This window comes from Onychostoma macrolepis, chromosome 23 (genome assembly GCF_012432095.1).
Source record: "Onychostoma macrolepis isolate SWU-2019 chromosome 23, ASM1243209v1, whole genome shotgun sequence".
Lineage (NCBI taxonomy): Eukaryota > Metazoa > Chordata > Actinopteri > Cypriniformes > Cyprinidae > Onychostoma > Onychostoma macrolepis.
The window spans coordinates 18590270-18734448 of record NC_081177.1 but is presented as its reverse complement, the minus strand read 5'-3'; the positions used below and the strand labels follow the sequence as shown (position 1 = coordinate 18734448).

Here is a 144179-nt window from a genome sequence, read left to right as displayed (position 1 = left end):
GGTGCACTGTTTTGACCTCAGCAAGTCAATCTAGCATAATTTTTAATAAGTGCACCATTATACAATAGTTTGTTCTGGTCCTCAAATTTAACTGGCTGAGCTGCATTCCGAGAGCGCTGATATAACTGTCTAACAACAGCACTGGGATTGTTCACTGTTTGCGTAACTATGCTTGTCTGTGTTTGTGTGTTCCAGGCAGACTGTCTGTCTGTGGTGGGGATTTCTTAGTAACTCTTTCTGCAGGTTACATCATTGCACCAATAGTTGGCAGCACTTGACTGTCTTAATCAGTTATTAGAGTCATTCACTCAACTGATTTGCTCAAAAACATTGAGTCATTCACAAGTTAAACAAGTGACTGCCTTTCTGAGTGATTTATTCAATCACTTGTGTAGATTTGTTCAAAAACAGATTCATTCAGGAATGAAGTAACTGATTGCCTTTCTGTGTGATTCATTTACTCAGCTGATTTGTTCAAAAACATTGGTTCATTCAGGAACCAAATAAGTGACTGCCTTACAGAGCAATTCATGCAACTCAACTGATTCATTCAAAACACTGTTTCAATCAGAGGTGAAATAATTACTTACATTTATATAGCGCTTTTCTAGGCACTCAAAGCGCTTTACATAGAAGGGGGGAATCTCCTCAACCACCACCAGTGTGCAGCATCCACCTGGCCATAGTGCACCAGAACGCCTACCACACACCAGCTTACTGGTGGAGAGGAGACAGAGTGATGAAGCCAATCAGAATATGGGGATGATTAGGAGGCCATGATGATGGACAGAGGGCAATGGGCGAATTTGGCCAGGATGCCGGGGATACACACCTACTCTTTTTCAAAGGACATCCTGGGATTTTTAACCTCGGTTCAACATCTCATCCGAAAGACGGTGCTTTTTGACAGTATTGTGTCCCCATCACTATACTGGGGCGTAAGGACCCACATAGACCACAGGGTGAGCACCCCCTGCTGATCTCACTAACACCTCTTCCAACAGCAAAGAGCTAAACAAGTGACTGCCTTTCTGAGCCATTCATTCAATCATTTCCTCAACCGATTTTCTCAAAAACACTGATTTGTTCAGCAATGCCATTAGTGAATATTGCTTAGAGACACGCAACAGTTAATTCTGCTGTGATTTCATTAGGAACTATTTTGTTGAGGGAACTAGACAAAGTAATTGGCAATGTCTCTAAAATGTAAGTTATTAAATATTAACTTCTTGTCTATTGTTATATAAAAGAACACACACACTTGCACCGAAGTCGTACATTGTTTGCTTCCTTGTTCATTTTCCTACCGATAAACAGGAAAGTACTAATTTGCACCCTCTGAGTATTACAATATCCGCTCCGTTCATCTCCCCCCTCACCATATGACATTTCCTCACATTGATTCCTCCTCTATCCATATTTGTCTACCCTCATCTGTAGTCAGTTCTCTCTTTTATTCTTCCATTCTGCGCATTCCCTGAGTGTCACGCAAAGGCATCTTCTTCCTATTGCAGACCATCTCTTGACCTCAAAGGACCTGCTTTACCCCGTGCAGCCTCTCCATTCATGTGCTTGCAGACAGGATATCGACTGCTCCAGTCGCCTGTCTGAATCTGTATTTGGCACCACAGCTTAAACAAAACCAGACGGAGAGTAATAAACAAGGCTTTCATTATTTGCTGAAAACTAATAGCTGATTTAATGTCTCCATGGTAAAAGAAGCAGCAATGATCAATATAGTTCACTCTGTTTTTTGAAGCTTCAGGGAATGGTTTGGTTCAAAGGAATTAAATGTTATTGAATTACACATGGAACAAACAAATCCATCCGTCCACACCTCTCCTCTCCACCTCCTGCTCTTTGTCGTCTTTTATCCCTTTCTGTTTTAACACATCACGCTATGTGGTTTTGACTTTCTGGTAAAATAATAATAATAAAGCGATCCATGGAGATTGCATATGATTGGATGTGCTTTTTTTGGCTTGTATTGTGCTTAAGCATTCTTTGCTGGAAAATATTGAAATGACTGTGAGACATTACAGTCCTGGCAAATATAATATCTATATCTAAATTAGATTTATACAGCAGGGATGTTCCATTCTTGAATCTGATTGGTCGACGAACATTCTAAGCTGTGCATCTGGAAACACAGGGCTAAAGTAGTTCCTGACAGGTCTTGACTGAATTACAGTTCAATATCACTTCACCAAACAATTTCAGTTATTTTTAGTCAAAGGTCTTTACAGCAAAAGAACTAACAGTAAGTAATGGTAAGATTCACCGATTTGCATCGGTGCATCGGCATAAATGATGCGATGCATCGATTGAAATATTTGTATCAGATACAAATTGGCATTTGTATTGCGAAGCATCATTTCTAACATTTTTGCATCTGTAAAAAATTATTTATTTACATATAATAATAATAATAATAATAATAATAATTATTATTATTATTATTATTAGTAGTAGTAGTAGTAGTAGTAGTAGTATACTTTTATTCTTTTATTATTTAGAAAGTGGCCAATAATTTGTGACCAGTATTTTATATGTAGATTGATTTCTCCTCTCTAAACTGTCTCTCAAGTGTGTTCTTTCATCACCACTGCTGCTACGTGAATATGACGTATCAAAACAGTACAGAGACCGAGGCATGTCCTGAGAGTCACATAGAATATAGATTAACATGGTAGTCTGTTTGAACCAAAGAAATAAAAGCGATCTATCTGTACCATATTGAATTGCATAGCCAGTGCATCATATTGCATCGAATCGCATTGCAACGTAATATGGGTAAATCGTATGACATCGCACCGGCAGCTGCCTTATATGTATCTTTAATGTATCATATCGTTGGCTATGCATCATGATGCATATCGCATCAGCCTCAGTTATGAAGATGCACAAACAATTACTAAGCCAATAAATCTTACAAATAATAAGAAATTATGCCGAAATTACGTTTTATTATCAACTGAAAATAGGCTTTCCTTCTCACGCTCTCTCATACGAACAAACACACATACAGTACAGACAGAAACATCCGAAAACATACACGACAGAATTTTATTATCATTGTTGCCCAGCGACTTTATCAATAATGTGATATTTCTCAATAAGCGAGTAACATTGCTGTTCTTGAAGCGGTTAAACTTACAGTTTTGCTATAAGTAGAGGTGCTGCTGCTAAAGACTGTTGAGAGACGCACAGACTCAGGTACTTCAAACACAATCTCTCTTTCTCTCTCTCTCTCTGTCTGTCTCTAATTGCTGCTTTAGACTGCATTATGAATGGCTCAATATCTATTGAGATGAGAGATGTAAGAAATTAGTCAACTATTATTACTTCATTTTATATTAAGTATAAAATGAATCCAGTTAATGCCATATCTATCTATCTATATCTATCTATCTATCATCTTCCACACTGCCACGTTTGCACTGCTTTTATAATCCTACGGCTGGTAACAGATTTGGACCTCAGTAAAACAGATAGCCATAATATGGCTCTTAATAAAAATATTGATAACACTTTAGAATAGGGAACACCTTATTCACTATTAACTACGACTTTTCCCTCAATAAATTCCTAATTTGCTGCTTATTAATAGTCAGTAAGGTAGTTGTTAAGTTTAGGTGTTGGGTAGGATTAGGGATGTAGAATAAAGCATTAATATGTGCTTAATTAGTACTAATAAATGGATAATATTCTAGTAATATGCATGCTAACAAGCAACTAGTTAAGAGACCCTAAAATAAAGTGTTACCAAAATATATTTTATTTATATATATATATATATATATATATATATATATATATATGAGTCTCTTTTGCATAGACACTTCACCCCAGGTGCCCTCGACTGACCTTCCTCCACATGTATCCTTCGATGTCCCACTTCACAACAGCAGTTGCCCTGACAACATAATTACAGATTATCAAGATGAATGCAGAGTGGAGTCCTTCATAAAGCTTTTACTATCTGCTAGAGAAATACATCATAGCCTTGCTCCTCTACTCACATAATGATGTCAGCCGCGGATAGAGGCTGTCAAGTGCAAATACAAAAATCTGTAGTTCAAACGGACAGCAAATAGGATGCGACAGACGGAGACAAAGCAAAGGAAATTGGAGACAGAAACACCGAACTGCCTTAATGAAGCACTTTTAATGCTCGTGACGACCCAGTAGCAAATAACTCGATAAAAACAAAACTCCTCATGGAGAGAGTCATTTGGTTAAGTCCAGCGAGATATGCAAGCAACTGAATGATTAGCATGGGCCCTCACCCACACGTATGCTAATGATGCTAACTGAATGGCAATTAATTAGCCCTATCAGCTGAAATTAACTCCACACTGCCCATCCAGAAAGCGAAAGGGTCTTTATCATACCCTCTCCAAAAACGTCTTATCTAAAGCCTGAAGGTGTGCACTATGCTTATAAATGTTGGTTCCGCTCCTCCTCAGCATTTTTTAATTCAGTGGCGTTCGTGAGAAAAGCTGTGTGGAGACCTGAGATGCATCAGAATGGATTCTCCTGGGTTCAGGAGTGTCTTCCTTTACTGCCCTCTCCATTCATCATGATCACCTCTCTCTCTCCTCTCGTTCTCTTTTTGCCATGCTACCCTTTATGTTTTCCACGGTTCATGCACCTGCAGTGTGAGCCATCTGCTTCTTTTACCATTACGCTCATTTCCGTTAAGTCCTTGTGGACAACTGTATTCCCCTCATCATTACATCTTCACTACGTGAGACTGTACTGAACTACTTAAACCAGTTACAGTATTTTATAAGCTTTTAACCACACATTTAGCTGAAATGTGTAAATTGAAAATTCTGTCATTAGTTACTCACCCTCATGTCATTTCAAACCCGTAAGACCTTCGTTCATCATCAGAACACAAATTAAGATATTTTTTAGTGAGGACATTGTTAAAATAGTCCATCTGACATCAGTGGTTCAACCTTAATTTTACGAAGCTACAAGAATACGTTTTGTGTGTGCAAAGAAACATGCAGAGAAAACTGACACTGAAGAGAAGAAACTTTTGAATAAAGTAGTTATTTTTGTTTTCTTTGCAAACAAAATGTATTGTCGTAGCTTCATAAAATTACAGTTGAACCACTGATGTCACATGGACTATTTTAACAATGTCCTTACTACCTTTCTGGGCCTTGAACGTGTCAGTTCAGCAGGGTCAGAAAGCTCTTGGATTTCATCAAAAATATCTTAATTTGTGTTCCGAAGATGAATGAAGGTCTTTGGTTTGGAACGACATGAGGGTAATTAATTAATGACAGAATTTTCATTTTTGGGTGAACAATCCTTTTAATAGCTAATGGCTTCTGCTAATGCAACATGACAACATATGCCAGAACCCATACTGTACTCTTCTGCTCTAATGAAACACCTGTCATGAACATCCACTGTGATGCACACTCTCTGTTTAATTAATTTCCTTGTTGGTTCAGGCTGGTTAGTGCTGGTCTAGCTGTTGGCAACTTCAGAACTTAAAACCTGTATGCATTTTTTTCTGCATGAAGATGACAAAAGATGACATTTTTCTTTTCCATATAATGAATGGTGTAAAGTGTTGTTTAGAGCCCAGTGTTCTTCAAAATATCTCTTTTTGTGTTCCACAGAAGACAAAAGTCATACAGGTTTGGAACGACATAAGGGTGCAAATGATGACAGAAAACGTTCTCCTTAAAAAGCCTGATGGGAGCAGCATCACAGCAGTATCCAAAAGACAACATATGCTAATGACCATCAGCGGGTAGATCCAAGAGGTCAAGGTTTGGCTATTTAGCATAGCCCTGTTAGCCCCTGCTGGAAGACAGCCGTCTAATGATGGCTATTTAAAAATAGCCATGTACTCTGACAAAATAGTATTTTTATATTGTTATTTTTATATATACACTACTGTTCAAAGGTTTGAGGTGGGTAAGATTTTTTTATGTTTTTGAAAGAAGTCTCTTATGCTCACCAAGGCAGCATTTTGTTTTAAATAAAATACAGTAAAAACAGTAATATTGTGAAATATTATTACAATTTAAAATAACTGTTTTGTATATTAATATATTTTAAAATTTAATTTATTCCTGTGATCCTAAGCTGAATTATCAGCATCATTACTACAGTCCAGATCCTTCAGAAATCATTCTAATATGCTGATTTGATACTCAGGAAAAAAATGTATTCTCATTATCAATGTTGATCATTCTTACAGTATTGTTCAAAATAATAGCAGTACAATGTGACTAACCAGAATAATCAAGGTTTTTAGTATATTTTTTATTGCTACGTGGCAAACAAGTTACCAGTAGGTGCAGTAGATTCTCAGAAAACAAACAAGACCCAGCATTCATGATATGGACCCTCTTAAGGCTGTGCAATTGGGCAATTAGTTGAATTAGTTGAAAGGGGTGTGTTAAAAAAAATAGCAGTGTGGCATTCAATCACTGAGGTCATCAATTTTGTGAAGAAACAGGTGTGAATCAGGTGGCCCCTATTTAAGGATGAAGCCAGCACTTGCTAAACATGCATTTGAAAGCCTGAGGAAAATGGGTCGTTCAAGACATTGTTCAGAAGAACAGCGTACTTTGATTAAAAAGTTGATTGGAGAGGGGAAAACCTATAAAGAGGTGCAAAAACTTATAGGCTGTTCAGCTAAAATGATCTCCAATGCCTTAAAATGGAGAGCAAAACCAGAGAAACGTGGAAGAAAACGGAAGACAACCATCAAAATGGATCGAAGAATAACCAGAATGGCAAAGGCTCAGCCAATGATCACCTCCAGGATGATCAAAGACAGTCTGGAGTTACCTGTAAGTACTGTGACGGTTAGAAGACATCTGTGTGAAGCTAATCTATTTTCAAGAATCCCCAGCAAAGTCCCTCTGTTAAAAAAAAGGCATGTGCAGAAGAGGTTACAATTTGCCAAAGAACACATCAACTGGCCTAAAGAGAAATGGAGGAACGTTTTGTGGACTGATGAGAGTAAAATTGTTCTTTTTGGGTCCAAGGGCCACAGGCAGTTTGTGAGACGACCCCCAAACTCTGAATTCAAGCCACAGTACACAGTGAAGACAGTGAAGCATGGTGGTGCAAGCATCATGATATGGGCATGTTTCTCCTACTATGGTGTTGGGCCTATTTATCGCATACCAGGGATCATGGATCAGTTTGCATATGTTAAAATACTTGAAGAGGTCATGTTGCCCTATGCTGAAGAGGACATGCCCTTGAAATGGTTGTTTCAACAAGACAATGACCCCAAACACACTAGTAAACGAGCAAAGTCTTGGTTCCAAACCAACAAAATTAATGTTATGGAGTGGCCAGCCCAATCTCCGGACCTTAATCCAATCGAGAACTTGTGGGGTGATATCAAAATGCTGTTTCTGAAGCAAAACCAAGAAATGTGAATGAATTGTGGAATGTTGTTAAAGAATCATGGAGTGGAATAACAGCTGAGAGGTGCCACAAGTTGGTTGACTCCATGCCACACAGATGTGAAGCAGTTTTAAAAACTGTGGTCATACAACTAAATATTAGTTTAGTGATTCACAGGATTGCTAAATCCTAGAAACAAAAACGTTTGTACAAAATAGTTTTGAGTTTGTACAGTCAAAGGCAGACACTGCTATTTTTTGAACACACCCTTTCAACTAATTGCCCAATTGCACAGCCTTAAGAGCGTGCATATCATGAATGCTGGGTCTTGTTTGTTTTCTGAGAATCTACTGCACCTACTGGTAACTTGTTTGCCACGTAGCAATAAAAAATATACTAAAAACCTTGATTATTCTGGTTAGTCACATTGTACTGCTATTATTTTGAACAATACTGTATATGAACAAAGCATTTATTTGAAATAGAAATATTTTGTAACCTTCTGAATAGAAATATTTTGTAACATTTTGTAACATTCTAAATGGAAAAACGTTTGAATGGTAGTGTAAATACAGTAAATATTTCAGTAAATATATTTTACTGATGAAGTTTAGATTTTATCCATTTTATATTTATTTTACTTCCTGTTTGCACAAAACACAAAGCTATACAGCAGGCCAGTTGCCAAGAATTAGGAGCCCCTCTCTCATTGCATGGGTGGCTGGGTGAATGTCCTGGCCCTTCTTCATCTTTGACCCTACAGCGCGCTGTCATATACTCTCAGACTGGCCTGGGTAAAAGCTGCTTCTGTAATTCCCACAGCACTGACTGAGAAAAACAGAATATAGTTATCTGGGAATATAGAAGAAAAATGGCCAAACGTGGAACCATCGTAATGAGCCTATTGTGAGGTGGTGAGAGAATAGTACAGATGGCAGTCTGAGGAGGAACGGTCTGATGTAATTGCTCTCTTACACTCAGCTCCTTTTAATTAAGCTGTATAATAACGATTAATCAAAGTATGACTAATGCACCTCACTGAGAGCTGTTCTGGGATACCTACATCCGTCTTTCATTAAAGAAAAGGAAAGTGGTGGGTGTGAAATATATGTGTAGAGTGGTAGAGTAGCTTTGAGAGGATAGGTGGAAAGCTGCAGAGGACATAAAGGACATCAGTTCATGTGCTAAAGACTGGGCCGTTTAACTGACTGATATAACTGAGCAAAAGATAGAAGGGTTAATGTCGAATAAGAGAGTCCACCATGAAGGAAAGATACATCTTTTAAAAATCTAGCTTAAAGCACATTTTACATTCTAAATTCTTAGAAATTTAATATTTGTATTCATATTGGTTTAAAAAGCTAGGGTAACACTTTATTTTAAGGTGTCCTTGTTACACATTACATGTACTTGCTATTATAACAACAATAAATTATGCATAATTACATGCAAGTTACCCTAAGCCAAACCTTAATCCTAACCCTAACCATACAGTAAGTACATGTAGTTACTGTAATTAATATTACTCGGTACTTAAATGTATAATTGCACTGTAACAAGGACACCTTACAATAAAGTGTAACCAAAGCTAGTTTAAAAAAATTTACACTATTTTCAAAAAATGTATTCATTTATAAATATTAGTTTATAAAGATTTTTGGGGAAAGCATGTTAAGAGAAAACATGCTTATAAAAGAAGCGTGTTCAGGTCGCACACATATGAATAAATGAACAATGAATTAATAATGTGAAATTTATCACCTCTAATTTAAATAAATTGGTAGATCCAAACAAGAGCATTAGTCACGTCAACACGTCAAAAACTTGATTTTTTTTTTTAAACAAAGGCTGCACTTATTGGATAAAAAAAAAACTGTAATATTATGAAATTATTACAAATATATTTTAGCATATATTCTGATATGCTGATTTGCTGCTCAAGAAACATTTATTATTATTATCAATGTTGAAAACAGTTGTACAGCTTAACATTTTTGTGGAAACCATGATACATGTTTTTCAAGACTCAATAGAAAAAGATATATAGAAAGTAGAAAGTGAACAGCCTTTATTTAAAATAGAAATCTTTTGTAATATTATAAATGTCTTTACTGTCACTTTTGATTATTTTAATGTATCCTAGCTAAATAAAAGTATTAATATCTTTGTTTATGCTGTTCAAAATGGAATTAATACAATGCCCTAATCTTACTAGGAGTCATTAATTTATACTGTATAATTTGATACACCTTCTAACCTGAACTTTGAATTCTATTTTAGAACAGCAGTTTTAAGAGCTTTTGCTGATGTGCATTAATGTTGTTTTAAATGAAATGTCCAATAAAAGGCTGGATAACTGTAGCCTGCAGCTGGATTTGTGAGATGTCTAACTTGGCACCCAACTCTAGGATCCCAATCCAAGTGTTTTTCTCCCCCTCATGCCTTCCTCAAAGGATTCAGACCTTAATCAGATGCACTTGCTGTAATCCAGATCCAGATGCAGTCATCCCTTCTCTCTGTCAATCAGACCTTCTTGTTTATGTAGTTACATGTGTGACCTTGACATATACAATAACCTTAAACCCTGAATTTGCATCAAACGATTTATGCAACCCCATGAACTGAACCTTTCACCCTAACCTATGTACTCTGTATATATTACAGGACCACTGCTGACAACCACCATTGTTCTCATGATTAGATAGATGTGCATGTGTGTTTAAGGGCCCCTCGTGATTGAGATAGCAGTGAGACCCATAGTCATAAACTATTAGGCATAATGATAGCATATTGTGTGCAAGGATTTCTTTGGTCAGTTTCAGTAATTGATAATTATGAAATGGCCTTCTATCATGTGAAGTATTGCATGATAAAACACACACACACACAATCACTACAGCCCAGTAATGGGTTATACATATAAGTGAGGCTTTGGGATCTGTACTCACCCCAGAGGAATCTGGTATTGCTCAACAGTTTCTCTTCCATAGCTCAGAGGACTTGATGGACTTGAGGACTTCTATTCCTGGCTTTGTATGAGCATGGTCAAATATGTTTCTAATAAGAGAAAAGTAGACCTAAAGGAAGCGACTATTGAGTTTTGCAAATAAATTAGCATTGATGCACCAATATTAAAATCATGTTAGATAAACAGATTATTTTCATGTCATGGATAATAAGCAATAAGTGACCGATACTATCTGAAATACTGCAAAATTTTGTCTAAATTAATTACAATTACATACTAAAAATAACATTTTTACATGCTTCAAGTGAATTCAGTCATCACAACATAATGTACAGTATGAAAAATGGAAATGGTTTAAAGGTTTTAGTTAAAGATAATAACCCTGGTTTGATGACAGTAAATAGTTTAAATGTAAAACTGGGCATTTACAAATAATATCTAATACACTGATAAATTTTAATAAATACATTGAGATTATATTGTTAAGATTTCTTCTATTTTTGTCAGGAGAATTTGCGGAGACCCTATTTGCTTTCAATTTGATTTCATTGCTGTGTAGAAGGAATAAGTGAGATAACTATTTGTCATTTTCTTGGGACAATTTCAATTAGTGGAAAAGGCTAAAAGAACTGTTAATGCTGCTTTTATTGGCGAGCTTAACAGTCCTTATATTTTGTTGTTTCTTTTTTCTTTTCTTTTTTTGGCCAGTGGTGAAAAATGTTAGACCGGGGTGATGAAAAATGGATGTCAAAATATAACCGCTGAAAGGCATTGTTTTATGGAAAATATAAAGGGGCAAGGAGAGAATGTCAGGGAAATAGAAAGCAGAAGTATAAGATAAGAAATCCAAAAAGAGATTTTCTGGTTTTCCACACCTTTTTCTCACCTCAGCTCATGTGTGTTTGGTTGGATGCCTGAGTCTTTCTTTTGGCTCCATGGGTTCTCAAGATCATAAAAACACAAATCTAATCCTTGATGAAACCCATAGGTCCCTCGACCACAACAACCAGAAGATTAATTTATTGTGAAACACATTTTATAGCAGTCCCCATAGACAACTGTCTCTTATATAAATTATTAGCACATCTTTGGACACCAAAATGGGAATCTGAAACTTCAGGAGAGAGCCAAAATTGGTCTCCAGTCTAGCATCTACAAGGACACAAGGGAGTTTGGGCTAAATCCTAGATTGACAGGAAGTTTTGATTCAAGTCCATTAACAAGACAGACAAGGTCCCCTCCTAAAGGTTATGTCGCCTTTAGAGAATCATCTCTAATACTTTGTCCATATGTGCACCAAATGCTCTCTAATAGTGAACACAGCACTCAAAGTGTCATAATATGTGCTGTCTTATTCTTTGCAGAGAACAGTATTTTATGAGCCAAGTCGTGAAGGGAGCCTTTATACCTCAGTCTCACCTCTGACCACTCGCTTATGATTCTGATCACATGGTGAGACTGCAGCGAGAAGCTGGACATCAGTCCACAAGCCAATATGAAACAAAATGGTCAGAGAGTGTAAATACATACTTTCTCACTAGCAAAAATTGGACTAAGTATAACTCCTTTGAAGTAATGGTGCTTCATATAACATTATCTACAGAAACAAGTGCTAATGATAAATCCCCTGTGATGTTTGTACTGGCTACTGTATACAGGCCACCAAGGCACCATACAGACTTTATAAAAGAATTTGCTGATTTTCTATCAGAGTTAGTGCTGACTGCAGATAAAGTCTTAATCGTTGGTGATTTTAATATCCACGTTGATAATAAAAAAGATGCATTAGGATCAGCATTCATAGACATTCTGAACTCTATTGGGGTTAGACAACATGTCTCAGAACCTACTCATTGTCGAAATCATACTCTAGATTTAATATTGTCACATGGAATTGATGTTAATGGTATTGAAATTCTGCAGCAAAGTGATGATATCTCAGATCATCTAGTCTTGTGTAAACTCCATATAGCTAAAACTGTAAATTCTACTCCTTGTTACTAGTATGGTAGAACCATCACTTCTACCACAAAAGACTGCTTTGTAAATAATCTTCCTGATTTATCTCAATTCCTCAGCATATCCAACAGCACAGAAAAACTTGATGATGTAACAGAAACTATGGACTCTCTCTTTTCTAGCACTTTAAATACGGTTGCTCCTTTACGCTTAAGGAAGATTAAGGAAAAGAGTCCAACACCGTGGTATAATGAGCACACTCGCGCCCTAAAGAGAGCAGCCCGGAAAATGGAGCGCAGCTGGAGGAAAACAAAACTAGAGGTATTTAGTATTGCTTGGCGGGAAAGTACCCTATCCTACAGAAAAGCATTAAAAACTGCCAGATCTGATTACTTTTCATCTCTTTTAGAAGAAAACAAACATAACCCCAGGTATTTATTCAATACAATGGGTAAATTAACAAAAAATAAAGTATCAGCAGGTGTTTTAGACTTTATGAACTATTTTACTTCCAAGATCGATACTATCAGAGATAAAATTGTAACCATGCCGCTGTCAGCTACAGTATCGCATCAGATAGTGCACTATAGATCCCCTGAGGAACAATTCCACTCATTCTCTACTGTAGGAGAGGAAGAATTGTATAAACTTGTTAAATCATCTAAACCAGCAACATGTATGTTAGACCCTATTCCATCAAAACTACTAAAAGGTGCTTCCAGAAGTCATAGATCCTCTTTTGGCTATTATTAATTTGTCATTGTCATTAGGATATGTTCCCAAAACCTTCGAATTGGCTGTTATTAAGCCTCTCATTAAAAAAACACAACTTGACCCCAAAGATCTAGTTAATTACAGACCGATCTCAAATTTCCCTTTTCTGTCAAAGATACTAGAAAAGGTAGTATCATCACAATTATATTCCTTCTTAGAGAAAAATGGTATCTGTGAGGATTTCCAGTCAGGATTTAGACCGTTTCATAGTACTGAGACTGCTCTCATTAGTTATAAATGACCTGCTCTTATCATCTGATCGTGGTTGTATCTCTCTATTAGTACTACTGGATCTTAGCACTGCGTTCGACACTATCGACCACAACATTCTTTTGAATAGACTAGAAAACTTTGTTGGCATTAGTGGAAGTGCATTATCATGGTTCAAATCGTACTTATCTGACCGCCATCAATTTGTAGCAGTGAATGAAGAGGTATCATATTGATCACAAGTACTGTATGGAATACCTCAAGGCTCAGTACTAGGGCCGTTACTTTTCACGCTTTACATGTTACCCTTGGGAGATATTATCAGGAGACATGGTGTGAGATTTCACTATTATGCTGATGATACTCAGCTCTATATTTCTTCGCGGCCCGGTGAAACACACCAAATTGAGAAACTAACAGAATGCATAGTCAATATAAAAAACTGGATGACGAGTAATTTCTTACTGCTAAATTCTGAAAAAACAGAGGTGTTAATTATCAGACCTAAAACCCCCACATGTAATAACTTAGAACACTGTCTAACACTTAATGGCTCCTCTGTAAATTCTTCTTCATCAGTTAGGAACCAAGGTGTGCTATTTGATAGCAATATTTCCTTTGACAGTCACGTTTCTAGCAGTTGTAAAACTGCATTTTTTCATCTTAAAAATATATCTAAATTGAGACCTATGCTCTCAAAGTCAAATGCAGAAATGTTAATTCATGCATTTATGACCTCAAGGTTAGATTATTGTAATGCTTTATTGGGTGGTTGTTCTGCACGCTTAATAAACAAACTCCAGATGGTCCAAAATGCAGCAGCTAGAGGTCTTACTAGAACCAGGAAGTATGACCACATTAGCCCGGTTCTGTCAACACTGCACTGGCTCCCTATTAAACATCGTATAGATTTTAAAATCTTGTTAATTACTTATAAAGCCCTGAATGGTTTAGCTCCTCAGTACTTGAGCGAGCTCTTATCGCATTATAGTCCTCCACGTCCACTACATTCTCAAAACTCTGGTCATTTGATAATACCTAGAATATCAAAATCAACTGCGGGCGGCAGAACCTTTTCCTATTTAGCGCCAAAACTCTGGAACAATCTAGCTTTCAGGTTAGGACACCTAGATGAGCCCCAGAGACAGATCCCCAGTGAAGACCTCGTCACCTAGACAGCCATCGGGACAAGACCACGGGAACCAAATGAGTCCTTTACACAATCTGACTTTGCTGCAGCATGGAACAAACTGCTGGTTCGTCTGGTCAGAGGAGAACTGGCCCCCCGACTGAGCCTGGTTTCTCCCAAGGTTTTTTTTTCTCCATTCTGTCACCAATTGGAGTTTTGGTTCCTTGCTGCTGTCGCCTCTGGCTTGCTTAGTTGGGGACACTTAATTTCCAGCGATATCGTCGACTTGATAGAACAGATACTATTTAAACTGAACTGAGCTGGACAATGACATCATTGAATTCAATAATGAAATGCCTTTAACTGAACATTGAGTGTTTAATCTTGTCATTTTACATTATTGACACTATTTTCCTATTTTGATATTGGAAAGTTGCTTTGACACAATCTGTATTGTTAAAAGTGCTATATAAATAAAGGTGACTTGACTACAGGATAATCTGTATAAAGGTCCGTTCAATGATAAATATAAAGATAACCCTTGACTTTATCCGATTCACATATCCTTTTACATTTGCATTAGGTGTATTCTGAACAAAATAAAATAAAGTTTTTTATATGTTATTTCAGTAAATTTTTTGCTCAAGCAATGAAAATGGTTTAAAGGTTAAAAGTTAGTGATGATAACCCTGGTTTGATGACAGCAAATTTAGTCCAAATGTAAAACTGCATGAACAGTTAAATGTATAATATACTGATTAATTTAAATAATTACATTGTTAAGATACACAGTTAGGATTTCTTCCGAAACCCTTGAGGAAACACGTGGTATTTTTGTCAGGAGAATCTGTGGAGACTCCATTTTCTTTCGATTTGATTTCATTGACGTCTAGAAAGAATAAGTGAGATATCTTGTGTGATTTCAGATTCTAAAAGTTTTGTGCATATGAACCCTTGACTTTCTCCGATTCACATATTTGTCGACATGTGCATTAGGTGTATTCTGAACAAAATCGGCATGTTCGTGAATGTAGAAAGCCACTGTAAAAATGTCACCAGAGCTACTGCAAATGCTGTTTTTCGCCTTGACTAAAAAATATGTCAGATGTTTTGTCAGTATATATGTAGCAAATATTCAATCTCCTTCATGTATCGGTTTATTCAGCGTATAAAAACATTTTAAAAAATCACTGCATGTGCGCAAGTTATTGTTGTATCAAATTAAGAAAATATTCAAATTTATGCATTTACATGGCTAAAAATTTTATTTTCATTTATTTAAGTTCTACACAACTCTACACAACGATTGATTAAGGTGGGTACTTGAAGGCTTTTTTCTAGTATAATTTAGTCATCAATCCAAATTACGAACTGATTATTACGTTGCATGTAAATGTAGTTAAAATGAAGCTTCCAAAGACAAAGTTACTTTTCACAGTAAACACAATTTATTTATTTACTTATTTTTTCCAAGCAACTTAAATAACAAGTATTCATATTGGTACCAGACAGACATTTTTGAACTCATTTTTTTTTTTCTGCTATCTTCTACATCTCAGCAATCCAAATTCAAGTCAACCAGCATTTTTATGAAGCCATTTTCCTGCAGCTCCAAAATTGCATGGCATTTAAGGCTCAAGTGATTGGCCAGAGCCAAACCCACATGAGCAAACAGGGCAGAAATCAAATCACATACTGTTGGGGGTTCCTGTGCCAGCCAAGCCACTACCATTGCTATGAATGGGAACACTAACACAACATATCTTTCTCCAGGTATTATAGATCTGCTTGGTTGAGACAATTTGAACAATAACTGATCTGGTCTGTGGACGGAAAGTTTCACAAAATTGAATTCTCTCGCTCAGATACACACTTTAAGTAATGGGCATGTGGCGTTCTCCTTCTTTCAGTGCTGCTAGTGTGTGCGCAGACACTCACGCTGCCTCTGCAGTAAAAATGAACAGACTCTTTCACAACGCCTCTGTTTCTCTGTGAGAGCAAAACAACCGCACAGAGGGTCATTGCTAACCGAACCATGAATCAGTCCTGTAGATCTATTTCATTAACGCAATTAATTACTTTTAAACATTCAAATCAGTCACACTCTTTCTTCTCCTCTATCCATCCATCTATTTAATCTATCTATCTATCTATTCATTGTTCTGTCATCAGGAAAAAAATGATTAGGCAGGACTGAGGGAGAGCTTGAAAAGGGGGGGGGAGGGATTTATGTCATTTTTTATTTTTTGGCTGACTCAAGCACTGGGACTGCTGAGGATGGAGTTCTGCGCTCATTTGAATTGCAGAGAAAAGAGAGACCGTCATTTGCTCAAACTTCCATTTAATCCCTTTCAGAGGAGCAGGTGTTTGAAACGCTCGGAGGCTGAACACTGTCATGTTTATGTATTCAGTGTAAGTGTGTAATCTCTTCCATGTTTCAATCAATCCTTTAATGTGATTAATTTCATTGTATAATGAGCCTGTCAGGTCTAATTTCGTCCTCCTTCAGGGAAAATAAAAACAAGGGATTTCTTGTTCTGTGCTGTTTGCACACACATATATTATGAAGATGGATGAAGAGTGTTGAGTTTCAAAGCCATCATTCACTCCTGTGAATCTGGAATAGACTTTCCAAGAAACAGAATACACAAAAAAACTTGTGACTACAATGAGGTAAGTGTGATTACTTCAGTGACATAACTCCAAACTAGTTATAGACAGAATCTACCAGTGTTTGGCTACACAAACAAACCCTTCAATTATGTGCCACAGATCTGTCCTGAGGACTAAATGTTTGCTCTTAAGACTTCTTAAGTCAGCTGCAATATTACAAGTTTTGCATTTCATATATATATATATATTTGTATATAACACTGTATAATCACTTAAGAAACACCTTCTTTAATTCTTCTGTGATACGGATCAGCATGTGAAAAATAATTTTTATTTTGGACTCCACAAAGAAACAGAAACTGTAAAATATTCTGTGCATCTGTAGACTTCACGAAAGTGAAAACTATATTTAACATAATTATGTTTAAATGCATTTACCGTTTGGGTTAATGACATTTCAAAATGTCTGGGAAAAAATCTTTTTTGTTGTTGTTGTTGTTAATGATATAATTATTCTGTTTGACCAACAATTGTTTGACCAATTGCAGGTTTTTGTACATTTTTGTTGTTGAATTTTGTCACACTTAGTAAATTATTGTCTTGAGATGTCAGGGTGAGTGCGTTCCTCTAGTTAAATTTATCCATTTTTAGACATGATGCAGGTAAACAAATATTAATGTATCTAATTAGCCTAATTGATGTAGGAATGTACTACAATTACATGCTGGTTAAATATGTACCCAACAAACACAGAACGTTGCCTCAACGTAAATGTGTTTGTTGGGTAAATACCATTTAGAAGTATAACTAAATATTTTTGTTTCCCTTTATCTCTCTCTCTCTCTCTTTCTCTCTATCTATCTGCAGAGATTCATTTTTGAAAGAATCTGTTTAGAGAAACTGGATGAAGGAAGGTTTTAGAGTGTGAATGAAAGATAATGAGGGCAAGGGAGGAGTTCTTTGAGAGGGAGGGAGACAGTAGGAGGAACAGAAGTAGCCCAACCAAATTATGTTTAGTGCGCGCACCAGATCAGAGAATATACTGAGACATAACAGACAGAGAGCATGAGAAAGACATATAGACGCACTTTGCTATTCTATCTGAAAGCTGAAAGGATAGGAGCGCATTTAACTCTGTAGGTAAAATGAGCTTTGACTGACAGAATAGAATATTTTGGCAACAGTCCTTTATATCTGACATAATTCCCAAACAAAGTTACAATGGTAGACAGCGGGTATCTAAAACAGATTGAGTGTCAACATAGAAGGCGTGGACGTGGCATGGACAGAGCATTACATGGCTTAGTTCGTGAAGAAAACTGTGGATTATATCGCAAAGTGCAATACTTACAGTGAAGAAACGGAGCTGCCTGACGGTAAGTGCTAATCAATCAGCGCTCACATATAGGGCTTTCTGTTCGCGCGCACCACTCACGTGCTCGCTTCTGGCGCTACAATGTCAAACGACTTTTAATTTTGTTGAATTCGTTTAAATATTTGGTTACTATTATGTATCGAGTCTTCAACCACCTAAATAACGATCCTGATTTGCCCAGTGTTTAAAAATAATACAAACTAAAATGATACAAGCTTGTATTAACTAAATATTGTAGCCTACCTTTTTCAAATGACCTGAGGACCAACAAGGTGAATCGCAAATGTATTTTTAATTTGTTAACCCCCAAAAACGTTTCAATTACCGTAGGTATTTTCTTACTTTAGAGACATGAGGTAAGAAGTAAAGATAAAAGAACATTAATTAATGTGTTTGTCCAGTAAACACATGCAGAGATCGAGCACTTAATGATTTCTGAATTTATGATTTTTAAAATGTTCGTAATTTGAAGAGGTAGATAATGTAAAATACTACAGTTTAAAACAAAAACTGTTAATTGCTTAGCTAATTTACCTTAAATTACTGTAAATATGTAATGAAATATGAGTACCCCTACCGTATAACATATTTTTTGTTAAAGCAACCCATGTACATATATTAAAATATTGTTAAAATGTGTTTTTGTAGCTACATAAAATCAGTCACCTGATAAATAGTAAAATAACATTCCCAGAATTCCCTGTGTGATGTGTCATATTTAATCATAAACTATTTTATTTAAATAGGTGTAGGTAACATTGATATTGTTTAGCTATTTATTGTGTGGAATGTCAAATGTGTGTGTTACCCTGAAGTGTTTTGCGTTTATGTGGATAATATTGTGCACATTGTGAATGCTCATGGAAAACTTAAATGAGCTTTGTGTAATGTTAGTTCAAGTAGGTTGATATATTCACTGTATTATACAGCCACCAAAATGCCATCTTGAAATGTCTCAAACACTGTCATCACTTTTTCTGAATTTCTGGCAATGATATAGCTGCCAGGTTTTGATAATTCATCTAAACAGGATTTTTTAGAGTGAAGAATATGCACGGAGCCCACTAGATTGAAGGTTAAAGCATAGTTCAGTTGTCAGTCCAGAGTTATCTACAATGTTGAAATAATTCACTTTAGAACACAATGCAGTATAAAACATTTCACAAAATTATTGCGCTTCATCGCAATTTGAGGTAAACGCCCATTCGGTCCAGTGGATTTTGATGGCTGAGGTCAGCTGTAAAGGTCACAGTACATCCATCATCCTCATTTACACACACAGGAGCCTGTGTGTTTCAGAGCGATGCTAATTGCCCTTGATTCTTTTCATTTTCCTCTTAATTAAGACTCGAAAATGCTTTACAGTCTTTCATGAAAAGCTTTACCCATGAACGGCTGCTGAGTCACTGGACATTTGGTCATTGTGATTATGTGGGGCGGTCACATTTATGATTGACTGATTTATAAAGGATTTTGTGAACAGGAACTTAGGCTTAAATTAATGTATGTAGGCTTACAAATAGATTACATGGATTAATCCAGAGAAGAAAAACTTAATGCAGTGACTCATTAAAACCGCATGCTTAATTGTTCAGGATTTAGAAAACAAAAGCTATGTGCAATGGAACCTGTTAACGCTGCAAAACTGGAATCACAGTCATCTTAAATAAACATGGGTGACCTGCTTTTGTTGCAAACCTTACAAAGCTTCATGAATCTGTGGACTGAGGAAAAATGACTAGGTAAAGTTAGTTGCCCACAGCTGTTCCACATTTCAGTGTGTTTACCAGAGTTGGGTTAATGTGCCTCCCAAAGAACTTTGAAATCATGGACAGAATCCTGTTATAAGTAAACAAGCACACAGCTTCTCTCTGTGAACCTGAGAGGTTTCAAAGTCCATTGATGCCTGATAATGTATGCGCTTATGCTTCCCTTGTTGAGTATGGCCCAGACTATGCAGACTAAAGCAGGATAATAGGGTATGGACTGTTTGCTCATATTGTTTTTGTAGTTTCGGTTGTGTTATTTCCATTTCTTCATGGTTTCAGTCTGCATTTATAGACTGTGATCTGTTTAAACAGGCATATATGTGATGAGTTAATAAGTAAATGTGGAGTCATTTACCTTAAGTCATGAGTGCATTAACCAATTTCCAAGATTTCCATGTCTTCATTCTCACACACACCCATTCATGCATCATGTATGCAATTTGTACCTACCTGAAAAGAATCTAAATTAAATATCTGCAAAGAAAAAACTGTTTGTTGCTCTGTGCCTCACTAAACTATACTGTACTAAAATGTCTGTCAGGGTTGGAGGAATGCGGGTGTGTTTTTGGGAGGGACTCTGGGGTTCTGACCTGAACGCAGAACAGAGCTGAAACATGAAAGGACAAACAGACAGTGGGAATGGGTTAGATAAACAAAAGCGCTAACAGATGAAAATAGTTGGATCACTCAGTCATCCTTCCTTTAGTGCGGCTGTCTTCCTGTGATTGACAAAGACGTGAAATAAAGGAGCGAGATGTACTTGCAAGTGTACAGCAGGAATATTTAATAAAAGCCAAGACTATGTAGAATGAATGCTTTTTAGATATGTGTACAGTTCAAACCAAACGTTTTAGAGAACTAGTGGAAATACTTTTTTGCATTATTTTCTTCTAACTCACATTGATTACTGGCCCAAAAAATAAGGTGCAGAATCTGAAATATTTCTTATTAATTGTAGCTACATCATAACTTTTCTTGTTTTTCATTTTTAAAAACCTCAGCTTTCAAATTACTTTCAGGCTTCGAATACAGATTTGAAAGTAGTCTCAGACTTATGTGACTGGCAGACAGCTGCTTATATTAGAAACGAGACACACAAGTGATCTGCTGCCGTCATTTGACACTTTCTTTTCAATCCCTCTATTCTTCTCTATCATCCCTTTAAAGATAGGGATGCTGCACTACACAGTATAGCTTCTCCTGCTGTGAGGCATTCCTGGGAGACGTTCATAAATTAGGGATTACTTTCCATACACATCTTTTTCACCTAGTCCACCAGACACGCACGTACACGGATTCCAGTGTAGCCACATAATGCTCTCCTCTGATGTGCTGACGTACATTGATAAATTCCTTATCAGCACTTCATCACCGCTCAGTGTGAGATCGGGCCACTCATACTCAGCGCCAGAAGGATTAAAGAAACCATCCTGGTCCACCATCTAAGCCAATTTTCTATTTATTATGCAATGTAGTCTTTGCTGCACAATTAACTTTTAAATTTATATAACACATTTAAATTGTAAATTGAATTTATTAGGTCATAGTGATGTCTGTGGTGCTGGAGGTAAGACATGGTTCCCAGCATCCAGTGGGTCATCATTTAAATTATTGCTAATTATTATTAAATTAATTATAATACATTTCTGATATAAATACAGCACACACAGACACAGACAAACACACAAAGATTCTTGCCAAAGTGCCTTTCACATGTATGCTGTAAACAGTGTTTATCAAAAAAATAAAAATATATATATATATATATGTGTGTGTGTGTGTGTGTGTGTGTTTAAATATATTTTTAAAATCTATATTGGTCATTTTTGCCCATTTTGTGTATTTTTTAAATAAATTTAAAATGTATTTCTTGCCATATATAATTGCCAAATACAATTACATTTTTAGTTATCATTATTCTGGTAATTTAACCAGTGATATAATATTATATAGTAAACACCTGAGGTTTTATATCATCTTCCAATTCACTCAATTTCCATTGTGCATTTCTGTATGCCCTCTCTTTTTCTTGTCCACCTCTTCTAGTATTTCCTCTCTCATTTTTCACCATATTTATTTACTTGATGGCAAAAGGCACCTTTAGAAAGTGCTGCTTTAAGGGTCACAGGCTCAAGTCCCAGTGCACCGCATTGCTGTGCATTGACCGTCCGTCCTTTCCTCCTGTCATATGACCCCGGGCTGGCACCAAGCATTTTGCGAAAGGCACAGGTTTGGGAAGCATTAAGAGCTCAGCTGCGAAGTGAAGAACCAGATTCTTTTTTAAGGTTTATTTTTGGCGTTTTTGCCCTTTTTATTGATAGGATAGTAGTGAGACAGGAAGCAAAGTGGGAGAGAGAGGGGGGATGGGATCGGGAAAGGTCTGCGAACACAGGATGCCCGAAGCACAATGGCACTACATGTCAACGCACTGCCCACGAGGCTATCGGCGCAGACGGCGCAGTTTTGCTAAAACTGTTACTGTTCTGTTGCTGGAATAGATTAGGAGATATCAAGGACAGGCTGATCTGGTAAAAGGATTATATTTACGTGAAAGTCAGATACTATGAACAGCAGTGGTGAACAGAGAGAGGATACAAACTGAGAAAGGAGCAAAGGAGCGAGAGAGACGGATGAGTGCACTGCTGCTCTCCACAGTTGGCTTTCACATCCTCGACTCTCATCTCCTCTTCTTCCACTGCCCCCTTGACCTCTAAGCAGAGCACCACGGGAAACGTGAAATATTTTTAGTGTCCATCTGATAACCAGCAGATGGAGGTTTGAGAGACAGAGAACACATCTCTGTTAGCTTTGATTGCGCAGAGGCTGCTCTTTCATAGGTCAGAGACACTCTTAAAAAAAATGAAGGTTCCAAAATGTATGTTTTCACACCAATGCATTTTTGGTTCCCCAAAGAACCTTTTAGTGAAGAGCCATTATTTTCTTAGTGTAAAGAACATTTTCAAAATCTGAAGAATCTTTTTTTAGTATAGAGAACCTTTTGTACAATGGAAAGGCTCCATGGATGTTTATATGCCAACAAACAACCTATATTTTCAATAATGTTAAGATGTTTTTTCAAAAATCTTTAGAATAAATAAAAACAATGAGATCTTTGACATACAGTAAGAGTTTAGAGCTATAAAATTCAAAGGCCACATGAATTTAGTCTTCAAAGATTTTATTTTTTAATGTTCAGTGCTAAGATGGAAAAATTACAATGCATAGTTGTGAAAACCAAGTAAAAATAGAGCATGTAGTATAAATACATTAAATATTAATATTACATTAAGGAAAAATATGGGATCATTAAAAAATGTGCAATTCTGACTTAGAGCATAATTTTCACATATTAACTTTTTATTTTATTTCTAAGCTGGACAGAAAAGAAATCTTCACACAAATGAAAAATTATGATTTTTTTTTTTTTAAGTTCTTAATAAAACAAACATTATTGGAGCATGTTTCACAAGAAAATATTATTTCAGTCTTTCTACTCAAAAATTTCATTTTTGATTTAATGTTACTTGCTGTTTCTTTGTAAAATCTACTAGAAATTTCTGAGAAATTTTTTTTTTTTTTTTGTAAAGAAAAGCCTACACTATTTTTTAGTGTAGTCAGTGTTTTATGAGTTAATAAAATATCTGATCATTTGATCGCAGACTCTTTCTTGACAAATCTGACCACATTGTGTGAAATGATTGCAATCTCTTTTAAAACCATAGAGAAGATGTGTAATGTCAACATGAGAAATGAAAGAGATCAAATTTTTACACTTTATGTTGCGGGTAGACCCGGCTGAGCGCTTCATGCACACATGCCCAGCAGGAGCACATCACAGAGCCACTTTCAGTCTGATGAATAGCCAGTGCCAGCACATGTGCATCAGACACATTTAAAGACCCAGAGCGTGCGAGGAGGCTCTTTCTGTAATTTCCCAGGAGGTATCAAAGTAGGTAATGGAAAGTAGTTGGGACATGCAAAGAGTGCGAACAGACGACAAACTGTACAGCAAGAGCAACTGATGGGCTTTCCGCGGGCAGCGTCAAATAAGACTTTGCCAGGCTTTGTGTTACAATTGGAAGGACTTCATTAGGACTCTGTAACCAGCACAGCTCTGAAGTGGCTATTTCTGTTGTGAATTGATTATGCAAATGCAAGATGAAAACCACCACTCCAGATGGATGGAGTGAGTGAGAGCAAGAGTGAGTGAGTGAGGATGAATGAAGTGAATGAAATATTGCAGGTCTCAGAGACTTGGACTTGAATCAAGAGCTAATTTTAAAACAAACCGCAATCGAAAGCCTTCTGGTTCCATTCTTGCTAATCCTCACATAAATCATAAACACATTGACAGGAATACACTCATGGAAGGCTAAGCAGCATGCATGAGCTAACAAACACCAGAAGAATCAAAGAAAATATCAGAGAAAACCACACAAAATCAATGCCTTGTTTTCCAGTGACTACAACATATTTTTAAATATTCAAATGATTTACACTAGCATTCAGAAGTTTCAGTTTGGCAATATTTTTTTTTTTGTAAATGTTTTTAAAAAAAAGTCTCTTACGCTCACCAAGGCATGCTGATTTGAAACGTTTCTTATTATTATCAATGTTGTTGTGCTGCTTATTTTTATTTTATTTCATTTCATTTTTGGAAGAAACCTTTATTCATTTATTTATTTTTCAGGATTTGATAGAACGTTAATAAGAACAGCATTTATTTGAAATAGAAATATTTTGTAACATTATACATGTCTTTACTCTGTTTTGTTTTGTTTAATTTAATGTATTAAAATAATTAATACATTGAATTAAAAACATTTATTCCTTTAAAAAACCTTTACACGTTAATCAAATTAAAATAAGACTAGCCCTTCGAATCTGTCTGTGAGACTTATTAATACAGCCACACTTTCCAATAACCCACACTGTTCTACATTTATTATCCGATATTGTTTTCTTAAATGCTTTCGCACTTTCACTCATATTTCCTTAATACCAGTGTGCATGTACTGTAAATTGCATGCACTTTAAAAGTGTGCAATTTATAAGCATATTCAATAAATTAGGCAAAAAATGAAGTTTAATGCAAGTACAGACACCTTTCAAATCTGCATTCTTCTCCATTTAGCCCTTAAAAGCCCGTCCTCCTGTCCACCTCCCTCATCCATGCCTCAGTCATACACTGTGTATCCAAAAGGGATTTAAACCATAATTGTTTCCATATCTCTTTAGTATTTTTTCTTTTCCCCAGTCTCACCGCAAATATGTTTTCCTGTGTCTGGAGACAAAAGATGAGTAAATCCCAAGAGAATCTCAGATTTGCCTTTCAGATATTCTCTAAATAAATTTGCTTTAGCAGCTGGTCATAATAATCCACGCAGCATCTTAATGAGGCAGACACAAAGAAATTGGAGGGGTTTCTAAATGTTTTATGTGGAGGTTCCAGAAAGACAATGATTCAAAGCTGTCTTTAATAAATTCATAAACAATTTTATTATTTATATTTTTCATTTGCGTTCCTTTTGTTCCAAACCTCAAAACTAACCTCAAACGTCTGTTGAGTACATGTGTAGTTAATTTCTTACTGTTTTGGCTAAAAACACAATGATTTAACATGATATTTTAAGCTCTGTCTTAAAAAACAGAAGCTGAGATGGAGAATTTAATTTGAGATGATATAGGAAACATCGTAATGCCTTCATTTGATTTAGACGCCACCATTCCTTTACTCTTGCTGAAGAGCTACAGAAATAGCCAACAAAATGAAATTCATTTGGCCTAATTTTATTAAAATGATTTACAACTGTTTGTTTAACAATTTAGGCCAGCGAGGGATCAGTGTTGGGATGTTTTGTATTTGCCTCTCATGTCTGTCCTTCTCATTGTAGGTCATGAGGATGGCCTCTTGGGAAGAGAATTTGGGTCAGCCCAATCACTCTGTGCTGAAGATGGAGGGGCCACCAGACCTGTCCAGCTCCCTCTTCAATCTCAGCAGCAGTTATGGGGGCACGGGGGCTTTCCTCTGGCTGTTTCCGTCAGAGAACATCACATGGACCACCACGAGGCCCACAATCCAGCCAGTTGCCCCTCCACGGGTACGGGACCAAGCCTTGGCCCAGGCGGAGATCGGGGTGCTGGGGTTGGTGCTTGCGCTTACTGCTCTGGGTAATGGATTTGTGCTGTGGGTGTTGCTGCGTAGGAAGAAACATCACGCTCCCATGCACCTCTTCATGGTCAATCTGTGTGTGGCTGACCTGGTAGTGGCCTTCTTTCAGGTAACAGCCTCTTGAGACTATTAAAAATGATGAGTGCAATGAAATGAGCTTAACGGTTAAGTAATCATTGACCTGAATGGAAACATATAGTGAGACTACAATGCAGTTGAAGTATCAGGCATGGGAGTAATGTTGTGTCAGCAGAGAAGTTCTAGATATATATATAAATAATTTTATTTAATGATAATAATAACATAATAATAATCACAAAATTTTGGCCAAATTGTGCAGCACTACAAACAAGCACAGCAAACCTGGAACTTAAAAAAAAATTAAATCGCAATTGCAATTTTGCTAGACAAGTGGTGCTGAGGGAGGTGGAGGTTTGCAATCTCATTGGCTGCAGAATCAGCAAAGGCCAATCAGCTTGTGCCATGACATGACTGTACGTAAAAGGACCTATCAGGCTGCACCATCTAGAGTTTCATGACTGAAGTAGATATATGTAGATCTGTCACCGATGGAGTTTTGGTTCCTTACCACTGTCGTCTTTGGCTTGCTTAGTTGGGGACACTTAATTTCTGGCAACACAGTCAACTTGATTGCACAGATACTATTTGAACTGAGCTGGACGATGACATCACTGAATCAATGATGAACTGACTTTAACTGGAAAATTGAGTGTTTACTATTGTCTTCTTGCATTATCGACACACTATTTTCCTATTTAATACTGTAAAGCTGCTTTGACACAATCAGTATTGTATAAAGCGCTTTATAAATAAAGGTGACTTGATTTGATATGTCTTTATTTTGTCCCCAGGTGCTGCCACAGCTGGTATGGGACATCACAGAGCACTTCCAGGGCCCTGACGCTCTGTGCCGCTCCGTCAAATATTTGCAGGTCGTCGGGATGTTTGCATCCTCCTACATGATTGTTGCCATGACTGTGGATCGGCACTATGCCATCTGCTGCCCCCTGCAAGCATATCGCGGAGGTGCACCCTCTCGCTGGAACACCCCCATTATGGTTGCTTGGGGCCTGGCCCTTGTGCTCAGTTTGCCACAGGTAAGGAGTAAACGGTCATTCGTAGATCATTCCTGACTGTTTTTTGATTGGCTCACAACTATTTTGTCTCCTCGTTTGCATGCAGGTGTTTATCTTCTCACGGTCAGAGGTGTCCCCCGGGGTGTTTGAATGCTGGGGCCACTTTGCTGAGCCATGGGGTCTTAAAGCATACGTCACCTGGATGACTGTGGCTGTATTTGTATTGCCAGCCTTTATCATCACTGTCTGTCAGGTATCTCCAGCTTTTTTCTTCTCAATCTCTCACTATCTACACATTTGTTTTTTATTAAATGTATGGCTTTGACATCTCTTGTCTAACAATGCATCATAGCATAAGAACATGATGTATACTATGCAAATGTCAAAGACTTGGAATGTTGAATTAGATGCACTGCAGGGTACAACTTGATGGCTGTGCTAGTGCAGGTTGAAATTCAGAATTTAATAATTGGCTCCTTTTCAATTCATGAGTTGGATGTTGAATTTGAATGACAGGAAGAGGAATTTACTTAATTGCAATTCAAAAAAAAATTCACTGTAACACCACAGAGGAATTTCCATAGTCCAAAACAAGTGCTAAAATGCTACAGAAAAAAACGGTTAATTGGTTAACTGTAAGTTAACGTGTATGGTTAAGAAAAAAACTGTAAATGATTTAACATCACATTGTATGTGTATTTACTGTAGAATATTGTCAAATATATGGTTTTTGGAGGTTAAAAAAAAATTAATTAAAATGTAATTTACTGTGAAAACAGTAAAAGGACATTCCCAAAAGTCCTGTAACACATCCCATATGATTGTAATTCATGTACATTAGTTTGTTTCTTCTTTTTTTGTTGTTGTTATCAGTAATTCACATTAGGTTGTTTTGAGCTTGCTAGGGTTACTAGGGTGTTTTTTGATGCATTTTCTGTTATTTAGTTAATGTTTACTACATTATTTTAGTTTCATATGTTATCCTGTACGCAATCTAACAACGTGATTTCCTCATCAGATTAAGCACATTTATCAGAATTAAGTTAAAAACTTAAAAATTAAAATTTTCCCAGCAACATAAAACGTACACCACACATTACTACGCTTTGCAAAAACATAACTGCAAAGTGTAATTTCATTCCATTTAATTCTATTTCCTTACATTCAGATTTACGGTTCTGTGAGTTCTCTTAAATGGAATTTAAAATGTATTCTTAGATCAGTTCTAAATGGCACACAACTCTGGACCCATATAGTAGGAGTGTGTTTACATTGATGTATCTCTTTTTCACCTCAGGTTCGCATCTTCAGAGAAATCCATGACAATATCTACCTGAAGTCTGAGAGGGTGGTGACAGCAGAATTTAAGAGAAACTCTGTCTTCTTCCACTTTGCTCAGCGGGAGGGGGGCAGGGGAAGGAGCAGAGAGAGAAACAGACAGAGCAGACACAGTCACCATGCTGACAGCAGTCTCAGTCAAGCTCACTGCAGCCCCTCACATCATGCAGGAGAGGAAGCGTCCTCCTCAAGCCTTTATAATAGCCGCTCTCATACTCTACCTTGTAGGAGCTCTATCTGCCAGTCTTGCTTTGGGCCCCGCCCCTCTTCAGAAAGCTCCTCCCCTTCCATCCAAACTCACCTTCAAAACACCCCAGCCCTCTCAGACCCCTCCCATTCTCAGTCATTATCAGCCAATAGCGTGTGTGCATTGGCTGGACACCCAAATAGCTCTGGAGCTTCTGAACTGTGGCCAAGTGTGCTTCCAGATGCTTTTCCACTTCCAACTGACTATTCGCACCCGCCGCCTCTCCCGCCTCTCCCAGGTGTGACTAAGGCCATGTCTAAGACAGTGAGGATGACTCTTGTCATTGTGCTGGTTTACACCATCTGCTGGTCTCCTTTCTTTATTGTTCAGTTATGGGCAGCCTGGGACCCCAACCCACCAAACCAAGGTCAGTTTTGAAGCAGACAGATGAATATACATGTCCTGTACAGTCACACAATAAGGCTTTGTGGATGCTAAAACAGTATGATGTTTTTTAAACAGGTTCATATCATTATAGGAAATAGGCAATCCATTTTTTGATACAGACTACAGACTTCTTTGTGCATGTGCATTATCTTAGCCAGAGATTTTTTTTTTTTTCAGGGTGAGTAAAATTTAGTGATGATTTAAAAAATACACCACCGTATATGAAAAAAATTATACTTTTATTCAGCAAGGATGCATTAATTTGATCAAAAGTGATAGTGAAGTAATTTATAAAGATTTGTTTTTCAAATGAATGTTCAAAAAATCCTGAAAAATCAGAGATGCCCGTTCTTGGAAATCTACCCTCCAGCAGAGTTTGTTCCAAGGACAATCAAAAACACATGAATCAGTTCATCAGGGTCTTCAAGGTTGCTTGGAAATTGCAGGCAGGTGTGTTAGAGCTTGGCTGGAACTGAAGTCTGTGGGAGGGCAGCAGAAATAATCAATCATGTTTTCAGCGTGTCCCCTTTTTTTTTTTTATTGTCCTCTTCTTTATTTAACTGTCCCCTGCTTTCTTTCCTCTTAACACCTGCTCACTCACCTGAGTGTTGGGTAATCTCATTGGTATTTACACCTCTGTATTAGACTGGACTTTCTGCACAGTTTGACCAGCCACCTGGCAACCAAATCACTATGAAAACAGCACAAACTTACTCCTATAGATGTGTTTTAGTCTTTTAGTAAAAAAAAAAAAAATTATATATATATTGGTTTCGTCTAGATTAGAGGACAAGGCTTTTTTTTTTTTCAAAGTTAGCCTTAAATTGCTTTCCATATGGCGACTGTATAGGTACTAAAAAAAGTACCAGGTACCAGGTACTGTACCCAGTGGAAAACTCCCCAAAAGTGAGCCGTACTGAACCGTACCGTACCGTGCCGTACCATGCAGTGGAAAAGCACCATTATATTATTATATTTCGCATTTAACTGCCTTGTTTTTTATTATACATTACCGTTCAAAAGTTTGGGCTTGAAAGAAATGTATTCCGCAAGGAAGCATTAAATTGATCAAAAATGTCAGTAAAACATTTATAATGTTACTAAAGATTTCTATTTTAAACAGAAATTCTTAACGTGTTTCTTAAACAGCAATTCAGCAAATAAGAATGATTTCTGAAGGATCATATGATACTTAAAACTGGAATAATGATGTTGAAAATTCAGCTTTGCCATCACAGGAATAAAATACATTTTAAAATATATTTTGTAATAATAATTTCACAATTTCCATTTTACTGTATTAATAATCAGATAAATGCAGCCTTGTTGAACATGAGACTTTTTTTTTAGTTATCTAATCCAAATTCGAACAGTAGTATTATGTATGTATATGTATGTATTATATGCAAATTCAGTGTGTTAATATGTTATCTATCCTAGTTACAGCAGTTATTGTAATTTAAATCATAATAGAAACTTCTTCAGACAGTGCAAGAATTTTCTTTTTGCTCTGAATTTTTCTGTCACTATTAGTATTGTGTTTCAAGCTTTAATACAAATAGTTTTCTAGGCAATCTTAAGACTGATAGATAAACAGGGGAAAATCTCATAGACCATATTATTCACACAAAGATACTGCAATATTGTAGAGCTGTCAATGCAGTAACAAATGCAAAGTGTTATTTCCTTGCCTTCCTCTCTCATGCAGGGGCTGCTTTCACTATCCTGATGCTTCTAGCCAGTCTAAACTCCTGCACTAACCCATGGATCTACACAGCCTTCTCCAACAGTGTGTCGCGTGAACTGCTCACACTGCTGCGCTGCCACACCGGATCCCCACGCAGAGGTTCGCTGCCGGACGACTCAACCACAACTCATACATCAACCAACATCAAGGACTCCATATACTGACCTCTGACCTGACTCTACTGCACACACACACACCAGCACATGGCAAACACACCACAGACGTGACGGGCTAGACTCTGTCCCAAATACCACTCTTTGCCCACGTGTTGATGACATAATAGTGCAGCTGGGCTCTTAAACACCTTTTTAGAATGTAAAATGACAAATGGGATGCCCTACGGTCTTCATGGACAAGTGCCAATGGCACAAGTATGCAAAAAGTGTGCTGTTTGGTTCGGGACTGGGGTAATGTCCTGGCTGGCTACTTTAGATTCAGGTACATGGCGGTTACACAATCTGAAAAGCGGATACTGATCTGTCATCGACAGTGTTACATCAATTACAAAGACAAAATTGCATTGCCATGCCCAGTGCATTTTACAGACAGCTGTCCATTCAGTTACATGAGAGAGCAGACTGGAGTGATGAATCAAGAGGAAGGTTAGGAAGCAAAGGATCGGAGGTCCTCCATTCTTCTCCATCTTTCTTTCATGGATGGTTTTCATAGATTAGGGTTGCAGGATTATATCAGACTTAACAGTACAAAGTAAGTGTGGAAAATGCGATAGGAGGAAGAGAAAAAAGGATGTGAACAATGCATACAGAATGGACAAAAGGTTATCTGGCTGTACTCCGGACATCTTGCAGCAAGATGCTGTTTACGGGAACATTTAGGGGAACATATCTACCACCAGCAAGAATGTTATGAAAATATCAGCCTGATTGTGGGAATCAAACACAGTGGCAGCTTAGTGACACAGTGACTTTCCGAATCATATTTAATCTATATATCAAATGTAAAGCGTTCAGAAGACACTGTGAATTGAATTGGTCTACTACAGTATTAGCTCTTAAATGATTAGAAGTGCTGGCAGTGGACAGAAATCTACATTTGACTACCGCAGAAGGAAATCTCATTTTCTGTGTTGGTCATTTCTTTTTATATGCTTTGGGTGAGAAATAACTTTTTTTACAGAAGAAACAGGGTATTGGTAAATGAACAGCAATACACAGGTCAATTTCCAATATAAATAGTAGGTAGCAAAATTTCAAAAGCAACTGTCACAGCTGAAATCTCTATTATGTATATATGTACACACTAATCACTCATTAATTTGTCACTCTTTTAGCTCTACCTCTGGTATTTGCTTGATTTGTGTGTTAATTTTTTTTCTCATCTGGAATCAGGGGACCATTCACATGCTTCACAGTAACTTATTTGTACAGAAAATATTATAAATATAACGAAGTGTTGAAGGTTTAAGAAAAAATACGACATTGCAACTTAAGCGCCTTATTATAAAAAAAGTATTATATATATATATATATATATATATATATATATATACACACAGTATGTACATGTATGTTTCTAACACACAGATTCTTGAGGTACTCAGTCAGTGCAATTAGGAATTCAGTAGTGTCTGTGCTAGTTTTAGGAGGCTACACTTTTGCAAATTATTATTATAAACACGTATTGCAATCATAAATTCATTCTGGAAGTCCAAAACTTGCTTACTCTTAGCTTGATAAGAAATGAACTACCAATTTAGTACAATTTTTGTAGTTTTGAAATGCATTGACTTATCACATTTCATGCTTGATGACAAAAGGATTGAAATTCTTGCTGATTGGAAATGCATTATAATTTTCCCCATTTAACAAAAAAGCAACAAATCACATCATTTCATGAACAATCAGTCTTGATTGGGACAAATATACTGTTTTTCAATATATTATTGTCCAACAGTATATCAATGACTGTGATTAACTGTAAACTACTAACCATTATATATTAGTAAGTATAGTGATCAGATATTGGAAACATTGAGAAAACTAACTGCTAGTGAACTTTTTGTTATACTCAATGCATAATGATGAATAATCATAAAATTATTTAGCACATATTTAATTGACAAGATGTGCAGTACCTAAAATACGATCAACATTGTAATAAATTATTTTTTATATCAATTTACACTTTGTTGTTCTTTATTTTAGTCCTTCATATTTTCTTAAGGTAACATAGGACATACATAAACTTTGTGTGACAACTGCAGAAAATGTTTTGCACCTCAAGAGCACCATTTGTTTTAATAAATAGCTACAGTTGTAAGGCAGTATGTGCACAACTCACTTGAATAAGTTGAAGTCGAGTCTCAGCCAATGGGTTTACATCACTCACATAAACTGATATCTAGTAAAAAGAAGCTTTGTCTATAAGAGGAAATAAAGTTTTGAGTCTTGACCAATTCTAAAGGTACTTTTATGCATAAAACCTTCGGGATGTTTACATACATGCATTGCAAACATTATAGTTGCACTGTTCATTTGAGATAAATTTTAATTTTATGAGAATTGACTATAGATTTTAACGCTACTGTTCCTCATCCTGGATACTTTGTGGCATGCAGATGGCTGTTGTTGGCTGTAAACCTCCCATCATCTTTAAATCAAACCAAAAACATGACAGGCATCTCTGCATCTCAAAAGAGAAACCCACACTGCAGCTTGACTGTATAAGGAGATGCTTCTGTGTTTTAAGAAAAAGAATTACCAGTTTAATTCCATCCGATATCTGATCATCACCATCAGAGGACACTTGGAAAGAAAAGATTAACTGTAATGCACACCACATTTTTACATGTGTTTTAACTGGTTATCCAAGCCTGTGGGGTCAACTCTTAAAGGGCAACAAGGGATACTATGAGCGAACAGAGTGAAATGGATAGAGACTGGATATGTCTGGAATGGAATACTAGCTTACTGCTTAATGAATACTGTGTGTAGCAAGGTTATTTTCGTAAACGAAATCTGAAACTAAGACTAAAACTATTGGTCAAAAAACATTTTCGTAAACTGAAATAAAATTAAAATTTCTAAATAAATGAAAAACTAAAACTAAACGAAACTAACAACAGTAACTGAAAAACTAACGAAAATAAAATAATAATTAGCAAAAATAAATAATCGTGTTCGTGATTTAATAAGCTCTCATTCTGTGCCAGAAAATCGGTTGTTTAGGGAAATAGACGACGCTTCGTGCACGTGAGCTGCGTCCTAAACGGGTATTCACAGAGAATACGTTTTTGCATTTAAAAAACAAGACGCGGGTTATGAAATGGGAATTAACTATAAAATAAGAAATAATAATAATGCACACCTTACAGCGCACGAACGTTTAAAAGCGTGCTTGACGTGCGAGAACAACATGAGAGTGAGTTAACAGACACAGAATTAAAAGTTTTGGATGAGCTGACTTTAGTGAAGAGTCATTTTGTCACGCTTTGCGATTACTATGGTAACGTCCGCCTCGACTGTATAAAACACACATCCGAAATGAGAGAAAGCGATAGCCGCGCTGTGTTTCTGTGTAAAGGGGCTTTAGAACTGGGATTTATTGCGTTGCTCATCTGAAGCGCGTGCGCGCTGGAGCGGCTCGTCAAAGTAAAGTGCAAACATCATTTAAATCACCATATTGCATTTATTTTTGAGTAGTATGAGGTTTCAACGCATTTTATTTTGTTTCTTCTTCTTGTGTACGTTCATAGAGGGAGACGGGACACACAGTAGTGTGCACCGGTGGTTCATATGCAAAAAATCCAACAAATGAATGCATTGAAAACAGATGGACAAAAATAAAGTTTACAGAGTTTCAATGACGATTGCAAACAACAAGCCTGCGTCCCAATGTGCACACTGTCCATGCTAAATTATATGTGATATTAGTAATTTTAAATACTATTTAGGGCAGATAGGGTGGATAGTATGCACATTGGGACCCAGGGCATGTTTCCTCAAATCCAGCACTGGAGGGCCATTGATCTGCAGAATTTAGCTCCAACCCTGATAAACACTCAACTGTCTGATGTTGTCTAACTCTGAAAACCTTGATTAGCTTGTTGTTTGTATACTATTGGCATATTAAACAAGATTACATCTTTAATATGAATGAATATGAACATGAATATGAATTAATAAATTGTAGGCTATACATATAAGTTGCATATTTTTGATAAATTATTTAAAGAATCATTTCATTTTCAATATTAAGAGGTTTGCACAAGAGTTAACTGTAAACTGCAAACATTCAACTTTGCTAAAATTAAATGTCTTGTTTGGTCTACACTGGAAAAGTGTTCCATTAACTCTGTTAAACTATAATTACTAAAACTAAAACTAAAATATATAAAAACTAAATAGAAATGCGTTCACAAAATAAAAACTAAACTAAAACTAACAAAACCATTAACGGAACTAATTAAAACTAAACTGAAATTATAGGAAATTTGAAAACGATATTAAAATAAAAACTAATTAAAAAATTCAAAACTATAATATCCTTGGTGTGTAGTGCTGCATACAATATGATAATTATATATATATCCACAAAAAAACTAAATAATTGGGGGTCAGTAAGATTTTAAAATATTTTAAGTTATTATGCGCATCAATAAAAATACAGTAAAACATTCATATTTTGCAATATTATTACAACTTAAAATAAATGTTTCTATAATATATTTAAAAAAAAGTAATTGATTCCTGTGAATTTTCTCCATTACTCCACTCTTCAGTATCACATGATCCTTCAGAAATAATTCTAATATGCTGATTTTCTGCTCAATAAATATTTCTTATTATTATCAGTTGAAAACAGTTAGGCTGCTTAATATTTTTGTGGATTTTTTTTTTTTTTTGTGGAAAACATTCATTGTTTCAGGATTTTTGATCCATAGAAAGTTGAAAGGAACAGCATTTATGTGAAATATAATAAACTGTCACTTTTCACCAATTTAATGCATCTATGCAGAATACCGTTGATGTCTTCAGTTAATATATATAGCAGCCTGCTATCTCGCTTTCCCTTCTCAACAAGACAAAAAAAGGTGAATGTTTTAGATTGTTACACCACTCTTCATGTCTAGAATCGGAGATCTGAGAACAGCTGCAAAGGGTATTTTTGGAGATTGGCTGCAAAAACGCACTTACATCAGAGGCAGTATTTGTGGTCTATCTATGCAGACCCTTTGGGGCTCGTGCACTCCATACTGAACTCACAAACCAATATCTGTTATCCCACTTTACTCAAGCTCATATGACATATTGTTATTGCTTGTGCAACAGACTGCCAGCTCACACACTTAAATCAAATTTTCACTGCAAACAAAAATACTGATCTCTATATCCATGACTGTGTACACATTTTGATTTGAGTTTGATTAATTTGCATAGTAGTACACTTTGTTGATGTAAGACCCAATCTTTCTAGCCTGGTAATACCAAACTCTGCTACTTCGCTTTGCTCCGTAGACAGAAGTGAGTACAGAAGCGAAATGAAATTGAGCGGAAGTACGAAGTCTGACGTAGTCAGGCTACAATCTTTCTGCTAATGATTTAAATTATACAGCTCAGCATTGAACTGGTAACTTGAAAGTATGAACTATTCATAAGAACCAGCTCGTTAGAACGCTTTAGTATATAATAATTAGGAGATAAAAAGTCAAAATTATGATACAAATCAGAATTATGAGATTAAAGAGTCAAAATTAAGAGATATAAATTTATAATCAAGATAAAAATGTTGACTATATCTCCATTTCGGCTTTAATCATTAAATGACTAAAACAACCACGGCTCAGAGTTATTCATGAATCACTTATGTTTTTAATCTTATAAAGAGTCGCGTTAATCCAAATACACTCGCTGTGTTGTTTGTTTTCATGTCGAACTGTAAGATGTTTCTTGCCATTATTTTGTATTACACCGTGTTTTTATAAAACTGCTAACTCAGCTCTGGTAAAATAATGTGTGACCCTGGACCACAAAAACCAGTCATAAGTGTAAATGTTTCAAAATTGAGATTTCTACATCATCTGAAAGCTGAAAATAAATAAGCTTTCCATCAATGTATGGTTTGTTAGGATCGGACAATATTTGGCTGAGATACAACTATTTGAAAATCTGGAATCTGAGGGTGCAAAAAAAATCTAAATATTGAGAATATCATCTTTAAAGTTGTCCAAATGAAGTTCTTAGCAATGCATATTACTGATCACAAATTAAGTTTTGATGTTTACGGTAGGAAATTCACTAAACATCTTCATGGAACATAATCTTTACTTAATATCCTAATGATTTTTGGCATAAAATAAAAATGGATTATTTTGACCCATACAATGTATTTTTGGCTATTGCTACAAATATACCCCAGCGACTTAAGACTGGTTTTGTGGTCCAGGGTCACATATTTGTTTTGCTGTGTGGCTTTTAAGATTTAGCAGCGATGGCATGGATTCAACAGCAGGGGAGCTTTCAAAATCAATATACCAGCCCTAATCAACACATAAATGTGTTGTAATCCATGATGACAATGACCCTTATGTGTTATTTAACCCACAAACACACAATACTCTGCTGTACAGGGAGCATTAATGCACAGTGCAATAACTGATCCACCAAGGGTTCTGCTGAACAGGTTTAGACTGGGCATGGTGTCAGGCTCCGTGAACAGAAAATGAGTGGAATCACAAGCTGTTAAACTATTTCCTCACTGAGATCAGTCTCTGTACCAAAAAGGACATTATGAAAGAGAAAAAGGGGGTTACGGAGTGTGAGAAGGAAAAACTAAATATGCACACAATGCGCAATTACCAATCTCTTCTGCTAATCAAAAACAAACCAGATGATGGAGGGAGAAGAGCTGGTAAACAAAATGTTTTAGGTCAATAAAAAGACAGATGATGATCTATAATGGTCTAATTGCAGATTCAGGCAAGGAGAGTGGAAAAGGAGAACAAGTAGAAAGGACAAAACCTAAAGGTGAAAACAAGGACAGCGTAGAGATGGAAGAATTCCGCCTGCATAAATTCCTATATATTCTCATATTGCGCTGACACACATACTTGAGCAATGGAACAGTCTCTTATTATTCTGAGGGAGACATTGAAAATCAAGACTTTTTTTTTTTACTCTTTATGGATACATAAATCTGGCTAGATATTTGGAGATATGTAGATCTAGAAGGTTTTCTGAGCTGAAGTGCATGAGGTGACGAAAACAAATGTATTCTCCAGTACTAGACATTTAATATGTAAATTAACTTTGCACTAATGAAAACTGATATGACAAATCTTCCTTCTTATTATCTTGAATTTTAAGATAAATGCTTCAGCCTACATCTGTCCATTGGCAGAAGCTGAAAAAATCTGTTTCTGATCATGCACATTTATGACCACTGTTCATTCGTTCTTTTTCAGTTTTCCCTTTGCTCAAAAACCAATTGCCATATGCTCAAAAAATGCATTGTTTATCATACTCAATTTAGCCATCAATTACTGCATCTGAGGTTCAAAAGAGGTAAACTAAAGCAGCATGATGTTACGCAGCCAATACATAAATAGAACAGAACAACTGCTTCCATCTTACAATGTTGCACTCTGCTGACACACTGTGGTGAACCATGTGCAACACATCTAAACCCTCAACAACAGAGACCATCAATCTTCAACAAAGCTTCAATGAATAATAGAGCCAGTTTAGAGAAATTACAGGTTTATTTTGGATGAAAACTGCAATGACAAAACCAGTGGCAAGTGAATGAACATGGCAGATCAGCCTATCCCTTCCTATCTAACATCAACCTCACCCATCCCATGAGCTGGGTTTAGAGAGAGAGGTGTCATAAAGAGGACTGCGGACACTGCTGTTCTGTCCCAGCCATTCAATTGGCACAAACGGCATTCTGGGCTCACCCGCTGGACCAGAGAAAGCTGCTCAACCCTTTCTCAAATACAAGGGAGAGAACCAGACTACCTTATCTTCTGCTCAACAGACTGAGTGAGAGAGAAGAAAAAGAGTTTACGATGCACGTCATCCATATGTCTCAACACAATCATTCAGAATTAACTGCTGCCCCCAAAACCATGACACATGTTGTATGTATTCTAATGAATGAAGAACCAGTCTAACCTAATCTAACCAGTGTAAGGTCACTCTATTCAGAAAAAACGAACCACAAGAGAGAACATTAACCTAATTTTACCAGGCATTTGTCAATGTTACAAGAATGTCCTATTAAAACAGGTGGAACATTCAGACCAATGTGGACTGTACAAGATCAGCATCACCTAAAAAAACACTTGAAATTTGGATAATTGCATTTAAATCTTTGACAAATTCAATATTGATTGTACCAATAAATATCACAATTAAACCAACAATTATGATTATTCAGGCCCCAGGATACATTGGTGTGACAGTGTGTCCAGCTTTGACACAGCTGTCAGATGGCTTAAAAGAAAACACTTTTGATTGTCATTTTAGGATCATTGCTATTCAAAGCGTTTGATTGATCAGGAACTCATTGGAATGTTTTCTTACTAAGCCTGGCTTCATTTTAGTGTGAAGTCCCAAAGCCACCACCTCATAAAGCAGAAAGAATTAAGCTCCTGATAAGGTTTAAGCTCATTTATGGAAAAAAATAAAAAGTCCCCCAAATTGTTTTTGGTCAAACATTTTCTAGAGAAAGGAATAGTTCACCCAAAACTGTACATTTTATTTTATTTACCCAACTTCATTTTATTCTAAACTCGTGTGTTGTTATTTTTCCCAGAGGAACATGAAACGGAAATTGAGCACTTTTTCTTATAACCATAATTGTTCACTTATTCAGTGATCTCTTATTCAAGTTGACAGATCACAAATTTTAACAAATTTTGTCTGATGATAGCAAAACGTGACTTTCTTACTCAGTATTTTTTTCCCATTCCAGTATATCATTTAACTTTTACTTGAGAAGCATAAAGATAAGATTTTCTGTCTGTTTTCTGAAAAAAAAAAAAAAAAAGTGAGTTTAAATTTAAAACAAGAAAAAAACTATTTGTGGTAAGAAAAATCATAATAAGGAAAAGGCTTAATTAAAGAGGAAAGCAAGTTTATTCATACCCTATTTTTTCTTGTTTTAAGCAGGAACTCATCTCATTTTGATGCTTCTTAAAAAATAAAAAAAAAAAAAAAGTAAGATGTCGGCTTGCCTCTCAGGTTGACAAAGTTTAGATATTTGTGCTAGAAAATAAAACAGTAAGAAAACCACTTTTTGTAATGTCTGGCTTAAAGAAACTTGGAAAATAGCGCAGAAAAACTACTTTCATGATGTTTTTTGATAGACATGGTCACTGTGATCAGTTGTACAGAAAATTGCAGCTGGTATTCCACAAAAATTTAAAAAATGAACATATAGCAGCATACAGGTTTTCAGCAACATGAGGGTAAATAATTCAGCTTGGGTGTGGTTTGGGTGAACTATTCTTTAAAAAAACAGCTGAAACATTGAAAAACAGCTCAACTGGCAAATAAGGGAAACAAAGTGGAGGTGTGTGTGTGTGTGTGTTTGTGTAAGAATGAGTTGGAGAATGAGAGATGAAAATATGTTTGCTTGTTGTCCATTCCATCTCCCACCAGGTAAATCAAAACATTTTTGGTCTGTTGCTCTCAACCCTTCGGTTGAACAGGGGGAGGAAATGGACAGCAGGAGTAACCACACATACTCTGTCCTTCACACAAACTCCATGTCTGTTATGGCCACACACACTCAAATCTATCAAGCTCACTCAGGACATGATGATCACTGAGAGAGCCTCCATGGCGCTGTGGTGTTGTTAGGTCAGCTGCACCTCAGGAGGACTGGCATTATTGTTGCTCCCCTCCTGTGCGCTGACCACAGAGCCACGGTACGGGACCTCTATGATCCGAGGTTTGTCAATGATGCGGGCGCAACGATTGCCCTTCTCCACGATGCCAATGATCCAAGCCTGTTGCCCATCGCCCGCCCCTCCGTCCTGCCCCACAGCTCCCGACAAACCCACACGACTGGATTTCATCTCGGCACAAAAGCGGGCAGCCTGCTCCCGCGGCAAGCATATCAACAGACCACCTGAGAGAGGCAGGAAAAAGACTTATCTACCCAAGAGCTTGGAGAAATCTCTACAGTCCTGGAATGACCATATTCAGGAATTCATTAATTAATTTCATTAATTGGTCAATGTTAATACCACAAAACCGGTGAAAGATCTTGAATATAATGTGTATTTTTATAAAACAAATGACAGAATTGATATTATTAGTCCACTGTATATTAATATATTTAGGCTGTTCAGTGTAAATTAATTTCCTTTAATTTATGGTTCATTCATTACTATTAATAGTTAACTTTTCAGATTGTCAGTTGGGATGATGCAGGGAGACCGACGAATGAGCAGGGCTTTTTGTTAAAATAAAATCTTTATTTATGAAGAAATCCAAAACTGATTATGTTAAGGCACTTCAGATTTCAGTGTAATTTCAGTTATAATGATCATTATTGGTTCACAATTGTGTTTGTGCATTGAGCTGTGACTCTCACCTGATGTTTCAGAAGAGGTGCCCTGCAAAAGCCCAAACAGGTTGCCACCAGCCTTGCTGATTGCGGCCATTTTGGAGATAATGGGAAGATTGTGAATGACAAAGGCAACGTCATTTTTCTGCTGCTGGGCGAGATTCCGTGCGTGACCTATGATCCCGAAGCCTGTGATGTCTGTGGCAGCGTGTGCATTAAATTTGTGCATTAAGGCAGCAGCTGGAGAGAGAAAGACAACAAAAAAAAAAAACATTTGAAAACAATATAAAACTGGTTGTTTTTGGTTAAAAAATGCAAGTACCTTGCATTCAACCTTTCAAAATTTTGAACTCTGCATTTTTGAAAATGCTTATGCTCACCAATGCTGCATTTATTGATCAAAAACACAGTAAAAACAGTAATATTATGAAATGAAATTATTATAATTTTTTTTTTTAACTTTCCAACCCCCAAACCTTTGAAAGATAGTGTTTATACCTAAAGGGGTCTTGTAAAAATTGATAACAATTTAGAATAGGGAACACATTCACTATTAAGAGTTTTCCCTGAACAAACTTCTAATTTGCTGCTTATCAATAGTAAATAAGGTAGTTGTTAAGATTATGGGGTGGATTAAGGGATCTAAAATATGGTCATGCAGGAAAAGGCATTAATATGTGCTTTATAAATACTAATAAAGAGCCAATATGCTAGTAATATGCATGCTAATAAGCAACAAGTTAATAGTGAGAATTGGTCCTTAAAATAAAAAGGAATTACCTATAATTTATTTCCCTTTTTTTCCTCACCATTTGAAAAGTAAATATATAGGCCTTTTGAACTAATACAAAGTCGTGAAACAAGGTTGTGTGTGAACTACAAATTGATCCTACTGTTAAAATTAATCCACGCTAAGAATGCTTATGCAGTGACATACCAGTGCGATTGAGGGTGGCCATATTGAGCATAGCCTCCTGATAAGCTTGCTCCACCTCCTCCCTGGATATCACCAACTTTATCTTGTTCCACTTCTCAGGCTAAATAAATGAAGCATAAAGGTAAAAGAGATACAGAAAGAAATGAGATGAGATTACAGAGATGTGTTTCATGTGGAGTTGTTATCTCTTCATAACATCTACAAAAAAGGGGGAAAAAACAGACAAGCAATCATTCCAAAGATGTACGTCATATTTGAGGCTAACACACAGTGGTACTCACTATATCCAGCCACTGATGGGCATTCACTGCTACTTGAGTTCCCAGAGGTTTAGTCAGAACTAACACATCTCCAGGTACAGCACTGTCCGGCCTGCAAACATAAACGTACATGTGAGCATTTACAAAACTAAAACCGCGAAATGTCACACAATGGACATTCACTTTGATAACTGTGGAAATATCCATTAAGAAAAATATGAATCATTCAGAAATAAGTGTACAGACACACAGTCCTTTGATGCACGAGAGAGCAGACAGAGACACTCACATGATGAAATCACTGGGTTGGCACACCACAGAAGCCACACCCCCGATGATGATCCAGGGATTGATGACTGTTTGTCCCCCAGTTACCGAAGTCCCAGCCTCCTCTGCTGCATCACGGAAGCCCCTCATCATTAAAGGCATCACCTGATCTCTCTCCTGAGAGAACAACAGCACAGTGCAAAGGAAATTAACCATTTCACACTCAGCATGCTGAATTTGCAAAAACCGATACTTAGAAAACTTTAACGAAACGTCAAAAAATTTAAAACAAAAATGACAGAAAATTAAGGCAGAGAGATCCCAGCTCACCTTCTCATTCATCTTCTGACTGACGCTGAGAAGCATGAGCATGTTGTCACACTCTGTGATGCCCATGGCATACAGATCACTCAGAACATTTGCACAAGCAATTCGTCCCTGTAAAAGAATGGATGCGAGTCCCACTTATTTGTAAGTTCCATGCTAACATTTTCGAAATATTAAGAGATCACTCACCATCATGTAAGGATCCTCTACTAAAGGATAGAAGAAATCTGTGGTTTGGACCAGGGAAAGACCTCCATGCCTCAGAGGGATCACACAGGAGTCCATTCCAATACCTGCCGATAAGAACGAACAGAGATATTATTTTTCACCCTCTGTAATTTCATGCACAGTGTGCATGCATATTTAAAGAAGCTTTGACTCATCGTATAATAGAGGTACTTAAATCCTTATAAAACCATTCAGATGGCAATAGTATGCATTACTAATTAATAGCATTAATAACATTTTTGTAGGATTACTTATGATCCATTTTGCAGTGGAAAGCATTCATTTATAGCCTGGGTCCATAGTTCACATCTCTTTCAAATGATTGCATTATGCTTCCTAGTAGTTTTTTATTAACAGGATAAGCCAAAGGTTAAACAAAGAGTTTTACAAACACAGATGTTCTGTGATCTTTCGAGATTGAGACTTACGAATAACATGAAAACAACGGTACTTTGTTGTTATGTGTTATACATAAATATATGACAACATACTGCATGCTGAATAACGTCTATAGTAAAAAAAAGTAATATATTAATATAGTCATTAACAAAAACGTTGGAATAAACAAGGATTTCTTTGAAAAACCAGTTGATTAACTATCAACCTGCTTGTCAGATAACATGAGCGCTTTCGCGATTTCAATTTGACATTAAGTAATGATGGAAAGTCTGACTCATTTCCGCGACTCGGTTCTTTTGAACAGTTCGTTTCCATGAACCGGTTCACAAAACCGATTCAGTGATTTTTTTTAAAGATCACAATAAAAGCATAAGTAATCTTTTTTTTTTTCTTTTCTATGAACCAGTGTGTTTGTTGTAAGTATTTTATTACATTTACCTTTTATTGGTAAATTCTATCATATAATCAAGTCCAAAATATATTTTCAGGTTTTGATACAAATTATGCTTTTGGCTAATTTTCGCCGTATCGGTCAAATTCTTGGTTCACTCCAAATGCACTTACTATCAGTAAAAGCAAACTCACAGTTTTTTTTAAAACTGTTCAACAGATTCATGAAAAAGATCCGAGTCAAAAGAACGAGGGGTTCACGGATCAGCGCTCGCTGTTTGACAGCGATGGTGTGACTGTGACAGGTCATACTTTACCTAGTCGTGGACCCTGAGCAACTGAAACAAGTCCGAATTCAGCGGTGTCGTCTCCAACACCCGCCCCCGAGCCGCCGTCCTCTCCGGGCGGGCGGTCCGACTCTAGTCCCTGCAGGAGTTTGAGCAGAGTCTCCTGCGGGACTTTACACCCTCATCCCTTCATATCGGAGAAGGCCGTGAGTCGGAAGCCGCGGTCTAGGCCGTGCTCCTCCGGGTTTAACGCCTGGTATCCAGCCGGGTAAAAGGCTCCGTACCCTCCCGCTCCGCCAGAGGCCACTGACGCTGGCTCGGAAACCGACATGGCTACAGTGAATTTTATTTACTCCTCATTCAGATGGTGAAACACGGGGAAATGAAAGGGAGAGTCGTTTGACGGGGTAAATGGCTGACAGAATCAAGAGAACGTGTTTTATCTGCACGCTTGGTCATAGAAACGAATGTGGACGCGGCGCGCTTGCGGACTGAGCCATCTCACCCTGAAGAGGGGAGTTTAGAGTCACCTCATGACACTAGTTAGAGAATTCATCGGTGACAGACAGATTACTGCCACAATACACTCAAACTAGTACAGAACGTGGAAGAAAATTAAACTGGCACCAAATTTAACTATGACTAGGATCTTTTGCATTTGACTGGTCACAACTAAACCCCCTCAAAAATAAGCATCGCATAGTCTGCTATCCTGAGCTCCGCCTATTGTGGTTCTGCCATAAAGGTGCATCAGACGATTGTATATTCATGCAAATATACTGACAATCCCAGATACATCTGCTTCCTCAAAAAATATATATATCAGGGGTGCAAATTCATCATGGGTGAAAAAGGTGACAAAGATAACTTCACACTTGTGCAGTAAAATTCACTTTAAAAATTCACTTTTCATTCATGAAAAACAAAAACTTTTGAGACGACAATTACACGAAATTATCATTATATCCAGTAAATGGCAGCAGAGGATCACTCAATAGCTTAGTTGTCATTTCCACTCCCTAGTTTTCAGGTCTTGATTTTGAATTTATTATTAAATGATGACTATAACAAATTTTTGTGCTGTACTGTACTGAAGTAGTATAGCAAGCACAATTAAATAATAATGCATTAAATATTTTGAAGTATTTTTAGATTTAATTTAAAAACTACATTTTTTTTGCCTTAAAAAGGACACATCAAAAAGAGTGTTTTAACTGTAGAAGCTGCTAAATATATTCAGCCAACACAGACTTGTTGCTGTTGTAGTTTTGTAACTCTGAATTTACTCTGCAATGCAGAGCCTGCATCACTTAATGCACAGGTCTATTTTTGACATTGGTTTGTCAGATAGATCATTCCACCCAGGGCAGTTATCACTGTTAGTCATAGCAATGACTGACCGAACAATTTAGCGGATTCACTCTCGTAATCTTTTACACTCGCGTTTGTCATTCTTGAAACAGTATACATAGATGTTTGGTCCTCTTAGACAAACAAAACTTTCCTTCAAATTGTCAATGATTATGTAGAGATTCTAGAGAAACAGAGCAAAGCTCTTATAGTGCAACTGACCGATCATACACGAAAAAAACTCCTGATAAATCAATGACTAACTACACAATCAATCTCTTATTTATACCGTGTGTATGCGTTTTTTCTCTCTCTGATTATATTAGATAGATCTGCAAGCGTGTAGAACTCTGTAAACTCTTCAGAGGGGATTCTTCTGATTAACCTACAGAAAACACATCTGACTGGCCATTGCTTTCAACAGAGATGCCTGTGATTGGCTACAATCCTCAATGCTGCAAAAACACGTAAATAAACTTGTGGTTTTGTAATTCGAAACCAGGGGCCTGTACCATGATGGTGGCTAAACAAACTCAGGGTTACAGGATTAGTTTTGAGTTGACAAAACCAAACCAGTCCAATCCGGCTTTGTTGGTACCATGAAGCTGATCATCAACTTTCTCTGTCAACTCAGGCTTGATCTTGAGTTAATGGAGCACGTGCACATGAATGTGTGACATCAGTAATGAGCAGCCAATCACATGACTTAAAACTATGATTCACTTCTTGTGAGAGAGTCAGTGCGAAGATTAAAAGATTGAACAATATGAAGAATTTAAACACATTTACAAAGCACGATCATGAAACGATCTATCCATGAAAGAGGAAAACTTAAAGAAAACATCTTACCATATAAGTGCAAGTAAAATTTGTAAAGTTAGTTTATAGAGTTGATAATATTTATAGGTATAAAAACACTTAAAAATCTAAGCTCATGTAGTCATGCTTAAAGCTATTGATTCTAAAACGTATTTATATTGCATATGATCTATATTATCTGTTTAAATGATTTTAAATAAAAGCTTAATAATTATTATTAAACTAAGCTGGCTTGTGTAATGGATTAAGGGTACAATAATTATATAAATAATATAAAATAATTATAAAAAATAATCATTTCTAAAAATCAGATGATTTTATCTTTAAAAATGTTTTACTATGTAGCGTCCTTTAGAGTCCTGCAGAGTAATAAGAGAAACTGGAGGAGTGGCTTTATTGCGTCAGAGACGTGTCACTTTGCTTGAAGCTGATTGGTCAAATTTCGGTTTGAGATCTCTAAACCAGTAAGAGCAAGCAACAGCAGGCACGGTGCTCGACTAAAAAGCAGAAGCAAATTAGAAATGCAAAGTCGGCAACACCAAAGCTCCAAAAGAAATCAAAGAAATTTATTTTAAAAAATTCACATAGTGTGTTACGTTTCGAGCACGCAGGCTCTTCATCAGACAAATGAACAACACTGATGTGCCTCTCTTTATACCTCCAAGTGATCAAAGGTCACATGACCTAACACAATATTACCATAATAATAATAACCCAACAAATAAACCAAAGCAATAACATCAGTCAAGAAAAAAAGAAAGAAAAGAAAAACAGAACATATAAAACTATGCAAAATAACAAAATACAATTCTCAATCTACAATTCAAAGGGCATTAATTGATACCTGCCTACGTACATAAATTCAACCAGTACCATCAAAACCTTATAGGAATAGAGGTAGTCAAGTGTCCACGGCACGGTGGTGATATTAATAAATTACTTTTACAACGTCAGGCCTTTTGGATTTTTACATTAGATACGTTGTCCCCGAGAGGTTTAAATGAGGACTTTGATATTCGTCCATTTCTTTAAATATGAAATGCCTATCTATCTATCTATATGGCTTTTTATACAGCTCTAATAAAGGTTTTGATGGTACTGGTTGAATTTATGTACGTAGGCAGGTATCAATTAATGCTGTTGAATTGTAGATTGAGAATTGTATTTTGTTATTTTGCATAGTTTTATATGTTCTGTTTTTCTTTTCTTTTTTTTTTCTTGACTGATGTTATTGCTTTGGTTTATTTGTTGGGTTATTATTATTATGGTAATATTGTGTTAGGTCATGTGACCTTTGATCACCTGGAGGTATAAAGAGAGGCATATCAGTGTTGTTCATTTGTCTGATGAAGAGCCTGCGTGCTCGAAACGTAACACACTATGCAAATTTTTTAAAATAAAGATCTCTAAACCAGAACATAACCTGCCCCGGAGCAGGGTCCTGTACCATGAAACCGGTTTAGCTGGCTAGCCAGGCAAGTTTCAGTTTAGTTTGCACCAAATCTGGGTTTTAGGTACTATGTCCATTAAAGTGGTTTGGCTTCTAGCAGTGTTCATTGCCATAGTAACTTATGCTCCACAGCTAACATGCTCCAGGGCAGGCTATGTTCTGGTTTAGAGATCTCAAACCGAAATTTGACCAATCAGCTTCAAGCAAAGTGACAAGTCTCTGAGGCAACAAAGCCACTGCTCCAGTTTCTCTTACTCTAAAATTTAGTGTCTAAATTAAAGGACGCTACATAGTAAAACATTTTTAAAGACAAAATTTTCTGATTTTTTAGAGATGATTATTTTTTATAATTATTTTATATTATTTATATAATTATTATACCCTTAATCCATTACACAAGCCAGCTTAGTTTAATAGTAATTATTAAGCTTTTATTTAAAATCAATGTAAACATATAATATAGATAATACGCAAAATAAATACGTTTTAGAATCGATAGCTTTAAGCATGACTACACATAGATTTTTAAGTGTTTTTATACCTATAAATATTATCAACTCTATAAACTAACTTTACAAATTTTACTTGCACTTATATGGTAAGATGTTTTCTTTAAGTTTTCCTCTTTCATGGATAGATCGTTTCATGATCGTGCTTTGTAAATGTGTTTAAATTCTTCATATTGTTCAATCTTTTAATCTTCGCACTGACTCTCTCACAAGAAGTGAATCATAGTTTTAAGGCATGTGATTGGCTGCTCATTACTGATGTCACACTTCATGTGCACGTGCTCCATTAACTCAGGATCAAGCCTGAGTTGACAGAAAGTTGATGATCAGCTTCATGGTGCCAACAAAGCCGGATTGGACTGGTTTGGTTTTGTCAACTCAAAACTAATCCTGTAATCCTGAGTTTGTTCAGCCACCATCATGGTACAAGCCCCAGGTTAGCTGTGGAGCATAAGTTACTATGGCGATGAACACTGCAAAAAGCCAAACCACTTTCATGGTAGCTAAAACCCAGAGTTGGCAGAAACTAAACTGAAACTTACCTGGCTAGCCAGCTAAACCGGCTTCAGTACAGGCCCCAGAACATGCACGCAAAAACACACATATATGAACACACATATGGTACAGATATGAATTGGTACTAATGGTACTGTAAAAAGACCCCCCACCCCACCCAAAACACTTTCTCATTGGATCTACACAAATCTCATAAGTGACCTATTTTGAGTTTTCACCAAAAGGTGGAGTTTGCATCTATGATATATAAATTACTGCAAATAATGACATGATGCATGTTTTTGCGAACAATATATTAGACATAATATAAAAATGTATGTGTAGACACACACACACACACCTATATATCAATATCTATCTATCTGTGTGTGTGTGTATAAATATTGTTAATGGGGTAGGGTGGTTAATTATACAAACGCTTTACTAAAAAAAAAAAAGAAAAAAAAAGGAAAAAAATAAATAAATACAGAGTCAGGAAACCTTTGAGAAAATTGTTTATTCCCATAGTCAATGAATTTCATCGATATTTGGGACACTTCACAATAGAGAACTGGACTATGACGATAAGTCAGATAAATCACCTCAGTCTTTGTCTTTCTAAGGTCTAATATTAATAGCACAAATGAAAAATTGTTTTTAAAAAAAAATTAACACCACCAACTTTGGCTGTTATATTTAATTTCCATATCGATATTCTTCCTCAAGCGCTACAACAAACCAGTCTTGTGTTTTAGCCAAGGTGTCCATGGTACCAAAATCTGCATATTAAATGACAGAATAGGGAATGCCTAAAGACCAGTTTGAACAGTGTGATGGAAAATGGACTTTTCTTCTCATCTCAAGCCTGGATTGCACTTTTGGTGCTGTAGGCAAAGTAGTAGACCACAATGCCAATCAGAGCAGCCAAGACCTCCGTGGACACCCAGGGACCATTCCATGCACCCTGCAATTCATAAATACACTGATTAATAAACATACAAAGACAAATCATACAAAAATCAAAGAAAGTAAACAAGTAGTAGCAACACAATCCAATGTGGAGGTATATTTTTGTTAATATAGGTTTACAGGTTTTTCTTAGCCCTTATCATTACACAGATAAGGCGATTGTTGACAATGAAGATTAATATGCATATTTACCCTGTGATCCACATTGACAGAGAACAAAGGCTTGATGGCATCAACATCTTCATGGTTTCTCTGAGCCTGAAAGCATTAACATTTTTATCAGCACCGTTGAATATACAGTCCCATCAAGTGTGTTAAATGGATATTTCACCCAAAAATTAAAATGGTCATTATTTACTCACCTAAACATGTACTCATTTCTTTCTTATGCAGAACCCAAAAAACAATATTTTTAAGAATACTGGTAACCAAACTGTATTGGTGCTTATTAAAGGGGTCATATAATGCTACATTCACTTTTGCAAGTTGTTTGAACTGAAATGTATGTTGGCAGTGTGTGTACACAACCACCCTATAATGATAAAAATCCACCCATTGTTTTTTGTGTTTTTTTAACCTACTAAAATCTTTACCCCTTTCTCAAAACGAGCCGATCTCTGTGTGACATCACACGGACGAAGGCCGCTCCCACGATTGTTGATTGATAGTAGCGTTTCAACACAGACTGCACTGGTGTCTTACCTCAGACCCGCCCTGAGTGAGCTGTCATCATTTGTTTCACCGCTGGAGCAGATGCAGACAAAAATGACTCCTAAGCGATTGAGGTGTTTTGTTGATGCATGTAATAATGAACATTGCAGTAGTCATTTACTCCTGTCATCTGATTGGCTGAAGAGGATTAGGTTTTGTTCTGAAGGGAATGTGCCCTCCATCTACCTAAATGCGTCTATGTTCGCACTAATCATTTGTGATCCAGCTTCACCTCAAGAAGTGAGTACAAGGTTTTTTAAATTAATCTTTGCAAATCGCCTTTCCTAATAATGTGCTAATTAGCAAGTTTCACTATGAATGCGGCTAAAGTAAACAGTCCCTCAGAGAGCAGCTCGGAAGAGAGGGGCGGGGTCAGCAGAGCTCATTAACATTTAAAGGAGAATGACAATACGGCAGGGGTGTCAAACTCAGTTCCTGGAGGACCGGTGTCCCTGCAGAGTTTAGCTCCAACCCTGCTCCAACTCACATACCATGTAGTTTTCAAATAAGCCTTAAATGACTTGATTAGCTGGATCAGGTGTGTTTAATTAGGGTTGCATCTAAACTGTGCAGGGCTGTGGCCCTCCAGGAACTGAGTTTGACACCCCTGCAATACGGCTTGCTCTGAAAAGAGCTGTTTTTGACGGGGTCAAAAAGGTGTTTTTACACTACCAATGAGAAATTTTAACCAAACTATGTTACACACATTTCATTAAGACTCTAAAGAATAATATCAACTTATGGAAAATGGGCATTATATGACCCCTTTAAGTTAAAGCTGCAGTCCGTAAGATTTGCCTCTTTGTCGCCATCTCTGTTTGAAAACCTGGAATTGCAAGCTGCTTGTGGAATTCTCTCACTTGCGTGGGTTGTGAGTTGGCACGGCTCCAGCACGGATGAATCTAATGTTTTGAGGTGAATGTGTGGCTGTCAGTCACCACACCGGTGTGGATGTTTACTGTACTCGCAATCACAGATTCTAGCCTATGTCTTGGAATATATGACCCAAATAAGAATTTTCACCATATATTGCCATCTGAACAAGTAACAAGTCTGTCACATTTGTTCTGACCAGCTGAGGAAAAAAGCATTACCATAAGTCACGCTACCAATGGTGATTTAATCTAAAGATCAGTTAGCTCATATCACATAAAAACGTGCAAAGTATTATTATTGTTATACTTTCTCAAATTATTAATGTTTAACATCAGCATTGCATGACTGAGTAGTGTTTTTTAGCGTGTAGCTTTCAATTTCTGTACAGTCTAATATCTAATTGTCATACCATTCGAATTTCATATTAACAAATTCTTTTAACCCAAAAAGCAAATTATTCTCCCTTCGAACTGGTTCTCTTTAAAATACAAATGTGTGTAATCCCAGGCTATCTGTAATCAGAAGCACATTTAAAACTGAAATGTAATTTAATTCCCATGTGTTTCACAAACACACAATCCTTTCTGGATCACAATCCACCATCAAAATGATACATTTAATTATTCTAGCTGCTGTGAGAAAAGGCTAAACGATCCATCACCTGCAGGATCCTCACATGCTATAGCGTACTAGCCGGGACAACTTCTTTATGCTTACAGATGTGACGTAATAACGCAGTGCCATTTTTTAATTTCCTGCGAAAACCTACCTGTACATCGTTATAAGCTAACCATTGTGAATCGGGCTAAAGTAAGGTGATAAGTTTTGAACACTGGCTGGTTATGTACTTGCTCAAATATTGATTTCAGATCACTTTTAACCAAACAAACAAACAAAACAAAAAAAAGTTACGGACTGCAGCTTTAAGGCATTCTTCATAATATCTTCTATTATGCTTCACAGAAGCAAGTAAGTCATGTAGGTTTAGAATGACATGTGGGTGAGCAAATGATGACACAGCTTTAATTTAAGGGGGAATTACCCCAATCATTCCTTAAATTTACCAACCTTTCTTAGAGTACTGTAAGACTCCTCGTCAAAGAATTTGACCTGATATGTGCCTGAGCTGGCCTGCTTATGAGGAACACTCCATGAGACCTGGACAAAAATAAATCAATAGAACAGTTTGTCACATATGTTTAAGTATCCTACATGTATAGCTTTGTTAGAACACCATAAATAGAGAATTCACATAAAAATGAAAATTCTGTCATTTAGCTCAACCTCAAGTTGTTCCAAATCTGTATGAATTTCAAGTTATTTTGCAGAATGTTGTTACCCAAACAGCTGATGGTGACCGCTATGGAAAAAATACTATGGAAGTCAACAGCTACCATCAGCTGTTTGGTTACCAACATTTTCAAAATTTATTATTTTGTGTTCAGCAGAAGAAAGAAGCAGCTCATACAGGTTTGGAACAAATTATTTTTTGTGTGTGTAACTATCCTTTAAATCCTCTGTAACCTTACCTGGTATTTGCCAACATCTTGGCCCCTGGTCACAGGAAACTGCTTGCCATTGACGTCTGCATACAGAGCAACACTCTAAAAAACAAAACTAGTCTGGTCAGTCCACACTTCTGTACTAATAAAGCGAGTATATATACACATGTAACCGTTAACACACTCACCTGAGCTCCGTTTGCACACGCCAGGCTCAACTCGACGATGAACACGGTCTCGGAGGAGATGAGCGCGTCTGTCGTCGTGTATGAAGACGGAGTAATGACTGGGTCTGTGCAAGTCTCAGCTGAGGAGAGAAAACACCGGTCACCAGTCCTTACGAATAACAGGTTAACTTACATGTCCAGTTTGGTCCCTGAATTAATTAAATTATAAAGGTTTGTAATAGATGACTGTGATAAAACGGAGCTAATTCAATGTAAGTTAAGCTAGCTTGAGACATCTCGATGTTAGCCTGTCTGTCGATAAGAGAAAAGATTGAAAGCCGTGAATGAACGATGTTGTATATCAAACGTTAATTGAAAACTACCTGCACAAAGGCTCAGACAAAGAACCAAAATCGCTGTTATAACTCGCATCATGTTGATCCCTGGGCAGCTGAATCCACCTTCACTCACTCAAACCTGAGGAAAAGACCAGCGCTCGCGTTCACAGACACGTCACCTCAACGGAAGAGCGGCGCGCATGATCAGCGCGTGCGCCTCTGGTGAAAGCCGCCGGTGCTGCAGAGCTCTCACAGACATGTCAAATGATTCTTCTTCTTCTTTGGTGTTTATTGGCGGTTGGCAACCTAGCTTATTGGTGCATTACCGCCACCACCTGGAATGGAGTATGGATCATGATATTTGCTTTTATACTAAATATAAATGAAGATAAAAACCAAGCAAAACAAATAAACAAACTGGAAAATGAAACACAATAAATAAACAAAAAAACAATCAAAACACTATATTCTTTTATATAATTTATTTTCTTTCACAAATTTAATAATATCATCATATATCTTACTGTTTCCCTTAATAGACCTGATAAAGTAAAGTCATGATGTTTTACTTTCTTCAATGATCGAATAAGATGACGTCTCTCATTGATATATTTCCTACAATGGAGTAGTACATGCTCAACTGTTTCTTGTTGGCTACAGTGTATGCATTCCCCAGTTGGGTGTTTTCCAATTTTATATAGTGTACTATTAAGTCCAGTATGACCTATTCTCATCCGAGTTAGGATACTTCCTTCTCTTCGATTCCTGCTCTCCCTCCTCCCAGCACCAACTTGTTTTTGTATATTGTATAAATGTCTACCTGTTTCATTATCATCCCAATATACCTGCCATACTGATTGTGCATATGTTTTTATGAGTACTTTAGCTTCTGCTTTACTTAATGGGACCTGAAAATCTACTTGCTTTATTCTTAGAGTTTGTTTAGCCAGAATATCCACCTTCTCATTTCCTTCCACACCAACATGAGCAGGAACCCAAATGAAACGTGTAGAAATACCCATAACTTTCATATTATACATCTTACAGAATATCTCATTGATAATATCCATCCTAACTAATGACCAAGTGATTATTTAATATAATTGATGTTAATATTATTATTACATCAAAATAATCGCACTTAAATAAAATGCTACAAAAAATACATAGAAATAGTTTTTCCTATTAATATTTCTTTCCTATTAAACCAAATATAAAATGTTGGAGAATGAGGGGCCTTGAAGTAAAAAAAAAAAAAAAAAAAAAGCATGAGAACCACTGCTGTAGAAACTATTTAAAAAGTTAGGAAGACACCCCAAAAGTAGCTGTAATCTCCTGAAAGATTGTAGAAATTTTAAGATGCATTTTCTAATTGGTAATGATTGCCACAGCTGCATTATGATTTTCCACATCCCATCATTAATACTTTTAACCAACTGGTCAAGAGGTTTAATTAAAATTCAATTAATATCCATATTAAAACTCAAGTTTTGTTAAATGTTTTGCTTGTGCAAATTAACAAAAACATAAAATAAATTTCACTTGGTTTGCCATTTATAACTATTGCATTAGAATTTCATTTGCAAATATTAGTATATATGTGATTAAATAAGATTTGATTTCATCACTTAATCAGCATATCATATAATTCAACTGAAATTTTTAATTTGCAGTGTTAATATTATAAAAATATATTATAATAATATAAAAATAATTAAATAATCTTTGATCAAAATAAAAAATCATGGATAAAATGGATATTTTGACATTTGCAAAAGATTACAGTTCATAGTTTTTAAGTTACTTTAAAAGATTTCAGTTAAATATCCAAAATTGACCAAAACCAATAAAAAAAAAAAATCTCTAATCTATTGGTTATAATAAAATAATTATTTTTGTAAAATCTTGACTAATGCCTTATTCAGCTACTTTTGAGGTTTTTCATAAATGTAAATGATTTGTAAGTACACAAAGTCTTCTGCTGCACATACAGTATGTGCTTGACAAAAGAAAAAGTATTCATATTCATACTTTTATTTCTTTAAATCTCTCCATAACAATAGTCTGTACAAAGTTCTTGTGTTTTTTTTCATATTCACTTTGACTGATAATACACAATATTAACACAGGCGGGCATGAATCCTCAAGTGTGCATACATCCAGAGAAACAAATACCACAGGTATACAGGAAACAACGTCACTGTCAGATGTGTGCAGACGTAAAGCAGACGCAAACATTCACACGTGCAGTACATTACACTATGCTGTCACAGAAAGGCAGTACAGATAAGCTTTTTTTGTAAAGAGATACACACACTAAGTGTACAGAAACATGGTGGCTGCTCTATAGCCACATGATAAAAACATCTGCTATCTGTCTACTTCAAGTCAATCTGCAGCAGGATTAAATGGTCAAAGTCCTTAGATGGGTCTTGTGTTCATGTTTCTAGCATGTTTTTGATTTTCACTTCTTGATTTTTGTTGTTGTTATAGTTCACTCAGGTGTCAAGAGATCACCTGAATATCTCTTCCTCTCACTGTATACAGTCCATGACGTGAATCTGCAGGGTGTCCATGTCTGGAGCCTTGTACATACATTTGGGACAGCAGAAATCAGGCAGCCCGTCTTGATCTTCATCTCTTCTGCGTGCAGATGGAGTTTGGGCTGGATTGAACATGGCTGCTCCTGCGAAAGGTGCTTCAAAATCAAAAATTTCAAGTTGAGACCCCAAACATGTTCGGTAAAGATTAATATAATATGCTACAAGACATAACTGTTGCATTTGCCATGTAGTCAATGAAACTAACAACAATTATATTAAAAACGAAGGAAAGAAAGTACATGCTGTAGTTGATACAGACTCTGAATGAGGTGTTTACCGGCTGGAGGAGGTGGGTGTGGACGAGGCCTGTAATCCTCCAAATGTCTCTGTTGCATCTCTTCAATGCGAGCTCTGTGAAGAAACAATATTCACATGTAACTCTTGGACATTTGGAGGCTTTTATAAGCAAATATTCATTCAACACAATTCATTTCAATTTAATTTGATCAATTCACTGGCATACCATCTGATTCAATTGACATTACTAATATAAATATTATAATAATACAAAAATTAGCTACTTTTTGGTTTTTAAAGAAAACCTAAAAATTTAAAACCATTACTTTAAATGCTACAAGTGAATTTAGGCATCAGTACAGTACAGTGTACAGTATAAAAAAAATTTATATTCATTTTGAGATCTGATGAAGATTAAAGTTAATGTTAGTTAATGGGGTGATAATATTAAAATTTTTGAGTGATGTATCGTATCATTTTTCAGATCAGCAAAAAAGTTTTTATCTGTCTAAGAGCAGTATTCAGATTAAAATATAAAAACACTGCATAGTATAAATTAAATACAGATTCATCTTTGTTAAAGCTACTAAACTGATTCAGTCAAGAGCAGAGAGTGATTTTCTCTTTTTATTTATTTATTTTTGATTAATGACACAGATAGCAGCATATAAATTAGGCGGCTGTGGCTTTATGAATTAATATAATGATCCACATCCGATTTCCTTCTCAACTGTTTACGGGTACTTACATCACAACCAACTGTGTTCACGAGGACACTCAAGACGGTATTTTGAGAAATTTGTGTGTGTGACCGTTCAAGCAAAGAAGATGTGAAAGAGAATTTGGTGTTTTAATACTCTCTTTTGCATCTTCTTGCACTTGAATGGTTTGCTTGAATGTTTGATTTTGGAAAAACTTAAAAACACTTGCAAATTATATACTTTCACTATATGGTGGTTAAACTTTGATATTAATCTGCAAGTCACATGCCAAACCACGGGACCTGGTCCATACAGATTACGGATCAACTGTGATTTAATAAATAACATTATATGATAGAATAGGTCATCTAAATCTAAAAATAAAGGAAATTAGCAATTGAACATCCAATATGACCGATATCAATAAAATGAAAAAAAATCTCTAATAACGTTCAGTAACATATCATATAGTAGTCACTGTGTCCATCTCTTTTCCTACCTTGAGGTTCCTTCTTGCTTGAGTCTGTCTATCTCAACTAGTGCCTTACTCAGCTCCTCCTGCAACTCTTCCTTCTTTTGATTGAGTTTCTCTCTGGCTTCCCTCTCAGCCAGGAAGTCCATCTTATAGATCTCTGCCTGCAAAAATAAAATGTGTGATTGTGTTTGTGTTATGCAGCATGCACGTTGAACATGTATTTATAAGAGGCTAAGACAAAGTGAGCAGAGAACTGTAACATGAGTGTGCAGGTGTTATATTTACCTGAGCGTTCAGCACTGGTATAGTCTCTAATGCAGCTCTCAGCTGCTCCGTTTCCTCCTTGAGTTTATCAATGAGATCCTGTTTCAGGGCCAGAGCTTTCTCAGCCTCTCCTAACCTGTTAGCTAGAGTATCTGCCTCTCCACTCTGAAATGGAAATTACCACATGTATGCTTTCCCGTTAACAAATTTAAAGTGCGAACCATGCACTGACCTACTTTCAAAAGTGCCTACCACAAACATCAAACAGTCAGTTTTCTAGTTTTGGAGCATTTAAATTAAGACTTGGGTCAATGAGCATGTCCACTATAAAGAACAGAAAAAAAATATTTTAAAATGTAGTTCATAAAGCAGATATTTTAAGTATTTATTACAAATATCATGAATTATTAATAAATGTTTATTTAGGCTTATTGACTTTCAAACACAATCATGAGGATATGCATGGGTTTTATTGATATAAATTTACTATTATTTTTTTTTTTGTATGTTGGTTGCACAATATCAGCGTTAGTGCTAATTTAAACTAAAATTATAACAAATCGCTTCCGATAACTGAAAAATCTGAAATAAAATGAATAAAACTTACATGAAAAATTCTAAATGTTGCCCTGTCATCTAACTGAAATTAAATATGTTCAAGTACAATAATTAATAAAACTAAAACTGAAATAGAGAAAGCAAAACATTACAAAACTGTTTGTTTTGATAACCAAAAAAGAAAAAGAAAATCATAAACAGCAGCTACCTACCCTGTGATTGGCTTGCTTGTCACTTTTGAGTTTTTTGTCATAATCCTGAAACAAACATGTGTATGCATGCTGGAGCTGGGCCAGCTTCCTCCTGGAGGACGAAGAGCAACAGGAATTGTGGGTTACTGTTACAACCATAACATTGAAAAAAGGAAGCTGCGTTTGATACAGGGTTCTCCATCCAGCTAAACTCACCTCTCCTCCACTATGACGAGTCTCTCGTTCTTCAGTGCAGTTTCTAGGTTCTGTGTCTGCAGTAAAAGATTGTCTACTGTCACACTGTGCTGCTTCTTCTGCTGCTCCATGTCTCTCTCTAAAGTCTGCAGGCGTTCGGTCTTCTTGCCCAACCTGGGAGATCAAACAGGTCTTGTACACACAGCTGCTGAATCTCATACACAAACACATTCACAAGGACGAAGAGATTCACTCACTTATCCTCTAAAATTCGTCTCTCTGCTTCACTTTTCTCCAGCCAATTTTGTCGTTCATTCAACTCACCAAGAAGGGACGTGACCTGAGCTCTCAGAGCTTCACTATCCTTTGTCAGCTACAAACACAAAGATGATGATCACTCATCCCAAACTCCTGCAAATGCTGCCGCAGCTCAGCATAGAAAGAAATGGCATTTGCATACTGAATCACAGGTTGTGTCTGCATTTATGTACCTGTACAAAGTCCTTCTCCTTCTGTTTGAGTAGAGCCTCATTTCTGTCTCTCTGAATAGAGCTCTTCTGAAGACATTCCAGTTTCTCCTGGAGCTCCCTGTACCTGCATCACAGAAAAGACACAAACAGGATTAACCGTCCATCTTACTGCAGTTCACCACCAAACGCACCAATTCATTCCTTATCAGTAGTTTCTACATTTTCTACATTTTATCAAATCTTAAAATAAAAAAAAAAATAAAAAAGTCACCACAAAAATTGAAGTGTGAGGAATACGTAATGACCAAAATGTTAAATCAACATTATATTTTAGCTTCTATAATATACATGCCTATAATTTGCCTAGATGCAAATTTTGGCCAACAATGAGATTTTTTGTGTATGTTAGGAACTCGTTTGCTGCATTTACTGCATTCACTATTCGGTTTAACTCCAATAAAAAAAAATAATAATAATGCCAATAAATACTTTTATATTACATTTTTATTTCTAAAATCTATGAATAAAATAATAAATACACAAACTATTGTTCAAAAGTTTGGGTTCAGTAAAACGTTTTGATGTGTTTTAGTGCTGTCAAACGATTAATCATATTATGTGCGTGTGTTCTGTGTATATTTATTATGTATATATAAATACACATACAATATATATTTTGAAAATATTTACATGTATTAACATCTCTATATTTATATTCATATAATTTATATTATAAATAAACATTTAATATATAAACATGACATTTTTCTGAAATGTATACATGCGTGTGTGTGTATAAATATTATATATATTCATAATAAATATACACAGCACACATACATATATTATGTAAACAAAAACTTTTATTTTAGATGCGATTAATCGTTTGACAGCACTACTGTGTTTAAAGGTGTCTCTCACTTATGCTCAATATGGCTGCATTTATTTGATCAAAAACAGTAGAAGCTGCAATATAGTGAAATATTACCATTTAAAACTTGAATTTTCAGCAGCCATCGCTCCAGTCTTAAGTGTTGCATGATTCTTAATTTGGTGCACAAGAAACAGTTGTGCTGCTTAATATGGGGGGGAAAATTTGAAACCTTTTCTCTTAAATTTTTAAGTTAATTTATAGAAATCTTCTGTAATATTATAAATGTCTTTACTGCCACTTTTAAACAATTTAATGGGTCCTTGCTGAATAAAAGCATTCATTTCTTTATTTAAACTTCTGACTTCTGAAGAGTAGTTCAAACTTCTGAACAGTAGTCTAAATGAGAAATGTCAAATGTCAATGATGCTAGTGCATCTGTCTCATTCCAGTCACAGACACAGTGTTCTTTCAACACCAATAAGAGGAAGGACACGCGAGCGCACACACACAGTGAGATATAGTTCCCCTCACCTGCCTTGTGTAGCCTGAAGCTGCTCAGTTAGTTTAGCCAAGTGAGAGCTAAGCAGACACATGATCAAAACAGAAGACAGAAAAGAGAGATTCCAAACCATTCACATTAAAAGAAAGGAAGCGAAGCACTTTGAGATTTATTACAACACAATCCAAGCATGCAGAGTTGAGGAAGGATCACTGTCAGCTTTTACAGCCTGCAGGGAGAGAGAGCAGTGTAAACTGAACATCTGAGAGTACCTTTCTGCAGGAACGGTGAGCACGCATGCCTGCTGGACTGACTCTTCAGTAACACCACCATTCTAATAAAGAGAGGATTCATCAATTATCAGAAGTTAGATAGATATATAAATACCGTTTTGACATTTCTGTTTAAAGAATCCTGAAATAAATATATTAAAACAAAATATTAAACAGCACAACTACTGATATTAAGTAATATTTCCTGAACACCAAATCAGCATAATAAAATTATTTCTGAATAATCATGTGACACTGAATACTCGAGCAATGGTTATTTTAAATTGTAATAATATTACAGTTTTTACTGTATACTTGATTAAATAAAAACAGCCTTGGTGAACATATGAGACGTCTTTCAAAACATTAAATAAATCTTACTGACCCCAAACAGTAGTGTATATAATTTAGAATTAATCTTAATAATAATTTGTATAATTTTATAAATGCAGTTAATATGACCTTGTATTAATTAAGCAATTACTTGGAAGTCTATTACACTGTAGAATTATCTCAAAAAAAAAAATGATTAAAGTGAAAAGGTGTTGGACATTTTATTTGTGAACTACCCATATAATATGTCTAATTGTATCAATAAACAAATGGAACATAAGTGCTCTACCTGACTGAGTTTGGAGCGTAACTGCTCTACAGTGGTGAGGAGATTTTCTCTCTCTTTCTCATTGTCTGCCTTCTCCTTCTCCAGCTCCTCATTCCTCCTCCTCAGTGTCCTCATGCCTTCCTCCAGCTTCTCTTTGTGGCTTTTCAGCAGTTTCAGAAATTCATTAGAGCCCTCAGCAGGCTGAAGTGAAAAAAGATTTGTAAAGATGAAGGCACAAATACTTAAAAAAGAACCAACTTGATCTTTAGCCATGTTTGGATTGTACTTTAACACAGTGAACCAAGAGGATAAAACACACCACACCCAAAAGAAGCAAAGCAGATCAGCACTCAATGCTGATAAAGTTTTATTATACAGACATTTCACATATTGACATTTACGGTAAATTACCAAACTTTGAGGCATTGTGTGTCTGTCAGCGTCTCCTTCAGCTCGGTCTGTCAGTACAGCTTCATTTAATACCTGTGTATTGAAACAATAAAGGAAAGCTTTAATTCAACGAACTGACAACTTTATGCAAGTTCCAAATGCTTTACAAAAGCACCTACTTCTGGTGAGTCCATGAGGACATTCTTCTCTACATTAGTGCACTTCAGATCTTGGTCCTGGCCTTGATTTCCAGTCTCTTTAGAGATGCCAACACTTGGACTCTCTGTTTGACTGATGCTGTGGTTGAGCTGTCCCAACAGGCTCTGGTTTTCCTGTGCTAGTCGCTGCACTAAAGCTCTGGCCTCACGAAATCTACAGCTCAGGAACTCGCGCTCCTCTCTCGACCTCCTTTGCCACCCCTCCATCTCTTCACATCTTTCTTTGAGGGCATCATTGCTTCGCTTTAGAGCCTCTGTGGAATGTTTAGAGTTGTTTATGCATTTTTTTTAATGTTCTCAATGGGCAATGAATCTGGCATAGACAATCTCTTAAGTCTCACCTCGTAGCTGATGATTATCTGTTATGAGTCTATGGACCACTTCATTTCCTGCTAATTCAGGAGGGACCCCTATAGACCCCTGTGAACTGGCCATCAGTGACCCTTGACCCCTGGCACCTACAGTCTCCTCTCCAGTCAGCTCCCACTGCAGAGTACAACCACCTGAGGGCTGCGGCTGGACCATGATCCTGAGAGAGAACACCAGCCAATAATTAACATCTGGAGCTCAGAAACTCAATGAATTTTACAGTTGTTTGTGATTGTTGGATAAGCATATTGAATCAGTTTTTAGTGATTGCTGCAGCAAACAATGAGTCTTTATTAAGTGCATTTACAGTATTTATTAATCTTTGTTAGTTAATAAAAATATAACTATTCATTGTTAGTTCATGTTAGCTCACGTCCATTAAATGATATTAACAGATACAACTTTTGATTTTAATAATGTATTAGTAAAAATTGAAAATACACAATATATTATTATTATTATTACTGGAATTTGTAATTGTGCCATTACATTTATGCACTGCAAATTTATTTTCATCTGTTTTGGTCTATTAAATGTTACACAGCTCACTTGAGAGTGAAAGACTGTAGAGCTGAGTAATAATGCAATCAATAAAGTTAATAAGAATACAACTGTTATTTGTTACTTCAATGTCAGCTCAGGTCCATTTTAAATAATATTAACATAAAAATATTAAAATCAAAAGTTGTGTAAGTAAATGCTGAATTTAACATTAAGTAAGATGAATAAATACTAAAGTATTAAATGTTTTTCAGTAAGTTAACTAATGTAGCCTAGTTAACTAATTTTAACTAATTTTACAGCATTACCAATAACGATTATGGACTTATTTATTTTTTTTTTTAAACAATATTATTAATTTCTATGTATTTTTCAGTGCTGGATTATATTTTATTATTAGTTATGATATTTTAAAAGCTCACATGAAGTTTAAAAGTCTAATGGATGAATTGAGGGTTTTAATAACGGTTTCACTTTACAACAAGGGCTAAATGGGGCGATTCACTGAGAAGTCTGCCCTTAACAACGCAACAACTAAAATTAAATAATCACTCCAATCACAAAACATAATTTTTCATTCCGTTTTATGATCCCTTTCCCTTCAAAAAATTGTTTTTCTGTTTCTCAGCGCGGTGTTGATTCAAAAGACAAACACACACTTCAAAAACACTGTTAAATATAATATTGTGCTGACATTTAATTCTTATCGACATGTTTATTTTAAACAACTTCTCACATCTTCTGAAAAACAAGATTCAATGTTTTGTTGACAGGTTTCTGACAGACGTCCTGAGCTAACGACACGACTAGCATCAGCGCATTTAAAACCCTAAAACATTCAAAACCACACACTAACACGAGTCAAATTCATTAGACATACATCAGTTATGTAGTAAATACATAGGAGGATGTAATAGGAAGTTAATTACTACCTTTTTAAGCCGTTCACAGTGTTTAACTAACTGCGCTAACACAGATCCACTGTCTGTCGGTCTTCCGCCAAGGAAACACGGCCCGGTTTACAGTCAACCATAGACGCTAAGGTCGGCAAACATCTTCGGCCTCACCGAGCTGGAAAGTCAGAATCGAGTTTGATCAAGTGAATTAAATAAAAATGTCCAGAAAAGCTCGGACAGGTACAGACTGTCGAGGAATTCCCCCTCGATACTTCCGCGCTTCATCACACTCTGAACTGTTTCCGGGTGGGGGAATTATGGGAAGACAAAATAGAGTAAAAAGTCACGAGGAACTTCAGTGTTTCTGTTATTACCGAGACAAAACTTTTGATGTCCTCAGGTCATTTTTGGCATATTTTTGATTAAGAATACATTTACGTTTTGTTTTTTCCTTTTTACAACCAATACTACTGCAGATTATTTCTGTTTTGACACAATAATAGTAATAACTACCGTGTAGACCATAACAATGACGAAATAAGGGGCCTATAAGCATTACGAATATTATCAATATTATTATTAACAATGTTATTATTATTATTATACCTGCAGATTAGATTATTATCAGGTTTACTTTGCTTAGCCTATAAACACTGCTTTAGAGATCCACTAAGTGGGGATATTTATTTGTAGTCCTGATATTATAACAAGGACATCTGATTAAGTAGAAGAATGTAAATATTGGTAGATATAGAGAGAGAGAGAGAGAGAGAGAGGGGCCTATGGGTAGTTGACATATCGATGTGTCATATGGTGGGACAGCATGTTATTTGTATGTTGAGGTTTTTTTTCTACATTTTTGCTGTCACACCATAGGACACAGTCCAATTTTTATTTGTCAACTACCACTTATATAGGCCTATATAGGAAATATATATATTGATCAAACTGATACCCACTTAACAATGAGTTTTCATCATACTGTGCATACTTTTGAAAGGAATGGACTTATTGCAATGGATACGAAAACTGACTATTCCATAAAGATGTATTTATTACATTTTTTTTTTTATAAATACTTTTATTCAGCAAGGACACATTAAATTAACCAAAAGTGACAGTAAACACTTTTACATTAAAAAAAAACAACAACAACTTTCTATTAAAGAAACCTGAAAAGAAAATATTACAGATTCCTCAAAAATATTAAGCAGCACAACTGATAATATTTAAGAAATGTTTCTTGAGCACCATATCAGCATATTAAAGTGATTTCTGAAGGATCATGTGACACTGAAGACTGGAGTAAATGAGAAAACGTGGCTTGTATGTAAGATGCAGGCTAAGTGGTTTTTTTAATAAAATACATGTATGGCATGGCAACCATCAAAACAGACATACATGACAATTGTTCATTATCAAACATCAGAGAGAGAGAAAAATAAATAGGCCTATCAACAGATTGTATGAAAAAAGCCTATATTGTAATTTCATATGACAAACCCATGCAGAATGTGTTCCAAATGATTCAATATCTATTTAATAACATGTAGGCCATAATCCTCTTCTTTGAATGTCTCATGGTTATTTCAAGACAGCTTTAAATAGTAAAAAATCAATTCAGGTATTCCAAGGATTCATGTTTTGTAATTAAGAGAAAAGCAGTTTGCCAAGCTTCTTCAGATTCCTCCTTGTGTTTCGTCACTCTTTGGAGAACACCACATATATGCCACTGCAACAGCGAGCCACAGATGTGCAGAACGGAGCGATGAAGATATTAACCACACTCATCCACAGTGACCTCACACAGGGCAGGCAGCTATGAAACACCTGAATACAGGGCATCACACACCTATGGCAAGAGACAGTACTTTTCATTAAAACGTTTTATTCCATTTATTCAACAGGTTTCATAAATAATCGCCAAAATGAGCGTACCAGATGTGCATACAGGCCAGTAGGGCAAAGAGACACCCACAGAGACATGAGAGCGGAAGCGCACACAGTGCTGAGAGGCAGCGGTAACCCCAGAGCCGCGCAGACTCGAAGCCGATGCCGCTGTACACCCACACACGGTCGTAGCTCTGTGTGGACGCGGGCTCTGCCAAAACGTCGCTGAACTCTATCTGGTGTCACAATGGAGAGAATGTTAGTGGCACTTTATTGATGGTCATGTTTATTTCCAGTGTTGGGAAGGTTACTTTGGAAATGTAATATAGGTTAGCCTACAGATTAGGCTACAAGTTACCAAATCTAACAGCCTAAGTAGTGTAACTATTTCAATTACTTTATTAAAGTAATAACTGATTACATGATTACTTTTCCAGATTTCTAATGTTTTCAACTGTTAATCATTTTCAAACATGTAAACTAGGCAGGGTTAACCTTACAGTAGTATTCAACATTGATTACTATCACTTTCGCAATCCTTTATAATTAAGATTATAATAATTTAATTTTAAAGCACAGCCACCACAAAATCAGACTTACTTTGAGATCATTCTGAGCTTACTGGTTTAAAACCATAACAAGAAATAGTTTATGATACTGTTTTTGAAATCAAATCTTTGCATATAACAGGAAACACTGGCACCTAACAATGGCTTGGGGGAAAAAAAACAGTTAATCTTAAAAAATATATATATAAAAAAGATATATATATTTATATATAGGCCTACTTAAACCCCAAATAGGAAATTGAAACAAATATGATTCTTAACCTTTTTATTTATACAACATTTAATTTAAAATTTTATATATTTTTACTTAGACAGTACAAAAGTTTGGACATATTACTGTTTTAATGTTTTTGAAAGAAGTCTCTTATTCTCATCAAGCCTGGATTTATTTGATCAAAAATACAGAAAAAAATACAAATAAAATAATAATAATAATAATAATGTGAAATATTATTACAATTTAAAATAATGGTTTTCTATTTTACTATACTTTAAAATATATTCCTGTGATGCAAAGCTGAATTTTCATCAGCTATTACTCCAGTTTTCAGTGTCACATGATCCTACAGAAATCATTCTAAAATGCTGATGTATTATCAATGTTAGAAACACTGCTTAATGTTTATTTTAAAACCTGTGACATTTTTTCAGGATTTTTTGAAAGATAAAAAAATATATAAATCTTTTATAACAATATATGTTTTTACTATCACTTTTTATCTATTTAACACATCCTTGCTAAATATTATTTTTCTGTATTTTTGATCAATTAAATGCAGACTTGATGAGCATAAGAAATTTCTTTCAAAAACATTACAAATAGTAATGGGTCCAAACTTTTGACCAGTATTGTATACATATCAATCAAACTTTATCTAAGGTAATCTCTTTGTTGTTTGATGAAGATGTTATTGTTGTTATTTTGCTGTTTTATTCAATTTATTCACAGTTCCAGAATACCACTTCAGTAGGCTAGATGAACATAAGTGCATTTATTCATTTATTTATTCCCCTGGGTATGGGCAGGATTTCCCCCTCCCATTGAATCAATATTAACTACAGATATTGTCATATTATTAATATCAATAATATGATATTATGTATTGCATTGTTACCTTAAATATGACATTGCGTCGGGAGCTGACTGGCAAAATAGCAACAAAAGTAAAAGCAGAGAGCATGGGCGTCGCTAGGCCATTTTTAGGGGGGCTTTAGCACCCCTAAATTTCTGCTCAGCCCCCCTAAAAATCTTGCGATTCTTCCCCTTTAAATTTCAAATGAAAGCGGCAGCAGACTTCGGCTCCTCCCCTTTCTGCGCGTTCTTCAATCCACAGACTGCGGTGGCGCAGAGGAGAGGACAAGGTGTGTGTTTATCGATAGATTGTTATAATATCTACATCTATGCAGTTCTTTGTCATAAATACAGTTTACAAAAAGTCATGGGAGAGCAATCGGTTTCCAATCTACTGTAAAGTTTTCGCTGCATTCACCACTCATCACACCACAGCTGTTTCCTTCAGCGAAAGCCCTTTACACATATGATGACTTTATAAAACGATCACGTTATTGCTATTTTCATTTGAAAATTTAGCTTTCAATATAGAACATAATATAACAGTGCATGTGGCATTAACTACCATACAGTTAAGCATAGAAATGATTAAAGACAGTGACCGACAGCACTCAGCCAGTGCACTCATTTTAATCGCATATCAGAGTGATTGACAGAGATTGAAACATTGTGTGTGTGTGTTTTGTATTAATTTTTAATGAATTTTTATTGAATTTATGTAGAACGGTTCTACAATTTTTGTACAAATGTAAATATTTATTTTTTATTATTATACCCTCATTGGGGCTGAGCCCCCCTAAAATGAAAATCCTAGAATCGTCCCTGGCAGAGAGGTTTGTGTTCAAAGTTAAAAAGCAAACACACTAGAACATTTTGTTTAATGTTTCAAATAAAAGATCTCAGATGTGTGTTTCTTCTAAATTCATTTTATGATTAGGATTACTGCTCTAACATAACACTTATAATTTCAGTTTCAACTGACTAAAGTAACTTTTTTTTTTTTGTTTCACTTGATTTGTGTGTATGTATATATAGCCTATATCAAATCAAGTGGAACAGAAAAACACAAGGTATTTTAGTAAGTTGAAACTGAAATTATAAGTGTTATGTTAGAGCAGTAACCCTAATCATAAACTGAATTTAGAAGAAACACACATCTGAGATCTATTTGAAACATTAAACAAAATGTTCTAGTGTGTTTGCTTTTTTAACTTTGAATACAAACCTCTCTGCTTTTGCTTTTGTAGCTATTTTGCTGGTCAGCTTCGCACTCAATGTCATTCATTGTGCGCCGCAAATTCAAAGCGTCGCATCTGCGCGCGTCAATAATTCAACTATATCCAATGAACAGTGAGGCTAGTATTTGCTGCCCGTCTTGACTGGTGGACTGGCATATAGGGGATGCTACAGTTATGGAGGCCCCTCCTTAAAGCCCGAGGCCCTAGAGCAGGGGTGTCAAACTCAATTCCTGGAGGGCCGGAGCTCTGCAGAGTTTAGTTCCAACCCAATTAAGCTTGAAGGACTTGATTAGCTGGATCAGGTGTGTTTAATTAGGGTTGCATCTAAACTCTGCAGGGCTCCGGCCCTCCAGGAATTGAGTTTGACACCCCTGCTCTAGAGACAATCGCCTGCTCTGCCTATAGCTAGCGCCGGCCCTGCTTATAACCTCAGACAGTTGTGCTCACCTTCAAGTGTTTGTTGAGGCCACAGGGATCCCTGATCTCACCCTGAGTGAGGGACGAGGTGGAGGAGAACTGTGGGGGAGGAGGCGGAGATGGGTGGATCTTCTTCAAATCATCATCATCTTCCTCTTCATCATCATCATCATCAATATTACACTCCACCAAATACTCGTCTGACATCATATTGACTGCAAAGCAGATCACACTCTTTGTGTCTGTGTGCAATTTCTCATACATCAGTGCAGAACCAAACAGTACAGTACCAAGTATTTTTGAATTGAATAGGTTAGGTTTTTAGCATAACTGTGGGTTAAATGGTTTAATTCCAGTAGAGAAACTACAGCAGTGGTTCTCAACATTTTTGACTGCTGGATATTTGCAAGATAACCACAAGATATTTCTGATACTTCTGTTACAATTACAGATGCTCATTTTCAAACCTTTTATTTACAGAAACTTAGAGTGGCAATATAAATAAAATAAATAATTCAATTTTATATTCCCAATAACTGAATATTGTTCATGGTTTACACTTTTTTATTATCAAATACATTGTTGTTAAATAACAATATCTAACCATGCAATACAATTTGATATGATTGGGCTTGATATAGATTCATTAAAAAAAAATTAAATGACTTATTAATTCCTTGACTTTCCAGGTCTATAAATCAAAACTCTCAACCTCTCCAGGTTGTATGAGATAGCGAGAACCTGGTTTTTAAGCAAAAATGGCAGTTAAGCGAAAAAATGTAAATAAGATAAATGATTTCAGTATATATCTTGCTATTTTAGCTGTTTTTGCTGATTTTTAACCTTGTTTTGTATTATTTTGAGCCATTTTGCATCCACTTTAGGAGTGTGCTGAGGCCTCCTATTGGGTCCCAGCTCCACTGAACTACAAGGACATGTGACAAATATAAACTCAAATAAGACAATACACACCCTGGACACTCCTGCTTACTATTATTTACTCATTATAGTATTACATCATATTGCAATGCTACATGTCTACTGAGAAGTGATTAAATGAACTCATCAGTACAGTATGGATGTAAATGTAAATGTCAACGTCTAGCATTTCATAGATCAATGTGCTTAGAAAATTAACTAAAAATTTTGTAATTAAAAAAAAAAACAAAGGCTGCATTTAATTTTTTAATATTAATTAAATAATGATGATTATTATTATTATACAAGTATATATTATTCAATGCTATGCAAAATAATTTAAGCAATTATAAATATTTATCACTTACCCTATTCAATAGTCCTGATCCAAAAATAAAACTGTAATCCTGTCCAGGTCAATAAAGTTCAGCAAAAGCAACAGTTTTGATCTATCTCACAGACACTGATAATCTCCATAAATTGTCTTGTTGTCCACATCTAACAGATGAATATGTGGCCTCCTATATCAAACTATTACAGAAGGGGACCGTCTTCCAGTGTGGAGGTGTGACCTCACTCTTTCTGCCTTGTGTTCTTTGCCATAGTCTAGTGTGTAGAAGTGTCTGTACCCAGTGAAGAATTAGCAGGCTGAGCGTAGAGTTATTTTGGGGAGAGGAATGGAGAGGGCACCACTGATCAGGTTACGGGATAGGCTAACCCTCCTCACACGCAGTCAGTTTCCTCACATATCATCTCATATTTAAAACAATTACTAATTTATAGTTTTTAGAAAACACACAGCGGGTTTCAAAAATATTCACTTTAAAACGTCTGTCATTGTGTTATCCATTGTATTACACAGTGTTGTTATTGTTAGGTAATATTAATTTTGCTTCACTGTAATCATACAGTTACTTGCTCATCTGAGTGGTGAAAAGAACCCTTCACTGTATGGAATAGAACATTTCATAAATCAATTTGTTATAAAAAAATAAATAAATGCACATAATAAACTGAAAGACTGAAATAAAATAAAATGATGTTAGATGAAAAACTTTCATTTAAAAAAATACATGAAAATTAGATATAAGTTGAAGTAGTAAAATCACTAAATCTGAAATAAAATTACAAAAACACTATTTATATAACAAACTAATAATACATATAGTATCTAATTAAAATTATTAATGAATACTATTATATAATTAATACTAAATAACACTTCAAGATGAATTATTATGCATGATGAAACACGCGGCAAGCCAACAGTATTTTAGAATCTATATAATTTATTTTGATATTATTGTAATCCACACATCAATGTTGACATCATCTACCAGAGACACACACTGCTAAAGGAATGCATGGGTGATGGGCTGGACGTCGAGGGAGATCAGTGACCAGGGGCACTAATGTGCAGCAAAAAGGAAGTGAGTGCCATTGTACTTCCTGCGACTATATGTGCTGTTTCACAGTTTGATCTTTACTCTCTGGCTTCTCTGTTGCACAGTTCCTGAGCTGCTCTGAGTGGCACTTGTCTTCACAGTTGTCTTTCCAGTTTTTGTATGTGACAGAGAGAAAATGGAGCCGTAGGAGTAAAAGCGGCTACAGAGCTGTGCTTATTTTGGCCGCTCCACCTGTTCCCACGCGAGACCATCCGCTTCAGTGTGTTTGCATGCATGTGTGCTGGTTCCTTTATGATAGAATGCTTTCTAAAGAATAATCCATTGTAATGCAAATAATTGTAAAATAGTAATGCAATTAAATGTAAAAAAAAAAAAAAAAAAAAATTAAATAGCAAATCATACAAAAAACCCTAAATGAGTCTTCTAAAACAGAAAAACTGGAGCATCATGTCGTACCATTAACTATTTGAGCAATGCATATCAAAAAGCAACAAAAAAGCATTTAAAACTGAAAAAGAAAAACTAAACACAATGAAGTAGAAACATCTGAGGGTAACGTTGGCCTTGAAAATCTCTTGCTACATTCAGGGTGACACGTTTATATCTAAAATAACAATGTGGACTCTGTCTGTCATGGACGTCATTCCCACAATTCACTTGTCCGTCTGAATCGATGTGCTTTGATGGACTCAACACTTGTTTTCTGGTACTCCATGAATACATCACCAGCAGTTACTTATGTTTCTCCAAATGAACACAGTCTACACTACAGTCAAAAACGTCAGACACATTGGACATCACTGCGATGAATGAATTAGTTAAAAAGAGGGAGATTCTTGAATGAGGACCAGATTAACTGTTGTCAAAGCTAAAACACAAATACAACCAATAATAGGATCAATGACTTTGTCTTACGTGAAACAAAACCATATTCAGCCAGTCAACTGAAATCTTTTGAATACACTTTAGTTAATAAGGCGTAAAGAGTACCATATTTTGTACGTCTGGAAAAATAGATTCATATCTGTGATGAGTGCCGTTCCCCCACAACACTCATACTCAGATTCACCCGTCTATCATCCCTTCCTTTCCCTCAGTCCTGTTGGTCTTGGGGTTTGAAGAGAACTCTGCTGCGCAGGCCGAAGCCTCCCTTCTTCACCGGGGGTCGAGCAGCAGCGGAGGGTACTGAAGGGACAGATGCGGAAGGAGAGGAGGGAGGAGGGTTCGAACCAGAGGCTTCCAGAGGAGGCTGACGGGACAACAGCTCCTTAAACACTGAGTTCATCTGCCGACTGACCTCCTATGAGAAAGAGAGAAACGTTCATTAATACATAAGGATATCCGTTTGGGTTTACGCGTGCTAGCTCTTCAGATTCATGGATTGAAACTTTTTAAGATAATATTCCCTCCGTGTAGGCATGTAGGTAAGATATTTTTGGTACTTTTACTGTAATGACAAAACTGCTTGTTTTTTGTTTACGAAGAGGAAATATATTGAAATAATTCAATGAAAATGTATAAAATAATAATTATTAAATTCAGTAATTCCAGACATGAATTTTACAGTAGTCTATGGGGTATTATTACAGTTTTTATTAGAATTTGTTCCTGACAAAGAGCAATTTTAAAAAAGAGTAATAAAATTAAATACAAAATAAAATATTCTAGAGACATAACTAGAACTATGTATATTCATCATAGAAATTTCCATGACTTCTTAATATTTTATTAATTTCGATGACTTTCCCTATCAAATTTTTACCCAGGTTTTGTGAAGACTGTGGGAACCATGCTTCTTCAATAAAAATAAAAGTTGTTGAGATATACAAAATAAAATAAAATAATATGATGTTAGTTCATAATATCGATTTTTAGCTTTTAATGCATATTTTGTCTTATTTTAAATTTTATTAAGCCATCTTGCGGCTCCCTGAGGCCCCCAGTGGGCCCCAGTCTCCTGGTTGAGGAGTCGACTCATTTAAATGATTGTACTTATGAGTGTAGAAATGTGGCCAAAGAGACAAAAAAGAGATCTGAATATGGTTCAGTAGATAATTCAGATTTTTAAGCCTTCATGCAGAACAATTTAGATTCATTATATAAATTGCCATAACTGTTGTAGGAGCCAATGTTTTAATGTCGATGTATTTTGGGCTGTCACCACTTGGGGGCAGTATGTGCACATAGGGTTTTTAAGTCGGTGCTTAAACATTTATACAGTTAAACAGTTATACAGTTTTTACTATTGTACCAGCAGCTAACTGCCGAAGGCTTGGAATAGCAACGCACACTTCGGGAAGCTAAGGTGGCCACCATTCATCACTGCAATTATGTATTTCCATTATGTTCAATAAAGTAATCTTAGACTGAAATCGACATGAAGATTGGACATTGGATGTGTGCGTAAAGCGTGCGTTACTATTCCAAGCCTTCGGCAGTTAGCTGCTGGTACTACTGTTAAAATTACATTTCCATGACTCTCCCAAGCCTGGAAAAAATTATTTAGCAATTTCCTAATATATCCAGAATTTCCATAAGTGTGAAAACCCTGGTATATATTCAAATATGGCATGCCAGTTCAGCTTTGATGACCAATGTGCTAAATTTTACATATACAAATGAAATTTGAAAGCTACAATAAGAGGGCAAGATTGTCAATGAATAATATTTTAAATTCTGTTCATCTCATAAAGCTATCACATGGCAAATTAACACATGAATATAGACCATGTGTCATAGGGCCTATTTTTCTTGGGCTGTTATTGTATGCTTTTTGTTATTTTTCTAGCTTGACAGACCTTGCTTGCTTGTATGTTTTCACTGCACATGAAGGAGTTCTTCAAGACTCCTCATTCTTAGTAAATGAATACAACACTTAAATTTTTGAGCATAGCATTCCTTCAGTGGAAATATCAGTAGAAGAATCAGACCTTGTCAATATGTACTGTCTGTCTGTCTGCTGGTCCTCCAACTGGCCTCAGACTGTCTAAAGTGTGTCTGCGCTCCTGATGACTGAAGAGAAAGAAAGACAGACAAATAAGGGAATAAAAATGCTCAACTGCTTATAACAATATACCCTACAGTTCAAAGGTTTGTGGTCGATAAGATGTTCCAAGGCTGCACTTACTTTACTATACGTTTCATCTATCTGCCTTCTTCAGTGTAACAATTCACTGTTTCTCAGAAACCGAAATGAAGAAACGGTGAACTATTACACTGAAGAAAGCAGATAGCGGAAACATTTGTGATACGATTTTTATCCCGTGCTTTAAAGGGATAGTTCACCCAAAATTGAAAATTATGTCATTAATTAGTCACCCTCATGTCGTTCCAAACCCGTAAGACCTCAGTTCATCAGATATTTTTGATGAATTCCGAGAGCTCTCTGACCCTCCCATAGATAGCAATGATACTACCATGATCAAGGTCCAGAAACGTAGCAAGGACATCGTTAAAATAAACCACGTGACATCAGTGGTTCAACCGTAATTTTACGAAACTACAAGATTACTTTTTGTGCACAAAGAAAACAATAATAACGACTTTATTCAGCAATTCGTCTCCTCCGTGTCACCCTATAGCGCCAATTTGGAGAGTATCCACGGAACGTAAACAACGTATGCTGTTCCGTGTCAGCAGCACTACGCGCATGTTGTTTATGCTTTGATCTGAATTAAAACAACGTTTTGCTGCATACGTTGTTTACGTTCTGTGGATACTCTCCAAAATTATGCTATAGGGTGACGTGGAGGAGACGAATTGTTGAATAAAGTCGTTATTGTTTTCTTTGCGCACAAAAAGTATTCTTGTAGCTTTGTAAAAATATGGTTCAACCACTGATGTCACATGGATTATTTTAAAGATGTCCTTGCTACATTTCTGAACATTGATCATTGTAGGATCCTTGCTGTTGAAGGAGTGGATGCCGATCGATCATATCCTTCATAATAATATTATTTCATTATTTCTTGTTTGATTATTAATCAAGTTATTGATCAGTATTTAACCTCCTAGATTATTTGATGATTGACTTAATGATGATTGATGATTGGTCTCATCTGCTGTGGTCAGATGAGACCAAAATTGAGCTCTTTGGCATCAACTCAACTCATCGTGTTTGGAGGAAGGGAAATGCTGACTATGACCCCAAGATCACCATCCCTACAGTCAAGCACAGAGGTGGAAACATTATGCTTTGGGGCTGTTTCTCTGCTAAGGGTACAGGACGGCTTCACCGCATTGAGGGGCCAATGGACGGGGCCATATACTGTAAAATATTAGATGCGTCGGCCAAACTGTTAGTGGGTGGCGCCAGAAAAGAGCGGGAGTCTGGCCTATAAAAAGGGAGGTCAGACTCACTAATATCACTTGTTAACCAAGTCGGCGAGAGTGTTACAGGAGTACCTCAAGCAAACCCTTACCTAACTATATATTGTGGATACGGTGTGTGATTGTAAAAATCTTTATTTTCTTATTTGTTGTTTCTTTGGTACTTTGGTATATTTTTGCGCACACCTGTATGTATATATTCTTCACTGTGGACTGTCTGGATTATTGGCACTGTAAATAAATTACACCCCGCACGAAAGTGCTGTGCAAGTGAGCCATCGTTTTTTTTTGTATTTTCACGGACTCACGTTCCCTTTTCCCCTCCCCCTGAAGCGAGTCGTGGCACTTGCTTCATCACATTTGGTGGCAGCGGTGGGATGGCTACTCGCAAAAGGCCGCCAAAACGCAGAAAACCCAGACCTGGGTTGTGGTCACAGATGAAGAAACTGCTGAAACGTTGTCTGACAGCGAAAGTCCACAAATGGAGTTACCGACACCAGCTGCACAGAGGGTTTCTACACAACGCAGATCAGCACACGACAGAGACTCCCCAAGTGTTCCTGTGCCGAGAGAGCTGATGCAGCGAACTGAACCAAAGATGCCGGTCTTCCAACAGGGTGAAGACATCAAAAACTATCTTTGGCGGTTCGAGCGTCAGGCCAGGACCTGAAGGTGGCCTGAGGAGGAGTGGAGCTACCATCTGGCTCCACTACTGACTGGGCAAGCGTTGGAGGCGTACCTGGCGATGGACGAGGAGCAGGCAGAGGTGTATGAGGATCTGAAGGAGGCGTTGCTGGAGAAATTTAACATCTCACCAGAAACCTACCGTCAGCGGTTCTGATCACCTACTGTTCCAGCTGGAGAATCACCAACTGAGACTTACCATTGCCTTAAGAACTTGTATCAGCGATGGGTTCGACCAAGAGAGCACTCCAAGGATGAGATTGGCGAGGCCATGATTCTGGAGCAGCTACTAAGGGTGTTACCGTATGATGCTCGCACCAGGGCACGAGAGCATGAGCCGACTTCGGGATTGGCGGTGGCTAAGCTGGCTCAGCAATACCTAAACGCTCATCGCGGAGGTCCTCGCACTCAACCACCTAAAGGTACTGTTCGCACTTACTTTGGGGCTGAGAGGGGTCGTGTTGAACTGTCAGACCAAGCACAAAGCCCAAAGTCAACAGGGGGAAAATAACTCTTATTCTTTTACTGTCAGCAGCCGGGGCACAAAGCAACAGTATGTCCCGCTCATAACAGGGTACTGTTATGTTCCAAGAGAGGGGGACTTTGAACTAGGCTCTGTGAGGGAGAGTCTCACTACATGTGATGTGACTGTTAATGGACATTCCCTTCAGGCATTGTTGGACACTGGTTGTTCTGTGTCAATGTTGAAATCGTGTTATGTGACAAATGTTGATTATCTGAACTCGGTCTCTTTTCAATGTGTGCATGGGGATGTGAAGCGGTACCCCAGAGCTGAGGTTTTGGTAGATGAACAAGATCAAATGTACCTGTTGAATGTTGCTATAGTTGACAGTTTGCCTACAGGCATGATTCTAGGACAAGACTTACCACTGTTGAATGACTTGTTACAAACCACTGCTAAAGACTCTGTAAATCCCACCGCTGCCACCAAAAGTGCCACGACTATTTTCACGGACTCATGTTCCCTGTTCCCTTTTCCCCTCCCCCTGAAGCGAGTCATGGCACTTGCTTCATCACAGACTTACTAAAATGTAAATCTTTTTTTAACGTTTGTATACTGCTTTTTTCTGGATTTTTTTGTTTGATATTCTGTCTCTATCAGTTAAAATAAACCTAACATAAAAATGAAAAAACCCTTTTTTTTTTTGCAAGAATGGAATGTTATTCTCTCCATGCTGAAATCTATTCTTTTCTTAGGGTCACAGTGCCATGTCATTAGGTCAGGGTGACCTCCCATCTATGTGAGCGACAGTGATTGGGACAACTGTGACATTTGTGTTCAGCTGTTTTATGATATTGTTTGCAATTTTCTTATTGTGCAATTTAACTGGTATTTGCATAATAGATATTAAATAATCCTGCTTTATTCTGTATTTTTACTCTCTAAGATGAGACAGGCATAGTGTGTGTCTAATGAACCAAGCTAAATGCTGATAAGATTGTCACCAGAGCTAGGCAACCTTGAACAGAAGATAATTGTTCTCTGTGTATGTGTGTGTGTGTCGGCATCTTTCACTGAGTAAGAGTAGAAGACGGTATTGGAGAAGTTCGTCATCAGATGCCCCCCCTGATCAGGAATAGGTCTCTGGAGATACCTGTTTTGTCTGACTCCTGATCTCTGTAGCCTAAATAATCACTTAGAGATATGTTTACGTCCTTATGTGGAAATTGTCTAAGTTTATCTAGGTTTTAGACCAATCATAATCTTTCTACCCTATGTATTGACGTAATTAGTGACCTCTGTTAGAGTATAATTATTGGTGTTTCTGACATGTACGCAGAGCGGCCTACGAACTCCATCGAAAGTGTTGAAGCTGAGTTCTGCTGATGAAACTGTAAACTATTTTCTTCAGTAAATTTTTCTTCACTTGATTGCATCTCTGACTCCTGGTCTTCATTCATCATATCTGGTCCTTGGGTTTTAACTGTTAATTCCCTTACATGGTCTATGGGAGGGTCAGAGAACTCTCGGAATTCATCAAATATCTTAATTTGTGTTCCGAAGATGAAGGTCTTACGGGTTTGGAATGAAATGAGGGTGACTAATTAATGACAGAATTTTCATTTAGGGGTGAACTAACCCTTTAAGGGAATTTTTTAGAATGCAGACTTTTTTTTTTTTACTTTCTGATTAAAAATACAGTAAAAACAGAAATCGTGTCAAATTTGATCATTTAAAATAACTGTTTTCAATTTTAAGATATTTTTAAATTTATTCATGTGATGCAAAGCTGAATTTTTAGCATCATTACTATAGTCTTCAGTGTCACATGATCCTTCAGAAATCATTCTAATATGCTGATTTATTGCCCAGGAAACATTCATTATTAGTGCCAAAGTTGAAAACAGGTACCTTTATTTTTACAAGTTCTTCTTTTCAGGATTAAAAAACAAGGATTATTCAGAATTATTTGACGAATTGAAATTTATTTTAAAACGGACATCTTTTAATTTTTCTGACACTTTTGATCAATTTAATGCATTCTTGCTAAATAAAAGTATTTATTTGCTTAAAAAAATGTATCTTGTTGAAATTTTGATTTAGCATAAACACTGTTTTTGTCATCTCCAGAATAATTCTGTAAACTCATTGAGGTTTAATGGTGGTCACCAAGATAACTTCTCATACACAAGATCTTCAGCAGCTGGTGCCATCAAAACGACACATTCTGTTCTCCTACCCTGAGAATTGGCGTGCAACTGCAGTTGTCGGAGGAGGAAAGATGAGTCGTCCCTCAGGCACCTGCAGGATCTTCCGGATGGGGCTTACACTCCCACTGTTGCCTCCACCTCCACCCACACTGCTGCCACTGCTGCCTGTCCTCTGCCGGCCAGGCAAAGACGCGCTGTCACTGTTCACTCTCATACTGGGGAAAGACAGCAAGCACGGTACAGTAAAGATCTCACTGGGCCTGTGATGAACATTCAAGTTTCATTACTATCAGCGGTCTGAGTGAATATACCGAGTGCTGTGTTCAGACAGCTGCTGTTCGTCTGATAGGTTTCCTGTGCTGCCCCCTCTGCTGTCCTCCTTCTTCCCTCGTTCTTTACGCTCTGCCCTGAGGATGAGAAGACGGCAAGATGAGGTCACCAAAGCTAGTGGTCAGGTTATTGCTACCAAGATATTGTTTAAGAAGTAAACCAATATGTTGGAGTTCCCTTGGTCACATGTCTCTGCAATGGTTTGCTAGACTTAAGTTAGTGTAGACACCATATCTAATTTGATTCAAACAAAAAACAAAGCTGTGAGGAACAGAATTACAGTCCACTCAATGGGTCTCATAAATAAAACAAATGTAAATCAGTCATAAATCCATTCTTATGTAAATGGTTTCAGTGAATTGAATGTGACAATTTACTTAAGAATGGATTTAAAAATTGTGGTTCTTCTTACGTTTTATGAATTAGGCCCATAAACTGTACTTCTCTCCCTGACAGTCTTGCTTGTGTCTGTGTCAGATTAAATATGGCATCTATTCTGAATAAAAGTCTATTCATGACAGAACTAAATGATTTATTGTGCTTCTAATCAGTTACATTTTCACATGGTAATATAAAAGCAGTATTAGTGCACAAATAATTAATCATCACAGCTGTTTTGGTTAGCAGATCATACTCATTAGCTCTGTTGCAAAACCTAATGAGTTGCCTGTAGAGGCAAGATTCATAACTGAGAATATTGATAAAAATAATTCAGTGTAATAGATTATTTCACCCAGTGTTTGTGTGTGCTATGTATTTCTATACCTACACCACTGTTCAAAAGTTTGGAATTGGTAAGTGTTTTTTTGGGGGGTTTTTTAAATGTCTTTTTTGAAAGACTTTTGGCACTCTTGTGAACGTGCAGAGAAGACTGACAGAAGAGAAGGAATTGTTGAATAAAGCCGTTATTTTTGTTTTGTTTGCACACAAAAAGTATTCTTGTAGCTTCATAACATTAAGGATAAACCACTAATGTCATGTGGACTATTTTAACAATGTCCTTACCACCTTTCTGGGCCTTGAATGTGTCAAGACATTGCTGTCTATGCAGGGTCAGAAAGCGCTCGGATTTCATTAAAATATCTTCATTTGTGTTCTGAAGAAGAACGGTCTCACGGGTTTGGAAGGACATGAGGGTTGAGTAATTAATGTCAGGATGTTTTTTGAAACCTTGACTAGGTTTTGAAACAGAGCTACTGTAATAGTAACATCAATGAAATGTTTGAAGGAACCTCATCAAGTTTATAGTGAAGTTTATGTCTCACCCCTCTACCACACTGATGTACTTATGGGGGATCAGGCCTTTCATTCCTCCTACTTCCCCTCTCCACCAATCAGCAGAGGCTTTGCTGTGTAGTAGGAGGTGGTCACCCTGCTTGAATGACAGCTCGGCTGCAGAGCGTGCAACATAATCAAACATAGCCACAGCCTCACACTCTGCCCATACAATGCACACACACACACAAAATATACAAACACAAAGCATGGCAACAAAAATGCCACATATGCCAAAATCCAACATGGAATGGCCACAATGCAACAACATGACACAAAAACCCAACATGGAATACACACAGACACATTTAGATAAGCAATTAATTACAACTTGAAAGGTTTAAAAATATATATTGGTATTATGTATGTGTTGTGTTTTCTTACCATCTTCACTGGGAAGATGTTCAGCATCTCCCTCGCCCTCCTCTGTGATAGGTTCACTGGAAAAAGAGGTTGGAGTTACATGAAAGGAAAAAAATTCTGGTAAGAACTGCCCAAAGAAATATTTTGCTGGAAAAAAAATCAAATACTGAATCCAAGATGTAGATGAGTTTGTTTCTTCATCAGAACAGATTTTGGAAATTTAGCATTACATCACTTGCTCACTAATGGATCCTCTGCAGTGAATGGGTGCCGTCAGAATGAGAGTCCAAACAGCTGATAAAAACATCACAATAATCCACAAGTAATCCACATGACTGCTGTTCATCATATAACATCTAGTGAAGTGAAAAGATGTTTTTGTAATAAACAAATCCATCATTAAGAGTTTTTAACTTGAAACTGTTGCTTCCGGCTAAAATACTAGTCCTCTATCCATAACATTGCTTTCTCCAGTCATCCAAAACAGTTCTAATCTAAACAAATATATCGGTGGATTTTGATGTGAGAGGACAAAGGGGGATGAACTTCTTCACTGGAGGAAGTGTTATTATGGATTATGACGTAATTATGGATTGTGAACTTGTGGTTTGGCCAGAAATGACAGTTTAAAGTTAAATGCATTAATGATGGATTTATTAAAAAACACACAGATTTTCACTTCAAAAGACCTTAATTCATATGGACTGGAGTTGTGTGGATTATTTGTAATGTTTTTATTAACTGTTTGGACTCTGACGGCACCCATTCACTCCAGAGGATTGACCAGTGAGCAAGTGATGTAATGCTAAATTTCTTCAAATCTTTTCTGATGAAGAAACAAACAAATTCTTCTTTGATGGCCTGAAAGGTTAGTCGATTTTTAGCAAATCTCCATTTTGGGGTGAACCAATCTTCGAAAATTAAGATTTCTTTTTAGAGCTCGGCTGTTTTCGGAGAGAATCGTAAAGCTGTATCTTTCTTTTATAAATATGGTAAAACTAAAGACTCTTTGGAGATATGAAGGATGCAATACTACTCTATAGGTACTCAAAGAGATTAACATGAGATTGGGTGAAACTGTGTGTTATGTTCCCTTTAAGACTCACCAGTACTCCTGCTCTAGAGTCATGCATTTCTCATAGACGGTGCCTGGGAGTTCGGACTGCCCAGGGAAAATGCTCTCATGATGGATAATCATGGTCTTAACAAGGTCATTGATCTGAGGTGCCAGTGTTACTTCATCACCACCCATATCCACCCCTCTGAGCAGACTGGGCCCGAAGCACACGGCCAGGTTATACGGCTGCATCATGTTCTCATCACTGTACTGAGAGACACTGAAAAGACGCCAACAAAACAGGTTACGAGCTGTATCACTGACCACCTTAATCAGGTTTAGAATGATTACAAAGGCCTTTAAAAAAGAGAGCAGGACTCACTGATGAAGGAATGCGAAGAGATACCGCATCACTATGATGACGGGTCTGGGGAAGGACGACACTACTGTCTTTATCTGCGCTACTTTTTCTGTCATGTTTTCCATCTCTGAGAAGGATATGAAGTTTAGTCAACATACTGGAATCAAAACTTTAAAAAACAGTAACTTATTAAATTAATTATATTAAAGTGATATACATTATCATTAAAAAGTCAGTATGATTTTTTTTAAGTTTTTGAAAGTGGTCTCATATGCTCACTATGGCTGTATGTATTTGATCAAAAATATTTTGTAATTTATTCCTTGTGATGCTAAAGCTGAAACTTCCAGTCTTCAATGTCACGTGATCCTTCAGAAATCATTCTAATATGCTGATTTGGTGCTCAAGAAAAATTTCTTATTATCATCAATGTTGAAAACAGCTGTGCTGCTTAATATATATATTTTTAGAAACCATACAATTATTTTCAGGATTTTTAATGAATATAAAAAGATCTACATTTATTTTTAAATAGATTTTTTTTATTTTTAAATAAAATTCTAAATGTCTTTATTGTCACTTTTGATTATTATGAATCCTTATGGAATAAAAGCAATAATTAAATTTATTTAAAAAATTCTTGACATACTTTTGAAAAGTATTACCTTATCATTATATCATTATTTGGTTAAAATTCACTGCAAATGCCGCAGAAAAGTTACATTCTGAGAAATGCTCTAGCATTATTTGCTTGCAGATGCCACTATGGTTTGATATGTTGTTACCTAATGCAAATTAAATGTCCAAATACTGTTTTGGGTGACTGAAAGTGCACATAATCACACAGAAGCAGAGAGAACACATGAAAGGCATCTTACGGACACACTCCATGAGCTGGCTAAAGCTCTCCTCAGGGAACAGAGGTTTCTCTAGACCTCTGAAATAGAGCTTCAGAACCCCTGCCACTGAATCAATGTCACTCTCGCTGTCAGTGAGCGGGTCCTCTCCTGCAAAACAAAACATAACAGAAGAACAGTCAGAGAGACAGAAAAAGGCATTGTATGATAATACAACCCGAATTCTGGAAATGTTGGGACGTTTTTTAAATTTGAATAAAATGAAAACTAAAAGACTTTCAAATCACGAGCCAATATTTTATTCACAATAGAACACAGAGAACACAAATGTTTAAACGGAGAAATGTTACACTTTTATCCACTAAATGAGCTCATTTCAAATTTGATGCCTGCTACAGGTCTTAAAAAAGTTGGCACGTGGGCTGAAAAAGCAAGAAATTTTGAAAAGATTCAGCTGGAAGAACATCTAGCAACTAATTAAGTTAATTGACATCAGGTCTGTAACATGATTAGCTATAAAAGGGATGTCTTAGAAAGGCAGAGTCTCTCAGAAGTAAAGATGGGCAGAGGCTCTCCAATCTGTGAAAGAGTGCATAAAAAGATTGTGGAATACTTTAAAAACAACGTTCCTCAACGTCAAATTGCAAAGGCTTTGCAAATCTCATCATCTACAGTGCATAACATTATCAAAAGTTTGAGAGAAACTGGAGAAATCTCTGTGCGTAAGGGACAAGGCCGAAGACCTTTGTTGGATGCCCGTGGTCTTCGGGCCCTCAGACGACACTGCAAAACTCATCGGCATGATTCTGTCATTGACATTAGTAAATGGGCCCAGGAATACTTCCAGAAACCACTGTCGGTAAACACAACCCGCCGTGCCATCTGCAGATGCCAACTAAAGCTTTATCATGCAAAACGGAAGCCATATGTGAACATGGTCCAGAAGCGCCGTCATGTCTTGTGGGCCAAGGGTCATTTAAAATGGACTGTTTCAAAGTGGAAAAGTGTTCTTGTTGTAAATCACAGACCCCGTGTCCTCCAGACTAAAGAGGAGGGAGAACTTCCAGCGTATCATCAGCGTTCAGTTCAAAAGCCAGCATCTCTGATGGTATGGGGGTGCATAAATGCATACGGTATGGGCAGCTTGCATGTTTTGGAAGGCACTATGAATGCTGAAAGTTATATAAAGGTTTTAGAGCAACATATGCTCCCCTCCAGACGACATCTATTTCAGCAGGACAATGCAAAACCACATACTGCAGCTATTACAATTAGCTATTATTGTAGTAGAAGAGTCCGGGTGCTGAATTGGCCTGCAGTCCAGGTCTTTCACCTATAGACAACATTTGGCGCATCATTAAACGACCACAAACTCTTTAGCAGCTGGAAACATATCAGGCAAGAATGGGACCAAATTTCAACACCAAAACTCCAGAAACTCATAACCTCGATGCCCAGACGTCTTCAAACTGTTTTGAAAAGAAGAGGAGATGCTACACCATGGTAAACATGCCCCCGTCCCAACTATTTTGAGACCTGTAGCAGGCATCAAATTTGAAATGAGCTCATTTTTGTGCTCAATTTTTTTTACGTTTTTTTTTTAAAGAAGTTTCTTATGCTCACCAAGGCTGCATTTATTAGCATTTATAAAACCAGTAATATTTATTTGCAGTAAACCAGTAATATTGTGAAATAATATTACAATTTAAAACATATTTATATAAACTGATGATTTGCAAATGTATACTTCTTGATACAAATTTATGTTAATACACCTGCATTTATCAATTTCAACATGACTGTACCTCTTTCAAAGGCATCCCTGATATGATTGACTTCAGTCTGTGATCCAGGAACTCTAAAAACGCCTTCATGATGCAAACCTGTTAAAAAAAGCATCACATTCATATTCATACATAAATACTCAGTCCTTTATACTACTACTTATGTCAAAGGTGTCACTCAGTAAATGTTGTTTTTGTTGCACTGGCCTCGCAGCATGTTCTATCTGATTAATTAGCACTTTTATCAGGCTACCGAGTACTGTAGCCTTCATCATATGTGAATGTATTGCATTCCATGTACATGTTTTAAAAAAGTATTGTTTCATTAATGTAATACCTTTTTAATGAGAAAAAATAACAGTCCAACTACAGCAATTAACAGTTTTACCGTGCAGGTTGATGAAGCGAATGCAGCTCTCCACCACCAGGGGGATCTGTTGCCCAGAGCTCTGACAGAAAGAATGAAGGGAAATTGGAAAAAATTATTCAAATGATCCGAATAGGACAAGAGTTGTATAGAGACCATGAAAGAAATAAAACAAATATACATATGAAATACAATGAACAAAGATAGAGACAAAGAGTGCAGAAGGCGCAGAAATACATTTACCCACACAAACAGATGCACACAGATGCATGCATGACAGGGGAAACAGCTGTACCTGAGTCCTCGACATCCGTCTCCTCCTTCTACAGGCACAGGCAGCCAAGCAAGGAAAGAGAGAGACAGGAGGGACGCATAAAGGAGGAGTAGATTGTGTGGCATGACCAGAAGGAGTGTAACATGAAAAATGGGGAGAGAATAGCAAACAAAAGCAAAAGCAGTCAGAAAAAGGGGATAAAAACCAGGGTGAGGGAGAAAGACAAAAGCAGAGAACAAAGAGTTTAGATGAAAAGAAACATGTCAGGGATGCTCTGTTTTAATTTAGATCTGGCTAGATGGGAATAATATGCTTAAAGACTGCATTAAATCAAAATGAGATTAGTCCATGTATTCTTACTTATTTATTATTAATTGTAGCAGATAAATAAACTACTGTTCAAAAGTTTGGGGTCAAAGTTTTTTTTTTTTTAAGAAATTGATAGTTTTATTAAGCATAGATGTATTAAATTGAATAAAAGTGAATGCTTTGTAACAAATTATTTTATTATTCCAAATGCTGTTTATCTCATTTACAATAAATAAATAAAACAGCACAACTGTTTTCAACATTGAGAATAATTAAAAATGTTTGTGAACAAATCAGCATATTAGAATAATTTCTGAAGGGTCATGTAACCCTGAAGACTGGAGTAATAGTATTGTTATAATATTTCACTGTTTTTACTGTATTTTGGTCAAATAAAGGCATCCTTGGTGAGCATAAGAGACTTCCTTCAAAAAACCTTTAAAAAAATCTGACCAACCCCAAATTTTTGAAGGTTGCGTACATTTAAATTCCTTTTCTTACAGGAAACAGACTGATGACTCATCTTGCACTACACAGATTTGCGTCAAATCAAATTCTCTCTAGAATAAGAAAGTCCCTCCCAAAAAAGCACGTTGCTTTTTATTTATTTGTTTTGTTGAAGGAACAATTTCTTGAACATATCTCACCCAAACACCCAAAATATAGGACACAAAACTATGCTCGTTACAAAATTTAGGATCTTTCAGTGTCAGAAACAACATGTTAGCATGTTAGTTCAATGCCAACCATGTTTCTAAATCAGATTTCAATCCACTTAGCCAGAAAAATTGTCCATTTTACTGGGTTGCACCCATTGATCAACCAATGAAGACAAAAAAAAAAAGTGTTGTTGGCAAAGCAGCTCTGTGGCCCTGACTGCATTATCCAATTATTAGCGGTGTAACGAGAGTGCACATCTCATAGATTTACTGTCCACTTAAGATGAAGAGATACACCAGCCATTGCTAATGCAGGATGTAGAAGACACTGTTAGACACTCCACCACAATAGAATAAAAGTGTGAGAGAATGGAAGTTAGTGGACGAGAGGAGAAGGAAGTCGTTTCTCAAGGCGCAGAGAGCCAGATGGCAGAGCAGTGCTCTACAGGCCTGAGCTCCCAGGAATAGAGAGGGACAGAGAGAGACACGGTGGGAATCTCAGAGAATAGTGCGCACCCTGCTGAAACCACTAGCATGACTGCTCACCAGCATATGCTGTCTGGTGGATGCTGGCATCCCCAATAGGGTTCTTAAATAGCTTAACCACAGCGAGATTACCACCGCTGACCAGCTTCACCAGAAAGACCATGCTGGTTGACCTATTTGACCTTCAATGGTTGCTATACTCAGATCCAACATTAATCACCCTTGACTAGCATTGAAATGGAAAGTTAACATGAAAGTTCAAGAATTGACAACAGTGACTTGAGTGTGACATGCTATATTGATTTTGAATGTTTTTTAATGCTTTTTAAATTCACTCGTCACACTGTAGGACTAAAGTGAACAGCAAAAAAAAAAAAAAAGAAATGTTGATTTAAAATGGTGAAAAACATACATAAAATGATTTAAAAAGTTGGAATAATTGGGATTTTTTAAATGTTTTAAAAAGAGGTATCATGCTCACCAAGGCTGCATTTATTTGATCAAAAACAGTAGTATTGTGAAATATTACAAATTCCAATAACCATTTTCTCTTTTAATATATTTTAGAATGCAATTTATTCCTGTGACTGAGTTATTTATTATTATTATTATTATTATTATTATTATTCAGCAAGGGTGCATTAAATTGATAAACAGTGACAGTAAAGACATTTATAATTTAACCATCTATTTCAAATGAATGCTGTTCTTTTGAACTTTCTAATAATCAAAAAAAAAAATTATTATTAAGCAGCAAAAACTGTTTTCAACATTAAAAATAATAACTATTAATAATAATTGAGCAGCAAATAAGCATCTTAGAATGATTTGTGAAAGATCTTGTCACAACGAAGACTGGAGTAATGTTGCTAAAAATTAAATTTGCCATCACATTATAAGATTACATTTTACAAAAACAGCAAAAAAAAGTTATTTTTAAACAATATTACTGTTTTTACTGTATTTTAGACCAAATAAATGCAGCCTTGGTGAGCATAAGAGACTTAAAACACACACACACACACACACACACACACAAATTCTTAATTATTCCAATTCTTAAACTTAACTGGTAGTGTAATTTGTTCCTTACACATTTATATTTAACTTATTTCTTAACTTGTTATTAACTTTTTATTTAAAAGTGTCTTGTTAAAAATGGTTTGTGAACATTATTTGTCAACTACCCAAGTGCATGCTAAGCTGGTCTTTTCAGCAGGGTGGATTGTTGGTGGTCTTCAAAGGACACTGCTAATGAGCCAAGGACATCAAGTGCAGATAAGCAAGACAGCAAGAGTGACACCTCTTAGATGGTGCAGAATTTAGTGGGTATTATATGCACAAGCTGTTATGACCTCTATGCTTTAACAGCTAGGGTATACACTCAGAAAAATCGAAAGTGTGAAGTCTGGAGTTCCCCAGCGCTATCAGAGAGCCACATCTTGAAAGTGCTCTGAGTCTTATTCTTAGTTTGTAAAACATTTTGTCAGCAGAGCAAATGAGAGTTAATCAAAGGAGGCATCAGACATGGCTAATAAAATCCCATATGCTTCTCTAGAAGCCACAAGTGTAATTTTAACTTCATTTTAAAAAAACAAATACAGGAAGCTCCACCAATCACACAGAAATAGAAAAAGTGACAAAAGAGCACAAGAGCAACAACCTACTCCCATCATGATTATTTAAGATGTCATTAAGAACTTATGAATATTATACTTATGGTATAATATTCATATCAAAATATTTAATAGACTAAATTATATCAAATTAATATACGTACATGTATTTTATATGTAATTATTTTATATTACATTATAATTCTATACAATTGACATATACATGTGTATTTATATAAACATATACACACATATATATATTTAATTATTTATTTAATTAGTCACAAATGTATTTATATTGACATTTATATATGCATATGTGTGTATATATTGTATGTATACATACATACATACATACATATAAAAAGAGAGAGAGAGAGTTTCATATTGTAGTTAAATACCTTTGTTTGTTTTTTATTTGATTAAGTCATTCACAATGCTTTATGGGATTGAAAATTCCATTATTTATTTATTTTTAAATCCCAATGGAGAAAACAAGAAGGGAAAAATTTCAGAACCACTGAAAAACTGGACAGTCACTGTTGGGCTCTTTTGGATGTAGTTTCAATGAGAAGCAAGACATGCAATAAATACAAGGATCACAAAACATTTCACCGAGGAAGAGGCTTGGATAAGCATTCAAACAATGACTGCGGTGGATCTTATGAGCACAAACATGCACAAAAATATGCATGCCTCCACTCACACACACACACACACACACACACACACACACACACACACACAGGTGAACACACATTTTGTTGGCTAGCACATGGATTATTAGGCTGCACAGATGCCTGGAGAGGAAACTGTGAGCACGTCTGTCTCACCCGATTTAATAAGCAGCCATGTCACTTTATGGAAATAATGTAGCATGTCATTTCAAATAAGATTCGGGTAACACAATCATGCAAACCATGCCAATGCCTCTAATCTTACTAGCGGAGCATGAAGTGATCACATTATCTTCAAATATGTTATTAATATCTAACATTCACCTTGCAGATTTGCAACCCAACAGGTCAAACCAAAAGGTCTTGATTCACAAATAATCATTAAGAGGCCACATTAATAAACCAGATGCGTTATTGTGTCACAAGCCATAATCAGATAAAGGGGCAGCCATGCTTAAAGCCATACCAGAAGTGTACAAATGCAACACGCATGATCAGAAGCACAATGTGTTAAGGAAGCCATGGAGGAAATGAAGTTAGAGGGACACAGCAAGAACATTACAGAAATCTGTCTGTAACAGATCAGAGGGCTGTCAGCCGCAGGGCTATACCTGAATGAAGGAGAGCATATCTCCAGAGAAGAGTTTGTGGTTGTACTGGGAGCAGGGCCTGGCTTTCCGCACACGCACTGCCCTACCAGGCTGCATTCTGGGAAATATATACACCGGCACTCCACTGTGACACTATGGCATCAGTGTACTCATGCAAACATGCTAACATAACAGTAATTCACACAGAACAGACAACAACACAACAGAAACGTACTCTAGGGCATGCACACAATTTTGGGTCAATACACACTCTATTTATCCCACAATGAGATGTTTTAGCCTCATTATGAATTTGATTCGTTCGATCATTCGAGTCATTTAAACTGATCGTTAAATTTCTCAACGGAGCCGTCTTAAATTCTGCTGAACACGCAAAGACCGTCGGCCAGCAAACAAGAGCAGATGTTTGCTGGATTGCGGCCAATGTTTTCAACACATGACTGTGTGAACAGCACATAGTCACAGAGAGACAGATGGGATGGGAGACGTACCTGGAGGGATCGCTATCAATGGCCTCGGCTGCAAAAGAGACAGAGGGAAAATAAGGATAACAGTTAAGTTGACAGTTACTCCATCACATAGTTTCCACCAAAGTACTCTAGTTACTAAAGTCACTGTTGCTCCATTAAAACTGTTGCAACTTTTATTGTGATAAGGTATCTTACACAATCATACCCTATATTTGATTACACAGTCACAGTGACAAACTTCTTTCACACATGCTTTTTTTTTTATTTCTTATTTGGCTACTTTCTTTTCATTCTTAGTTGAAGAGTTGTTAGTTGTGGTTAGTTACCTTTCAGTATGGCCTCTTTAACTAGGTCGTGCTTGACTTGGAGTTTCGAGATCAGAGAGCTGCCACTTACATGCTCCTTCACTTTCTGAAAAAGAAAAAAAAAATGCATTGAATACATGCATGACTATGTTATTGTTAGCCATCAAGGTATTTACTTTTCTGCTGTAAGATTTGCATGAACATTATATGGACAAAAGTATAACTACCATTTAAAAAAGGTTAAAAAGATTTTTTTTTTTAATGTTTTTGAAAGAAGTCTTCTACTGCATTTATTTGATTAAAAAATACAGTAAAAATAGTACAATTTAAAGTACCTGATGTTTATTTGAACATATTTTAAATAATTTATTATTGTGATGCAAGCTGATTTTTTTGCATCATTCCTATAGTCTTCAGTGTCACATGATCGATCCTTAAAATTTTTATATACTGATTTGCTGCTTAAGAAACATTTCTTCTTATTATTAATGTTGAAACCAGTTATGCCACTTAATATTTCTGTGGAAACCATGATAGATTTGATGAATAGAAAGTTCAAAAAACTTAATTTAATTGAAATAGGAATCTTTACTGTCACATCTTTAATGAATAGTAGGGGGCGTCCACATATTTTTGGTCATAAAGCACAGCAAACCAGAAAAAGAGGAGGAGATCTTACTGTGAAGTAGAAGGTCTCTGTGTCCTGTTGATTGGCTCTGCGTTTGGCGAGGCTGGGTTTGGTTCCTGTGCCGTCACCTGTGCTCTCCACTGATGGGGTGGCCGAGGCATCAGGGGTGGGGTTGCAGTCATCATCACAGACGCTCTCAAGAAGGTTTGAAAGTGTTGTCTTAAGTGTCTTACTGATCTGAAGGAATTTCACAGGTTTGAGATACAGTATGAGTATCAAAAAGGGCTTGATCACAAATCCACTTGAAAAACTGAGCATCAGAGAGATGCACAGTACTGCTATGAGCATCTCTGAAGGAGTGCACAAAATAAAGAGCGTGGCACAGTTTTTACCTCCTCAGTTTCCAAGGTAACAGATGCCAGTCTGGACTGAAGCTGCTGGAATCTGGTCTCGAGCTCATACCTCACCTGACCTTCTGCGCTCACCTCACACACCTGTCACATACACCAGATGTTTTTATTATACATAATGATGTCCCCTCATGATGGCCACTGTGTTAAGATCACATGACCAGCTGAATGCCACTTATTTTTTCTTTGTAGCCCCCTTATAATCAGACCCTTTAAGTTGGCAAAAAAATGATCATAGGTGAAAACAACTGGTGGTCAGCATAAAGTCCTAGACCAGTGAAAACATAAACAAACAAAAAAATACTTGCCATTAAGTTAGGTTGATATACATTAATGAAATTTATATTGTATATAAACAATAGATTTAATAGATTTTTATTTCAGAATACATTCATTTATAATACACCACCATCCAAGAGTTTGGAAGCTTTTAAAGATTTTTAAAATGTTTTTGAAAAAAAGTTATCTTATCCTCACCAAGGCTGCATTTATTTGACCACAAATAAACTGTAAAAAAAATAATACTGTGAAATATTTTGACAATTTAAAATAAATGTTTACTGTTTTAATATATTTTTAAAGTGTAATTTATTCATGTGACGGCAAAGCTGAATTTTCTAACATTTTATTACTCCAGTCTTCAGTGTCAAATGATCCTTCAGATATCATTGTAATATGCGGATTTGCTGCTCAAGAAACATTTGTTACTATAAACAATGTTGAAAACATTGTGGAAACTGTGATACATTTTTACAGGATTTTTCATGAATAGAAAGTTTGAAAGAACAGCATTTAAAAATTAAAAAAAAAAAAAACTTGAATGGTAGTGTATATAAAATCAAACTTGTGTTGCATTAAAACATTACAAACTTTTTATTTGTTAATATATTATATTATGATCATACACACTATAACACCAAAATATTTCAAGGATTCCATTCATTCAAGGGCCATTGAAAGCCCTACTAAATGCAGATGTGTTACCTGGTCTCCTTCGTGGGGCTGGTGCTGAAAGCGGAAGGGCAGACAGAATGCTGTGTTGTGGGCCTGGAGCAGAGCATCTCTATCCTGGCCCTGGTTGAGTCCAGTCACCGCTGTTTCTAGCTGCTGAAGGCCATTTTTCATATTCTGGACGGTTCGGTTTCTGTTGGAGAGGTAACCGCGTATAACCCGAGACACAGACAGGTGGTACCCCAGATCTGTGCACTGCATTCAACATCAGCCAGATGGTGAGACAAAGACAAAAAGAGAAAAATACAGTCATTGTTTGAACAAACATGACTGTTCTGATTCATGCTCACTGAACTAAACCTGCTGTGATGTTCTTGACTTGACATGTTCTATAATGTGCCTCAGGCAGTGGGAATAACAAACCATCAGACACTTTTGAGAGCTGACTTGAGAGCTGAAGATATCAATGCCACAAAAGATGTACAGTACCAGTCAAGAAATAGAACAATAGTGAAGTCACTGAAACTATGAATTGACAAGTATGGAAATGATCTAGTGACTTCTTGAGGTGCATCCTGGGATTTTTTAAACAATACTAAGGAGGTTTATATGTATGCTAGACATGTGTCAGCTCTTTTCCTGCACTTTTCCTGCATGAAAAGTTGTTTAAGACCATGAGAAACATAAATCAGTCGAGTGTGTTCAATGGTACTGTAGACACTGGTATTCTAGAGCTCTCTCAATGGACACATTCTATATACGGTAAACACATTAGATAAAATGCTCTGTGCTGTTTTGGTCAGGGGTCAATTCAAAATGAAAAGGAACTAAATCCTAATGACATCCTAAAGAGTGTCTAGACAGTTGGTAATGGGACAGCAGTGTTTCAGACTCACATCAATCAGAGTGCAAATGTCCTGCAGATAGTACTTATTCATGGAGGCATTAGCTGCTGCCAAGTTGAGCAAGTAGTCGTTACGAGCTTTAGTGCACTTCAGCTGAGTTTCCTGTACTTTGCCTTGTCTCTGTAAAGAAAACACACATACAGTGGAAACTGGGGGGGTTAGAGATAAAGTGAGATATTGCTCTTCCTGTGCCATCTTCACAGAGCAAAGCTCCGGATGTCACTGTCTTTCATTCTTATAAACCACTGATTTTACCTTCTCCATCAGTCTCTCCATTTTTTTCACAGAACTGCGCCTCTGCCCTCCTGATTGGCTGAGCCCTAGATCAGCTGACTTGCCCGTCTGTTTCTCCTCCAGTCGTGTGGCCTCTTTGAGCTTACCTTCAGCAGCCAGACAGTCGACGTGGTACTGATGGTAAGATTTCAAAGCCTGTAAGAAATTAAAACAATTTTACAACATGCACAGCAAATAAAGTAATTTTCTTAATTCATATTCATTAATCATTTTCCAATAATATCTAAACATCCTTCAAACATGGTAAACTTTACTCCATGGGCAATTTTTTTAATTTATTTATTTTTTTAAATGTAACATAATGAGACAGATAATGTTTGGCTTTATTGTTAGATTTGTCAATAAAACAGGATTTAAAAAAAATTATTATTATTATTATTTATATTTTATTCATATAATTATTTGATATTGTGTTATAATTATTTTAAATATTATGATTTTATATAAGTATTATAATTATTATTTTATTTTTTATTTTTTACTCCATGGCCATATCTTTTTAAATTGTTTATAAACATAATACACCAGATATTTTAAGCTTATTGTTAGATTTACAAATAAAACAAAATAAAAAAACTATACTACTACTACAACAAACAATAATAATTGTTTATATTATTTTAAATAACAACAATGATAATTGTTATTATTATAAATATGTCTATTTTCACATATTAGATAAATATTAATTATTATTATTATTATTATTATTATTATATGTAATTGTTAGAAATAAGTTTATTTGGGCTTTTTTTAATTGTTTTTAACATAATATGGCAGATATTTTAAACCTATTTACAAATAAAACAATATTTAAAATATAAATGACAGTAGTAATAATAATAATAATAATAATAATTATTATTATTATTATTATTATTTTAATTATTATTGTTGATGTAGTTGTTGTAATAAATACGATTATTTTTATTTCATGGGCAAATCCATTTTTCTACAATTACTATTTAACATAATAAACCAGATATTGTCATCTTATTGTTTGAGCTATGAGTAAAACAAGATTTATGTTGTGACATACTCAAATAAAGTTCTATTTTTGTTTTTATGATCAAGCTTAGCGTATTTATTTTAAGTGACATTAAATACCTTATAAGACTGCAAAAAGAACATACACGCAAACATAAAATGAGCCAAGACACTTGTGGTAGGCAAGCTGTTTGTCTACTGGAGGGTAGAGAGCACACAGCTGCTGTCAGCCGGGGTCAGTGGGCTTGATCTTGCAGCTCTGACCCGAGCACAGCTAGAAATGAGCTCAGGAAAGCAGGGGGGCATGTGGGCTTTTTGTGCTACAGGATGGACCAAAATGCACTGTAACTTAAGGGTTTATAGAAAGACAAGCAGACACATTCAATTATGAATGCATGAGCAAATTTGTGCATCATGTGTTATTTAGTCAAGTTTAATCACGCAGTTTCTGGCCGCAGTGAGATGATGTAATTCAAAGCTGATGCCATTTGGACTCTATTTCAGTTCACTAGAGCGTGTTCCTCCGTGTAAATTTAGCATGTTCACAGCAAAACAGCCTCCAACCTACCGTCTGCAGCTCTGTGGTGACTTTCAAGAGCTCATCCTGCATCTGGAGTCCCACCTCCTTGCTCTGAAACAGAGACGGAAGATGGTTTGGCTGTGTTTTATGTGGGAGTGTTATTTCGGTAAATAAGAGGGGAAGAGAAGGAGGGGGATTTAGATTTCAGATCTGAGAGAGATTTCTGTACCCGTTTTGCCAGGCGGTGTGTGTCCTCTGTGCAGTGTGAAAGCCGCTGCGTGAGTGTGTTGCAGCAAAGCTCACTCAGTGAACTGTGATCTCGGCTCTCCTGCCTGGTCTGGGTCAGCAGAACAGACCAGCACTGAGCCACCGACAGGTCCAACTGCTCCTTCCTAAAGAGAGGCAACAGCAGAGAGAATGAAAGAGAAGGTTAAAGTTGCAATGTAACAGAAATGGAGACAGATTTTTTCTGTATTGTGACAAATCCGAGTGAAACTGATTATCGACAAAGAGAAAAGTCTCTTGTTTCACCAGATGATCCAGTTATGACACTTATTAGGTCAAAACTTTTAAAAATAAAAATTTAAATTGTTCACAACAAGATTAACAACATGCTTTTTGAAAATAAACATTGTGAATTTTCATTTCATGACGACTTTAAAGCCAATTTATGTACACTCAATAATACTATATGACATATGTAAGGGATAATGCGAATTATGCGAACTTCGCGGAGGCAACCACCCTCCGCTGCGCGTCGGGTGGTTCTTCGCCTCCACGTCGTGCATTCAAATCGTTTAATGCACAGCTAGCCGTTGATTATCCTGTTTATGCCATGGTCATTTGCCAGCATTCACATATTAAAGATGTTAATAATATTTGCACTGCAATATTTGACCGGAACGATAAAAATGACGGTTATTTTCGTCTGTATTACTATTTAACTGTAACTGTATGTTACTATGGTTACCAATGTTTATAGGAAGCGCATTAATATGGAACGTGATTAAACTGACCTGGAACTACCTGTGCGGTTCAACGAATTTAATCAACACCTGCCAGCAAATCAGAATCGAGTATTCAGACAGACCATGGCATAAATTTATATAAAGAATATGTTCTTGAGTTAAATGCTAAAGACACCACTGAGGAATTGTAAAAATGTGCAGCACAGAACGCATGGGTCTCTGTCTTGAGACACAGCAAAACCCGGAAATAAAATTAATAGCTTACTAATTATACACAGTTCCTTAAAGGGATAGTTCACCCAAAAATGAAGATTTGATGTTTTATATATAAATGCTTCATTCATTCATTCATTCATTCATTTGCTTACCCCCAGGGCATCCAAGATGTAGGTGACTTTGTTTCTGTAGTAGAACACAAACGAAGATTTTTAACTCAAACCGTTGCAGTCTGTCAGTCCTATAATGCAAGTCAATGGGCACAGAATCTTTGAGAGTAAAAAAAACACGCACAGACAAATCCAAATTAAACCCTGCGGCTCGTGACGATACACTGATGTCCTAAGACACGAAACGATCGGTTTGTGCGAGAAACTGAACAGTATTTTTATCATTTTTTACCTCTAATACACCACTATGTCCAACTGCCCTGGCGTAGTTTACGCAAGCGCCGGAAGCTGTCGCACGTATACGTCACTCATTGTTTACACAGTGCACAGAGATTGTGGGTATGACGGCTAATGAAAATGGTAATTACTTGCGCTTATCCTGATTGTTCAAACAGACTTAAACCTAAAAGATTACATTTGCTCGCGCGAACTCATCCGGGAGTGTTGACTTTTCACATATTCCCAGATATCTCTTCCGGCGCTTGCGTAAACTACACCAGAGCACATACAGACGTCACGTACCGGATGCCGTGCACGCGCTCAGGGCAGTTGGACATAGTGGTGTATTAGAGGTAAAAAATGATAAAAAATACTGTTCAGTTTCTCGCACAAACCGATCGTTTTGTGTATTAGAACATCAATGAATCGTCACGAGCCGCAGGGTTTAATTTAGATTTGTTTGTGCATGTTTTTTTTTACTCTCAAAGATTCTGTGCCCATTGACTTGCATTATAGGACTGACAGACTGCAACGGTTTGAGTTAAAAATCTTCGTTTGTGTTCTACTGAAGAAACAAAGTCACCTACATCTTGGATGCCCTGGGGGTAAGCAGATAAACATCAAATTTTCATTTTTAGGTGAACTATCCCTTTAAGACATGGTGCAACGGTCAAAAACATCTTTAAAGTGCATGTTTTTATAGAAAAGAGTATAGAGTAGTTAATGTTGGGTAAAACTTAGAGGTGTTCCTAAATGAGTCGGTGGTTTTGAACTAATCAGTTGAGTGAATGATTCAATGACTCACTCACAATCAGTTATTTGTTTTTTGAAAGAACCAGTATGTTTGAATGATTCAGTTACATTCACAGATACAATGGCCGCATCCGATATTGCATACTTCCCTTCTATACTAAAAAACAGCACGTATAAAGAGGATTATGTCCAAATTGAGAGCATTCATAAAACAATATGCAAAAAGTCCCCAAATTACCTATTACTTCCAGTGAGATTTTGAAAACGCATCCAATTGATATTTTACCATGAGGCCACGGTCTGGATTTGTGAATGGCAGTAACGCAAAGCAACTGATGCTGGTAGGTCATATGACAACATAACGAATGTAGTAGGTCCGAATTACATTCATACTAAGCACATTCATACTGTATAGAAAGTACTTTTCTGACATCACTAAGTAATTACTTATTACAAAGAAGTACCTACTCAGAGAGTATGAAATTTCGTATGCAGCCAGTCATTTATTTGGTTACTGAAAGAAACTGTGTTTGAATGAATCAGGTGAGTAAATTGATTCACTGACTCACTCACTAGAGCTGCATGAGTCTGGATTAATAGAGAATCACTTTTTTTTTTTTTTTGTCTCAAATAGAGATCATGATTCTTCCACTATTCTGAACTTAAGAAAATAATGTGTCATTTACTAGAGGCTGTGATAAATTATTAATTGCTACAGACTATTTTAAAGTGTTTAATTAATATGCATGAATAATTAAAATATATATGTAAATATATAATATATATTTAAAATACATTTAATAAAACAATTTTTAATATTAAAATTATATTAAAAAAATAGGTTTGAATGAATGACTCAATGACACACTCATACATACTTCACTTGTTTCATTACTGGATGAATCAGTGCTTTTGAACATATCTCTTGAATTACTGATTCCGTGACAAATACATACCCTCACTTGTCGCCAACTAGTGGTAAAACAATGTAATTGATACAAACTTTATTTTAAGCGCCAATTACTTTCAAAAGGTGATGTGCTCTGTTTTGATCACTACTATAGACATCAATGTTTATATCCCAACTATAAACTTTCATCCCAGTATTTCTGTGATAATATGAATGATTGTTATACAAAAAAAATAATACTTTGCGTTCTAAAAGACTGTTGTGAAGCTGTTTCGTACCTAAACATGGTAACTGCTCTCTGTGTCAGCAGCAGTGTGAACGCAGTTTTGAATGTTCCGATATGACTTTGTCATTATGAATGAGATATTTGAATCGAGGGTGTTTGAATCGAGATTATGAACTTTTAATGATTAATCGTGCAGCTCTATCACTCACAGAGACATTTGGTTACTGAATGAACCAATGTGTTTGAATGATTCGGTTAAATGAATGATTCATTGACTCACTTAGGGATGCACGATATTGGATTTTTGCCGATATCCGATATTTTTCAACTCATTTTGGTCGATAGCCGATGCTGATACCGATATATTTCCTTTTGTTTGGAAACAACACCAAGTCTCTCCTGTGTGGAAATTATAAGCAAATTATTTTAAATTTTGGTTAGTTTTTAACAAGACATTATTTGTTAGAATTAAATAAACAATAATGAAGTTCTTTTATAATGACAGTACATTGAAGCTTTGAAAATAACTATAAATAAACTATATCAATCGCTGCATTTTTTTCAGAAAGATGAAGTAGTAACCTTAACATTTTATTTTAAGCTTTAACATTTGTAGATGGTCTAAAGCAAGAGTTGTAAAAATTCTAAATAAATCAATCTTTTAGAGCTCATAATTTGTTTAAAAAATATAACATAATACACATTAATGAATAAATCAGTATATATAAAATTATTTAATTTACAAGTGTCATGTTTGTGATTTTTTTTTTTAAATTCATGTAAGCTATAGCTTCTGACCTGTAAATCAAAACATACTCATGATTTTATGACATCAATTACTGCTTTATTTAATGAGAAACACAGTCTAAATGTTATTTGTGTGTTTTACTTCCATTTTATTAAAAATAGGCCAACAGCGCCCCCTACAGAATTAAAACTCCTTACCGAACGGGCATTAGGACCCAGGGGAAGCTGCTGCCACTGCACGTGCTATTACTGTTTACTGTATCATACACTGAGCGTCATTCTGTATGTGCATTCTCAGTTTAAATGCAGTGATCCAAAACAGTAAATCTAAATCACCATTCAGGCAAAATTTTGCTTTAAGAATTAGTCACACTGCTGAAGTGATCTAATCGCTAGCACCCCCTGAGCACATGTGAGTCAACTTATTTCTCTTATCGGCAAGACATATCGGCATAATATTTCATATCAGGCCAATGCCGATATGTACATTTAAAACCATTATCGGCTGATTCCGATATCGGTCCGATAATATCGTGCATCCCTAGACTCACTCATACAATCTATCTATCTATCTATCTATCGATTGATTGATTATGTAGCTATACAACACTAGACCACATCTCCGTTTGACTTCATCAGTGCTAAAAGCAGGATGAGTACCTCTTGGTCTTCACAGTGAACCTCTCGCTGAGTTTCTCCAGAGAGCGGGCATACTCTGCCTCAATCTCTCCCCGTCTGCGCAGGTACTCGCTTAGATCCTGCAGCTGCTGTGTCTTGACCTCCAGCTGCGCGTCTAGGATTTTTAGCTGCTCTGAGAGCTGACCCCGCACCTCTGAGCAAAGAGACAGAAGGGAAAGAGATCACATATGGATGGTTTTCAGCATAAAAAGTGGCGTGAACTGATGACTTTGTATCCCCCTGCACTAGTGTCCCTGGCCTGAGGCTGAGAGCTGATTGGATGAGGGAAGACAGCATCCCTAATACTGCCTATAAATACATCACAGTGCAGGCCTATATCTCACACATAGAACAAACATTACATGTAGAGGCTGTACTACCTAGTCAAGTGAAACAGAGAGAGAGCATTAGAGCAAGTTTTTACCTTTGATTTGTGTCTCATACTCTGCCAGACTCCCCTTTTCCTTTCGAAGTTTTCCATGTGATGTCATGTTCTCCTTCGCTGGTGTAGCACTCCTGTTGACTTGTTCACCGTGACTCACAGTCTGAGATGATCACACAAAGGTTTTGTTCTTCTTCACAAAGAAACTATTCTAATTCCTGTATCAATGTATTGGTGTTTTTTTTTTTTTTGCAAAACGAGTTATATTTCCATTATAGTGCAGAAAGGCATGCCACGTTCGGTCTGGAGTTCATACCGGGCTACTAAAGAAAAACCTTTTCACTCTTTTCAGTCTTTCAATCTGTGCCCTCAGCAGAAATGGAACAGGGAAGTCTCTGTGTGCACGTGTATGTTTGTGTGTGTGAGTGTTTGTGAACACGGAGGGAGTTCCAATCCAAGCAATTCTCTCTCAGCACTGAGTCTGTGCATTTAAAGGTTCGTTTTCGGAGCAGAGAATGTTGCAGGGGCCTGATTTTTACTGCTCTTTCCTGAGACTGTGGTTAAATGTGATTGTCCTTGCCTGGAAAAGACAGAGAGAGACACAGGAAGAGAATTACGGTAAGAGGTCGTGACGGAGACAAAGTACAAGATAGAACCATAAATGGAATATGGAAGTAAATACAAGTTAAGAGAGACAGGAGAGGAAGAGAGATGTTACTTCAGTATGACGTGTCTCTGGCACTTCCAGAAGACAAAAACGGTTAAGCGAACAGAGCACACCTGCCCACATCCTGTTTGTCTTCTATGGTGTGTGTGATTCAGAAAGATTCTCACATCAAGACATTCTCTCAATCCTAAATTAAGTATCCACACATTTAACTGCCTCTTAACCTCTTAAGTTCTCAACAGGGTTTACTTTAATTGAATGTCAAGTGGCAACCCAACAAAGTACCAAAATTGTATTTATTTTAGCACAATGCAACCTGTCCATGTTGGCATCTGCCTAGTTTGGCTGCTTCCACCAAGTGACAGATGAATTTGCATCAAAAATAGAGTCTAATTGGACACACAGTCTTTCATAATCAACAACAAACGATATAGGAGCTGTTTGCTTTTTCCTTCTTATGAAGTCTGTTTATTTTGCTATGCTAACATTTTATTATTTGCATTTAGCATCTTCAATGCTGCCTACAATCCAATCAGACAAACCTGTGATCCAATTTTTGGTCACAACCCACTGCTGAGAACAACTGCTCTAAAGCATGAGCTAAAAACTCAAATTAAAGACCTTAAACACGTCAGACAGGGAAAGGAGAAATTTTTAGAAGCTCTGACTCCGTCTACGTGACTGATTGTTTGTTGTAGGACAGCAGGCTGAACTGTGCTAGAGTTCCTGTGAGTTGCGCCAGTGATGGCCGTTGGTCTTATGAGAGGGTGGAGGGACCTGAGTCATCATGGCTCTCGGCACAAACACACACACTCATAGTCAGACCAGAGAGTGCTGCTCAAGCACTGTGCATTAAAAATTTAAGGTACCACACATATATGGTGAGTAACCTGAGAAACGCACACAGAAATGTTCTGCACATTGTGAATTAATGGACATACATTTACATGAATGGGTTAAAAAGGTTTCTCATCATAGACTTGCCTTGCCATAATATTTCAACAATTTTATAGCACTTGCACATGTTCATTTTTCTCTGATGTTGGTTAATGCTCAAAACATGCATGTAAACAAATAAAATACTAATACACACACACACACACACACTAAATGAGCTCATTTCAAATTTTATGCCTGCTACAGGTCTCAAAAAAGTTGGCACGGGGGCAACAAAGGGCTGAAAAAGTAATAAATTTTGAAAAGATTCAGCTGGGAGAACATCTAGCAACTAATTAATTTAATTGACATCAGGTCTATAACATGATTAGCTATAAAAGGGATGTCTTAGAGAGGCAGAGTCTCTCAGAAGTAAAGATGGGCAGAGGCTCTCCAATCTGTGAAAGAGTGCGTAAAAGGATTGTGGAATACTTTAAAAACAATGTTCCTCAACGTTAAATTGCAAAGGCTTTGCAAATCTCATCATCTACAGTGCATAACATTATCAAAAGTTTGAGAGAAACTGGAGAAATCTCTGTGCGTAAGGGACAAGGCCGAAGACCTTTGTTGGCTGCACGTGGTCTTCAGGCCCTCAGTCAACACTGCATCACTCATCGGCATAAGTCTGTCATTGACATTACTAAATGGGCCCAGGATTACTTCCAGAAACCATTGTCGGTAAACACAATCCGCTGTGCCATCTGCAGATGCCAACTAGACCTCTATCATGCAAAAAGGAAGCCATATGTGGACATGATCCAGAAAGGTATATAAAGGTTTTAGAGCAACATATGCTCCCCTCCAGACGACATGTATTTCAGCAGGACAATGCAAAACCACATACTGCAGCTATTACAATTAGCTATTATCGTAGTAGAAGAGTCCGGGTGCTGAATTGGCCTGCAGTCCAGATCTTTCACCTATAGAGAACATTTGGCACATCATTAAATGAAAAATACGTCAAAGACGACCACAAACTCTTCCACAGCTGGAAACCTATATCAGGCAAGAATGGGACCAAATTCCAACACCAGAACCTCATAACCTCGATGCCCAGACATCTTCAACCTGTTTTGAAAAGAAGAGGAGATGCTACACCATGGTAAAAATGCCCCCGTCCCAACTATTTTGAGACCTGTAGCAGGCATCAAATTTGAAATAAGCTCATTTTGTGTATAAAATTGTAAAATTTCTCAGTTTAAATATTTATGATGTTATCTATGTTCTATTGAGAAAAAAATATTGGCTCATGTGATTTAAAAGTCTTTTATATATTTAGATATTACTTATTGGTCCAAAACAGTACTCCGAATCTCTTGGATTACAATTTGCAACTAGACGGATGTACTGTTACGTCCTCTAAAGTAAAAAATCTGGGTGTTATATTAGACAGCAACTTGTCCTTTGAAAATCATATTTCCCATGTTACAAAAACAGCATTCTTCCATCTTAGAAACATTGCCAAGCTGTGAAACATGTTACCTGTTTCCGATGCAGAAAAGCTAGTTCATGCATTCATGACCTCTAGACTGGACTATTATAATGCACTGTTAGGTGGTTGTCCTGCATCTTCAATAAACAAGCTACAGATAGTCCAAAATGCAGTGGCTAGAGTCCTTACCAGGTCAAGAAAATATGATCATATTACTCCAATTTTACAGTCTCTGCACTGGCTACCTATTAAGTTCCGGATCAATTACAAAATATTATTACTTGCCTATAAGGCACTAAATGGTTTATCTCCTGCGTACCTAACTAGTCTTCTACCACGCTACAATCCAACCCGCTCCCTAAGGTTGCAAAATTCTGGACTTTTGGTAGTACCTAGGATAGCAAAGGATAGCTTTTTCACATTTGGCACCCAAACTCTAGAATAGCCTTTCTGATAACGTTCGGGGTTCAGACACACTCTCTCTGTTTAAATCTAGATTAAAGACACATCTCTTTAGCCAAGCATTCACATAATGCATCTTATAATCTTGTGCTGAATTTATATCTGATCAAATGTACATTATTATTCTTTAGATTGGGTTGAACAAATCATTTTTGCTTGAATAGAACAGCAGCTACGCTAATTAAGTTTCTATCTGTTTCTCTGATTCTGCCACGGGATGTAACTAGGAATTACTGAAGCGTCAGTCTGGATCCAACCCTTAAAAAGATCCGAGATGACCAAACACCTGAGAAGAGATGATGGCAACACCCCAGAGGACCACGGAGGATGCCAACCCTCAGACAACACATAATTACCGAGTTAAGTCTGTCATAACTTAAATATATTGGGTTTCTTCTGTGTGTATGTGTATATGTATGTATATATATGTGCATGTGAGCATATGTGTATGCATATATATATATAGTAGAAACTTAATTTCCTGTAAAGCTGCTTTGCAGCTAACATAAAATGCTTAGGAACTACAACCTACAACCTTTTTTTTTTTTTTTTTTTTTACATGGCCCCAGTTTTCAGGGGCTCAAATGTAATTGGACACATAAATGTAATCATAAATAAAATATTAATTTTTAATATTTTGTTTAGAATCCTTTGCAGACAATGACTGTCTTAAGTCTGGAACTCATGAACATAACCAGAGACTGGGTTTCCTCCTTTGTGATGCTTTGCCAGGCCTTTACTGCAGCTGACTTCAGTTGTTGATTGTTTGTGGGTCTTTCTGCCTTTAGTTTTATCTTCAACAAATGAAATGCATGCTCAATCGGGTTGAGATCAGGAGATTGACTTAGAATATTTCACTTTTTTATCTTCAAAAACTCCTGGGTTGCTTTTGCTGTATGTTTTGAGTCATCGTCCATTTGTACTATGAAGTGCCATCAAATCAACTTTACTGCATTTGGCTGAATCTGGGCAGAGAGTATATCCCTGCACACTTCATAATTCATCCGGCTAATTCTGTCTTCTGTCACGTCATCAATAAACACCAGTAACCCAGTGCCACTGGAAGCCATGCATGCTCATGCCATCACACTGCTCCACCATGCTTCACAGATGATGTTGTATGCTTCGGATCATGAACTGTTTCCAAGCCTTCTCCATACTTTTTTCTTCCTGTCATTCTAATCTTAATTTCATCTGCCCAAAGAATGCTTTTCCAGAAGTGGTCTGGCTTTTTTTAGATGTTTTTTGGCAAAGTCTAATCTGGCCTTGTTTGGTGAACCCTCTGTATTTGCTCTGGTGAAGTCTTCTCGATTGTAGACTTTGACAGTGACACGCTTACCTCCTGGAGAGTGTTCTTCACTTGGCTGGATGTTGTGAAAGGGTTTTCCATTATATAACTGTAACTTCAATATGTTTTGGTCAACAGCTAAAATAATAAAAATTGTGCCTGTGTCGAAATATGTATGAACCTAACAGTACGTATATATGCACGCACACACACACACACACACACATATACTGTTACCCTAACCTATATAATTATTATTGTGACACATTAGACAATTAAACACAATTTCAGTCTTTGTACTTCAAAATGTAATTTTTAATTCAATGTGTTACTTTCCGTTTCTTTGTAATTAGTTGTGAAATTTACTAGCAACTATTTCAATTGTTGTTTTTATGTAAATCTTTAACCACATTTTTTTCAACCGTTACATGAGCACAAAGCTTTTCATTTAACAATGGCATCAATATCAATATCAAAATAGCACAATTATTGCACATTATCCATAATACTAATAGTATAGACTATTTTTAAGCAACACATTTCCGTGTCAACTGACTCTGCAAAAGGCAGATCATATACTCTCAGTCATTGAGTGGTCATGACAGTTTGCTCTTCACGTCCTCCATCTCACTGTTTAGAGGTCAAAAGCCTCAGCCAGCCAATCAGAACTCAGCAAAGACTTCATTATGATAATGCTATTATTGATTCAGAAGAGTTGAATCGGATTTGTGCACAATGGGGTTGAATTTTATTGCATTAGTGTATGCCGGCACTGCTGCATGTCAGTGCGTTTTTGATATATACTCTTGGCAGTAGTTTCTCTATTTTATAGAAAGGATTGTGTCATTTTAACTGTAATCTACATCAGATGAAAAAAAAAAAAATGCAAGCCTGCATTTCTATAAATAAAACCCCACATGGTGTCCACTCATCTAATTGCATAATCTATTTAGCAATTCACAAATCAGCATAATAGTGGTGGTGAATTCTATTTTTAAATATATGTATATATATACTGTCGGCTACACATAAGCAAGCAAAGTACATATATTGATCCAGCAGTGGAATGCCTGCGTGAAACCACTCCGGTGTCCTGACTGAGTGAATGTGCCTGTTTAAACTTGATCTGTCTGCTGTATTGAGTTAAAGAAACTGAGGGGAATTGGAGATCCATGGGATCAATCCTGTTTTACGCTCCCAGTGGAGGCTGGGAAGAAGCTGAGCTCTGGTCTTATCTCTCAGAGCAGAAGACCACAGGGACCCTCACACACACACACACACACTTATAGCCAACACGCTTGAGACCTCTGCTGTGTTCTCTCATTGCCATGGATTGATGCTACCGCCACACAGACAAAGGCACAAATATTACTGCATCACAAAATGTTTATTTAAGAGTATAGCTAAACCCAGTATTAAAGTTCAAGTTCATTTACTCACCCTCATGCCATTTCAAACCAGTATGATCTTCTTTCTTCAGTGGAACACAACAGACGATAATAAGCTGAATGTGCTGTTTCATAAATGTAACAATGGTTGTCAAATATGATTTTCAAGACACCATTTTCAGTTAATAATCACTTAAATTTCAGTCTGATCCTCACACAAAGCTACTGTATGGTATGGCATCAAAAGACTTTCCTCATAAAATTGGTTGAGAGCTGGTCCTTTTTTTGTCTTTTTTGGAGCTTGACATCTACTTTTGAATGCATGGAAAATTGCAGCTTGAACATTCTGTCTAATACCTCTTTTTATATTCCAAGTCATATGAGTTTGAAACAACATGGTGATGGTGAGACAGAATGCCGTGCTGTACAATAAATCTTTAAAGATCGCAATCTTGATTCAAACACCCACGCTATCTAATTTCTAAAAGACAATGATTCACCTGTGTCAAATCATACCGGTGCCCATTTTCAACCCCCTGCCAAATTATTACCCCTCTCGCTGAAATCGCTATATGATTGCCTAATCCTAACCCCTCCCCCACCCTAACCCTAACAATACTAGGGGGGTAATAATCTGGCAGGGGTCAGAATTGGGCACAACACCGGAACATTCAAATCTGCGTTCACACAGCCGTTTACACAGAGAGAAGACGGTTACCATTGTTTAGGTAAAAAACAGCTTCGAACAGTCTTTTCAACTACACAGTATTATTTCTGGTTTGCAGTTAATCATATGAGTTCGGATATAAACATTGATGTCTATAATAGAAATCAAAACAGAGCAAATCACCTTTTGGAAGTAACTAGTGTTTCAAATAACGGTTATATTGATTATATTGTTAAAAATGTATTTGTCATTGAATCATTCATTCAAGAGATTTGTTCAAAAACATGGACAACAATGAAACAAGTGAAGTATTTATGAGTGAGTCAGTGGCTACGTTTACATGCACAATTTTTGGTTCTATGAATTCATTCCGATTGATGAATCTGAATGTAGTGTTTACATGAACGTTAAATAAAGTGATCGGGTTGATGTGCGCGTTTATATGTCATAAGCTTCAATTCGAAATTGATTTTTTTTGCGCACACTGCACAAATATGGAATTTCTCACTGTTTGTACATAATAACCATCCTACACGGTTTCTTTATTTGTTTTCAACAGCAGAAATAATATTTATCCATTTCTGGATAAATATAGCCTACATATAAACTGTGCTGTGCTGCTCATATTTATCACGCAGTAAAAATGCCCCTCCCTGCGCACAAAAATGGGTTGCCTGTGGATGAGAATCCGAAACAAGAACTGGTGGGTCTGGTGGGTCATTATGCTATTTCTGCATCATTGCACATGCGCAGTCTTTTCAGTTTTCAATCCGATTGAGTGTTTACATGCACTCTCAATCGTATTAGAAACGGAATAAACCACACCCATCGAAATTTAATTCGTATCGAGCTCAATCGGATCGATTACGGTGTTTACATGAAGGCTTTTCAATCCGATTGAGCCGTCAATCCGATTACAAACAGATTATTTGGTTGCATGTAAACGTTGTCAGAGTCATTCATACAAACCACTTTTTCATCATTTTAATATTAAAAATTGGCTTATTAAATAAATTCTATTTTAAATTTATAGGCTATTCATTCAAAATACCTAAACACTTTTAAATAGATTGCAGCAATTAATATTTTGTCACATTATTTTGTTTAGTTCAGAATCATGGTAGAATTGTGAACTCTATTTGAGAAAAAAAAAAAAAAGATTTTCAATTTATCCAGAACCGTGCAGCTCTAAATAACATGTTCATTTTTGGGGAGAACTCTCTTTAAATAACAACTGTAAAAGTCTTTACTGTCTCTTTTGATCAATTTAATGCATCCTTGCTGAATAAAAGTATTAACATCTTTCGGTACAGGAGATGCAAATCACAGCTAAAACACACAATGTATGTTCCCACCAGCACCCACACACTCTATCCTGCCAATATGCCAGTACAACACTAAAGTCACACTATGAAGTGCAACATACCCATAACGTTAAATGCTATTCAAAATGGAAACACACTAACTCATCTAATTACACAACAGTAAACCACATCATCACTACCTACACAACAGTACAGAAACTCATGTGATGTGACCATTGATAATGCATACCACATCCGTGACACAGTTATTCCTCACACCCCAGTCTCATTTTTTAAAGAAAGCTTCAGATGTGTGCCTGTCCACAAATCTTATTGCTAATGTTCATTATCTACAACAAATACTGAAATGACATCACAATTGCACCAAGAGCCATTAAATTGAGCATAATTCTGAACTTGCATGTTATGCACTATGGAAAAAAAGGCATTTCTGCAAAAGCAATTAGCAAATATTGCCTGAGACTAATAAGTTAATTAAGACATGCCTTGCTCTGATGGCTGCCAATAGGAATGAAATATCACAAATGAGATTTATTTGATGAAACATAAACAGTAATATTGTGAAATATTATTACAATTTAAAATAGCTGATTTCTATTTAAATATTTTTTTTCTATGATGGCAAAGCTCAATTTTCAGCAGCCATTACTCCAGTCTTTAGTGTCACATGGAAATCAGTCTAATATGTCTGAAATCATTTCTGAGATTTTAACTCACATAAGCTATGAAAGAGCAACTTCTGAGCAATAACACTTTTAAGAGATAGCAAGAGCTTTGAGGGACAACTCAGAGCAGTAAATAGGAGCTGAGTAGAGGTCACGCTGAGATGAGACTGCTTATTTGACAATCACGATTCCCTTTGCTGCACTGTCGCTCCTTTTCAGAATGTGTACAGGAAAACACACACAGACACACTCACCCTCTCTCTCTCTCTCTCACACACACACACACACACTCTCTCTCTAATCCCATATTAAGCAGCTTGAGTCACTGTAGTCTTTCTTGCACTTCCCCTGAAGTCTGACATTGTGATATTGTCTGTGGGTACAGGGAACACATCTCTCCTCTTCTGCTTATCTGCCAAGTTTTGCCTCTGAAGACTCACACATCTACCTTTCAATACCTCTTTCAAGGGAGCATCTATCCCAGCTGCCACATATCTGCCTTTTCAAGGGTTAGTTCACCCGTCTTTGTTTACTCATAAACATGTTGTTCTGAACCTGTATGGTTTTTTTATTCATTGGAACACAAATGGAGAAGTTTAGCAGAATGTTGATACTTCTCTTTTCTATCAAATGAAAGTGCATGATGACCAGACTGTCGAGCTGCAAAGCTGACACCACAAGTGGTACATATTACTATCATTTCAATAAGCCACATGTTCCCTTTTTGCGAGCAGCAGACTGAAATGCAAGTAATTATTTAGCTCTTAAAAAGAAAAAAGAAATAAATCGTGTTCCAAACCTGTATGACTTACTGTCCTCTGTGGAACACAAAATAACATATATTTTTTTTAAATGTCTCAGCGCTTATTTTGCCCATACAGTGAAAGTCAATAAGGTCCAGTCTTGATTCAGACCCCATTGACTTTCATTGTATTGACAATTGACAATGATCAAAATATCTTCTTTTGTGTTTGTGTCTGGAATGACATGGTGAGTAAATGATGACAGAATTTTCATTTTTTGGTGTATTTCTGCTATTAAATCTCATTCATGTTCATGTAGGTTTGTTGTCAGTGATGCAAAATGTATTTGGATCTAGTGTGTCTTATAACTACTTGTGACAATAAATTTGAATATGTAAAACTCAATATGTATTACTTGAACATTTATTATCTGAATATACATTTCATATTTGAATATTTAAATCCAAATACAGAAATCTTAGCCGTAGATGAAAATATTTTTCAAAGATCAAAATAAATGTAAAATTAAAAAGTTATAAAAATAAACAAAATAAAAGTTTATTCCTCACATAGTTATAGTATGACTGCAGATGACTAGGAATACTGTGCAAATTAGCTACTTTTATGATACTTTTTCTCATATGTAAAGCCTGACAACCATTCGCTTTCATTGTATGGAAAAGAGCAGCATGAACACTCTACTAACCATCTCCTTTTATGCTAGACAGAACTCATACAGGTTTGAAACTACACGAGGAAGCCTAAATAATAACAATTTTATTTCAACGTGTACTATTCCTTTAAGGTTGATTAGAAGTGTGAAAATGAAAGGCAGGAGATTGTGCAAGAGGAAGAGAGAAAGAGCGACACAGAGGGAAACCCTCCGCCAAATGACAACACCACAGAGGTAGAGGAGGTGAGAGGGGAGGTGATGAGGTGGAAGAATGAAGCAAAGAGGTGGGACGGACAGCCTGATAACAATCAATGCTGAGACATACTGAAAGAGGAAGCAGCCCGTCAGTTAGCGGCTTTCTCTCGCTGTGTGGCATTCATGCGCACAATCAGTCATGTATACAAAAGCACACAGCCTGTGCGTGGACGCGATGGACGCATCTGCCAAAAACACGCACACACTCATCCTATCGAAAGGATAATAACGCATGCATCTAGAAATGCCCGCTGTCATACACACACAAACATGTCAGCGAGCCTCCACTGCGTGTGTGAGGAGGTGGAGTGAGAACACAAAAAACATACAAACGGTCATGCTGAGAGGACTGCACAGTGAATTTACGGTCATAAATAATAAAGAAAACCCTGTCTTACCTCATTCTCCTAGGTTCTGTGTCTCTTTCCCTCTCGCTGGACACAGAGAACACTGTGTTTGAGTCACAGATTTTATGCAGCCAGTTTGATTTCACCCCCTCTGACACATTCTACACACATGACTCTCTCTCTCTCTCTCTCTCTCTCTCTCTCTCTCTATGTCTCTCTCTCAGGGAGTGCATTCAAAATAAGGTGGAAATACACACGCGCGCGCACACACAAGCATGCATGCTAGAAAACAGCTCCCCTTCTTTGGTTCACACACATGCACACACTCCACACGCGCATGCTAAAACACAGCCTCTCTCTCTGTCTCCTCCGCTCTCAGGCAATCAGAGAGAATGTCATAACCGAAGCCACGCCCCCTTCTCCCCCCTCCCCGCAGGCTTACTATAAATACAGGGATGGATATGAATATGCCGTCTTGTTCTCTTAGACTTCCCCCCTCCCGTTTTGCTCCATCTCTCATTCCTAATATTCCCTCTCTCTCCCTCTCTGTGGCCATGAAATGCTTCTCTTATGACCTTGCATTGTGCTCGCGGACTACCAGCCCCCCTTTCTCTGCGTGCGCACACACACACGCGCGTTCAGGATTAATGTACACTCGTGAATCTATTTAATGTTCTTGCAGATGAGCTATAAAACTGATATTAATGCAGTGCCAATCCAAAAGGAATTGAATGGGTAATACCAATAACTGAGTGATAAACAAACAATGGCCGACGCTTCTGTATACACATACACCTGCTGGCACTGTAATAGCCGGTTCACACAGCACGCCTTTTTTTTTTTCTTTTTTTTCGTTCCACTGCATTGTTTTTCTGTGGACCGTTGAACGTTACGCCACATCGAAGTTCAACTTCTTATAAACGTTGTTTCAATTGCACTGCTCTGCGCCTTGCTTTCAAACGCAACACGTTCCATGTGAACGGGCTGTTGTTACACCACGCGAGCGCGCGCTGTCATGTGCTAATGACTTATCTGTCACATCTAGTATGCAATGCATGTGCAAATATTTATGTAGCTCATTAGAGCCAATATTGTTATGCATACAATAAGAGCAGGGCATAACAAGTTTTCAGAGGAGTTCGCGCCTCACAGGAAATGCTGCCCACGAAACCGCCAATTTACTCGGTCACATCGTGACAGCAACAGCTTCGGATGCTAAAAGGATACCGAGAAGTGCTTGTGTGTGGGGGTCGTGACTTGTAAATGTGCCAGAATTATTATATTTGTTGTTGAAACATAAATATGCTTGGCTAATGAATTTAGAAGAGGCAGTTATGTTTTTCACCGTTCTGTAAAAACACCGGCGTCATTTGCATATGCATGAGAACAATTTTATTTTAGATAAATGAGAAGACCTTAATGGGATAGTTGATCCAAAAATGAAAATTCTGTCATCATTTCCTCACTCTGGTGTTGTTGCAAACCAGTATGGATTGCTTTCTTCTGAAAAACACAACAGAAGGTTTTGAAGAACTAAACAGTTCAGATTGACTTCCATTTTATGGACAAAAACACAGGCATTTTTCAAAATATCTTCTTCTGTGTTCAAGAGATTAGAAAGAAAGAAAGAAAGAAAGTCAAGGTTTTGGAATAACATGAGGATGAAAAATGATGACAGAATTACAAAATTGTGGATGAACTATCCCTTTAATATCTAGAATGAGATTATTTGTTATTCTTAAAATCAATTTTAATAATATTTCCAAATCCACATTTGTAGTAATGTACAATAAAGCTTAGGGTTTGGCTTTATTTATTTTTTTATTTTATTTTTTTCCGAAAAACACTCAGAACAAGCAATCACATAGCAATGCTTAAAAACCGCTCAGAACACACTATCTATCACATAGAAAAACTCAATGTAATTCTCATGTAATGAAACATAAATGTAGCAATGTATTCCTTTACATTTTGTGGTTTAATATCTAATGAATAATTCAATATTTCTGGCCAACTGTAGGCTACAGCAAAATTCCTGTCTTGAGTTTTGTAAGGTGCAAAGAGAAGTTCAACCCCTTCACCTCCCCCATCTTTCCTGTGCTTGTTTCCTTCCTCTCTCATGTAAAGCCTGTGTTCGCTCTCTTTCTCTCGCTATAAAATCCTCAGGATGTGACAAATAAAGAGAAATTACGCCCCTTAAATGCTATAATGTGAAACAAACACAATATATATTTACACATAAAACCAGACAGAAGCACACACACCTGAGCAAAACATCTACAGCTGCAGTGCCGCCCAATCTCACCAGATATAAAAAGATTGATGATTATTGATCCCTAAAGAGAAATCCAGTGCAGCAGCAGCATTATTAAACAGAGTGCACATATAATTAAACCGTATATGCGTCTAGTAAGCATAAACAATATATGTGTGTGTAGCTGGTCAGAAAGGACTTACAAAATCATGGATATAATAGCTGTGACAAGGATTGTTGCACATGCTCCAGTTCCCTTGTGGCAAACGAACGGTCTACGGGAAGCATCACCCCACCCATGAGTGCTTGGAAAGGCGACTCCACTGTGAGGGTGGCTGGGGGGAAGCCATGATGTGACTTGGACATCAATGTGACGTGAACATTATAGTAGGCTGTCAGATTTGTGCAATACGAGAAGCGATTTATAGGGCCCAGCAGGTAACAAACATATAAGCAGTTTTTCAGTGCTGCCTCTGATACTATTGGTTCTACACTTGCTCCTCTTCCCGCATCAACCCTTACTACCCCGGCCCGTCCTCCCTAGGGACAGTTCAGTTTCCACTTGGTCAGTCAGTCCTCACAGCTTTGACCTACTTCATGTCTCTGGCTTCACATGTGTACTCATAGGCTCGCACACTCAAAACTGCACATGCAGCGATGCAAATGAATGCTGAGTGGTGATTACAAAGCTGATTTCACCTGCTGTGGTCTGATGAATACATCAACAAAGCTTCTGTTCAGAGATGCTGATGGACTGCAGATTGTAGCAGTGACATAAACAGACCACATAGACACGTGTGCATTGATCATAGAGTGGGGTTCAAAACTCTGAAACCACAGTCAATGCTGAGATTCAAAATCAATCATAAAGAGGACGTTTATTTAAAAACTATAAAACCAGAAAAATGAACAAATAGGAAATGTTTTAATTCATATTTAAGCAAATTGGTGACATTGCAACATGTGACTCTTTCAACAGATGTTTTTGCTCAAAATGCTCTTTGGATTATTTTCAAATCATGCTAGAGAACAAGATGATCAGGTTTCACACATACCTGTAGAGCTCGTGAAATTTGAGTGCTGCTGCCATTAAAGCAAAAGGGGAACTAAGCAAACACTGGGATTATTTTTTAGTTCGCTACAATACTTATTAATATAGTTTGTAATAAAAAGTAAAAATTAAATGGGAACAATGCAAACTAGAAACATTTTCACTAACAGACTGATCTCTGAACACATTTAGACCCCTTACTTTTAAACATGTATGTTTTCCAGAATATACAGCGTAGTAAATACTAAGAATAAAAAATGCTTAAAGGATAAGTTTGCCAACTTTCAACTAGCCAGTAGTATGTATATGAACAAAATTGTGTTATCTGTGTTATTTGCACCAAGATATCCCCACGACTTAATCCTTAACCCTTTTGACACCTCCAGGGCTTTTGTGAAAACTACAGATTTTTTTTAAAATTTCATTTCTACTGTACAGACAGCCCATCTTGCCAGCGGTGAATTACTACTTTAAACAAAATGGGCATTAAAGTATTGTGCTACATCTTAACATATTCATTATTCATATTAGTCATTATTTTTACAGTTCCGTCAAAAAAATGTACAATACAATTTTACAATTAAAGCAAGTGGCACTGAAATTACAAACTCACAGCCAGATATATATAGACTTGCTTGTAAAAGGGGAAGTCTGGTAGCGCAACTCTGTGGCCATTCTAAGTACTGCAAGTGTGAAGTGACTTAGTTTTGACACAAATTTGCAGTAGCCCCTAACTGCAGAACAAAGATCCAGGGGGTGGAGATGGGTGGGTTTAGGTATTTGTAAGGTGGGAGGAGTTGGATCTTTATCCAACCTCGCCCCCTGGATCTTATGTTCTGCAGTGAGGACCATCTCCAAATTTGCGAAAAACCTCTGAAAAATAAGCCTTATATGCTGTATGCTGTTTATTAGTCAAACCAGCATGCACAATTTTTCTTGCAAATAACTCTCATAAACAGATCTGATAAATTCAACAAACAGTATGGCGTATAAGTCTCTTATACACCTCTTCATAAATAATATATTAATCATTTGCATATGCAAATTATATGGGTTCATATTAACAACGAATTAAATTGTTATGAGGTATAATTATTGCAACATCCCAGAGTATGTCCAAATATGGACATGAAAATACTACCAAGCAATAACAATCCCAATTAAGTGAATCTAGTGTCACACGTTAAGGCATATTAAACAGGTCTGATCCTCTGAGACACAGGATATCTACAGAGAGTACATGCTGTATATGGTTGAATCAGGAACGGAGGGTAGGGTGAGGACAAGAGGGAGTTTCTACTGGCAATGAGGGGGTTGGGCTACTGTGATGTAGCTGTGGCCCAGGGGTGAAAAGGCACTGCTGTGTAAACTGATGTCAGTGTGGATCACCGCTGCGTGTGCGTCTCATCTGCTCAGCCTGTCTCACAGCCTTCTCCAGCTCCCCCTGGGACAGCAGCCTGCAGCGCTGCAGGGCAGAGAGCAGCTGGGCCCGAGAGTTGCTGATGAACGAGTGGGACAGGAAATAGGGGAGACCACCTCCATTCTTGAGGAAGTAGAGGGGCACTCTGACCATACCTAATACCTGGAGACAGATAAAAATGTTGCATAATAAGATTTTGTAAGTACATTTACACACACGTGAAATAATAGACAGAGTTTTAACCTCTAAACCATGGTCTGTGGCTGTAACTACAGCTGCTTTCTCTATCTCTTTCAGCTCTGACTCTGTCATCTTCTTGATGTAGAAGTGCGTGAGGAGCCGAGGGCAGGATGGAGAGAAACAGGAGGACACGTGATTGTCCACGCTCACAGGCACAGCCACGCCCACCTCCTCGTGGAGCTCTCTGCTAAGCCCCGCCTCCAGCGTCTCCTCAGACGGGTTCACCAATCTGATTATATAAAATAAAACACAGCCTTCATGAATAATGCCGGTTCATTTGTAAACAACTTAAAATTCATTCAGTTTATTTATTTTATTTATTGCATAAAGAGGAACTCACCCCCCTGGGAAACCCAGCAAGCCATCAAAACGCATCTGCATCTGAATGACAGTAATCTGAATTCAGGTTCAGGGCGTTCATTTACATATTATTTTTAACTTCATGCTTTAGTATAGTGCACCTGTCATAGTCACACTCTTCACATAAAGGTAAAAGACGTGCAGGTCACAGTGAGTGCACTCCTCCTTACCAGTACTATATGTTTGATTGGGATTTTCCCGAAGAGTTTGGCACTACAGTCTCCGTACAGCATAATGTGACACGCATGTCTGTAGCCCTCCCGTGTCAACGCATCTTCTCTCGTGATCTGTTCCGCCATTACAGGACGAGCAATAAACAAACAAATGAATCAGTCAGTTGTATATTTAATAACGCGTATTGGTAGAATAACACCAGACACTATGTGCGTGTGTGTTACAACTGCAAGCAATAACGCGCCACTATAATCACCTGACGTTCACTATTTCAAAATAATAGTCCATTGAGAACGCAGCTCTAACTTTTTTTTTTCCATAACTTTTTTAAACCATAGCTACCACAATACACCATTTTGCACAGTACACAAACTGTGCAAACTTTTGTATTTACCACATCTGTCAAATAAAACTATTAAAATGAAAATGAATACAAATCCTGAAACATAAGCCTATTTAAAATGTTCGGGGTCCCAAATTAATTCATAATTATTTTGAAGAATTGGCAACAATAATTGTTTTAACCATAGTGTTTTAGCCAATACTACCATGGAAATTATAGGTATTGTAAGGTTGGACGCAATAATTTATTTTATATAGCCCTGTATCACTAATGAGAAGGATAGGCTTAAACAAATGCTTACTGGTAATATTTATAGTCATATAGTTTATAATTATATTGCATATATTTAAAAGTTATGCACATTAAGAATTCACTACGCAGTTTTTATTAACTTTTCAGACAACGTACGTCTGTTGTCCTATAGATGGCAGTAGAAACTAAATTGTGCACCTTAAGATGTTAACGTTCATTTAACAAAGAAAGAAAGAAAGAAAGAAACCGAAAAAGTGTTCCTGTTGAAAGAAGAAGCCAGAGGAGAAAGACAAAGTGAATATAGATGCAGTGCTTCCCCTTCTCTTTTATGTCACTCCAAATCTATGCCACCTGTGCATAGCACTAGAAATAACCTCTTATATCTAAATGCAGTGTGGCTTCAAAAGCAAAGCCGATTCCACGGTCATAACTGTTAATTCCTCGTGCATGCACTGACTCTAGTTTCATATTGCCCAATTAGTTTGCAAAGAACCAGTGAACTGCTATGGCCCTCACATAACATTGCAAGTATCAAGACATGTCATTTCAAAATTACTGCGACAACAACAAAACTAATCTAAAAGTTATTCTTATTGTATTTACATTGAAATGTTTGTACATATCCTATAGTATAAATCCTTGTGGTTAAACAGAAAGTGATTACTGTAGGATAATGGTGTTTGGTTCCTGTTCATAAAATGGTATTAGTGTATCCATGCAAGTTTAAAAGTTCTAACCGCAAGAAACCTTCAGTAATTTATTTCATAAACAAACTATTAAATGTCTGAGTGCTGTAGCAGCCCTGAGGGAATGTGCAGTAGACATCTTGAGTGTAAGACTACACTGCTTCCATGCCATACAACACTTGACAGGATTCTTCAGCAGCCTTATAGGAGCTTTACAAGTTAAACCATGATGCTCCTACCATCTCTCTGACCTTGTGCATTGCAAGGTGATGACTGGAGGAAATATTCTGTTTCACAACCACTCCCTTCTTTTCCAACAAATATCATTTGTCTTCTCAACTCTTGTGCCAGTTGGACACAGAACACGCAAGCATAATGCCCTACCAAATAATATAGGACAATATAATAAAGTTTATACATGTAAACATTTAAACAACTGAAATATCTGAAAATAGAAGTGAGCATTAGTGAGCACTCGTGTATCAATGGTAAATAAACTACAACAAACACAGCTACAGATTCACTAAATGCAAGGCAAAGGATGAGAACTGTGGGTAAATATGGTACTGTTGTGTGTGTGTGTGTGTACCTGTTTTTCTATTCAGGTGGGGACTTAAACCTGAATACACACAGACTCATGGGGACTCGTGTCACGGTGGGGACCTAAATTGAGGTCCCCACGGGTAAACAAGCTAATAAATCTAAGTTTTTGAAAATCTAAAAATGCAGAAAGTTTCTTTTAAGGGGTAGGTTTAGGTGTAGGGCAATAGAATATACGGTCTGTACAGTAGAAAAAGCATTACGCCTATGGAGAGTCCCCACAAGGATAGCAAACCAGACATGTGTGTGTGTGTGTGTGTGTGTGTGTGTATTCTTTAACAGCTGTTGCAGTGTTGGATACGGCTAATGTGGGTTTTCTGAGTCAGACGTGTGGATGTTTTCATCAGTCCCTGGGCCTTTGAATTGTTAAGAGACATTTCACATAGCAATATCTATGGGAGACTGACTGAATTAACCCATATTCATTTCCCATTCCAATCTGTCAAGGTTCCCATTGTCCCATGGTAGGAGACCGTAAATGAATGTAGAGATGTGTGCAGGTGTATATAAGTGGGGCTGAGAATTTTAATTGCTGGTTTTATGTACTATTTAAATAGTAATGATGTTAGTGTAAGACTATACTGGGAATGTTAAGAGACAATGAGACAGATGGAGAGATAAAGTGAGGTTATGAGGCTGAGCACATGGTCACATTCATCACAGCTCTTGTTTTGCTCATTTCAATCACTGTAAATACATAGCACTTAAACATTCTGATGTGGTAAGCTGGAAAATCATTTCAGTGATTTACCATGATTTCTTTGGCCACAAATTAAATTAAATTATTAAATGGTGGAATTCTTCTAATTATTATTAGTAAATTATTATATTATGAATTGAAGAACTAGATTAATGAAAAAGGTCAATTAATCAATTCAATGATTTTAAATTAAATATTTGTATTATTATTAAATTAATATTACTTGTTGTTTGAAGACTGAATTGTTCCATCAGTTAATAGTTCATTAGCCTCACAGTAGGCTGCTGGTCAAGCAACAGAGCAACTTTGTGCTTTAATATAGAATTCAACTGATTTGCAGCCACAGCTGTGTGTATATGCATGCTTTACAATGGCTTTAAACACGGTTCATCCAATCAAATTTCAGAGCTGAATCTACCCGTTTTATAAAATGTAACTGAAACTTTGAGCATCCGCGCCCATAGACTTGAATCAGGCATCTAGGGTTGTTGAAGTCAGTGTTGACTCAAGGCCTTGTTAACTCTGTCCGTCCTCTCTGGGCTTACCGTGTGGCAGGGTATTGCGCCAGAATGGCTGCGCTATTCTTGAGCCTCAGCGCTTTCTAAGTTTAAAAGGTTTATGTGAGCTGCTGGCTATTGTTCTGGTGAAGGCGTCAGGGATTGTTATGAGGGATCTTAGGGGGAGAGATATAGTGCTGTCAAAATCCAGACTAAAATAAGCAGACAGCTGTGGGTGCTCATATCTAGGTTATGTGTTTGAGTGTGTGTGAGACTGATGGTGTAGCAATGGAGAACTAACACAATGCAGATGGGCCGTGTGTTGAAGCCAGATGAGGGAGAATGGCACTGCTTGTCTCCATCCAATGAGTCACTTGCTAAAACACTGATTAGCTTACATTATTGCTGATTTGAGGGGATGGGCTGGCTGGTTATCCTGAGATTAGGACATCTAGGATTTCCCAAACTCCCCTTCTCTTCATTCTCGCCTCAATCACACACACAGGTGCAGGGGGGTTGCTGTATGCCAGGGTCTTACGCCACTGTCAGAGGCAGATCAGTGGGAAAAATTAATGTAGTATCCTGAATTGTGGGGAGACGAACGCTGCTCAGCTGGGATCTGGTTCACATGTCTGCGCCTGGTGGATAGATCGCACAGGATTTTGAAGACCAGGAGATACTGTATGTTTTGATTGGCAAGAGGAAAACATTTATTAAGAGGCAGTTAATGTGTATTTTTCTTGCCCCCATTGGGTGTGGGTATACAGAATGCGACCACCCTCCTCCACCTCTGACCTTTTAGTCTCTGTGTTAGAGCTTTGTGCCACTGGATGAGAACTGATAATCTGTAACAACTGCTCACCATGTGTAGAACTTCAAACCCTGGTTCCTGGAAGCTTTGTTTAGGTGTGCCATGTCAGCCACTCTTTATGGCAAATGACATTGTAATAAATGGTATAATGTTGAAGAGAAACTATCTATAAGGTAAACACTGAACTGAGGAAATAATCAAACATGTTCACCTAAACGGTCTTCTTTCTCTGATGTTTAGCTTTGGAAAGTCTGATTCATTCTAGTGAATTGGTTCATCTTAACCGGTTCTCTGTTCTAGGTAGCATTAGAACGTCTGACTCATTCTAATGAATCAGTTCATCTTAAACTGTTCTCTCTGTCTCATGTACCATTGAAAATTTTGAGCCTTGATGAATCAGTTTATGTTTAACAGTTCTGTCTGTCCTGTGTAGCATTGAAAAGTCAGATTCCTTCTAATAAATTACTTCTTCCAAACAAATAGATTACAAAATGATTCACAGGTTCAATTCCTTGCACCATGTACTATTTTCTATTTATGTAAATAGATACGTATGATTGTAGTAGGATACATATAAATTGGTCTGTTTAATATAATACTGCCACTCTGACTGTTCACTGTTTTGGTGTAAGCTTTGATTAAATTATAAATTACATCACTGAAGAGTTTTATTTTTCTCCAAAAACATATTTTACCCTTAAGTAACTTCGGTATAGTTATAGCTAATTATGTTTTCAAAAAAAGTTGCCTCAACTAATTAATGACATAATTCCTGACATCAATACAAACACACAAAAAATATTTTAAAAATAAATTAAAAATAGTAATAAATAAATATTTTTAAAAATGCACTCATGAAAAATCACTCGGGGTACATTCTCGGTATAAACATGTACCAAACCTAAATAGTGACATCTGTGTACCTCTGACAGTATTTATAGGGTTGACATAGTGTGGACGCTCTTTCAGTGTTTGATCACTGGCAGATCACTCTCAGTAATTTCTAAGGGAAACAAAACAGAGCACCGCCTCTTTAACCACAAACCCATGCCAGACAGCACGGCTATCTCTGCACGGAATGCCGGCTATTGCGAACAGGAGTTGTATTCTCTTCTATTTTCGGACTACATAGTGGGCTCTGGATTCTGCTAGAGGACACTTATCTCAGCTTTACCCCTCAAGGTCGACAGCTTCTGAGGCGCCTATTTGCTGAGGAGGATCTGATTGTATCAGTAACTGAGTATGAACATCATGCATATCTTGTGTGTTAAATTGAACATACCACTTCTTCGTCTTTCAACTAGTCTGTCAAATAAGGCAAAGACAGACACCCTTCTAATACACACACAGAAATGGACTGCACCAAGATAAGAAGTTAAATCCTCATCTCAGAAATTAGTTAAAGGAAGCCTTCAGTTATAAGCACAGACTGATTTCATCCCTTTCAAATACCATATTTCATCCTGTCATAAAGTTTAAGCCAACTCTTAAAGATCCCTTGATAGTTCTTTGAATTGCCTGAGCTAATTGGCCCATGATGTAGCCTATGGTATGCAGTTAATGTATAGGCTACATTTAGCAAGTAATCATATTATTGGCCCTATTTATAATATATATAAATTAGATATGCATACAACATATTTATTATGCTAATAAAACCACAAATACAACATAGTAGCCTATATATATACACTACATAGCCTACTACATAAATACTTCACTATACATAATATATACTGTTACTATCGTTACCACAAGTGAACGCTTTTCTTCAGAGTCAGTTTAGCGGTAATTTAACTTTTGTGGTTACAGAAATATTGTCTGAAAACGTCGCTGTATATGCACAAAATAACCCTCTTCCCCGCCCAATCTTTTACTGTCTTACAGGGGTTCAAGTTTTAATTAGGGCCAGACTCCTCCAAAGCCCAGCACAATTCGCACCCTATAGATTTGCATTTTATTGTAATCACCTTTTTGCCAATTTTAACATCACTTAAGTCTTTAAAGAAATACAGAGGTCACGTATTTAACCTCTGGACAGCAGTGTATAAATCACAACCCACAACAATGTCGTTTTAAAAATAACCCCTTACAGTACAGTTCCTCAAACCTGTTTGCCTTTTGTGAAGGCGCAGGGCCGGACCGCAGGACCACACAGCCAATGAGCAACTGAACACACACGGACACATGGGGATATCTGACATATCTCCCCAACACTGACCTTGAGGGAAACAATAAAAGAGGACCGGGCCACTTCTCTCGAGGCCAACCCGTTTAGACATTACTGAGGTTAGTATTCAAATGCATGTGTTTCCACAGCGCTGTTTGGATAGGGCGCCGTGCCTTGCATGTGACGAAACGTGTGATTTGAAGAATTCATTTTTTTTTTTTTTTTTTACACAAATACTTACCAAGATTGTGGATTAGAGATTTTTTTCCAGCACATGCCTATGACAAACACAACAAAGTGGAGAAAACTTTCCTCTAACAAAGTTTCTACGACGTTACAGGTGTTTGAGCGCAGGTCCGGGACCAGAAGAGTTAATCATGTCCCGCTTTATGGAATCGAGGGATTTCGGAGATGCGGCCACATTTCTGCGTAAAACCAACCTGGAACAACTCGCTGCGCAGTCCCATGCGTTTGATGGTACTGTCATACATCCTGTTTGTGTCCTGTTTGAAAACCAGATATTTTATTGGTGCACAAGCCTATCAAAATATTTAATTGATTTGAAATAATATCCGATTCTGAATGAATGGGATACACATTGAAATGAGCATGTATTATGCATGTAAGTAAACACTAGAATATTGCCAATTCCTAGTTATTTTGACATAACACCAACATGTAAATGCATAAAGCAATGCAAAATACATTTATATTATATCAGTAGTAGTAGTAGTAGTAGTAATAATAGTAGTAGTAGTATTTTGAATTGATTTAGCAAGCATAAGAGGAAATTTACCATGGTAGGCTATGTAATGTTATTAGTTAGCTGAAAGTTCATTTCAGAAGTAACACATAGCCTACTTCTGTGTGCAGGGAAAAAACGTGTTTGGATTCCAGATGAGAAAGAAGCCTACATTGAGGTGGAGATCAAAGATACAGATGGAGATAAAGTCATGGTGGAGACCAAAGATGGAATGGTCAGTGTAGCTTCAATTGCCCTTTTTCTTTTCTGTGACAATGCTTATTAAAAAAAAAAAGATAATATTCTTAATCACTGTTTGTCTAAGTTTTCAGTAAGTATAGCCTATCAGTTATAACAAGATACATTTACTTGAGAAGAAGAAATTGTATAGCCTAAGACTTGCTTTAAGAGAAAAATCTTGAATCTTTCTTAACTCATGGCAAATATTTACTTCTTGTTTTAAGCCAAAAACCTAATAATATCTTTGTTCATGCAACAAATGAAGACAAACAAATATAGAAAATATAGATTAAAGAAATTATTTTTTATTGCAGTGTACATCAAAAACAATGCTGTTTATTATAGCAACTCAAAGATAAGTTCAGCAGGACTACGCTTGATCTAAAATGGAAATCAAAAACGTATCACAAGGTGGTGATTAAATTCTGTAATCTAATACTGACAGATGTTAACGGTGAAAGAGGAAGACATTCAGCAGATGAATCCCCCTAAGTTTGACATGATTGAAGATATGGCCATGCTTACGCACCTCAACGAGGCCTCTGTTCTTTTCAACCTCAGCCGTCGCTACAGTTTCTGGATGATCTACGTGAGACACCACATTATCATTTACTGCTAAACAGCTGTCTGTAACCAAAAGACGTTAAAGAATAACTTGAGAGTCATCTGTTTCTGTAATGCTCTTTATGACTTTTGGATCATTTCAGAGCTGTCTCAGTCTTAATGCGTGTGCTTTTGTCTGTCCGCAGACATATTCAGGGCTGTTTTGTGTGACAGTTAACCCGTATAAATGGCTTCCCGTCTATTCTCCTGAAGTGGTTGCAGCATATAAGGGAAAGCGTCGCACAGATGTTCCACCTCACATCTATGCCATAGCAGACAATGCCTATAATGATATGCTAAAAAGTATGTTATGAAACACATTTCACTTTTGATCTCAATTTCCATGTCTTGTATGTTGCATTTATTTTGATTCAGAATACACTTACATAACTGAAAACATAACTGATCAATTTAATGGTCTTTATTTTTTAACACGTACTTTTAAAGTGATCCGAGCTGTTTTTTCCCTTGCAGATCGTGAAAACCAGTCAATGCTTATCACGTAAGTGACCCTACATTACCCCGTTACATCTCTATTCTACAACTATTAGGTCAAAATGTTCCCGAAATCCTTTTTGCTCATTATTTAATCATGAAGCGGTATAAAAAAATGGGTTTTTGCCATTTTTCTTTTTTCTTCTTTAATCTTCACTTCTTGAATTTAATATTGTTTCATGTATATTTCACATAAATTTTGTCCATGCCTAGAGGAGAATCCGGTGCTGGCAAAACTGTCAACACGAAACGTGTAATTCAGTATTTTGCCATTATAGCTGCTCTTGGCGATGCAGGGGGCAAAAAAGGAGTAAGGACAGAAACTTCACTTCTGTCTTTTTGTCATCACCCATCCTTATCCTTTGTTTTTGTTCCTCTACATCTTGTTTTTGGGGATTTTTTAATAATGTCTGAATGTTTATCTATTCCTTTTGGACCCTCAGAGTTTTGTATTCCCGTTCCAGTATGTTTTTATAAACCCTTTTTTATACCACTCTTTACATTGCCCTTTTTCCTTTTTGCAATGTCTCTCATTGTTGTCTCTTGTTTTTTTAACATTATAAACTTTTTCATTCTTTGTCTTTTTGAAAAAAAAAAACAACAACAACCCTGACTTCATCTATTTTCCCCTCAATCATGACGGATAATATTTCATTTTCATTTCCATTAGTTTGTTCTGTCCTACTCATAGATATAATTTTGGTGCTGGATTAAAAACTCACACATTTTTCTGTTTTCAACATAAATAGGGTACATTAGAGGATCAGATCATTGAGGCCAACCCAGCTATGGAAGCGTTCGGCAATGCAAAAACCCTGAGGAATGACAACTCATCCCGCTTTGTGAGTGAACATCATAAGAGGAGCACAACATCTCATTTTCTTTCAATATTGTTCTCCGTCTCACTTTCTTCCCTCTCTTTAACACAGGGCAAATTCATACGAATCCATTTTGGTCCAACAGGGAAACTAGCATCTGCTGACATTGACATCTGTAAGCTGATCTAAAAAAGTCTTAATATAGATTAAATGTATGGTTTTCAAACCCTGTTCCGTTTTTACATTCTCTTTTGTTTAGATCTTCTGGAAAAATCCAGAGTGATTTTTCAGCAAGCTGGAGAGAGAAGCTACCACATTTACTACCAGATCCTCTCGCACAGGAAACCAGAACTCCAAGGTATTCAGAGGAATCCCCTACAGCATGACTACTATTTAAACTGAAGTTTATACCAAGTATAGAAATATACATGCCTGCAATATTACCTTCCACAGTGTGCTGTGTGACTTAAAAACCAAACCTCTTCCATCATCCATCACAGACATGCTGTTGGTGTCGTCAAATCCCTATGACTACCACTACTGCTCGCAGGGCGTTACAACTGTGGACCGCATGGATGATGGAGACGAGCTGCTTGCGACTGATGTAAGTGCTGCTTTTATGTAAAGAGATTCTTAGATACTAATTATTCCACATTAAACACTGAATAACCACGCACCTATAAGGAAACTTGCTTACTGTCCTCTCTAGCATGCAATGGACACCCTTGGCTTCACCCCTGAGGAGAAGTATGGCTGTTACAAGATAGTCGGTGCTATCATGCACTTTGGTAACATGAAGTTCAAAGTGCGGCAGAGAGAGGAGCAAGCCGAGGCGGACGGCACTGAAAGTAAGAGGGATTCTGTCGTAAGCAATGTCAGTAATTTCGGTTTAGTGTCTTGGTTTGGCTAAGCGCTGTAATTTTGTTACCCAGGTGCGGACAAAGCCTCCTATCTCATGGGGATCAGTTCAGCTGACCTCATAAAGGGACTGCTTCACCCCAGAGTGAAAGTGGGCAATGAGTACATTGTCAAAGGACAGACAGTTGAACAGGTCAGTTTGGTCAGAGTAATGATTAATTGGATTCGCTGCTGTATAATTTCATCATGCAGTGAGAGTATTTGGGCTTTTGTGTCATAACAGGTGACCTATGCTGTTGGTGCTTTGGCCAAAGCCATATATGACCGCATGTTTAAATGGCTGGTGAGCAGAATCAATAAAACCCTGTACACAGCCATCCCTCGTCAGTTCTTCATAGGAGTTCTGGACATAGCAGGCTTTGAGATCTTTGAAGTAAGTCAGTTGATTACTGTCAATCAAATTGCTTTGCATCACTCCTTACCACTCTCTGCACATCACATGTGGATCTCAAAGATAGAAAACTAGATTTTCCCATCAATCTTCATTCCCAAACTTCATTTGATTGTCACGATTTTGATTCTTAAAATCTCAAGATTGATTTTTTTTTTTTTTTTACCATATGACAATGTCTTCTGCACCACCTTTCAGTGATTCACTACAAAATGACTTTTATAAACTGGTTCTTGCTAGTGAACCAAAAATATGCATTGCAAACAATGTAGTCCAATTAACAAGCAAATGACTTGTTTGAGTCAGACCTTATAATGAATCATTTCAAAACACTCATGAACTTTTAATGAATCATTTAAAAACACTCATGAACTCCCTCTGACAAATCATTTATTAAATGTGCTCTTTGAATTTGTGGTCACTGAATCAACAAGAAGTTATTATTGCAACTGAAGTACATAGTTTGGGCCCTATTATTAATTTACCAAAATATTTTTGCAATGTAGCAAGTTATAATGTTTCCTGTATAAATTACAGCAATAGCTAAAAGAAAATGTCTCTTATATAAGCAAAATAGACACTCACTGCAACTCATACATACCTAAATGAACTGAAATCAAAATGAATCAAAGTCAGATCAAATTGAGAACTTCAGGAAATGTGTATTGATACTCAACCCTATACATTATTCAGTCCTCATTGTACCTTAAACTCTTTCTCTTCTTTTTTCCTGAACAGTTCAACAACTTTGAGCAAATGTGCATCAACTTCACTAATGAGAAACTGCAACAGTTTTTCAACCATCACATGTTCATCCTAGAGCAGGAGGAGTACAAGACAGAGGGCATAGAGTGGACTTTCATAGACTTTGGATTAGACCTGCAGGCCTGCATTGATCTCATTGAGAAGGTTAATATAGAATTGTGTGAAAGCATGTGTATGTCTGTGTAAGATAAATACACTAAGCTACTCTAGCTGTTACATCCCTCTTGCATTGTTTGCAGCCGCTGGGTATACTCTCTATTCTGGAGGAGGAGTGCATGTTCCCTAAAGCCACAGAGAGCAGTTTCAAAGCTAAACTCTATGATAATCACCTTGGAAAGTCTCCCAACTTCCTGAAACCAAGGCCAGACAAAAAACGCAAATATGAGACTCACTTTGAGCTGGTGCACTATGCCGGAGTGGTGAGTGGAAATAACTTCATATTTACACGCATATTTAAAGGCTGTTTTTACCATAGCATACAATAGAGTCTTTATAAGCCACTTAACTGGAGCCAGTGGAATTTGTTAAGCAATTTACAGTATGTATTGCCGCCATAGAATGGCACCATTTAAGTAACGGATAGTCTGGACCATGCTGAGGTTAAGTGTCTTGCTCAATGACACAATGGTGATAACTCAAGCCTTGGTCACTATAATTCACTTAAAATATAATATCAATTCACATACAAATGTTTGTTGTCAGGTGCCATATAACATCAATGGATGGCTCAACAAAAACAGAGATCCTCTGAATGAAACAGTGGTGGGAATCTTCCAAAGGTCGTCAAACAAGTTAATGGCAAGCCTCTTCGAGAACTTCATCAGCTTAGATTCAGGTGCATATTATTACAACCGATATTCAAGAGTTCATTCCAATGGACCTGATTGTACTGAGGTGTTTAACATGTATACTTACAAGTACAGAAGCAAAGCCAGGGAGCAAAGAGAAGAGGAAGAAAGGAGCATCATTTCAAACAGTGTCCCAGCTGCATAAGGTGGGTCAAATGATGTCTAAATGCACCAGAAAAGCCACTTTTCACTTCATTGAATATCAGTTAAAATTATATAGATATTGGAAATGTCTTGGAGAGTGAGCCAGTTAAGACTTGCAGTGATGTTTAGGTAATCTGACCCATGAACATCACTTTAAGTCTGTGCTGGCTCAGCTTTCACCAGCCACAGATTGAAAGATGCAGGTAAGATCTGACCCAGTAGTTAACATCACTAGTGTAGAAACAGTAAACTGAACATGTTGTATTATGGACTGCGTGTTGAATGATCTTTCCTTCTCTATCGCTCTAGGAGAATCTAAACAAGTTGATGGCTAATTTGAGAAGCACTCAGCCTCATTTTGTAAGATGCATTATCCCCAATGAGACAAAGAACCCAGGTACAAAAAAATTCACAATGCAGAGGATAAAACCAGTTGTTGTACAACAAGATCTCCATAAACCGATCGTAAACACATCGTCAGTCTTCAGTTTTTGTTCTTGTATCTGATAGGGATGATGGAGCCATTTCTGGTTCTGCACCAGCTTCGCTGCAATGGAGTCCTGGAGGGGATCCGCATTTGCAGGAAGGGATTTCCCAACCGCATTCTCTATGCAGAGTTCAAACAGCGGTTAGTTTTTCTTCATGGGTCACATTTGCAATTTCATCAGCACACATGGAACTGGATTTTCAATTTGAGTGCTACCCAAGTCCCTTTCAAGGAAAGTCTGTCCACTCAGCAGCAATTTTTGCAACACCTCCAGGCAGCTATTTTGGGCATCCAAGACCAAGTTCTATCTAAATGAATGGGGTAATCCTGAAATCTCAAAAACTGCTTGCTTAACTCACAATTTCATTACTTATTTCAAATCAGCAACAAAATCTGAAATGAACTACCCCATAAATGTTGTTCCTTATGCTCAAACAGTGTTAAAAAAGCTTATTTTTCCCGTCTAGACTAGCTAATGCGCATGTGCAGTCATAAACATGAGTCTCTGGTTTCTATGAGAACCAGAGCTTCAAACAGCCGCTGCAGTGACGCAATGTTGTTTTATTCAGAAGGCAGAACTATTCCACCATACTGTGCATTGCAGTTTCTCCCATTCATAAGTAATAGGAGTGAACTGTCTTTGTATACTGTATCTATAGTCTTTGATTCTACTACTATTCAAATTCAACTTGCAGTTCTGTATCTTGTTTACTAGCTTAATGAAAAAGTAGCAATTTAAAAGTCAATTCTGAATGACACCATAACCCTAATGTGAAGATGAATAAAGATGACATTAAACCTTCATGATTTACCAGCTACCGTATCCTGAACCCTTTGGCCATCCCAGAGGACACATATGTGGACAGCAGGAAAGCTGTAGAAAAGTTGCTTGGGTCTCTGGATATCGACCACACGCAGTACAAGTTTGGCCACAGCAAGGTTGATGAATTTGTTCTCTCTCGCTCTCTTCCTACTTAATATTTTCAGTCCCTCGAAACTCATCCTAGGCTACACTGACCTGTGAATCTGTGCTCCTTCAGGTTTTCTTTAAGGCGGGACTTCTTGGCCTGCTGGAGGACATGAGGGATGAACGTCTGTCTGAGATCCTCACCTTGCTGCAGGCCTTCTGCCGGGGCAAACTCATGCAGATGGAACGCAGGAGGATGATGAAAGAGAAGTATGTGCTGTTTAGATGTCCAAATCATGACAATAGTCAAAGTGTCTAAATAACTGAATGCAAATAGTTGCTATTACTCACTAACTAAAGAAAGTGTCAGATTGCAGATCTCGCTTACTTGAGCCCGTTGTGAACACCGTGATAAACTGTTGAGAGTGTGCACAGGCCTGTGAGCCTGCAAACCTATGGGAGGAATGTCCAAAGTGCATGCGGACTATGCTGTGGCGTGTGTCCGGCGTGTGTCTGTATGTTTTGTACGTGTGTGTCCGGTCGCTACAGAAAAAGCCGGTTAAACCCCCCTCCACCCCAAATGGCATTTACAAAAGCAGGTGTGGAGGTGGGTCATATATCCTGCAAACAGCGCACATACCAGTTGTTGACGGTTCTTTACCAGAGTCCCCCCTCCCATCTTTATTATAAATAACCCTCTTTTGTCCAGAATAGATATGGCTGGGAGCAGGCTGAAAATTGCTGAAATGCCATCCCAGGTGACAGGGGATTAAGTCCTCTTGTTTCTTCAAATGGGTTCAGCTTTAGATAATCAACAACCTCTGCCTGACCTTTGACTGTCCCTGATTGTGTCGCCGCTTCAGCAATGCGGAATTGATTTACTCTTTAGGCATGTTCAGTATCACAGTGGGATTACTGATATAGAACACTCGAAACAATGGCGTGTGGCAGCCTGGCCCTATTTGGTGCTAGACATACTGAGCTAATTTAGAACAACAAGGGCAGGGAGTGTGAGGTGCAGGCTACAAAATGCATGGGGCTTCTTTTATTCTTGGACAAATGAGCAAAGTTTGAAAGAGTTTTGAGAAGACGTAAAAGGCTTCATCTTGATACTGCTCAATTAGGCTAACAATAATATCTTTTGTTGAAATTTTGCAATTTATTCATCTGATGTTTTATGTAATACTTCCAAGACAACTCAATGACATGACTCGCATTTTGTTCTAGACCTATTCATTTAAAAATATGTTTGAAATGCAATTCACTCACACAGTGACTTGAATACACTGCTATGATGCAAATTAGAAGAAATAAAATGCATTTTGATATTTGATAAGTCGAAATTTAAGTTGAGTGTTACAACTGTCCTGATATCAGAAGGAAAACAAAATGAAGAAAAAAAACCTCATTTTAAAATGATGAGATTCTTTTTGAAGAAAGGTTTGTAGTGCGATCAACATGCACAGAGAAAAAAGGTTAAAAGTAAGTTAATTAATTAAAATATATAAATTTTATAAAAAAAATAAATAAAAAAAATATTTTTTAAACTTTTTTAGAGAACAATGATTAAGATATACTCACATGCACTTAGATGTAAGGAAAATGTTATTATATTATGAAGTGGTTACTCCACAAGACATTTTTAAGAGTCATTTAACATTTTCATGGTTGGTTTTTAAACCAACAGCCATATACAGTATCTCACAAAAGTGAGTACACCCCTCACATTTCAGCAAACATTTTAGTATATCTTCTCAAGGGACAATATTATAGAAATTAAACTTGGATATATTTTAGAGTAGTCAATGTGCAGCTAGTATAGCAGTATAAATTTACTGTCCTCTAAAAATAACTCAACATACAGCCATTATTGTCTAAATAACTGGCAACAAAAATGGGTACACCCTAGGTGAACATGTCAAAACTGTGTGGGCATCATTGTTATCTAGCACTGTCTTAATCCTCCTGGGCATGGAATTCACCAGAGCTGCACAGGTTGTTGCTGGCATCCTCTTCAACTCCTCAAAAGCAATGCTGGCAGCACTCATGCGTCTGTTTTTTGAAGCCATCTTATGCACCTGAAGCACAGCACGAGGACATAACTTCTTTGATTGACCCCTGTGAGGTCTGTTCCAAGTGGAAACTGTCTTAGAAAACCTCTGTACGACACTGGCCACTGTACTGTAACTCAGTTTCAGGGTGTTACTTATCTTCTTATAGCCTCGGACATCTTTGTGGAGAGCAACAATTCTAATTCTCAAATCCTCAGAGAGTTCTTTGCCATGAGGTGCCATGTTGAACATCCAGTGGCCAGTATGAGAGAATTGTACTCAAAGCACCAAATTTTAACTGCTCTAATACAAGATACACACATTTGTATAGTCCTGTCAAGCAGACAAAAACATAAACATGATAAATAGGACATGTGGCTTTGCATGGTTAAATGACGTATAGCACTTATCAATTAGGGTGTACTCACTTTTGTTGCCAGCTATTTTGACAATAATGGCTGTATGTTGAGTTATTTTCAAAGGACAGTAAATGTATACTGCTATACAAGCTGCACATTGAATACTCTAAAATATATCCAATTTTCATTTCTATAGTATTGTCCCTTGAGAAGATATACTAAAATGGTTGCTGAAATATGAGGGGTGTACTCACTTTTGTGAGATACTGTACATCATGTAATTAATCCACCATCTCATTATCTTCACTCAGGGAAGCTCTAATGGTCATTCAGTGGAACATCCGTGCTTTTTACGCCGTCAAGAACTGGCCGTGGATGTGTCTGTTCTTCAAGATCAAACCCCTGCTGAGAAGTGCAGCAACAGAGAAGGAGCTGGCTACACTGAAGGAGGAGTTCCAGAAGCTAAAAGAGGCTCTCAAGAGGTCTGAGGTGAAGAGGAAGGAGTTTGAGGAGAAACAGATCTCTTTGGTGCAAGAGAAAAATGACCTCTGTTTACAGCTTCAAGCGGTTAGTGTCAGAGTGTATTCATACCAATAAAACAAGTTACGAATTGGAATCACATAGTTACTAACATGGTGATTTCTTGATGGCTTCATGATCACATCTTGATGCATCATACATTGAGTCAAATGCATTCTAACCCCAGGAGCAGGATAACCTGGCTGATGCTGAGGACCGCTGTAACCTGCTAATCAAGGCTAAGATCCAGATGGAGGGGAAAATTAAGGAGCTGATGGAGAGGCTTGAAGATGAAGAGGAGGTTAATGCCACCATCTTGGTCAAGAAACGCAAACTTGAGGATGAGTGTATTGAACTGAAGAAAGACCTGGATGACCTAGAGATTACTTTGGCCAAGGTGGAGAAGGAAAAACATGCCATTGAGAACAAGGTAACAGACATGTTCATGGATGGGAAAATGTTGTCTACATTTGATGCTCTAATGAACTGATCAGCAAGAACCTTCTTTTTACTTATCTCAGGTGAAAAACTTGTTGGAGGAAATGGCTACATTGGATGAATCCATCCTCAGGCTGACAAAAGAGAAGAAAGCCCTGCAGGATGCTCATCAGCAGGCTCTGGAAGACCTGCAGAATGAGGAAAACAAAGTGAACATGCTGTCCAAGGCCAAGATCAAACTTGAGCAGCAGGTGGATGATGTGAGTATGAAGTGGACTCAGTTAAACCCTACGAGACAAATTTAAGAGTCTGTAACAATCTGTAACTCCTTAATCACAGCACAGATTTACAATTGGAAATAAAATGCTTATTAGCCTACACAACTCAATGTTTATTATTATTCCTAACTGCAACAGTTAGAGGGATCTTTGGGGCAAGAGAAGAAAGTGCGTATGGATCTGGAGCGAGTGAAGCGGAAGCTTGAGGGAGATCTAAAGATTTCCATTGAGTCATCCATGGATTTAGAGAACAACAAACAGCAGCTAGAGGAAAGACTGAAGAAGTGAGATTTTACAGACATTATGCAGTTTTAATGTTGCAAATGGAAGCACTGTGCTATGCTGTATGATCAATTGAGCTCTAATGAAATCTGTATATGGTCTTTTCTGAAGGAAAGACCTTGAAATGGTTCACATGGGTGCAAAGATTGAAGAGGAGCAAGCCTTGGTTCTGCAACTGCAGAAAAAAATTAAAGAATTACAGGTAATTATTTGGCTAATGACCGAAAATTCTGCATTTGCATAATGAGTTATTACTATAACAGTATTATGGTAAACTCTTTACAGACACGTATAGAAGAGCTTGAGGAGGAACTTGAGGCTGAAAGAGCAGCTCGATCTAAGTCGGACAAGCAGCGTACTGATGTATCAAGGGAACTGGAAGAGTTAAGTGAACGTCTGGAGGAAGCAGGAGGTGCTACCGCTGCCCAGATCGAGATGAACAAGAAGCGGGAGTCTGACTTCTTAAAAATGCGGAGAGATCTGGAAGAAGCCTCACTGCATCATGAAACTACTATGGCCATGTTGAGGAGAAAGCATTCAGACACTGTGGCTGAGTTGGGGGAGCAACTGGACAACCTGCAGAGGGTCAAACAGAAACTGGAGAAGGAAAAGACAGAAATCAGAATGGAGTCTGAAGATCTAGCATCTAACCTTGAACATCTCTCCAGAGCCAAAGTAAGTCATTCTCAATGTGCTTAACATGGTTTCTGAGACTCCTAATGCCATTGTATCATCATCCACGGAGCTCATGGTTAAAACATATAGAGTAAACATGAACAGGGTTGAAAAATACTTTATTAACAGTTGTTACAGTGCTGTGAAAAGGTATTTGCCCCCTTCCTGTTTTTTTAAATATTTTTTTGCATATTTGTCACACTTAAGAGATTCAGATCATCACACAAATTTTAATATTACACAAAGATAATGCAAGTAAATACAAAATGCAGTTTTTAAATGATGATTTCATTTATTAAGGGAAAAAAGCTGTGCAAACCTACCTGGCCCTATGTGAAAAATGAATTGCCCCCTCCTGTTAAATCATGAAAGAACTGCGATTAACCACATTATTTTAGAAAGCGGAGTTAAATTTCACTAGCCAAACCCAGGCCTGATTACTGCCAGACCTGTTGAATCAAAAAATCACTTAAATAGAACCTGTCTGACAAAGTGAAGCATGCTTAAAGAGCAACACATTATGCTGCGATCTAAAGAAATTCAAGAACAGATGAGAAACAAAATAGTTGACATGTATCAGTCTGGAAAGGGTTATAAAGCCATTTCTAAGGCTTTGGGACTGCAGCAAACCACGGTCAGAGTTATTATCCAAAATTACTCCAAGAGCGCAATGACGACTCATCCAGGAGGTCATAAAAGAACCCAGAACAACATCTAAAGAACTGCAGGCCTCACTTGCCTCAATTAAGGTCAGTGTTCATGATTCAACAATAAGAAAGAGACTGGGCAAAAACAGCATCCATGGGAGAGTTCCAAGGCAAAAGCCGCTGCTGACCAAAAAGAATACAAAGGCTTGTCTCACATTTGCCAAAAAATATCTTGATTATCCCCAAGACTTTTGGGCAAATATTCTGTGGACTGATGAGACAAAAGTTGAACTTTTTGGAAGGTGTGTGTCTCGTTACATCTGACGCAAAACCAACACAGCATTTCATAAAAAGAACATCATACCAACAGTCAAACGTGGTGGTGGTAGTGTGATGGTCTGGGGCTGCTTTGCAGCTTCAGGACCTGGACGACTTGCAGGACAATGATCCCAAACACACCAGCAAGTCCACATCTGAATGGTTCAAGAAAAACAAAATTAAGGTTTTGGAGTGATCAAGTCAAAGTCTGGACTTAAGTCCGATTGAGATGCTGTGGCATGACCTTAAACAGTCCATTCATGCTCGAAAACCCTCCAATGTGGCTGAATTAAAACAATTTTGCAAAGAAAAGTTGGCCAAAATTCATCCACAGCGATGTGAAAGACTCATTGCCAGTTTTTTGCAAACGCTTGACTGCAGTTGTTGCTGCAAAGGGTGGCACAAGCAGTTATTAGATTTAGGGGGCAATTACTTTTTCACGTAGTGCCAGGCAGGTTTGGACAGCTTTTTTCCCGTAATAAATGAATTCATTATTTCAAAACTGCATTTAGAATTTACTCAGGTTATCTTTGTGTAATATTAAAATTTGAATCTTTTAAGTGTGACAAATATGCAAAAAATAAAAAAAACAGGGAGGGGGCAAAAACCTTTTCACGGCACTGTATATGCCAAATGAGAGAGTTAACAGAAAGACTGTTGTTTGCAGGCCACAACAGAGAAAATGTGCAGGATGTATGAAGACCAGCTGAATGAGTCTAAAACCAAGGTGGAGGAACTCCAGAGGCAGCTAATGGATGTCACCTCTCAAAAAGCACGGGCCCAAACAGAGAGTGGTCAGTGTCCTGCACTATGACACAGAATAAAGATCAGGAGCTAGAAATTTACATTTACATTTACATTTACATTTAATCATTTAGCAGACGCTTTTATCCAAAGCGACGTACAAATGAGAACAATAGAAGCAGTCAGACCATCGAGAGTGCAGCAGTATACAAGTGCCATGACAAGTCTCAGTTAGTCCAGCACAGTAGACATAGCTAGTTTTTTTTTTTTTTTTTTTAAATAATAGATAGACATAATAGGTAAGGGTTAGTATTAGTATTAGTTGGTGAGGTGCAGGCAGGAAGGAAGTCTCCAATAGAAATTCAGATTTACATTTGTCTTAGAAACAAGTGGCAAAACAGAGCTCAAATGATGTAAGAAAAAGGCCACTGGCACTTGGTAAAGGCTTTGCTTTCTCTTTTTGGTCTTACCGTTAACAGCCGAGGTCAGTCGCAGACTGGAAGAGAGAGAGGTTCTGGTTATGCAACTGCAGCGGACAAAGAGTGCTCTCAGCCAGAGCATGGAAGAGCTGAAGAAACAGCTAGAAGAGGAATGCAAAGTGAGCCAGAATTTTACTACATTGGATGCGCTTGTGCCATATCTCTTAGGATCAATCAGTTAAAATTTCAAACCACAAATTGACTTTTATAAAGATTTTAACAATGTTTCTTGAGAACCAAAATCAGCACAAAGAGAATGATTTCTGAAGCATCATGACTGGAATTATGGATGCTGAAAATTAAAGGAATAAATTACATTTTAAAATACTGTATATTTAAATAGAAAACTGTTATTTTAAATTGTAATACTATTTCAAAATATTACTGTTTTACCGTATCTTTGATCAAATAAATGCAGCTTTATTGAGCATAAGAAAATTAAAACAATTTATTGACCCCAAGCTTTTGAACAATAGTGTTTATATATTCAGTATATTCATCTCAAGTGCGTCATATTTAATATCATACTGGGTTTGTGTTTACGTACCAGGCAAAGAACAGTTTAGCTCATGCGGTACAGTCATCCAGGCATGATTGTGAGCTTTTGAGAGAGCAGTTTGAGGAGGAGCAGGAGGCCAAATCCGAGTTGCAGCGTGCTCTATCTAAAGCCAACGCCGAGATCGCACAGTGGAGGACAAAATATGAGACTGATGCCATTCAGAGGACTGATGAACTAGAGGATGCCAAGTAAGAGATCACTCTGTTGTCAGTCGGTGTAACATTGTGTCTTGTTCATAGATCAAACAGAATTGCTGCTTTATTTAATAAAACTGATTTATCTTCCTTCAGGAAGAAGCTGGTTGCTCGGCTCCAAAGTTCTGAGGAGGCAGTGGAAGCCTCCAATGCCAAATGTGCCTCACTGGAGAAGACCAAGCACCGTCTGCAGACTGAGATTGAGGACTTGATGGTTAATTTGGAACGTTCTAATGCTGTGGCTGTTGCACTGGACAAAAAGCAACGCAATTTTGATAAGGTCAATCTTCTGAAATTATTTAAATATTTGATTTAACCAGGCATTGTTCATATTTATTTTCTGCTAACACGTATTCTTATTACTATGTGCAGGTCCTGTGTGAATGGAGGCAGAAGTTTGAGGAGACACAGGCAGAGCTGGAAAGCTCTCAGAAAGAGTCCCGTAGTCTCAGCACAGAGCTCTTCAAGCTCAAAAACTCCTATGAAGAAGCCCTAGACCAGCTGGAGACAATCAAAAGGGAGAACAAGAACCTGCAGGGTACAAATATTGTACATAGACTTCAGGACAGGGTGTATCTGTGAAATTGCATACATTTATAATAAGGAAGGGAGATTTGATTTTGGTTCAGAATGATTTTCAAAATGAGCCCAACCAATTTGTTTGTTTTACAGAGGAAATTACTGACTTGACTGATCAGATTAGTCATAGCAACAAGACCATCCATGAGCTTGAACAGATGAAGAAGGTGCTGGACCATGAGAAGAGTGGCATTCAAGCAGCACTGGAGGAGGCTGAGGTGATTAATATTACCTGAGATACCAGACAATGCTCACCCACAGACATTAATAATTATATACTTGGGTAAAAAGCTAATGTGATAACTCTGTGTGACTCAGGGCACTCTGGAGCATGAGGAGAGTAAGACAATACGCATCCAGCTGGAGCTCAGCCAGACCAGAACTGAAATTGAAAAGAAACTTGCAGAGAAAGATGAAGAGATTGACAATCTCCGGTAAGGGAGAAAGACAAGAAAACATACTATTAAAATTCCAGCATATAATTAAAATCACATTAAACTATTTATCAATGCAGTCGAAACCATCAGCGAACTCTGGACACCATGCAGACCGCGCTGGATGCAGAGATCAGAGCACGTAATGAGGCAGTCAGGGTTAAGAAAAAGATGGAGGGAGATATGAATGAGATGGAGATCCATCTGAACCATGCAAACAGACAAGCTGTGGAGTCTCAGAAAATGGTGCGCAACTACAGCTTCAAATCAAGGTGAGACAGAAGGACTGGTTGAATCAATATGCAGGTTCAAAAAGATAATCAACTATATGGAAGAATGGAATAATCTTAAACAACTGGAACTGGAAATAATCTTTGGGGATGCATAATGTAGTGATTAAAGAATGTTTTTTAAATTATCGTTATCCATTGATATTGAATATTTAATTGTCCATGCTCATTTCCTCTAATTTTACATTTAGATTACTTTTGCTGTCATCTAATATTGATTTAAAGTTCATCATTAATAAAACATGAATAATTTAATAACACTTAAAATTTAATCTTTTTCAGATCTCAAAATGAATGTCCATTTTCATAATGTACATAATAATGTTGTGATGCCTAAATTCACTTGTAGCATTTAAAATAACTGATTTTAATTTTTTTCAGTTTAATTTTTAATTATTTAGACAAAATCATATACAGTTTAACATTAGACTTAACATGAAAATAATTACCAGCTTATCTGTATCTACCAGTATTTTAATTTCAAAGCATGCCTACTGATTTGTATTACACACAATGAAATCGTTATAGAAATAATCATTTCAATTTAGCATGTTAGTGATCTTTTATCAGCTGCAATTGGTTTTTCTTCTCAGGACCTGCAGTTAGAGTTAGATGAGTCTATACATCAGTGTGAGGACCTGAAGGAGCACGTGACGGTCACAGAAAGAAGAAACACCCTGCTAACTGCAGAGTTGGAGGAACTGCGTGGAGTTGTGGAGCAAACAGACCGTATGTGTAAAGTCGCTGAGCACGAGCTTCTGGAGTCCACTGAGAGAGTCAATCTTCTGCACGCTCAGGTAAGACTCAATCAATTCAATTCACGTTTATTTGAATAGTGCTTTTCACGATACAAAACGTTGCAAAGCAGCTTTACAAAAAAATTAAGTTTCTATATTATATTTAGTAGTAGCTAATCAGTGATGACTATCATGAATCATTAAACAGCAATAATTAAACATCACAATCTCACCTGTCAATCCATTGATCTCTACAGAACACGGTAGTGTTGAACCACAAGAAGAAGTTAGAGAGTGATCTGTCCTCACTCTCCGGCGAGGTGGATGATGCTCTGCAGGAGTGCCACAATGCTGAAGAAAAGGCGAAGAAGGCCATAACTGATGTGAGTTCCTACTGGAACAACAATAGTGTGCATTAGTGCCTGCCCACTTTTTCAGCTGCATTGGTTCCAGAAGTATTTTTACTGTTTGGTATTATAGCTTTTAACTGAATTTATCCCTCATTAGGCAGCCATGATGGCAGAGGAACTAAAGAAGGAGCAGGACACCAGCAGCCACCTGGAGAGGATGAAGAGGAACATGGAGCAGACCATCAAAGACCTGCAGATACGTCTGGATGAGGCTGAGCAGACTGCACTGAAGGGGGGAAAGAAACAGATTCAGAAACTGGAAATTCGGGTAAGCAGAAAAATGTCTATTTTAGCTTTGGTCGAGACATGTATATAACATACTTTATGGATTAACCTGCATCTGTGGGAACATTTCAATCCTCAGGTGCGAGAGCTAGAGGGAGAGCTGGAGTGCGAGCAGAAGAAGAGCGGAGAATTTCAAAAAGGAATACGAAAATATGAGAGGAGGATTAAAGAGCTCACTCACCAGGTATTACTCACAGGACACATGTGAAACAACAGGAAAAACTGTCATCTTCAGCGCGTTTAAAAGGCTGTTCTGTCTGTAGACAGAGGAGGACAGGAAAACTCTCCTGAGGATGCAAGACCTGATTGACAAACTACAGGCAAAAGTAAAGGGTTTTAAGAGACAAGCCGAGGATGCAGTACGTATCTCCTGTTCATTTACGTTATCAACTTTGTAAATTCATTCTTTTTGTATATAATTGGGCCAAAATGGTGTTTGAAAAAAAAGATATAATGTGACCTGTTAAACAGTATGGCGTTGTCCGTTCTAAGTCGCACAGATTTCAGAGCTCTGTATTTTACTGTTGTATGGCAGGAGGAGCAGGCCAACTGCAATATGTCTCGGTTCAAGAAGATCCAGCACGAGCTGGATGAAGCCGAGGAGAGGGCAGATATAGCTGAATCGCAGGTCAACAAGCTGCGTGTGCGCACCCGAGAGACTCATGTCGTCAAGGTAACACACACTAAAACTGATCTCAGATCAGGTGATCGATCACCCAAAAATGAGATTTCTGTCATCATTTACTCGCCCTCTTTCTTCTGTGGAACACAAAAGATGATATTTTGTTTTTCATCCATACAATGAATTTCAAAGGGGTCCAAAGCAACACTGGAACCCATTGACCCATTTTCATTGTGTTGAGAGAGAGAGAGAAAACACAAAGACATTTCAAAATATGCTCTTTTCTGATCCACAGGAAAAAGTCATACAGGTTTGGAACAATGAAAATAAAAATGACAGAGTTTTCATTCTTGGAGGAACTCACCCTTTAAGTGTGAATAAATTGAAATAAAAAATAAAAGAGTCATAAGAAACATAATTTTTGTTCACAGATCGTGGAGTGAAGACTGACTTAAGCCAGATGACTTTTAAGAGTCATGTATCATGTGACAAGTACCTTTCCTTTTTTTTTGGTCTTTGTAAAATGCTACAAGGCACAAAGGTTTTGGAAATGTTTAATGCTTACTGAAGGTCAACGCAAACTGATTTTTGTTGTGACTGAAGCCTTCAAAGATAAAATGTTTATTTTCAGATGTCAAACAGTAGTCTTGAAAAGTTTTTTATGTGTTTGTTCATATGTCCTTCTTGGAAAGGTCTCAAACTGCAGAGCTCATAATTTGCAATGTTTTGGAAAATCACAGTGTCATTACAGTACAGCTGAAGAGCAGCACGGGAAACAGCCTCTCGTACCTGTAACAGCTGATTTGAAACTGGACTGAGTTTAAAAGCTATTTTGACATGATAAATAAACAGCCCCTAAATGGAAATGTTTGCTTGATCATGTCAGGTTGCACAGAAATTAATTTGGAATAAAAATGCTAAGAATGTGTTCTTGTTTTTCTGGTCCAGCACAACCTGTCACCAAATAATGTACCAAACCAGCGCTTCTAGTTTTAAACAAAGTGGGTTAAATTGATCGCTTTTATTTAACATTTTTGATTATGATGATTTTAAATTAAGTAAATGTAAATTATTTAAAATGTACTATTATCTGGCTGCTACAAAAAAGGTAATCTTACTAAGGTTTAGCTGGTCTCTCCTTTACCAGCTTACACACTGTTGTAATCAGCAGGAATCTGACAAAAGACCAATTAGAGACAATACAAACCCGCAAAACCTTCTTTCATCTTCAGAACACAAATTAAGATATTTTTGATGAAATCTGAGAGCTTCTGACCCTGCATAGACAGCAACGCAACTACAATGTTCAAGGCCCAGAAAGGTAGTAAGGACATCGTTAAAATAGCCCATGTGACATCCAGTGTTGGGGAGTAACTAGTTACATGTAACGGAATTACGGAATTTAATTACAAAATAAAAGTAATTGTAGTCAGTTACAGTTACTGAGAAAAGATTTGTAATTAACTTACAGTCACTTATGAAAATGTTAAGGATTACATCTGATTTCTTTCACACACACTCCCACATACATTTTTAATTGATTTCTTTCATAAATTGACTGCTCTAAAATATGAAACACCAATGTTTCAGGAGTTTAGAACATGCTTATTCGATAACTCTTTTATTTCCTATATGGGTTTATGGGTAACACTTTACAATAAGAGTACATGAATTATCATGTACTAATACCTTAATTAATAATTACTTGACTATGAACTAATGAAGAGTTAAGACATGTATTAATCAAGAACTAATGAAGAACTAACTTAACTACGACATGAGTCATATGAATTACCGCATGAATAACACCACCTTAATTACATGTTAGTTCCTGCATGTTAGTTAATGTATTAATTAACACTTTGGGGTAAACTAAATCAAACATGCTCTAGAAGAAAGATTCATGAAAATGGCACACTGCAAAATTGTTTATAAATTTTCCACCTGCAGCTATGTCACAAACATCAGTGAATGACAGTGGATTTCTTGCAATATTTACGTTTAACCTAACTCATCCAACGCACAATGATGCATTCATAATTAAAAACAACTTCTTCTCATCCTGTTTTGAGTGATTCCACTGCTGCCCTCCTACAATAATGTATTCATTAAGCAGATGCGATTTTCCAAATTAAAATCAGTGTTAGCATAGAGATGATGGTTATGTTATGGATTGGTTTACTGTCTTTATATCATAATAATGCACTGAAATCAGACGTTTGTCTTGTGTTCTTGCT

The 144179-nt window shown here is 37.0% G+C and overlaps 9 protein-coding genes across 13 annotated transcripts in view; 3 read left to right on the top strand and 6 right to left on the bottom strand.

The window, feature by feature from the left end:
- LOC131531639 (isocitrate dehydrogenase [NAD] subunit gamma, mitochondrial-like) overlaps positions 1–5878 on the top strand; it is an 18173-nt gene extending 12295 nt beyond the window's left edge. Inside the window, exon 13 of the mRNA XM_058762557.1 lies at positions 5646–5878. The gene's annotated coding sequence lies outside the window, so the exon portion shown is untranslated. The remainder of the gene's footprint in view (positions 1–5645) is intronic.
- Positions 5879–18082: 12204 nt separating this feature from the next.
- Positions 18083–38738, top strand: avpr2ab (arginine vasopressin receptor 2a, duplicate b). Its single transcript, XM_058763353.1, has 6 exons — positions 18083–18427; positions 26090–26476; positions 27240–27485; positions 27571–27717; positions 28762–29416; positions 31145–38738. The coding sequence occupies exons 2-6, from the start codon at positions 26093–26095 to the stop codon at positions 31345–31347; spliced, it is 1635 nt and encodes a 544-aa protein (XP_058619336.1). The 5' UTR covers positions 18083–18427; positions 26090–26092; the 3' UTR covers positions 31348–38738.
- Positions 38739–38884: 146 nt separating this feature from the next.
- On the bottom strand, positions 38885–45305 carry sephs3 (selenophosphate synthetase 3). The gene is made up of 8 exons (XM_058763355.1): positions 44848–45305; positions 43703–43806; positions 43517–43624; positions 43209–43363; positions 42941–43031; positions 42660–42759; positions 41750–41962; positions 38885–41281 (listed from the first exon to the last, which is right to left on the bottom strand). Exons 1-8 carry the CDS (start codon positions 45146–45148, stop codon positions 41007–41009), a joined length of 1347 nt encoding a protein of 448 aa, XP_058619338.1. The 5' UTR covers positions 45149–45305; the 3' UTR covers positions 38885–41006.
- Positions 45306–49939: 4634 nt separating this feature from the next.
- On the bottom strand, positions 49940–54258 carry ssr4 (signal sequence receptor, delta). Its single transcript, XM_058763465.1, has 6 exons — positions 54049–54258; positions 53687–53805; positions 53526–53600; positions 53065–53154; positions 50602–50667; positions 49940–50404 (listed from the first exon to the last, which is right to left on the bottom strand). Exons 1-6 carry the CDS (start codon positions 54098–54100, stop codon positions 50300–50302), a joined length of 507 nt encoding a protein of 168 aa, XP_058619448.1. The 5' UTR covers positions 54101–54258; the 3' UTR covers positions 49940–50299.
- A 1763-nt stretch (positions 54259–56021) lies between these two features.
- ikbkg (inhibitor of nuclear factor kappa B kinase regulatory subunit gamma) lies at positions 56022–64616 on the bottom strand. 2 transcript variants are annotated; one of them, XM_058764479.1, is made up of 15 exons: positions 64354–64616; positions 62893–63080; positions 62513–62805; positions 62355–62426; positions 61965–62144; positions 61343–61404; positions 61103–61150; positions 59719–59821; positions 59485–59600; positions 59249–59401; positions 59054–59144; positions 58305–58448; positions 58044–58180; positions 56884–56957; positions 56022–56701 (listed from the first exon to the last, which is right to left on the bottom strand). In XM_058764479.1, the coding sequence occupies exons 2-15, from the start codon at positions 63074–63076 to the stop codon at positions 56538–56540; spliced, it is 1821 nt and encodes a 606-aa protein (XP_058620462.1). In that variant the 5' UTR covers positions 63077–63080; positions 64354–64616; the 3' UTR covers positions 56022–56537. The 2 variants fall into 2 exon arrangements, with proteins under 2 accessions (XP_058620462.1, XP_058620464.1); XM_058764481.1 differs by lacking the exon at positions 61103–61150.
- Positions 64617–65241: 625 nt separating this feature from the next.
- Positions 65242–71620, bottom strand: cav4b (caveolin 4b). Its single transcript, XM_058762887.1, has 4 exons — positions 70790–71620; positions 69534–69718; positions 66256–66443; positions 65242–66169 (listed from the first exon to the last, which is right to left on the bottom strand). The coding sequence occupies exons 2-4, from the start codon at positions 69711–69713 to the stop codon at positions 66019–66021; spliced, it is 519 nt and encodes a 172-aa protein (XP_058618870.1). The 5' UTR covers positions 69714–69718; positions 70790–71620; the 3' UTR covers positions 65242–66018.
- A 69-nt stretch (positions 71621–71689) lies between these two features.
- On the bottom strand, positions 71690–112504 carry arhgap4b (Rho GTPase activating protein 4b). Of its 4 annotated transcripts, none has more exons than XM_058762883.1 (24): positions 112178–112504; positions 101321–101858; positions 100879–101050; positions 96239–96401; positions 96058–96120; positions 94464–94637; positions 94200–94328; positions 93337–93558; positions 92335–92436; positions 91994–92179; positions 91336–91420; positions 91031–91058; positions 90540–90636; positions 85929–85989; positions 85562–85639; positions 83778–83906; positions 82921–83026; positions 82588–82818; positions 81503–81558; positions 81109–81280; positions 79825–79920; positions 79543–79728; positions 74758–74839; positions 71690–73127 (listed from the first exon to the last, which is right to left on the bottom strand). In XM_058762883.1, the coding sequence occupies exons 2-24, from the start codon at positions 101385–101387 to the stop codon at positions 72921–72923; spliced, it is 2892 nt and encodes a 963-aa protein (XP_058618866.1). In that variant the 5' UTR covers positions 101388–101858; positions 112178–112504; the 3' UTR covers positions 71690–72920. The 4 variants fall into 4 exon arrangements, with proteins under 4 accessions (XP_058618866.1, XP_058618867.1, XP_058618868.1 ...); XM_058762884.1 differs by having other exon boundaries at positions 81109–81235; XM_058762885.1 differs by lacking the exon at positions 90540–90636 and adding an exon at positions 86203–86230.
- A 2784-nt stretch (positions 112505–115288) lies between these two features.
- zgc:103759 (U8 snoRNA-decapping enzyme) lies at positions 115289–117895 on the bottom strand. The gene is made up of 4 exons (XM_058763575.1): positions 117622–117895; positions 117432–117472; positions 117095–117320; positions 115289–117013 (listed from the first exon to the last, which is right to left on the bottom strand). The coding sequence occupies exons 1-4, from the start codon at positions 117748–117750 to the stop codon at positions 116807–116809; spliced, it is 603 nt and encodes a 200-aa protein (XP_058619558.1). The 5' UTR covers positions 117751–117895; the 3' UTR covers positions 115289–116806.
- A 6023-nt stretch (positions 117896–123918) lies between these two features.
- myh7bb (myosin, heavy chain 7B, cardiac muscle, beta b) lies at positions 123919–142868 on the top strand. Its single transcript, XM_058763576.1, is given in 43 exon segments — positions 123919–124161; positions 124558–124661; positions 125112–125255; positions 125416–125572; positions 125744–125771; positions 125978–126074; positions 126514–126606; positions 126694–126757; positions 126842–126940; positions 127083–127186; positions 127292–127430; positions 127515–127633; positions 127724–127873; positions 128630–128800; positions 128896–129075; positions 129359–129491; positions 129580–129650; positions 129958–130045; positions 130159–130276; positions 130951–131074; positions 131176–131312; positions 133764–134019; positions 134159–134401; positions 134493–134669; positions 134826–134971; positions 135081–135171; positions 135255–135644; positions 137277–137403; positions 137833–137951; positions 138383–138579; positions 138682–138865; positions 138958–139123; positions 139258–139382; positions 139483–139598; positions 139679–139848; positions 139851–139870; positions 140482–140685; positions 140883–141008; positions 141133–141303; positions 141400–141504; positions 141584–141679; positions 141856–141993; positions 142374–142868. Coding segments are annotated over 43 exon segments (5799 nt in total). The 5' UTR covers positions 123919–124061; the 3' UTR covers positions 142386–142868.
- Positions 142869–144179: the final 1311 nt, after the last annotated feature.

Bases quoted from the DNA above. Each gene is read 5' to 3' on its own strand.
- avpr2ab (XM_058763353.1), top strand. From the start codon at position 26,093: ATGAGGATGGCCTCTTGGGAAGAGAATTTGGGTCAGCCCAATCACTCT. The intron at 26,477-27,239 runs GTAACAGCCTCT...TTTTGTCCCCAG, and splicing joins TGGTAGTGGCCTTCTTTCAG to GTGCTGCCACAGCTGGTATG. The intron at 29,417-31,144 runs GTCAGTTTTGAA...TCTCTCATGCAG, and splicing joins CCCCAACCCACCAAACCAAG to GGGCTGCTTTCACTATCCTG.
- ssr4 (XM_058763465.1), bottom strand. From the start codon at position 54,100: ATGATGCGAGTTATAACAGCGATTTTGGTTCTTTGTCTGAGCCTTTGT. The intron at 53,806-54,048 runs GTAGTTTTCAAT...TTCTCTCCTCAG, and splicing joins TTGTCTGAGCCTTTGTGCAG to CTGAGACTTGCACAGACCCA. The intron at 53,601-53,686 runs GTGAGTGTGTTA...TTTGTTTTTTAG, and splicing joins CGTGTGCAAACGGAGCTCAG to AGTGTTGCTCTGTATGCAGA.
- ikbkg (XM_058764479.1), bottom strand. From the start codon at position 63,076: ATGGTCCAGCCGCAGCCCTCAGGTGGTTGTACTCTGCAGTGGGAGCTG. The intron at 62,145-62,354 runs GTAATTTACCGT...TTTTCACTTCAG, and splicing joins ACACAATGCCTCAAAGTTTG to CCTGCTGAGGGCTCTAATGA. The intron at 56,958-58,043 runs GTAGGAAAAGAG...GTTTCTTCACAG, and splicing joins AAGCAAGAAGGAACCTCAAG to AGCTCGCATTGAAGAGATGC.
- cav4b (XM_058762887.1), bottom strand. From the start codon at position 69,713: ATGATGTCAGACGAGTATTTGGTGGAGTGTAATATTGATGATGATGAT. The intron at 66,444-69,533 runs GTGAGCACAACT...TTGTGACACCAG, and splicing joins GCCTCAACAAACACTTGAAG to ATAGAGTTCAGCGACGTTTT. The intron at 66,170-66,255 runs GTACGCTCATTT...CTCTTGCCATAG, and splicing joins CTGGCCTGTATGCACATCTG to GTGTGTGATGCCCTGTATTC.
- arhgap4b (XM_058762883.1), bottom strand. From the start codon at position 101,387: ATGACATCACATGGAAAACTTCGAAAGGAAAAGGGGAGTCTGGCAGAG. The intron at 101,051-101,320 runs GTAAAAACTTGC...CTCTTTGCTCAG, and splicing joins GTATGAGACACAAATCAAAG to AGGTGCGGGGTCAGCTCTCA. The intron at 90,637-91,030 runs GTACGTCTCCCA...TATATTTCCCAG, and splicing joins ATTGATAGCGATCCCTCCAG to AATGCAGCCTGGTAGGGCAG.
- zgc:103759 (XM_058763575.1), bottom strand. From the start codon at position 117,750: ATGGCGGAACAGATCACGAGAGAAGATGCGTTGACACGGGAGGGCTAC. The intron at 117,473-117,621 runs GTAAGGAGGAGT...ACTGTCATTCAG, and splicing joins CAATCAAACATATAGTACTG to ATGCAGATGCGTTTTGATGG. The intron at 117,014-117,094 runs GTTAAAACTCTG...ATCTGTCTCCAG, and splicing joins CCACAGACCATGGTTTAGAG to GTATTAGGTATGGTCAGAGT.